We start from the raw sequence: 144,179 nt of genomic DNA on the forward strand, positions 1-144,179 counted from the left end.
ACCGTCCCCAGGATGACACCGGGGTAGGTAGCAAAGTCTTTCCTGATCCCAGCTCTTTGCATCTTGGATCATTTTTAAAAACAATGTAAGCAAGGGTTACTCCAAGCGGAGTCTCCCTTTTTTCCAAAAATTGGGCCACACAGACACCCACCCCTTCAGTGGCAGCACTTGTGCCCCAGTTGTACACTTCACAGCTAGATTTGCATCAAGCACATTCAAAAATACGCCATACTTAACCGTCCCCAGGATGACACCAGGGTAGGTAGCAAAGTCTTTCCTGATCCCAGCTCTGTGCATCTTGGATCATTTTTAAAAACACAGCAAGGATTACTCCAAGAAGAGTCTCCCTTTTTTCCAAAAATTGGGCCACACAGACACCCCATCAGTGGCAGCACTTGTGCCCTAGTTGTACACTTCACAGCTAGATTTGCATCAAGCACATTCAAAATACACAAGCATTTACTCTCCCCAGGATGACACAAAGGTAGTAAATTCCTTGTGGATCCATGACTTGTTCATTTTGATGAACGTTAGTCTGTCCACATTGTCACTGGACAGACGCGTGCGCTTATCTGTCAGCACACACCCAGCAGCACTGAAGACACGTTCAGAGACAACGCTGGCAGCTGGACACGACAAAATCTCCAAGGCGTAAGTGGAGAGCTCTGGTCATTTTTCAAGATTTGAAGCCCAAAATGAGCAAGGCTCCATTTGCAAAGTCATGGCATCGATGTTCATTTGGAGATACTCCTGTATCATCCTCTCCAGCCGTTGACTATGTGTCAGACTTATTGTCTCTGGTGGCCTTGCAAAGGAGGGTCTAAAAAAATTATGAAAAGATTCCATAAAATTGCTGTTACCAGCACCAGATACGGTCCTACTGGTACGGGTAGACTGTTGAAGATGACGAGACCGTCCCATGTTTGTCAAGTTACAACTGGGAGATTCACTCCCTGCACCTGCACGGTTGTTTGGTGGAAAAGCCGAGCTAAGATCGAGTAACAGCTTCTGCTGATACTCCTGCATACGTGCGTCCCTTTCTATGGCTGGAATTATGTCACAAAATTTGGACTTGTACTGGGGATCTAATAGTGTGGCAAGCCAGTAGTCATCATCACTTCTAATTTTGACAATACGAGGGTCATGTTGGAGGTAGTGCAGCAAGAAGGCACTCATGTGTCTTGCGCAGCCATGCGGACCAAGTCCACGCTGTGTTTGTGGCATAGAGGTGCTAACCGTTCTTTCTTCCTCTGACATCTCCCCCCAACCTCTTTCAACTGAAATTTGACCAAGGTCTCCCTCATCCGCTGAGTCTTCCATGTCCATGGACAGTTCGTCCTCCATTTCTTCATGTTCTCCTGCACCTTCCTCAACATTTCGCCTGCTACCATGCGCCCTTGTTGATCCCTCTCCCCCATGGTCCCATGCCTGCCGCGATGGTGATGATGAACATCTGGACCTTGGTGATGTTGTTGTGTCTTGCGCATATGAATCCTCCTGTAGTTCCTCCCCTTCCTGTTGTCCCACCCCCTGACTCCGAATAGTGTTTAGCGTGTGCTCCAGCATGTAAATGACTGGAATTGTCATGCTGATAATGGCATTGTCAGCGCTAAACATATTCGTCGCCATGTCGAAACTGTGCAGAAAGGTGCATAGGTCCTTGATCTGAGACCACTCCATCAGGGTGATCTGCCCCACCTCTGCATCTCGTTGTCCCAGGCTATACGTCATGACGTATTGCACCAGGGCTCGGCGGTGCTGCCACAGTCGCTGTAACATGTGGAGAGTCGAATTCCAGCGTGTCGCCACATCGCATTTCAGGCGATGAACCGGCAGGCCGAAAGACTTCTGGAGCGATGCAAGTCGCTCAGCAGCGGTGGTTGAACGGCGGAAGTGAGCAGACAGTTTTCGTGCCCTGTTCAGAAGGCCATCTAGGCAGGGATAGTGTGTTAAAAATTGCTGGACAACAAGGTTCAACACGTGAGCCACACAAGGCACGTGTGTCACCTTGCCCAGGTGAAGGGCCGCACCCAGGTTTGCAGCATTGTCGCACACGGCCTTACCAGGCTGCAGGTTGAGTGGAGACAACCATTTATTAAACTCAGTCTCCAGAGCTGCCCACAACTCATCCGCTGTGTGACTCCTATTTCCAAGACATGTCAAGCTAAAGACCGCCTGATGCCGTTGCGCTCTGCTGCCAGCATAGTAATGAGGGGTGCGTGATTCCTTCTGCGCAGTGAGAACGCTGGTGGCCTGACCAGGCAGGCTTGGGGCGGAGGTGGAGGACCCAGATGAGGTGGAGGAGGCAGAAGCAGTGGCGGAACTTGGACAGACAGAGGATTGACACACAAGTCATGGGGACGGCAAGACTTGTGCAGCAGACCCTTCACCATCTATCACCATAGTTACCCAGTGCCCAGTCAGCGACATGTAACGTCCCTGTCCCTGTCCCATGCTTACTGGTCCAAGTATCGGTGGTGAAATGCACCCGTTCACACACAGAGTTTCTCAAGGAAGCGGTGATGTTGTGTGCGACATGCTGGTGTAGCGCGGGCACACCTTTCTTAGAGAAGTAGTGGTGACTGGGCATCTGGTACTGGGGCACAGCGACAGACATAAGGTCTCTAAAATCCTGTGTGTCCACCAGGCGGAAAGGCAGCATTTCGGTAGACAAGAGCTTACAGAGGGATAAAGTCAACCTCTTAGCTTTGTCATGGGTCGCAGGAAATGGCCTTTTATTTGTCCACATCTGAGGGACAGAGAGCTGGCTGCTGTGTGTAGACGGTGGTGAGTAGGGTGTCCCTGGAAAAATGCAGGTTTGTGAGGAAAGTGCAGGCGTAGACATGATGTTGCCTTCATCCAACGTTGGTGCTATCGATGTCTGAGAGAGCTGTACACACGCACTTGTTTCCCCTTCCAAACCAACTGACGACCTACCAAGCAAACTGCCTGTTGCGGTTACAGTGGTGGAAGTTGTGCATGGAAAACCAGGTGTGACAGCTGTCCCCACAGTCCTAGAAGATGAAGAGCGCGCGGATGCACTGGAAGGGGCAGGCGGTGGATGGTTCACTCCGCTAGGCCGCATTGCAGCACGGTGAGCTTCCCACTGGGACATATGATATTTATTCATGTGACGATTCATGGAAGAAGTTGTCAAACTGCTGAGGTTTTGCCCTCTACTAACAGAATCACGACAAATTTTACAGATCACATAATTTGGGCGATCTTTTGCTATGTCAAAAAAGGACCAGGCTAGGCAAGGCTTAGAGGGCATGCGACCTGCTGATCCACCCCGACTAGTGCTCAGAGGCACAGTGGTGGCTGAGGATGCAGTTGTAGACGTGCTACCAGTACTCCGACTCTGTCCAGGAAGGCGCAAGGTAACTTCGTCGTCAGTTGCATCCTCCTCCACCGTCTCTGTTGACTTCCTCGAGGGCCCGACTGTGGGTTGACAGTAGGTGGGATCTAGAACTTCCTCATCAATTGTTGTGTTTGCACTCCCCTCACCCTCAGACCGAGCCTCTTCTTGCCCTGACCGAATATTTAAGTTGTCATCCCAATCTGGTATCTGCGTCTCATCGTCATCAGTATGTTCCTCATTGTCTATTACAACAGGTGTTTCAGTTTGTGAATAAGGGTCAACATTATGCTCAGAAACTTGGTCATCACGGCCTGAATCTGAGTCACAAAGGTTCTGGGCATCACTGCAGACCATTTCCTGGTCTGTACTCACTGTAGCTTGGGAGCAGACCTCTGATTCCCAGGCTATAGTGTGACTGAACAGCTCTGCAGACTCAGCCATCTCAGTTCCACCATACTGTGCAGGGCGGATGGAGACTTCAGAGCTGGGAGAAAGCAAGTGTGATTGGGATGACAACTCACTCAGAGGACTGGTGTTTTTTGGATGCGGTAGTTGAGGTGGAGGAGAGGGCACTTGTTGGACCACTTGAGATCCATTCAAGCATTTTCTTTTTTTGGCCATCATCTACCTTTGTTCCAGTTGTTCGTGTCCGTAAAAAAGGGAGCACATCGGATTGTGCACGGTAAGTAGTAGACATCTTACTTTTGCTGGCAGATGGTCTATCTTCAGCAGATGTTAATGGAGCTTTGCCACCTTCCCAGCGGACAAACCCTGTTTTTCCTTTTCCAACACGCCTCTTCCCCTTTCCACCAGCATCTGTCATTTTGCCACTCATTTTGATTGCGACAAGATTGTGCACTTAAAATGTGGTAGTAAAAATTGAGAGGTGGTGTAGATTGCAGCGGTGGTCTATCTTTATTAACAGCAGAATAAACAACAATAACTATCCCTGACAATGCAACTACGGCCCTTACACAGGCAGCAGTTTGCTAGTATAATGGCTTAGTAACAATGAGTTTGAGTGTGCAATGCAGAGGTGCTGCACATAGGTTTGCACCAGTGGGACAATAATGAAGTCCAACAACCACTTTTAGGATGCCACTAAGTTTACTCAGTGTTTGCTAGTATAATGGCTTAGTAACAATGAGTTTGAGTGTGCAAAGGGCAGGAAGGTACAGTGGCAGGGTTGTGGGTCTGGGTAGAGGAAAGGAAGCCTCCCTTTCTATCCCTCCTAATGGGGAAATGCAGCGAGGAAATCCCTGACCTTAGCTACACAGACGCTGTCATCTTGTGTAGCTGTTAAAATCTGTTTTCACTGACCTGACTGTCACCTATGGCTCTGACCCTGCCGGTATTAGCCCTTACAAGGACTAATAGAAACTTCTATCCCTATTCTGTATAGCGCTGTGTATAGAGCGTACACAGCAGTATCGGAGACAGGAGCTACGCCAGCGGTGACTGACACCAAGACGCAGAAGGCAGATAATGGCGTGCTGGAGGAAAATGTCCGTTTTTATAATGCATGGACATGTGACACGGACATCCTATCACACATGCCGTTGCTTCTCTGGCTAAATGTCCACTTAGCTGTGTGTGTGTCTGGGATTGGCTGACATGCTGGCCCACCCCACTACACACGCGCGCTTAGGGAAGACAAGGAAAAAAAAAAAATGGCGATCGCCATTATCCAAACAGCAGTGATCTGAATGCGCTGTTCCCGCACACTATACGCTGAAATTTCATAATAGTGTGAGTCACAGAGCGGAAAGCCAGCTAGTAATTAGCTTGTCTTTTTGCTGCTAGAACCGTTCTCGAACGTATCTAGAACTATCGAGCTTTAGCAAAAAGCTCGAGTTCTAGTTCAATCTAGAACAGCCCCCAAAATTACTTGAACCGCGAACTAGAGAACCTCGAACCGCGCTCAACTCTACTGTGTAGTGCCTATGTAATGCCACCTGTGAGTTCAATGTAGAGGGATATATAACTGTGAGGCAATTGTAAAATCTGACTTATTTAATGCAAATTTAGATACTTGTTGCTATATGATGCATGGCGATGCACTAAAAGATTGTAGCTTTTAAAACTAGATTGCACTATATTTAATAACCCCATAAGGGGATCTAACTGCATAGCTCTATATAAACGGAGATAGATATTAATGATGATGTAAATTGATATATTGCAGATGCAAATAAGATATATAAATATCTGAGGATTCGGTGCACCCCTATGCACTAATATATTAAAAAACAATCCATTAAAAAACAATCCATAATAGTAAGTGGCCAATTAAAACAAAAATGAATTAACAGTGGCAATATATTTGTATAAGCTAACTAGCCAATCCATTGTTATGGACCAGACAAGACAGTAATTGTGGACTGGGACTATAATGTTGGATGATAACCATGCATTTTTTAAAAAAAAAAAAAACTTTATGTAGAATTTTCAATAAAAAAATATTTTTGATATCGACTCAGATGTCTCCTGTTTGTAAATTTAGAATGTGAGTCATAAGATATCATTTCATTAATGATGGGTTTTTGGAACTTTTGTGTAGTAAAACCAATTTTGTGTTTTGTTTTTGACCATTATCTAACTTTCACCTAACAAATAAATAATAACCTTGTTTATGTTGCCATTTTGTAACTTTTTTTTATTTTTCTGTGGAAGGAGCTGTATTGCTGTTGGAAGCAAATACTGTCTGTAATGCACAGCTGGCACCCGCTGAGCATGGTGTACGCTCAGCTCCTGAGCCTGAATTATATACTCGTATCTGACACTAGACTCACCCGTATGTCCTATGTCAGGAATGGTTAAGGGGTTGTTAGGTGTTTTGCGGACGGGGGTCAGGCCGCTGCAGGGGCTGCTCGGATCCAGGTTCGTTACTGCGGCTCGAGTGGTAGCCGGACCCGGGCTCGTACAGCCGTCCGTCCTCATAACCGTAGGAAAGGGGGTATTTACAGGGGATTAGTTTGTCAGTGACGCCACCCGTGGGTTGCGATGAGAGTTGGTAACACCGCCGATGCCTGGTGATGGGACGCCCGGGGCTGATGAAGCGGGGCAGCAGGATGGAATCCCCTCCACGGGTAGGGGAGGTGAAGTCCCGGGGCCCAGATGAACGGGAGTGGTGGCTGCAGAGAGTGTCATGCAGGGTTGGATCGGGGATGGATGGTGTACTCACAGTTCCAAAGAATTGCACACAGAGTCCAGTGGTAAACCAAATTGCCAGTGACCAGTTGCCTCCGGCAGATGTATTCGGGTCCCACACACTGGTGTAGCAAACGGGCCCCTTCCTCCTGCACTTAGTATGTGTTTTCAATGGGACAACTCCGCTTGGAACGGGGAAGTCCACTCCCAGTACTTTGTATGTTGGGAGCTGTGGCCCGCAAAATCTGACCCTTGGGATCTATGTGGGTTCTGGCGGACACCCTATCTTCCACGTTGGGCTTCCATTTCACTCTCTGGGCTTTCTGTGAAACAAGGCCTGAAACCTTGTCCCCGGCTGGTCAATTGACAAGGGGGCTTGAAACCTTCCTCGCCCTAGGGTCCAGGCACCCCAACTGTGCACGGCCTCTAGACCGGATTCCCGCTGTCGGCACCAGCGGGCTACAACCCTACCCTGGTCCACTTAAGGTCTCCCGCGACTGGATCTCAGTCGCCTGTGGTCCTGCTTTTCGTCTGCCACCTAGTCCGGTAGTCCAGGGGCCCCAACCCCTGACTCCGCTGTCACTTCACACTTCTCCACTTCAACTCTCGACTTAGACTGTTGTATTCCCGCCCCGGCACTCCCATCCACCTGGTCCCGCCCACTGGTGTGTCCCTATTGTCATGAGGGGGTGACTAGGCTTTACTGGCTGGTGTTGTGAGTGTGAGTTGTGTGTTGGTATGCCAAGGAGGATGGAGTTTTGTACCTGAGAGATTTGTACAACCTCTGTGACTACCTGGTTTTGCCAGGGCGTCACATTAGGCATAGCCTTTCAGAGCTCTCAGAGGTCTTTAACCCCTTAAGGACCAAGCCACTTTGTACGTTAATGACCAAGCCTCATTTTTTTAAAATCTGATTAGTGTCACTTTTTGATGTAATAAATCTAGAACACTTCAACGGATCCCAGTGATTCTGAGATTGTTGGGGTTTTTTTGTGACATAATTGTACTTCTAATCAGTAGTAAATATTTTGGTAAATATTATTTGCATTTATTTATTTGTATATATAAAAAATTGGCAAAAAATATGAACATTTTACAATTTTTAAACTTTGAAGTTTTATGACCGTAAACCAGTTATGTCACACAAAATATTTAAGAAATAACATTTCCCACATGTCTACTCCATATCAGCACTATTTTTTAAACATATTTTTTTTGTTAGGAAGTTCGAAGTGTTAAAAGTTAATCAGCAATTTCTCATTTTTCCAACAAAATTTATAAAACCATTTTATGTTAGGGACCACATCACATTTGAAGTGACTTTGAGGGGCCTAAATGACAGAAAATACCCAAAAGAGACACCATTCTAAAAACTGCACCCCTCACACTGCTCAAAACCACATCCAAGAAGTTTATTAACCCTTTAGGTGCTTCACAAGAACTAAAGCAATCTGGAATGAACAAATGAAAATTTTACTTTTTCCAAAAAAAGTTACTTTGGCCCCAAATTTTGCATTTTCACAAGAGTAACAGCAAAAATGCAACATGTAAGTTTTTGTGCAATTTCTCCCGAGTATGCTGATACTTCACATGTGGTAGAAAATTACTGTTTGGGTGCATGACAGGGCTCAGAAGGGAAGGAGCGCCATTTGATTTTTTGAATGCAAAATTGGCTGGTCTCGTTATTGGACACAATGTTGTGTTTGGAGAGCCCCTGAGGTGCCTAAACAGTGGAACCCCCCCCACAAGTGACTCCATTTTGGAAACTAGACCCCTTGAGGAATTTAACTAGATTGATGGATTGCTGGAGTTCCAAGTATCAAGAATTATAGATTCTCAGGTCATTCATCATTTTTTACAGCACATGGTTCACTGACAGGGTTATGGTCCTGAGGAGATGACTTGGGTACTAAACTCTGATATCCATGCGTCTGGTTAGGGCATTTCATCTCCATCATCCGGAGACACCTGGTACTGAGGTTCTAGAGGATACCTCATATGTGGTGAAAATCTGTTTGGGTGGATGGCATTTGACTTTTTAAATGCAAAATTGGCTGAAATCATTATTGGATACCATGCTGCGTATGGAGAGCCCCTAAGGTGCCTAAACAGTGGAAATCCCCATAAGTGACCCCATTTAGGAAAGTAGACTCCTCAAGGAATTTATCTAGATTTGTGGTGAGCACCTTGTACCCTTCACAGAATTTTATAACACTGAGCTGTGAAAATAAAAAATAAATCTAATTTTTAAGACAAAAATGTTGTTTTAGCTCTATATTTAGCAACTTTACAAGGATAATGTCACACGGTGTTTGGTTCTAAACTCACCGTGTCATGGCGGCTTTAGACGCTATTCAGACTACAGACACTCTTCACTATGCTTCTGAGTTACACTGGCAAGCTTAGGCGTCGACCAACTGTGTGTGCTCATTAGTGATCGGACTAGAAGGAGTTCATTTCTGCTAGCCTGCAGGTTAACTCTTGGATCACATGTTGAGGGAGACCTACGACAGTTACTCACCGCCTTTTTAAGATGGCGGAATTTGTTTTCCCATGCCAACTATAGCTTTTTGCTAAACCGGTCCATATGCTGTTGTGTTCCAGTAACTGGTGATACACTGCATGTTGCTTGGTGTGTTAAGTTCCTCTTGTCATGTGGTTATTTCCTCCCTGTTCTTTATTTTCCTCATGATTTGTTGTCTGATAACTCTCCCTCGATCACCGTGACAGGTAACAGGAGAAAATGCATACAATTTGTTGTGAAATTTCTCCTGAGGACCCTTGTACCTCATATGTGATGGGAAACTACTGTTTGGGCACTCAGAATGAAGGGAGCGCCGTTCGATTTTTGATATGCAAAATTGGCTTGACTCATGAGCGGACATCATGTTGTGTTTGAAGAGCCCCTGATGTACCTAAACAGTGGAAACTCTACACAAGTGACCCCTTTTTTGAAACAAGACCACTCAAAGAATTTATCTATATTTGTCGTGAGCACCTTGAAGCCCCAGGTGCTTCACAGAATTCTCTAAAGTAAAGCAATGAAGAAAAAAAAACAAAACTATTTTCCCACAAAAATGTTGATTTTACAATTTCGCAAGGGTAACAGGAACAATTGCACCATATAATATGTGGTGACATTTCTCCCGAGTACGCCAATACCCCATATGTATTGGAATATTGTTTGGAAGCACGGCAGAGCTAAGGGAAGGAGCAATATTTCAATTTTGGAACGCAGTTTACTAGACTAGATAAGGGCTTTGCAAATGGAGTCCACAAAGTGCCAGGAAAGTAGAAACCTCCTTCAAATGATGCCAATTTGAAAATTCCACCCCTCTAGGAATTAATTGACCGCTGTAGTGATAATTTTGACTCCATGGGTGTTTTCTAGAAACAAGCAGCAATGATATTGCAGAGTGAAAATGGAAATCTGCTCTTGTAGTACCTGTACATTGTCATGCCCGTATATTGTGGCCAGCTTGAGCTTTGGGAGATCTACACCCTGTAAATTTAGCAGCCTCTCCTCACCACCGAATTTCCAGACATGTGGATGCCAACTGTGGTTTAGGCACACTGTGGCGCTCAGAAGGAAGGGGGGGCATTTGGATTTGGGTGCACTGAGTTTGCTGGATTTCTTTTGGGGGGTGAGGAGCCGTAGTGCTTTTCCAGAGCCCCTGTGCTACCAGTATTGTAAAAATCCCTCACATTTCTGTTAACAAATAATGGACCTGAGTGAGAATTTATTTTTTTTTTGGGTTGAGTATACGTTCTTATAGTGGCATTTTGGATCAGTTCACATTTATTTTGTGCTCTATGCTTAGAACTTACATCTGGGCTTCCATCTAAATCTACAAAATATGTGATTCAGATGAAACCCCCAACATTTCCATTCACTAATAAGTCAACTGAGATATTCTGGACTGTGTGTGGCTTCTGTTCAGCATTTAAGATGTGCACAAAGAGGTGGTCGAACGTACTTTTATGCACGCCTAAAAAGACTGCACCGGCCGGATCATAGGCCTGAGAGAGTCCAAGGTGACTCCATCTGCATCATTATAGGGAATGTTCCATGAGGAGTTCCATGTAAATCACGTATTTCACAGGTTTACACAATCCTCGGTGTAAGCGCACAGTATAAATGTGAACCGCACCTTACTCCGATGTTATGGGGGCAGAATGAACAAATCAACAGCAGGTCAAAAATTAATTTTAATTTTTTACGCTATTCACCATGCGGTATAAGTGATAAGGCGGTGTTATGCTTTGTGCCAATATGATTATAGCGATTTTTTTGTTTGGCTAGTATCACACATACATACCTAATTATTTTTTTTTTTAGCACTTTCATTCTACTTTTTGGGATGCAGAAAACAACCAATAATTAAGAAAAATTTTTGGAGTTTATTTTTTATGCTGTTCAGTGTTGTAAAACTAAGACATTTTATTCTCCGGGTCAGTATGATTACAGTGCTGACACAATTTATGATTTGCGGCTTTTACACAAAACCAATTTTATAGAAAAAGTATTCTTTTTGCATTGCCATATTCTACGAGCTATAGCCTTTTTTTCATTGAAAAAGTTCTGTTTTTGCATTGCCATATTCTGACAGCTATAGCTTTTTTTCATTTTTAACCTGATGTAGCTGTGTGATGGCTTATTTTTTGTATGAAAAGATGTAGTTTCTAGCAATACCATTTTCATTTGTTTTTTTTATCGTGTTTTATTCCACTTTTATTTCAGTGGTATGATGAAAAAGCATAGTTTGCTTTTTTTAACACTGTTCACTGCATGGGTTAAATTGTGGGACCGTTTTATAGATCGGACTGTTCCAGACATGGCAATAGCAAATATGTGTAAAGGCCCAGTCACACTAAACAACTTACCAGCGATCCCAACAACGATCCAACCTGATAGGGATTGCTGGTAAGTTGCTAGGAGGTTGCTGGTGAGATGTCACACTGCGACGCTCCAGCGATCCCACCAGCAACCTGACCTGGCAGGGATCGCTGGAGAGTCGCTACACGAGTTGCTGGTGAGCTCACCAGCAACCAGTGACCAGCCCCCAGCCAGTAGCGCTGCGTAGATGCGATGCTGCGCTTGGTAACTAAGGTAAATATCGGGTAACCAACCCGAAATTTACATTGGTTACCAGTGCACACCGCTTAGCGCTGGCTCCCTGCTCTCCTAGCTACAGTACACATCGGGTTAATTACCCAATGTGTACTGCAGCTACATGTGCAGAGAGCAGGGAGCCGCGCACACTGCTTAGCGCTGGCTCCCTGCTCTCCTAGCTACAGTACACATCGGGTTAATTACCCAATGTGTACTGCAGCTACATGTGCAGAGAGCAGGGAGCCGCGCACACTGCTTAGCGCTGGTTCCCTGCTCTCCTAGCTACAGTACACATGGGGTTAATTACCCAAAGTGTACTGCAGCTACATGTGCAGAGAGCAGGAAGCCGCGCACACTGCTTAGCACTGGCTCCCTGCTCTCCTAGCTACAGTACACATCGGGTTAATTACCCAATGTGTACTGCAGCTACATGTGCAGAGAGCAGGGAGCCGCGCACACTGCTTAGCGCTGGCTCCCTGCTCTCCTAGCTACAGTACACATGGGGTTAATTACCCGATGTGTACTGCAGCTACATGTGCACAGAGCAGGAGCCAGCACTGACAGCGTGAGAGCGGCGGACGCTGGTAACGAAGGTAAATATCGGGTAACCAAGGAAAGGGCTTCTTGGTTACCCGATGTTTACCGTGGTTACCAGAGTCCGCAGAAGCCGGCTCCTGCTGCCTGCACATTCAGTTGTTGCTCTGTCGCTGTCACACACAGCGATGTGCGCTTCACAGCGGGAGAGCAACAACTAAAAAATGGCCCAGGACATTCAGCAACAACCAACGACCTCACAGAAGGGGCCGGGTTGTTGCTGGATGTCACACACAGCGACATCACTAGCAACATCGCTGTTACGTCACAAAAGTTGTTCGTTAGCAGCGATGTTGCTAGCGATGTTGTTTAGTGTGACTCGGCCTTAAGTTTCATTCTTTTGCTCAATGGTCTTATGTATTGTACTAGGCATGTACTGCAATACATGAGACCTATCAGATCACACTGGCAGAACTCGTCAGTGTAATCTGGCCTAACAGGCCACCATACTTTGCACAGCAGGTCTTCATTTGACAATGACCAGGACAACCACGCTGCTTTCTGTTGTGAATGGACTGATGTACCATGATATCATTATCCACTGCGTTGAGACTTCGACATATTGACTAAATAGTAGTGCAGAGAGCCAACTGCCGCCTATTCCACCATTATATTACAGTCCCTGACAGATGTTCTGTCACTTATCCATGTTATGGAAATAAAAACTTATAACCTGACTTTAAATTCATCCATTAGTTTCATAAATTAATCTTTTGAAAGCTGAAACCCACCCAAATTTGGTTTAGGTTATGAAAAAGTTGCTGCAAAGCTGAAATATTGATTATTTAGGGCGCTCACACACATCCGGCTTTTCGCCAGTTTGACGGATGCGGCGCACGCCAGTACAGTATAGTGGCAGCGCTGCAACTTCTGGGTCACATGCTCCGGTCACATGACAGCATGTGACCGGCGCTTGTTGCACTGCCAGTGTACGGTATACACTGTACTGGCGTGCGCCGCATCCGTCAAACCGTCGAAAAGCCGGATGTGAGAGAGCGCCCTTAATGAACATAGAAAGGTCAGATTTTAGCAAGACAAAAGTTTTGTCGCCTTGTCATATAATATACCCAATCCTAGTTTACATCTTCACCTGTGCTCACTAAATGATCACTTAATTAGTGGGTGTGTATAAAAAGAAACCCAGCACCCCAGACCTTCAGTTGGTTGAACTGCAACTTCACCTCTGACAACATGCCAAAAATCCAAAAAGTCTGTGTGGCATTTGCAAAGTCCCATAGCCTGCTAGAGATGGACACTGGAAAAGTGGCAGAAAGTGGATTTCTCTGATGAATCTTCAGTTAAATTACACCACAGCCCCTGCAAATTCTGCAGGAGACATACTGGAGCCCGTATGCATCCAGAAAACAGTTATGTTTGGTGGTGGAAAGATCATGGTCTGGGGTTACATTCAGTATGGGGGTGTGCGCAACATTTGCAAGGTGGAAGGCAATTTCAATAGCCTAAAATATCAAGAAGTATAAGCTACCTCTTACATTCCTAAATCATAAAAAGGGTCAAATTTTGCAGCAGGATGGTGCTCCATCTCATACTTCCATCTCTACAGCAAAGTTCCTCCTGGCAAAGAAGGTCAAGGTGCCCAAGGACTGACCAGCCCAGTCACCAGACATGAACATCATTGAGCATGTTTGGGGTAGCATGAAAGAGGAAGCTTGGAAGACAAAGCCAAAGAATCAAGATGAACGCTTGGAGGCATGTAAGACTGCATTCTTTGCTGTTCCTGATAACTTCAACAATAAATTGTATGAATCATTGTTCAACCGCATGGATGCAGTCCTTCAAGCTCAAGGAAGTCACACAAAATATTAAATATGGCTCTAATAGCACCACAACTTGATTCACAAATGTTATGCAACACATCTTTGTATTAGAAGTTAATTTGTTTGAATTTCACATTACTTTCTGTGGGTGACAAAACTTTTGTCTTACCACAATCTGACCTTTCTGTGTTCATTACATGATCAATATTTCAGCTTTGCAGCAACTTTATTTTCATAACCTAAACCAAATTTGGGAGGGTTTCAGCTTTCAAAAGAGTAATTTATGAAACCAATGGATGAATTTAAATTCAGGTTATAAGCTTTTATTTACATAACGTGGATAAGCGACAGAACTTCTGTAAGGGACTGTAAACTGTATGTGCATTCTAAGGATGCAGATACTATTGAAATCGAGATATATGTGGGTGTAGAGGTAGAGTCTGCCACTATTAGTGGTACTCCACTGCCTGAATGTGTAGCAGTAGTGCACCCTCAGGTTTTGGGGCACCCAAAGCCAGCCATAGTTCAAAGTTGAAAATGAATACTTGGGGTACATTGATATGCAGTAGATATTGGAAGAGAAATGGAATATGTAAAACAATCCTAAAATTCAAATAAACTGCCGGAAATTTGTCGCTTCGGCTAGAAGCATCTCGTCCTCGTATCCTCCAGGCATTATAAAATTGTAACAGGATGAATACAAAGACTGGTATTTAAACGGATACGAAAGCATATTTATAATGCATCTGTAGGAGATGGTCGAATTACCCCCAGCCCTACTGAGTATTGTACTGCGCTGCTGCAGGAGGATATGTTTCCCCAACATAGCAGAGACAACTGGACGTAGCATATGGCGTCACCTAGCTCTGAGACTTAAGACAAATTTATTTTTTCTGGTATTACTGCATAATGTGCATTTTATAGTAACAAAGAAGTATTTTATGATATAAGTTATGTGTTAGCAATGTGTTGATAGTGAATAGAGTAAGATAAGAATTCAAAGTAGGATATAAGATAGTTTGTTAGTACCGCTTTTTCATGAAAAAACGGATTTTTGTGTACTCACCGTAAAATCATTTTCTCTTAGCCATCATTGGGGGACACAGGACCATGGGTGTTATGCTGCTTATCCATAGGAGGACACTAAGTAGATGCAAAAGCATAGCTCCTCCTCTGCAGAGTACACCCCCTGGCCGGGCCAGGCAGTCTCAGTTTTAGTACACAAGCAGTAGGAGAAAAAAGCAGTAAAAAACTTCTCAACAGAGGAACATGAGAAAAGAAGAGTCAAAACCAAATAAGGTACTGAGAGAACCAAGGCCCTGCAGGGCAACAGGGTGGGTGCTGTGTCTCCCAATGATGGCTAAGAAAAAACAATTTTACGGTGAGTACACAAAAATCCGTTTTTCTCTGACGCCTCATTGGGGGACACAGGACCATGTGACGTCCTAAAGCAGTCCATGGGTGGGAAACATAAAAGAAGACAACACAACCCAAGGACTAGGAACCAGTCCCAGACAGCCTGGAGCGCCTACTGAGAGAGGTGCTCTACTGCCGTTTGCAGAATTTTCCTACCCAGATTTGCCTCAGTTGAAACCTGGGTATGGACTCTGTAATGCTTTGAAAAAGTATGTAGGCTAGACCAGGTCGCAGCCTTACACACATGTTCCACTGAAGCCTGATACCGAATGGCCCACGAAGCGCCAACTGCTCGCGTGGAATGAGCCCGCAACCCACTAGGAATGGGCTTGAGTTGCAGGCGGTAGACTTCCTGGATCGCAGAGCGAATCCAGCGAACCAGAGGCGCCATTGAAGCTGCCTGTCCCTTCTTAGGCCCCTCAGGAATGACGAACAAAGAGTCCGTTTTCCTAAAGGGGGCTGTCCTGGATATATAATATCGGAGAGCTCTGACGAGGTCTAACGAATGCAGAGACCTTTCCACCCTATGAACTGGGTGTGGACAAAATGAAGGCAGAACAATGTCCTCGTTCAAATGAAATGGGGTAAGAACCTTTGGAAGGAAATCCGGAAGGGGGCGCAGAACCACCTTGTCCTGGTGAAAGATTAGGAAAGGCTCGTGGCAAGAGAGTGCTGCTAGCTCCAAAACCCGTCTGATGGACGTAATTGCCACCAGGAATGTTACCATCCAGGACAGAAGAGCAAGGGAGGATTCCTTGAGGGGTTCAAAGGGAGACCTCTGGAGACCGTCCAGAACGAGGTTGAGGTCCCATGGGTCTAGCGGCCATTTCTACGGGGGAACTAGATGGGAAATGCCCTGGAGGAAGGTCTTGACTTGCGGTTTTTGAGCCAAGCGGCATTGGTAGAAGATTGAGAGCGCTGAGACCTGCACTTTAAGGGAACAGAGAGCCAACCCCGCTTGCAAGCCAGACTGTCGAAAGTCGAGAATTCTGGGGATGGCCAGAGGCATAGGCTGGACGTTCGTTTCCCTGCACCATGAAAGGAAGATTTTCCACGTACGGTGGTAAATGCGGGATGAAGCAGGCTTTCGGGCGCTGATCATGGTGGAAATAACTGCGGGGGAGAATCCCGCTCTTGTTAATACCCAGCTCTCAATGGCCATGTCGTCAGCTTCAGGGCTCTGGAGTTCTGATGGGAAATGGGGCCTTGGGTCAGCAAGTCTGGGATGTCTGGAAGGCGCCACGGTGCGTCTGTGAGCATTTGTACTAATTCGGCGTACCAGGCGCGCCTGAGCCAGTCCGGTGCTATCAGTATCACCGGGACTCCCTCTGCCTTGATCTTCCTGATCACCTGCGGCAGCAGGGGTAGAGGTGGAAATATGTAAGGCAGGCGGAAGTGGTGCCAAGAGCAGACTAAAGCATCCGCGCCGATGGACTGTGGGTCGCGTGACCTGGCTATGAACGCGGGTACCTTTGCATTCATTCAGGCCATTAGGTCCACGTCTGGTGTGCCCCAGCGACTGCAGATGTGTAAAAACACATCTGGGTGGAGAGACCATTTTCCGGCGGCCAGGCCTTGGCGACTTAGAAAGTCTGCTGCCCAGTTCTCTACCCCCGGTATGTGTACCGATGATATCACTGATCTTGTGGGCCTCGAGATAAGCCGCTTTGCTGCGGGTGCCCCCCTGCCGATTGATATAGGCTACAGTACAGCTGTCGCATTGTCCGATTGGACTCGAATCTGACGACCCGCTAGCAGAGTGCAGAACGCTCTGAGCGCGAGGAAGATCGCGCGGAGTTCCAGGGTGTTTATGGGTAGGGAAGACTCCTGGGGCTTCCAACGTCCTTGAGCAGTGTGGTGCCAGTACACTGCTCCCCAGCCTAGGAGGCTGGCGTCCGTGGTCAGGACCAGCCAGTTCACTGGGAGAAAGGATCTCCCCTTCGATAGGGATGAGGACCGAAGCCACCAGCGGAGTGCGTACCTGACTGAAGGCGTCAGGTGAAGATGTCAGTCCAGGGAGAAGGGGCTCTTGTCCCAGGCCGCTAGAAGGGCTAGCAGCAGTGGGCGGAGGTGCAGTTGAGCAAAGGGTACTGCTTCCATAGCCGCCGCCATCCTGCCGAGCACTTTCATGCTGAATCGAATGGAGCGAGACGGAGGACGTAGAAGGCAGCGTACCGCTCATTGAAGAGCGATCGCCTTGTCCTGAGGGAGAAGGATCAAGCCCCGACGGGTGTCCAGGGACATGCCCAGGAAGGTGATGGATCGTGATGGGACCGGGGATGATTTGTCCAGATTCACTAGCCACCCTAAGCGGGATAGGGTGTCCACAGTGATCTGTACGCTGTTTGAGCAGTCGCGGAAGGAGGGGGCCTTGATGAGGAGGTCGTCCAAGTAAAGGAGAACGACCACTCCCCTGGCGTGAAGGACACTCATGGCGGCCGCCATGACTTTGGTGAAGACCCTTGGTGCGGTGGCAAGGCCGAAGGGTAGAGCTACGAATTGAAAGTGGGAGTCCTGAATTGCAAAGCGGAGGAACTTTTGGTGATCTGGGGCGATGGGTATGTGCAGGTACGCGTCCTTGATGTCTATGGATGCGAGGAATTCCCCTTCGACCATGGATGCACTAATGGACCTTAGGGACTCCATTCTGAATCTCCGTACGTGCACATGTTTGTTTAGGTGTTTGAGGTCCAGGATGGGTCGAACTGACCCATCCTTTTTGAGGACCACAAAGAGGTTGGAATAAAAACCCCCGAACTTCTCGTCGTATGGGACAGGTATTATCACTCCTGCTGTTAGAACCGACTCGGGGGTCGGGTAAAAAATTCTATGTGGTAACCGGAAGACACAAGGTCTCGCACCCATTTGTCGTCTGAGGTGGCAGCCCAGATGTGTTGAAAGAGCCGCAGTCGACCTCCTACAATGAGTGTGTCTTCCGGGGCACCGAAGGAGTCATGAGGGGGGAAAACGTCGTAGCCGAGTCTCCCTAGTCCTGGACTGTTTCGGTCTAGGCTGCCATGACGAAGTAGGTTTCGGGAAGAGCTGAGAAGGTCGGTCCATGCGTAGTCCGCGGCTGGTGGCGTGGACAGCATAGGGTATCGACCAACCAAATGAGTTCCGAAAGGAGCGGAACGAGGACTGTGGACGTCTGGTGAAGGACGTCCTGGACTTCAGTTGGGGGAGGGAGGTACTCTTTCCTCCCGTGGCGTCAGAAATGAGCTTGTCCAGACGTTCGCCAAACAATCGGTCTGGAAAAAAGGGGAGGCCCGTGAGAAACTTCTTGGAGGCAGAGTCCGCTCGCCATTGTCGGAGCCAGAGAGCTCTACGGATGGCTATGGTATTTGAGGCGGCAAACACTGCGCAGGTAGCAGCGTCCATGGAGGCCTGCATGAGGTACTCCGCCGCAGCGGCAATTTGAGCTGTTACCTCTGTGAAGGTATGAGTGAACTGGGATTCCTCAAGCGAAGTATTAAGGGATTCTGCCCAGACCGAGATCGCCTTTGCGACCCACACAGAGGCAAAGGAGGGCGAGAGGGAGGAACCCGCAGCCTCAAAAGCAGAGCGGGCGAGGTGCTCCACCTGTCTGTCTGTCGGGTCCTTGATGGAGGAACCATCGGGTAAAGACAGGAGCGTCTTTGTGGTAAGGCGGGAGACCGGGGGGGGTCGACCGAGGGCGGATCGGCCCAGCCCTTAGGGGTAGGTGAGGCAAAAGGGTACCGGGACGCCATGAATTTTCGGTTACAGAAGCGCCTGTCAGGCTTCTCCCTTTGCTTTGTGAGTATATCCTGAAACTCAGGGTGATCAGCGAAAACCTTTTGGGGTTTCCTTGCCCTCTTAAAGGAGACCGCATGGTCAGTGGTAGTGGATGGGGGATCCTCCACATGCAGAGTTTGGTTGATTGCTGCTATAAGGGATTCTATTGCAGTTTGATCATCTGGGGAGGCTGAAACCAAGGAATCCTTCTGGTACAAACAGCATTCTCCCTCCTCCAGCTCTTCAGAAGCCGTGGAGCGTGTGGGAGAGCCTGCCCTGTGTGCTCCCGAGGGAGAGCCCGCTGGAGACACCCGGCCGTGTGCTCTTTTCCTGATCCCTGCAACCGGTGAAGCATGTGCCCGGATTACCTCAGAAGGATCCTCCATAGGGGTATCCTCAGGCTGCGTTCAGTCCAGGGACCCAGAAGGGTGTGGAGGACAACATTGCATAGCCAGCACCAGGTTCTGTGACAGTTTTTCCATGGATTGGGACAGAAACTGTGCCCATTCCGGTGGGCTGGGAGCCCTAGGCTCTGGGCAGATGGTTGCGGCGGAGGGGGTCTTGGAGGGCTATAGGGGCACAGGACTCACAGAGAGAAGAGGTGTGTTTACGTGGTAGCTCAACGTGGCAGGCAGTGCAGGCTGAATAATAGACTGTGAGCCTTAGGCTATGTGCGCACACTGCGTCTTTTTGACGCTGCGTTTTTGGCCGCTAAAAACGCACAAAAACGCACCTGCGTCGAAAAAACGCATCAAAAAACGCATGCGTTTTTGCCGCGATTTGGTGCGTTTTTGGCTGCGTTTTGCTGCATTTTTGATCTCTGCGTTTTGCTGCGTTTTTCAAATGCATTGCATGGGCGGAAAACGCAGAAAAACGCAGGAAAGAACTGACATGTCCATTTTTTTTTTTTAACTCAAAAACGCAGGTAAAAAAAACAGATGTGTGCGGACAGCAAAAATGAAAACTCATAGACTTTGCTGGGGAAGCAAAGTCCTGCAGTTTTGAGGCCAAAAACGCACCCGAAAAACGCGCAAAAACGCCGCGAAAAACGCACTGTGCGCACATAGCCTTAGCCCTCTTAGTGCCTTTTGAATTCTGCATGCTCCCGATAGGAATATGCTAGGAGGGGGAGCAATGCTAGTAAAAAACGGCGGGAAAGGAGCTTCTGATAGTTTTCCTCCCTCTCCCTCTAGTCAGCACACAGCCTGTCACTGGTGGTTATCAGCCAGCTTTTCTGCTAGATCAAATAAACAGAGCAGATAATAAACAGTGTGAGTCCCTGAGCTCTGTGATTCTCTAGCCACCCCCTCCCCCCTGCCACCAGGAAGAAGGGAATTTTGTTTACTTACCGTAAATTCCTTTTCTTCTAGCTCTAATTGGGAGACCCAGACAATTGGGTGTATAGCTACTGCCTCCGGAGGCCACACAAAGTATTACACTTAAAAGTGTAAGGCCCCTCCCCTACTGCCTATACACCCCCCGTGGGATCACGGGCTCCTCAGTTTTAGTGCAAAAGCAAGAAGGAGGAAAGCCAATAAACTGGTTTAAACAAATTCAATCCGAAGGAATATCGGAGAACTGAAACCATTCAACATGAACAACATGTGTATACAAAAAAACAGGGGCGGGTGCTGGGTCTCCCAATTAGAGCTAGAAGAAAAGGAATTTACGGTAAGTAAACAAAATTCCCTTCTTCTTTGTCGCTCTATTGGGAGACCCAGACAATTGGGATGTCCAACAGCAATCCCTGGGGGGGTAAAATAATACCTCGTGATAGGGCCATAAAAACGGCCCTTCTTTACAGGTGGGCAATTGCCGCCTGAAGGACTTGTCTACCTAGGCTGGCGTCCGCCGAAGCATAGGTATGCACCTGATAATGCTTGGAAAAAGTGTGCAGACTCGACCAAGTAGCCGCCTGGCACACTTGCTGAGCTGTAGCCTGGTGCCGTAATGCCCAGGACGCACCCACGGCTCTGGTAGAATGGGCCTTCAGCCCTGAGGGAACCGGAAGCCCCGCAGAACGGTAGGCTTCAAGAATTGGTTCCTTGATCCACCGAGCCAGGGTGGATTTGGAAGCTTGCGATCCTTTACGCTGGCCAGCGACAAGGACAAAGAGTGCATCCGAACGGCGCAGAGGAGCCGTGCGGGAAATGTAGATTCTGAGTGCTCTCACCAGATCCAACAAATGCAAATCCTTTTCACATTGATGAACTGGACGAGGACACAAAGAAGGTAAGGAGATATCCTGATTGAGATGAAAGGGGGATACCACCTTAGGAAGAAACTCCGGAATCGGGCGCAGAACCACCTTGTCCTGGTGAAACACCAGGAAGGGGGATTTGCATGACAGTGCTGCTAGCTCGGACACTCTCCGAAGAGATGTGACCGCTACTAGAAAGGCCACTTTCTGTGAAAGGCGAGAAAGGGAAACATCCCTCAAAGGCTCGAAAGGCGGCTTCTGGAGAGCAATTAGAACCCTGTTCAGATCCCAGGGCTCTAACGGCCGCTTGTAAGGAGGGACGATATGACAAACCCCTTGCAGGAACGTGTGTACCTGAGGGAGTCGTGCTAGGCGCTTCTGAAAAAATACAGATAGCGCAGAGACTTGTCCCTTAAGGGAGCCGAGCGAGAGACCTTTTTCCAACCCGGATTGCAGGAAGGAAAGAAAAGTAGGCAAAGCAAATGGCCAGGGAGAAACTCCCTGAGCAGAGCACCAAGCTAAGAATATCTTCCACGTCCTGTGGTAGATCTTAGCAGAGGTTAGTTTCCTAGCCTGTCTCATGGTGGCAATGACCTCTTGAGATAATCCTGTAGACGCTAGGATCCAGGACTCAATGGCCACACAGTCAGGCTCAGGGCCGCAGAATTCTGATGGAAAAACGGCCCTTGAGACAGCAAGTCTGGTCGGTCTGGTATTGCCCACGGTTGTCCTACCGTGAGATGCCACAGATCCGGGTACCACGACCTCCTTGGCCAGTCTGGGGCGACGAGGATGGCGCGGCGGCAGTCGGACCTGATCTTGCGTAGCACTCTGGGCAACAGCGCCAGAGATGGGAACACATAAGGCAGCCGGAACTGCGACCAATCTTGGACTAAGGCGTCCGCCGCTAGAGCTCTGAGATCGTGAGACCGTGCCATGAAGGCCGGGACCTTGTTGTTGTGCCGGGATGCCATTAGGTCGACGTCCGGGCTCCCCCAGCGGCGACAGATCTCCTGAAACACGTCCGGGTGAAGAGACCATTCCCCTGCGTCCATACCCTGGCGACTGAGGAAGTCTGCTTCCCAGTTTTCTACGCCCGGGATGTGAACTGCGGATATGGTGGATGCTGTGTCTTCCACCCACGTCAGAATTCGCCGGACTTCCTGGAAGGCTTGCCGACTGCGTGTCCCTCCTTGGTGGTTGATGTATGCCACCGCTGTGGAGTTGTCCGACTGAATTCGGATCTGCTTGCCTTCTAGCCACTGCTGGAAGGCTCGTAGGGCAAGATACACTGCTCTGATTTCCAGAACATTGATCTGAAGGGTGGACTCTTGCTGAGTCCACGTACCTTGAGCCCGGTGGTGGAGAAAAACTGCTCCCCACCCTGATAGACTCGCGTCCGTTGTGACCACCGCCCAGGATGGGGGTAGGAAGGATTTTCCTATGGACAGTGAGGAGGGAAGAAGCCACCACTGAAGAGAGTCCTTGGCTGCCTGAGAAAGGGAGACGTTCCTGTCTAGGGACGTCGACTTCCCGTCCCATTGGCGGAGAATGTCCCATTGTAGTGGACGCAGATGAAACTGCGCAAAAGGGACTGCCTCCATTGCTGCTACCATCTTCCCTAAGAAGTGCATGAGGCGTCTCAAGGGGTGCGACTGGCCCTGAAGGAGAGATTGCACCCCTGTCTGTAGTGAACGCTGTTTGTCCAGCGGAAGCATCACTATCGCTGATAGAGTATGAAACTCCATGCCAAGGTATGTTATCGATTGGGTTGGAGTCAGATTTGACTTTGAAAAGTTGATGATCCACCCGAAACTCTGGAGAGTCTCCAGCGCAACGTTCAGACTGTGTTGGCATGCCTCTTGAGAGGGTGCCTTGACAAGTAGATCGTCCAAGTAAGGGATCACAGAGTGACCCTGAGAGTGCAGGACTGCTACTACTGCTGCCATGACCTTGGTGAAGACCCTTGGGGCTGTCGCCAGACCGAAAGGCAGGGCTACGAACTGAAGGTGTTCGTCTCCTATAACGAAGCGTAGAAAACGCTGGTGCTCTGGAGCAATCGGCACGTGGAGATAAGCATCCTTGATGTCTATTGATGCTAGGAAATCTCCTTGAGACATTGAGGCGATGACGGAGCGGAGGGATTCCATCCGGAACCGCCTGGTTTTCACGTGCTTGTTGAGCAGTTTTAGGTCCAGAACAGGACGGAAAGACCCGTCCTTTTTTGGCACCACAAACACATTGGAGTAAAAACCGTGACCTTGCTCCTGAAGAGGAACAGGGATCACCACTCCTTCTGCCTTTAAAGAGCACACCGCCTGCAGAAGAGCCTCGGCTCGGCCGGGAGGCGGAGAAGTTCTGAAGAATCGAGTTGGAGGACGAGAGCTGAACTCTATCCTGTACCCGTGAGACAGAATGTCTCTCACCCAACGGTCTTTGACATGTGGCAGCCAAATGTCGCCAAAGCGGGAGAGCCTGCCACCGACCGAGGATGCGGAGAGAGGAGGCCGAGAGTCATGAGGAAGCCGCCTTGGTAGCGGTTCCTCCAGCTGCTTTCTTTGGGCGTGACTGAGCCCGCCAAGAATCTGAGCTCCTCTGATCCTTTTGAGTCCTTTTGGACGAGGAGAATTGGGACCTGCCCGAGCCTCGAAAGGACCGAAACCTGGACTGTCCCCTCCTCTGTTGGGGTTTATTTGGTCTGGGCTGAGGTAAGGAAGAATCCTTACCCTTGGACTGTTTAATGATTTCATCCAATCTCTCACCAAACAGTCTGTCACCAGAAAATGGTAAACTGGTTAAGCACTTCTTGGAAGCAGAATCTGCCTTCCATTCCCTTAACCACAATGCTCTGCGTAAAACCACGGAGTTGGCGGACGCCACTGCCGTACGGCTTGTAGAGTCCAGGACAGCATTAATAGCGTAAGACGCAAATGCAGACATTTGAGAGGTTAAGGACGCTACTTGCGGAACAGATGTACGTGTGACAGTGTCAATCTGCGCCAGACCAGCTGAAATAGCTTGGAGTGCCCATACAGCTGCGAATGCTGGAGCAAACGACGCGCCGATAGCTTCATAGATGGATTTCAACCAGAGTTCCATCTGTCTGTCAGTGGCATCTTTAAGTGAAGCCCCATCTTCCACTGCAACTATGGATCTAGCCGCAAGCCTGGAGATTGGGGGATCCACCTTTGGACACTGGGTCCAGCTCTTGACCACGTCCGGGGGAAAGGGATAACGTGTATCCTTAAGACGTTTGGAGAAACGCTTATCTGGATAAGCGTGGTGTTTCTGGACTGACTCTCTAAAGTCAGAGTGGTCCAGAAAAGTACTCAATTTACGCTTGGGATACCTGAAATGGAATTTCTCCTGCTGTGAAGCTGACTCCTCCACTGGAGGAGCTGGAGAAGAAATATCCAACATTTTATTAATGAACGCTATGAGATCATTCACTATTGCGTCCCCATCAGGTGTATCCAGATTGAGAGCGGTCTCAGGATCAGAATCCTGATCAGCTACCTCTGCCTCATCATACAGAGAGTCCTCCTGCTGGGACCCTGACCAGTGTGATGAAGTCGAGGGTCGCTCATAGCGAGCTCGCTTAGGCTGTCTGGGACTGTCGTCCGTGTCAGAGCCATCACACCGGGATGCATGGGACCCCCCCGGAGCACGGATTTGTTCCAAATGGGGGAGGCCAGTGAGCATTGAATCAACAGTGCCCATGGTCTGAGCTACCGGTCTGGACTGCAAAGTCTCAAGGATTTTAGACATAGGCACCGACAGTTTATCAGCAAAAACTGCAAACTCCGTCCCTGTCACCTGGACAGTGTTCACAGGCGGTTCTCCTTGAGCCACTTCTAGCAGAGACCCTGGCTGAGCAAGTGCTACAGGGGCCGAGCATTGCACACAATGGGGGTCAGTGGCACCTGCCGGTAGAACAGCCCCACATGCGGTACAAGTAGCATAGAAAGCCTGTGTCTTGGCCCCCTTGCTTTTTGCGGACGACATGCTGTTGTCTAGCAATCTAGGAGGGTATATAGCCAAGAATAGCGACCGTACAGTGCACTGTATAGCATACAAGCATAAAGTACAAATGAACACTTCGGCACTAATGGGGTCAGCACCCGAGGTGCCTCTTACCGCCCGCTGCCAGCGGGTGTGTGGTCGCCAGAATCCCGTGTCTGGGTCTCCCAGAGCTTGTCTCCCCTCTCCAGTCAGACTGCAAACAGGAATGGCTGCCGGCGTCCTATGAAGAGGGGCGGGCTGTGGGCGTGCCCCAGACAAAGTGCGGGAAACTGGCGTCCCACTGTGCCCAGTGAGGGGGGTGGAGTATGCTAAGCAGACTCCAGCCCTCAGCGCTGACGTTCTGACCAGCGTCCCGCCCTTCCCCTGACTGGCAGGCCTGGGGGCGGGAACGAAACGGAACTAGGCCGCAAAAGCCGGGGACTCGATTTATAAGCGCGGCCGTCATATATGCACGGCCAGCGCGGAAGTCCCCGGCGCACCACAAGTCCCAGCCGCGCCGCAGTGTAAAAAACCGCCAGCAGCGGCTGGCGCGGCAGTCCCTAATACATAAACTCACGCAGCAAAGCTGCGGTGAGTAAAGCACAAGCGTGTCGCGCTGCTGTCCCCGACGCACTAACACACCCAGCAATGCTGCAGTGTGTGTGCGCGATTTGTACGGGGACACAGAGTACCTTAATGTAGCAGGGTCCTGTCCCTGACGATACTCATCTCCACGTCCAGCAGATTCCCAGGGGCTGTGGACGGAGCACGGTCTCCTGTGCTTGGAGACCGATAGGATCCCACTTCACCCAGAGCCCTAAGGGGATGGGGAAGGAAAACAGCATGTGGGCTCCAGCCTCCGTACCCGCAATGGGTACCTCAACCTTAACAAACACCGCCAACAAACGTGGGGTGAGAAGGGAGCATGCTGGGGGCCCTAGTATGGGCCCTCTTTTCTTCCATCCGACAAAGTCAGCAGCTGCTGCTGACTAAACAGTGGAGCTATGCGTGGATGTCTGACCTCCTTCGCACAAAGCATGAAAACTGAGGAGCCCGTGATCCCACGGGGGGTGTATAGGCAGTAGGGGAGGGGCCTTACACTTTTAAGTGTAATACTTTGTGTGGCCTCCGGAGGCAGTAGCTATACACCCAATTGTCTGGGTCTCCCAATAGAGCGACAAAGAAATTATCTGTGCAGGAGTTTGCAAACAGGAGGGACTCCTCCCCCCTCCTCCAGCCAGCAAGCTAGGGAAGTTAACACTGTGTGTTCAGGATTCATAGGGCTCTCTTCCTTGCATTAGCCAGGGACTTTCTCATAAATAATACTGTATATTCAGCCCTGGGAGCCTTTCCTGCACAGCCTTTTCTCCCTTTGTCTGGGAAACCAGTCAGGAGGGATCTCACCTTAAACACTGCTTCAATCCAGGCAGTGACAATAGCAGAGTCAGCTTGCTGTATCCGGTCACAACAGTGCCATATTCAACTCAGAGCCTGCAAAGAGGAGCTGAGGAATTGTGCCTCTGCCCTGGGCTTTGGAAAATCGGTGTCTATGGAACCCGTTGTCCAGCCAAGGATCCAGCGTCGCGGGAGGGGGTACGTGTAGGCAACACTTCACATTCCCGCCTGTTGATGGTAGTGGGAGATCGGTCCCAAAAGGAAACAGTCGCCCTCAAAAAATAACAAAACCTTGAAAGATGTACCTCCTACAGACACTAAGCTAAAACTGAGACTACCTGGCCCGGCTAGGGGGTGTATACTGTAGAGGAGGAGCTATGCTTTTGCATCTACTTAGTGTCCTCCTATGGATAGGCAGCATAACACCCATGGTCCTGTGTCCCCCAATGAGGCGTCAGAGAAACAAGATCGTCCCCGAAAACAAGACCTAGCAGGGTTTCTCAGCATTTTCAGCAAGACTTAAATATAAGCCCTAGTCACGGTTCAATAATGAAGTGTCCATGCAGCTAAAAAAAATACTGCAGGACACTTCATTATAGAAAGACCCCGCAATCATATTCACCAGACGTCAAACGGGAGGACATGCAGTGGAAGGTATTCAAAGGATCTGTGGTGGAATGCACACACATCATATCGCACAGCCACACACATCAAATCAAATGTAGAGAAGCTTTATTATGGCTGGGTATCAAAATTGAGGAGTTCTGCACTGCATTTATTATAAATTATTTCTATATTTTTAGAAAGCCGCAAGAGGTTCCTTTTATTTTGATACACAGCTAAGAAAAGCACATGGCTGGGGGTTGCAGACTGTAGCCATATGCTTTATCTGTGCTGGTATCATAATATGGGGGGACCTTACGCCAAATTTTTTATTTATTTTTACACCAATCTAGACTCAGACAGCGCCTGTGATTGGTTGCAGTCAGACACGCTGTCACAGGGTGGGGGCACCTCTGACTGCAACCAGAGATGCAGGGACTGCCGGTGGGCAGGGCAAGCAGTGTACAGCCCCGTGCGGAGACCGGTAAGTATGAAGTGCTTGCTTTTTTTTTTTTTTTTTGTTAATTACCTGGGTGGCCGGATCTGGATCATTACCTGCAGTCGGTGCTCGGGTTCAACCCGCACAGATCTAGACTTTTATAGTCCTGGTCCACCTATCACTAGGAACCACCAACCAAAAAGTTGTGAAATAACTTAAAAAGGATGTGTTAAGCTATTGAGAACAAGACAAACATCTTTAATATTCCGGCAGCTAAATAGGAAAGGGTTCTTTACAGTTAGAGCAGTCAGACTGTGGAATGCCCTACCACAAGAGGTAGTAATGGCAGATACTATAACAGCTTTTAAAAAAAGGGCTGGATGATTTCCTCAATACACACAACATTGTTGGTTATAAGTGACTTAGGGACATAAGGTACAATTGGTGGAGGAAAGTTGAACTGGATGGAACTAGGTCTTTTTTTTCAACCTAAGTAACTATGGAATAGCAAGATAGGAAACCTTCAGATCTACTGATTAAAAATAGGAGGGGGAATTTTTTTTATAAGGTAATGGAATTCGCTTTCAATACCTCAAAATGAAAAGGCAATTCCTCCTATAGACCAGATGGTTCGTGCAATGTGGAATGATCACCATTTGGTTTATTCCGTACACAAGGATTGATATACTGACCTATAGAAAATGATCTGCCACAAAACCCTCAGAAAACAATGTTTCTTATTATAATCTGTCAAAATTACCTTTTCAGTCTTGGAAAGCCATCGGTATATAAAAGGGCAATCTCCTTGACTCCTTAAAGTTCAAGAGCGCCATTTTGAACCGTTCATGACCAGGTACATTTTTGTAATTAGTATTTGTAATTGAACTTCCATTTCATAAAAAAAAACATTTTTCCTGAAATATGAGCTTATAAAGTATATATGTACATTTTTCCTCCAGCCAAATAGGTGGTAACAGATTTTTCTCATGGGGCGTGTACATTTTCCATCTCTGTGACACTGACCAATCAGAAGCAGGAGACCATACAGAAGTAGAAAATACAGAACACACCCCTAGAGTCAAAACAGGAATTCTCAGTATGAACCTTGGGAGACTTTGTTAGTGACACGTGACCTAGCTGAGTAATCCTCACTCCAGATATGTTCTGAATCCTGATCATACAACATGGAGGAGAGCAGTGGCAGGAGCCGTACTTGGTACACAATGTGATAGGAGCGGAGCTGGCAATCTACATTACTTTAAACATTATGCAGGAGCCTTTCTTACTGTCAATCTCTCTCTCAGCAATGATCTTTGGAGCAATGTGATTAGTAAGGGGGCAGCAGTTGTGTGCAGGACAATAAGCAGAGTGGTGGTATTACCGTATGTACATTTTTGCTGGTCTATAATCTCATTTATGCTTGTGAGCTCCAAAATTGCGCCCCCCCCGATTGTATCCTGCTTCTCTTCATTATAAAAGCCCAATTTCATACTGTTCGAGGAGATGGGGGCGGGGATTTGGTTTTATCCATAAATGCCATCATAGCCTCCATCTACTTGCTAATAATCATGCTGCCACAAATCTTGTTGCTTAGGGAAAGATTGATAGTATGGACCACTTCATGAATTAGGATTGGGCTGCTCTCACACATCCGGTTTTTGAAGTCAGGCACAATCCGGCAAAATGTGGATAAAACGGATCCGTCGCCGTCCGGCATGTTGTATAATAGAAGCCTATGGGCGACGGATCAGTCGTCATCCAGCATATGACGGAATCCAACAACGGATCCGTTTTTTTTAACTGAGCAGGCTCAGTATCGCAACGGATCTGTCAAAATACGGAAGGAACGCATGGAAAAAACTGATCCGACAGATCAGTCTTTCACCGCATCAGTCCACTGCAGTTGCTCATATCCAGGTAATTTGTAAATCTTGTCTTACCTTGCATTACTCTGCCCAAATTTGATCTGGCTCTCGGGTCTATGGATTTCTTCCATAGCTCTTATAGAAGTCTCAGTGCACTCTATGGGGATTAAATGGATGCTCTTTTGACTGGGTTAAATGACTCACATTGTGTGTTTCCTGACCAGTGTTAGCGCGATATATGCTACATCAACTCCTTGCACTATAAACATCAGGTCTTTTTTCCCCTTTTTTCCACCTCTCCAATCCTTATATTATAGACTGAATACTGTATAGTACATCTTGCACTGAGGATATCTAAACTACCTATATTATGTGTCCCTTAGCTGCTCTTTCTTTTTTATGTTTATTATCTCAACAGCAGCAATAAATATATTATATGTAGGAGATACACCTTATATTAAGGGTTGTTTATATCTTCTCTGTGAGTATGCCAGTACTAGTAATTTTCTTTTTGGGCGTATTCTGCAATGTTTGACTTTATATATATATCCTTATGACTATGTATTGTTCAGCATATCAATATTTGCATCTAATTTTTGCTAACTGCAGTGATGTACACCGTTTTTCTGACCCCCTTCACTTTTCTGCACTAATAAATTTGTATTTGGACCTACTTGATCGCCTCCTTGTGTGTTTACTGTAGTACATCAGTATTTTTGCCGGATTGTGCCTGATGGCAAAAACCGAATGTGCGAAAGCAGCCTTAAGGCCCTGTCTCACACAGAAATAAATCTGCGGCAGATCTGTGGTTGCAGTGAAATTGTGGACAATCAGTGGCAGGTTTGTGGCTGTGTACAAATGGAACAATATGTCCATGATTTCACTGCAACCACAGATCTGCCAAAGATTTATCTCTGTGTGTGACGGGGCCTTTAGTCATGTGGATTGTCAGCACTGCTCCACAGCAATGCATCAAGTCCACCTGCTGCTCTCCTCCCATCTCCATGCTGTATGAACGGGAAGTATCGGCAATAAGGATTTCGGTCACACGAGACAAAGCCTTGTGAGATCACATTGTACTGTATGCTCTACCTCTGTGATGCTTCCAGCCTAATGGAAAGGTTTACTGCAAAACAAAAAAATGACAGTTCTTTAGCCCTCATTTTAGGATGTAGATCGTGAAAGACAAAACAAAATACAAAAAAACCAATCAATCAATACAGGTCGCCTTTAATGAACTTTTCATCAGTTATTTGAATAATTTTTTGTGTTATTTTTTTATATGAATACATTTAATTTTTGGATGAAATTGGATGAAAAAGTAAAGACAAGGAAAATGACTTCCTTTACTCATTTTTTTCAGTTGGCGGTGGGCCTGAAAATAGTGGTTCGTATAAAAATTATTTTCTTTCGTTCGGTCTTTTTTTTCTTTCTATTTCACACATCTAATCTCTCATAACATCATAAAACTTTTTTTGCGGGACGTTTCAATACCACAGTTTATTTTTATTGTCCATTTCTCCTGAGCTGGTATATTAGTCCCAGTTACAGTGCAATCTAGCTGCTGAGTGTACTATGAAGCAGATCTGGCTTTGCCAAGACCAAGCAGCTCCTGAACCCAGTAATCACTAGTAGGAAGTGGAAAAGAAGGGAATTTTGTTTACTTACCGTAAATTCCTTTTCTTCTAGCTCCAATTGGGAGACCCAGACAATTGGGTGTATAGCTATGCCTCCGGAGGCCACACAAAGTATTACACTAAAAGTGTAACGCCCCTCCCCTTCAGCCTATACACCCCCCGTGCTGCCACGGGCTCATCAGTTTTGGTGCAAAAGCCCGAAGGAGGAAAAAATTATAAACTGGTTTAAAGTAAATTCAATCCGAAGGAATATCGGAGAACTGAAACCATTCAACATGAACAACATGTGTACACAAAAAAAACAGGGGCGGGTGCTGGGTCTCCCAATTGGAGCTAGAAGAAAAGGAATTTACGGTAAGTAAACAAAATTCCCTTCTTCTTTGTCGCTCCTTATTGGGAGACCCAGACAATTGGGACGTCCAAAAGCAGTCCCTGGGTGGGTAAATAATACCTCATAATAGAGCCGTAACGGCTCCGTCCTACAGGTGGGCAACTGCCGCCTGAAGGACTCGCCTACCTAGGCTGGCATCTGCCGAAGCATAGGTATGCACCTGATAGTGTTTCGTGAAAGTGTGCAGGCTCGACCAGGTAGCTGCCTGACACACCTGCTGAGCCGTAGCCTGGTGTCGCAAGGCCCAGGACGCTCCCACGGCCCTGGTAGAATGGGCCTTCAGTCCTGAGGGAACCGGAAGCCCCGAGGAACGGTAAGCTTCGAGAATTGGTTCCTTGATCCACCGAGCCAGGGTTGACTTGGAAGCTTGTGTCCCTTTACGCTGGCCAGCGACAAGGACAAAGAGTGCATCCGAGCGGCGCAGGGGCGCCGTACGAGAAATGTAGAGTCTGAGTGCTCTCACCAGATCTAACAAGTGCAAATCCTTTTCACATTGGTGAACTGGATGAGGACAAAACGAGGGTAAGGAGATGTCCTGATTGAGATGAAAAGGGGATACCACCTTAGGGAGGAATTCCGGAACCGGACGCAGAACCACCTTGTCCTGGTGAAACACCAGGAAAGGAGCTTTGCATGATAACGCTGCCAACTCAGACACTCTCCGAAGTGAGGTGACTGCTACTAGAAAAACCACTTTCTGCGAAAGGCGTGCGAGCGAAATATCCCTCATTGGCTCGAACGGTGGTTTCTGAAGAACCATCAGCACCCTGTTCAGATCCCAGGGTTCTAACGGACGCTTGTAAGGAGGGACGATGTGACAAACCCCTTGCAGGAACGTGCGTACCTGTGGGAGTCTGGCCAGGCGCTTCTGAAAAAACACAGAGAGCGCAGAGACTTGTCCCTTAAGGGAGCCTAGCGACAAACCCTTTTCCAATCCGGATTGAAGAAAGGACAGAAAAGTGGGCAAGGCAAATGGCCAGGGAGAAAACCCCTGAGCAGAGCACCACGACAGGAATATTTTCCACGTCCTGTGGTAGATCTTGGCGGACGTTGGTTTCCTAGCCTGTCTCATAGTGGCAATGACCTCTTGAGATAATCCTGAAGACGCTAGGATCCAGGACTCAATGGCCACACAGTCAGGTTGAGGGCCGCAGAATTCAGATGGAAAAACGGCCCTTGAGACAGCAAATCTGGTCGGTCTGGCAGTGCCCACGGTTCGCCGACCGTGAGATGCCACAGATCCGGGTACCACGACCTCCTCGGCCAGTCTGTAGCGACGAGGATGACGCGGCGGCAGTCGGCCCTGATCTTGCGTAACACTCTGGGCAACAGTGCCAGAGGAGGAAACACATAAGGAAGCCGAAACTGCGGCCAATCCTGAACTAAGGCGTCTGCCGCCAGAGCTCTGTGATCTTGAGATCGAGCCATGAATGTTGGGACCTTGTTGTTGTGCCGTGACGCCATTAGGTCGACGTCCGGCATCCCCCAGCGGCAACAGATCTCCTGAAACACGTCCGGGTGAAGGGACCATTCCCCTGCGTCCATGCCCTGGCGACTGAGAAAGTCTGCTTCCCAGTTTTCTACGCCCGGGATGTGAACTGCGGATATGGTGGATGCTGTGGCTTCCACCCACAGCAGAATCCGCCGGACTTCCTGGAAGGCTTGCCGACTGCGTGTCCCACCTTGGTGGTTGATGTAAGCCACCGCTGTGGAGTTGTCCGACTGAATTCGGATCTGCTTGCCTTCCAGCCACTGCTGGAACGCTTTTAGGGCAAGATACACTGCCCTGATCTCCAGAACATTGATCTGAAGTGAGGACTCTTGCTGAGTCCACGTACCCCGAGCCCTGTGGTGGAGAAAAACTGCTCCCCACCCTGACAGACTCGCGTCCGTCGTGACCACCGCCCAGGATGGGGGTAGGAAGGATTTCCCCTTCGATAATGAGGTGGGAAGAAGCCACCACCGAAGGGAAGCTTTGGTTGCCTGAGAGAGGGAGACGTTCCTGTCTAGGGACGTCGGCATCCTGTCCCACTTGCGTAGGATGTCCCAATGAAGTGGACGCAGGTGAAACTGCGCGAAAGGGACTGCTTCCATTGCTGCCACCCTCTTCCCCAGGAAGTGCATGAGGCGCCTCAAGGGGTGTGACCGACCTTGAAGGAGAGATTGCACCCCTGTCTGTAGTGAACGCTGTTTGTCCAGCGGAAGCTTCACTATCGCTGGAAGAGTATGAAACTCCATGCCAAGATATGTCAGCGATTGGACCGGTGTCAGATTTGACTTTGGAAAATTGATGATGCACCCGAAACTCTGGAGAATCTCCAGAGTAACGTTGATGCTGTGTTGGCATGCCTCTTGAGAGGGTGCCTTGACCAGCAGATCGTCTAAGTAAGGTATCACTGAGTGACCCTGAGAGTGGAGGACCGCAACTACTGTAGCCATGACCTTGGTGAAAACCCTTGGGGCTGTCGCCAGGCCGAACGGCAGTGCCGCGAACTGAAGGTGTTCGTCTCCTATGGCTAAGCGCAAGAAGCGCTGATGCTCTGGAGCAATTGGTACGTGGAGATAAGCATCCTTGATATTGATCGATGCTAGGAAATCTCCTTGGGACATTGAGGCGATGACGGAGCGGAGGGATTCCATCCGGAACCGCCTGGTCCTTACGTGTTTGTTGAGCAGTTTTAGGTCCAAAACAGGACGGAAGGACCCGTCCTTCTTTGGAACCACAAACAGGTTGGAGTAGAAACCGTGACCCTGTTGCTGAAGAGGAACCGGGACCACCACTCCTTCTGCCTTCAGAATGCCCACCGCCTGCAGAAGAGCCTCGGCTCGCTCGGGAGGCGGAGATGTTCTGAAGAATCGAGTCGGAGGATGAGAGCTGAACTCTATCCTGTAACCGTGAGACAAAATGTCTCTCACCCAACGGTCTTTTACTTGTGGCAGCCAGGTGTCGCAAAAGCGGGAGAGCCTGCCACCGACCGAGGATGCCGACGTTTGAGAGGTTATGGACGCCACCTGCGGCGCAGACGTACGTGTGAGAGTGCGTCAATTTGCGCCTGACCAGCTGAGATAGCTTGGAGTGCCCATACGGCTGAGAATGCTTGAGCAAAAGACGCGCCGATAGCTTCATAGATGGATTTCAACCAGAGCTCCATCTGTCTGTCAGTGGCATCCTTGAGTGAAGCTCCATCTTCCACTGCAACTATGGATCTAGCCGCCAGTCTGGAGATTGGAGGATCCACCTTGGGACACTGAGTCCAGCCCTTGACCACGTCAGGGGGGAAAGGGTAACGTGTATCCTTAAGGCGCTTGGAAAAACGCTTATCTGGACAAGCTCAGTGTTTCTGGACTGCCTCTCTGAAGTCAGAGTGGTCCAGAAACATACTCTCTGTACGCTTGGGAAAACCTGAAACGGAATTTCTCCTGCTGAGAGGCTGACTCCTCCACTGGAGGAGCTGAGGGAGAAATATCCAACATTTCATTGATGGACGCAATAAGATCATTCACTATGGTGTCCCCATCAGGAGTATCAAGGTTGAAAGCGGCTTCAGGATCAGAATCCTGATCAGCTACCTCCGCTTCATCATACAGAGAGTCCTCTCGCTGAGACCCTGAACATTGTGATGATGTCGAGGGGATATCATAGCGAGCTCGCTTAATCGGTCTGGGGCTGCGGTCCGTGTCAGAGACCTCACCCTGGGATCCATGAGACACCCCGGGAGGACATTGCTGTTCCAACTGAGGGGGACCAGGGGGCAATGATTCCACAGTGCCCCTGGCTTGAGATGCCGGCCAGGACTGCAAGGCTTCTAATATCTTAGCCATAGTCTCAGAAAGTCTTTCAGTAAAAACTGCAAACTCCGTCCCTGTCACCTGGACAGTGTTAACAGGTGGTTCTCCCTGGGCCACCCTTAGCAGAGGCTCCGGCTGAGAAAGTGCCACAGGGGCCGAGCATTGCACACAATGAGGGTCAGTGGAACCTGCCGGCAGTATAGCCGTACATGCGGCGCAGGCAGCATAGTAAGTCTGTGCTTTGGCACCCTTGCTATTTGTGGACGACATGTTGTTGTCTCCTCTGAGCAATACAAGAGGGTATATAGACAAAAATCAACAGTGCACCATACAGTGTAAAGTATAGTCTATAATCATATAATCTATAAGTACACTTCTGCACTAGTGGGGCCAGCACCACAGGTGCTGCTTACCGCCTGCGCAAAGCGGTTGTGTGGGCACCAGAAATCCTGCCTGGGTCTCCCTGAGCTTGTCTCTCCTCTCCAGCGTTAGCAGAGCTGAGAGGAATGGCTGCCGGCGTCCTGAGGAGAGGAGGGAGCCGTGGGCGTGACCCAGAAAAGTGCGGGAACTGGTGCCCCACTGTGCAGAGTGAGGGGGGTGGAGTATGCAAAGCATGCTCCAGCCCTCAGTGCTGCCGTCCTGTACAGCGTCCCGCCCTTCCCCTGATTGGCAGGGCTGGGGGCGGGAAGAAAACGAGACTAGGCCGCAAAAGCCGGGGACTCGAGTTATAAGCGCGGCCGCCGTATAAGCGCGGTCGGCGCGGAAGTCCCCGGCGCACTAACAGTCCCAGCCGCGCCGCAGTGATAACCATGGCAGCGGCGGTCAGCGCGGCAGTCCCCCTACACGAACACACTCAGCGACGCTGAAGTGTGTAATGGCACAAACGCAGTCAGCGCTGCTGTCCCCGGTGCACTAGCACACCCAGCAATGCTGGAGTGTTGCTGTGCGCGGTCCCCACGGGGACACAGAGTACCTCAAAGTAGCAGGGCCATGTCCCTGAACGATACTCGGCTCCTATCCAGCATGGTCCTCAGGAGCTGTGGATGGAGCACGGTCTCCTGTGCCTGGAGACTGAAAGGATCCCACTTCACCCAGAGCCCTAATTGAGGGATGGGGAAGGAAAGCAGCATGTGGGCTCCAGCCTCCGTACCCGCAATGGATACCTCAACCTTAACAACACCGCCGACAAGAGTGGGGTGAGAAGGGAGCATGCTGGGGGCCCTGTTATGGGCCCTCTTTTCTTCCATCCGACATAGTCAGCAGCTTCTGCTGACTAAGCTGTGGAGCTATGCGTGGATGTCTGCCTCCTTCGCACAAAGCATAAAAACTGATGAGCCCGTGGCAGCACGGGGGGTGTATAGGCTGAAGGGGAGGGGCGTTACACTTTTAGTGTAATACTTTGTGTGGCCTCCGGAGGCATAGCTATACACCCAATTGTCTGGGTCTCCCAATAAGGAGCGACAAAGAAATGGTTCTTTTTGCTTCCTGAACTGAATACACATTGCTAATTAAAGGTGGTGTCACACACACAGCGACAACGACGTCGCTGCTACGTCACCATTTTCTGTGACGTTGCAGCGACGTCGCTGTCGCTGTGTGTGACATCCAGCAACGAGCTGGCCCCTGCTGTGAGGTCGCCGCTCATTGCTGAATGTCCAGCTTCATTTTTTGGTCGTCGCTCTCCCGCTGTGACGCACAGATCGCTGTGTGTGACAGCGAGAGAGCGACGAAATGAAGCGAGCAGGGAGCAGGAGCCGGCATCTGGCAGCTGCGGTAAGCTGTAACCAAGGTAAACATCGGGTAACCAAGGTGGTTACCCGATATTTACCTTCGTTACCAGCCTCCGCCGCTCTCACGCTGCCAGTTCCGGCTCCTGCTCTCTGCACATGTAGTTGCAGTACACATCGTGTAATTAACCCGATGTGTACTGTAGCTAGGAGTGCAGGGAGCCAGCGCTCAGTGTGCGCGGCTCCCTGCTCTCTGCACATGTTGCAGAACAGCGACGCGTGTCGTTATGATCGCTGCTTCGGCTGCTGTGTTTGACAGCTAAGCAGCGATCATAACAGCGACTTACAAGGTCGCTGCTACGTCACAGAAAATGGTGACGTAACAGCGATGTCGCTGTCGTTTAGTGTGACCCCAGCTTAAGTGTTGTGTATACAGCAATCAGGAAGGCAGAGACAGTAAGGGTAAGTTCACACAGTGCGTTTTTCGCGGAGTTTTTGCTCAGAAAACTGCATGACTTTGCTGGGGAAACAAAGTCTGAGTTTTCATTTTTGCTGTCTGCACAGCGTTTTTTTTTAGCTGCGTTTTTGTGGTGTTCCACCCATTGAGTTCAATGAGATGTCCAAAAAAGCAATGAAAAACGCAAATTGCAAATATAGCTGCGTTTTAGTGCGTTTCTATGACTAAAAACGCAGCTATAAACGCAAGGGGTGGGTAGTAAAGTGACATGTACAGGAAGAGGATTCTGTCAGCAAACACAGAAGCGTGAATCCTCCCGGTACCGCCACGCTGCTTCCACCTGCCATCCTGCATCATGTGCGCTCCCGTGCAGCGCCATGTCCGGGCGGGAGATGGAAGCAGCTGCAAAATCAAAAGTGAACAGTAGAAAAAAAAAAAAAAAAAAAAAAGTCATACTCACCTGTCTGCCGACTCCTGGTGCCATGTCTGCTCCCAGCTCCTCTTCCCGATACCGCCGCTCCTGAACCGGCTGTGTGCAGACTTACTTCCGATAGCTGAAGGACCTGGCACTGATCACCTGATGCGGCACCTGACGCATCAGCTGATTGTAAGTCTTGCGGTGACGCCGGCTTTTTACCGCCCAGCCAGCTTAAACTATCAGCTGATGCAGTCAGGAGACCGCTTCACTTATTACCGGCAGCTCCTGCAGCGATCAAATGGGAATCAGCACAGACGTGGGTTTTTTTTCACCGATGCATCAGCTGATTATACAATATTATACAAATGGCTTTTATACAATCAGCTGATATGTGATGTGATTCACATCCTTGAACCTGACACATCATCTGATCACTTTGCCTTCCAGCAAACCGATCAGATGATATTGGATCCTGATTGGACTGCGCGGGACCCTTGACCCAAGATTACTGCGGAGGGGGGGGGCGGTTTTTATTTCAATAAAGAAGCAGTCACCAATTGTGTTGTGTTTTATTTCTAATAAAAATATTTTTCTGTGTGTTTTTTTATCTTTAATAGAAATTCATGGTGGCCTTGTCTAATATTGGCGTGACACCATGAATTTCGGGCTTAGGGCCAGCTGATAATATACAGCTAGCCCTAACCCCATCATTACCCAGCGAGCCACCCGGCATCAGGGCAGCTGGAAGAGTTGGATACAGTGCCAGAAGATGGCGCTTCTATGAAAGCACCATTTTCTGGGGTGGCTGCGGACTGCAATTCGCAGCGGGGGTGCTCAGAAAGCTTGGGCACTCTGCCCTGCGGATTCCAATCCCCAGTTGCCTACTTGTAACTGGCTGGACTCAAAAATTGGGCGAAGCCCATGTAATTTTTTTTTTTAAATCATTTCATGCAATTAATGAAATAATTAAAAAAAAAGAAAAAAAAAAAGGCTTCCCTATATTTTTGGTTCCCAGCCGGGTACAAATAGGCAGCTTGGGGTTGGGGGCCGCCCCTAGCTGCCTGCTGTACCTGGCTAGCATAGAAAAATATGGTGAAGCCCACGTAATTTTTTGGGGGGGCAAAAAACTCCTGCATACAGTCCTGGATGGAGGATGCTGAGCCTTATAGTTCTGCAGCTGCTCTCTGCTCTCCTGCATACACTATTGGATGGAGTATGCTGAGCCTTGTAGTTCTGCTCCCCCTGCCTCTCCCTCCAGCATACAGTCCTGGATGGAGCATGCTGAGCCTTGTAGTTCTGCAGCAGTCTGCTCTCCTGCATACACTAGCGGAGAATGAATAACATATTGAAGAAGGAAATGACAGATTTTTTTTTTTCCCCCAACAATCTTTAATGACATTGTTCATGATAAAAAAACGCATAAAAACGCAGTGAGCAAAACCGCAGCAAAAAACGCACCAAAACGCATGCGTTTTTGCAGCGGGTGCGTTTTTGCAGCAAAAACGCAGCGTCAAAAAAACGCAGTGTATAAAAGACTTCTTTTCATGAAGGCAGAGGCAGTGAATTAGGCTGTGTGACAATCCGCTCTTTACATCTGCAACTGCTGAGGATATCCCGCGTTCTCTGCAGTCTGTCCAGATATTACAAAACTCTTAGCAGTTCACAAGTAGGTAAAGAATAGTTGCAGAAGAGCAAGCAGATCTTTAATATCTTCAAATGTATGAGGAGTTGGTAGAGTTTAGAAAATCCAATTACATTTATCTAGAGAATTAATAAGTTACATCATCTGGCCAGAGTGGAAAGTGGTGAAAATCTGATGTACAGTCCTGTAGGTGCTATCCGAGTTGTCTGTAATGTTGAGGTGCTTCCAGCGAGCACTCCATAACCCTTCCCTCTGCTCTTGAGTGACTGCTGTAGCATGCTCTTGGTTGGACTTCACAGAAGTGGGGGTTATGGGTTGCCAACTATAAACCCAAGACCACTTTGGCATTCGGGAAAGCCCAGACAACACCTGCTGGAGCGACATGCAGCATTTTTATATGTTCCTTCTCCATTCATGCTGCTGCTAAAAAACTACAAAAAAGGTCCATTCTAACACCTATACAGATCCAATGCAATAGTTTATATTTTGTATGCTCAGTTATTGAGAAATACATTTTTGGACACAAGTTTCTTAACAATAAATTTATTTAATAACGCAAGATTGCCAAGACTAAATATATATATATATGTGCGAGTGTATACATATATATTTTCACATTATATCACATGTATAAAACAAATTTTATAACAAGCTTGGGACACTGCATAAAAGAAAAAGAAAAAAAAAAAAACGTTCAAGAAAAATCTTCTTTGAATATGCGTTTTGAAATTTTTAGAACGGTGCTCCTTTTTATTTTGAGCTCTTTTGGTAAAAGAGAAAAAGTATAGGCAAGCCCTGGTCTGTTACTGAAAGGATGCACAATCTGAAATGCAATTATTAAGTAACGCAGCCATGCGAGTAACACAGGAGGAGCATTGTAAGAATGGTGATTTCCCCTCTTCACAATTCCACCAAGCTTCTTCTGATTGCTTCTTCAATGCTGGCTTCTGTGGAAAAACATTACAAATCCAACTGTAAAATAACTTTGGTGCTGTGCTTTCAGCTGTCAAGCTACCATAGGGGTGAATGGAAAAAAAACCATCACCAAAACAATAAAGCTCCCTCAAGAGTATGACGTGTCTCTATTATAAGGAGTAGTAAAATGGCACCTAGAAAAGTTGATGAATAACTACTGTCTCCAAGGGGTACATTCACTAATACTGTAACCTTGCAGGGGTGCATGCCAGTATCTGCAGATGCCAACAGCGGGAAAGCTATGTCTTACTCCTGAGCAACTGGTTGGGGAACACTGCTGGAGGGCAAGGCAGGAATGAACACTGCTGGAGGGCAAGGCAGGAATGAACACTGCTGGAGGGCAAGGCAGGAATGAACACTGCTGGAGGGCAAGGCAGGAATGAACACTGCTGGAGGGCAAGGCAGGAATGAGCCTAACAAGCAAGCGATGCATGAGTGACAGCTGTTAGAGATGGAAGCCGATGGAAAATGATGATGACAAACCTTCATCCAGCTCCTCTGCTTTGCTGATCTCCATATCATCAGGACCTGGAATAAGAAGAAAACAGTTTATGTAATACACAGTTACAAATATATATTTAAAAAAAGTGATACATTATTTTCAGGGTTTTTTTTATACAACTTACTGTATTCACTTATATAGCACCATTAATTAAACAACACTTCACAGATTCCAGCATTGCTGTCCCCATTGGGGCTCACAATCTAAATCCCTGGGTTTAGTCCAGGTTCACCTGCACACTCAAACCTGGGGCTGCAGCTGTTAACCTGGACTGTACATGTGTTTATAGGAGTTATGACTTGCACAACTTCTATAGGTGAGTTTGATTTTATTTATTACTCCTTTCCTTCTGGGGTAAGCCCCTATTTGCGCTTTTTTTCCACAGCTTTTTATATTTACAATCTAAATTCCCTATCAGTATGTCTGAATGTGGGAGGAAACCAGAGAACCTAAAGGAAATCCACACAAACACGGGAGAACATACAGACGCCTTACAGATATTCTCGGTGGGATTTGAACCCAGGACCCCAGTGCAGCAAGACTGCAGTGCTAACCACTGAGCCACTGTGCTGCCCATCATGGTAAAATATAAATATTCACTATATAATGCTGAACCTATCATTCCATCCAAAGCCTAATTGGCAAAAGGACATGCCCTCAGCTACTTATTGGTCTCAGCAAGGCAAGAGGACATGCCCCCAGCTACTTATTGGTCTCAGCAAGGCAAGAGGACATGCCCCCAGCTACTTATTGGTCTCAGCAAGGCACGAGGACATGCCCCCAGCTACTTATTGATCTCAGCAAGGCACGAGGACATGCCCCCAGCTACTTATTGGTCTCAGCAAGGCAAGAGGACATGCCCCCAGCTACTTATTGGTCTCAGCAAGGCAAGGGGACATGCCCCCAGCTACTTATTGGTCTCAGCAAGGCAAGAGGACATGCCCCCAGCTACTTATTGGTCTCAGCAAGGCAAGAAGACATGCCCCCAGCTACTTATTGGTCTCAGCAAGGCAAGAGGACATGCCCCCAGCTACTTATTGGTCTCAGCAAGGCAAGAGAACATGCCCCCAGCTACTGACTCTTCAGCAGTGCACGAGAGATACGTCACAGGCCACACGCCTCTTTACTACTGCAGAACTAAAACCGAGAGAAAGACAAAAAGGGCCCATTATTTTTTTTTCATATATAGTACTGTATACTGAGGGGACTGATATACAGTATATCTATCAGTTCCCTCAGTATACAGCACTATAAGTCAAGCCTGAGAGTGTGAAATGCTGTGTTCATGTCAACATAGTACTGTGCAAGTGCTGGCCACTACGTCCACCCGCCCAAAATAGCATCATGGTGAGGGGAGAGATGAGGAACCACCTGCTCACATCACACGTTTCATGGTGAGGGAGGTCAGCAGCAACATCACATGAACTGAAGATTGCTTCGCCTGTACACAGCCTTCTAACCGGTGTGCTGTGGTGCAGGGCACAGGGCTGTGCGGGCCGGCTGGGGTTGTGAAATGCAGGGGTTTGGATGCTGCACAATGCTGTGTGTTTAAATAGGCTGGTACTGGTGTCTCTGAGCAGGACGCCCGTGCAACAGGAGGTGGAGCATCTACTGAAACAGGTACAGCAGTGCGGGGGCCGGCTGAGGTTACTGACATAACTCAACTGAACACAAGGGTGTGCACTGCTGCTCTGTTATCTGCCGACACACACACACACACAGCCAATTCACTGACGTCTTCTGTGCTGACCACAGCACTCTGCTGCTCTCTGCCAAAATATTTTTTTTTCCCCCATTCATTCACTATATTGACTAATTCTGAAAGTGTCCTCCTGTCCCAAGCAGGGATCGAACCATTTGGCCGGCGTGTGTGCAGTGCAATGTTCACATTGTACTTGAATTCTTCAATAAAATGACGCCGGAGTCAGCGAGTGCGTATACCACCAACTCTGGCGCCATTTTATTGACAACACTGTCTGCGAATATAACCAGATATTTGCAGACACAGCGTCTTCTATGGCGCCAAAGTTGGCAGTATATGCATAAGCGAAATCTGGCACCATTTTATTGAAGAATTTAACCGCGTGAACATAGCACTGCGCACACACAGGGGAGGAAAGCAGCCAGGGAAGGAATAGATAAATAAAAAAAGACCCTACCCACAAAGTTCCACCCTGATGCTAAATCATCGACACCCAAGAATAGAACAGGTTCCATAGCTAGTCCCAGCACCTATCACATACTGGAGTAACAAGTCAGATTCTGGCAGCTAGGAGGATGGAGTGGCAGAATTGCAGAATACGAGAGAGGCACAACATTCATGACCCATCATGGACATGAATATACATTTCCACTGTGAATAACAAGTCTATTTGTAGTGAATACATTTTTTTTTTGGGGGGGTGGTGGGGGGGAATGGGAGAAGTGATGTAACCCTTGGCATTTCTGCCTCCATCTGCACTACAAACTTGGCATATAGTACGTGCTGGGTGCCATACTTTGTGTGTTTTAGACACTTTTGCACCTCACCTGATCTCAGTTTGAAAAGAATTTAGTAGGGTCATGACTAAGTGGAGTCAAACTCACCCTGCTTTATTATGCACCATTATTTTTTAGCACAATTTAGGTGTAAAATGCCAACCAAGAGGTAGAGTAGAAAGAGAAATGTGCCCAATATGTCTATCAGAAAGTTCAAGTCTGTCTCACTTATATTTTGTGCATATAGTGATGAGCTACTATCCTAGAAGACTACTCATTGTATAAATAAAATGTATAACAGACAAATTGTCTCTCCAGTAAAGGAGACAAACTCTAGCACAGCGCCACCTATTGGAAGTAGCGATCCTAAAAGTCACAAGTGGATTTTTAACAATCCTTTGTAATATGACTCAGGATATATAAGCCACATCAGAATCCCAATTTGCAGACACGGTGTTTCGGGGTGCTTGCCCCTCGTCAGTGCAAAGTATGGGGGTGTCTGACCTGGCTCATGAGAAAGCTATGTGGGGACCACGGGGGAACACTATTCTCCTTAAGGAGACTTTGCAAGCCAGTCTGACAGACAAGAAATTTACCAGGTAACTATCATATTATCTGGACTAATAGCCCAAAATGTTACCTATTAGCTGGAGAGTGACACTGAATTGTTAGGCATATTCCTATCAGTATGGGTTACACACTATGGAGATACGTCGGATTACCATTAGGGATGAGCGGACTCGCAAATAACCGGGACAAACGGGTCCCTGTTATATGGTTTTTAAAATTCGGTTCCAGGCCAGAATCCGGTCCCCATATAAGTCTACAGGTACCAGAATCCGGCAATTAAAAATGTTGGTAGAAGGGATAGGGGGATATACTTACCAAGGGCCTGGTATAGCTATATGCCGATTCCAGGCCGTGCATTAACGTTAATGCATTATCCACTGCTTTCCCGCCCACCGGCGTCTGTGATTGGTTGCATTCTGAAGTGCCCCCACACTGAGAGGCAGCTGACTGCTTCTAATCACAGGCTCTGTCTGCAGGTCTATCTTAGAATAAAAATAAACAACATGTTTGGCATAGGGTCACCCCATATTATGATACTCTGGTAAGTTTGAAACCACACGGAACCGGATTTTTACAGTCTGGGTCTGTCCATCACTACTCACCATCCATAGTAGGAAAGTGCTGCAGGTTCACCAAGGGCAATTATTGCAACTCTCTTTACATTTGTCACGCCCCTGGACTATCGGGTCGTCAAGGGGTACTGTGCAATCTGCCCTTCTGTGCAATATCCACCTCCTCCTTGGTTACGGGTCCCCAACTACATGGTGTTGCCAACATCAGTCAATTAAAGTCCTAGGTACACTCTGCACGACACCCACCAGACACCAGTGGACGGCCTGAGTGGAATAGGGTCGCCCACTTGGGGGGTTGGTTAAGGGGAGGTCAGGAGTGTCAGTCGGTTGAAGTTTGGAGTTTGGAAGTGAAGGAGGGAGGAGGTCATGAGCCGGGCTCCTTGGAAGCAACTAGGTGGCAGACGGTGGTCTGGGCCTAGTAGGAGCTGGAGCCCCGGTCGCAGGGGATCGTGACAAGGGGCACGGAACTGTTGAGGAAAGCCGGCGGGGCCTTGTACCATCACCGGGCTGGGACCAGGGCACGACGGGGTACAAGGACCCTAGGTCAGGGAGTAGCTTCAGGCAACCTAACAATTTACCCAACGAGAATGGAGCCTTCAAGATCCGCTCTCCACCCGCTCCAAAATCTGGGTACTAGCGCAACGAGGGGGATAGGACTTTCCACTAAAACGGTCCAGAAAATCCCAAGCGTGAACCCTGAGAGCAAGCTCCCACAGTTAGCCACACTGGGGAGCGGGACCCGACTAGTTTTACGCTACCGGGACCACAAAGAGAGAGAACTTAGTGCCAGGAGTAAGGTCACAGATCACCAAGCAACACCATTGGGTGTTGGACCCAAACTAGCTCCCCACAGTGGCAGCGGTGTCCAGAACTTTGGTTTCTCCAGTTGTCGGTGTCAGGTTTTTGGACTGAGGGAGTACGCAACTGACCCCCCCCATAACTCCCCACGGCACTCCCCGAACACCATCACCGAGTCCCGTGGTATCCCCTTACCCGTGAAGGGTTCTAACATCCGGCTGCCCCACTCCATCGGGTACTCCCAACTGCAGCGGTGGTACTCTGCATTACCACACACCATGGGTGGCGTCACAAACTCTAAACACTGTCCCTTGTAAATAATCCTCCCTTTATTTGAGTGGCCACACAACCCCCGGGTCCGGGCGCCCCTCGAGCCACCGAGGATCCAAGCAGCCCGGCTGCTGACACGGGGGCGGCACACATTTCTTACAGAATAAGTGGAAACATCAAACTTACAGTCACTGGATAAAGCCCTGGTTTATCACTATAATGAAATCCCCCCATGCTGTTTTGACAGTCAAGGTTTCAGAATGTGTCCCCTCAGTGCTAGTACAGTCTTCATAAAGGTTCCCTTCCCTATAAAGGGAACTTGACAGATCGTTTCCAGTAATCTCCAGGCAGACAGAGTTGATTTCCAAAAAGAACTTTTACCTAATCCATAAATTACATTTTCATTCCCCCATCCCTCAATGACATCTAGGCTACCACTATTCCTGACTCTTGATGCGTACTGTCAGAAAATGGGATCATTTAAATCAAGTTTTTCTTTAGATTACCTTCCTAGCGTCAAATACAAAAATAATCTGATCACCTAACAAATGCATTATATTGGGATTTCTACGGCTCATTTGTCACCTTTGCTGTACAGATTGGGGGAGAAAACATAAGTCGTGGTTATGACTGCTCATATAGTGAGCAGCATGTCAATTCTTTTGTCCGTTTTGGCAGCGTTCTACACCCATTGAAATCAATGAGTTATAGAAAAAAACTGGCAAAATGTTAAGCAGTGCGTTTGCACTGCATTTTTGTTGCGATCCACATGTTTTTTTGACATAAAGGCAGGTATTTCGGTCTCTCTCCCTCTGTTGGTCGGTCTCTCTCTTTATGTCTCCATTTCTCTCTCTCTCCATGTCTGTCTCTCCCTCCCACTCCCTCTCTCATACTCATCGATCCACAATCACCGGCGCGGCACGGCGTTCACAGTGTGGCGGCTTCTCCTCTTTTGAAAATGCCGGCCGCTCATTAATCCATCTCGTATTCCCTGCTTCCCCCGCCCACCAACACCTATGATTGGTTGCAGTGAGACAGCTGTCACTCAGCATGGGGGCGTGTCTGACTGCAACCAATCACAGCCGCCGGTGGGCGTCTCTATCGAGCAGCAAAAAAAAAAAACAAAAAAAAAAAAAACGTGCGGTCCTCTCATTCACCACTTTATTAACCCTTCAAAAACACCTCCAGGTCCGACGCAATCCACGCAAGGTCCCATGACACTTTCAGCTCTGCTACATCGGAAGCTGACAGGAGCGGCAGTAGAACACCGCCTCTCCTGTGAGCTCCATGCAGCAACTGTAGTGAATCGCGCGATCAGCTGTGCTGTCAACTGAGGTGGAGGACTGCAGCTGCGGCCGCGAGTAACCTGAGTGAAAGCACAGCTGATCGCGCGGCTCACTGCAGTCACTCAGGGGATTTGCGATCACAGGCGAGTCCTTAACGTGTGACAGCAAATCAAGCCGCGGCACACGCACAGAGCCGCGTGATCACAATGAAGTCGGGTGAAGTTCATCCGAGTTCATTCTGATTGCACGGCTCTGTCTCGCAGCCAGCCATGCTCTTTTTGACAGTGCGGTCCCATTCGGCTCTACTGCCAGTCTATGGGGATGCTGCAGAGCCGAGTGGGACCGCACTGTCAAAAGAAGGGAATTTTGTTACTTACCGTAAATTCCTTTTCTTCTAGCTCCTATTGGGAGACCCAGACGATTGGGTGTATAGCTACTGCCTCCGGAGGCCACACAAAGCATTACACTAAAAAGTGTAAGGCCCCTCCCCTTCTGGCTATACACCCCCCGTGGGATCACGGGCTGCTCAGTTTTAGTGCTAAAGCAAGAAGGAGGAAAGCCAATAACTGGTTCAAACAAATTCACTCCGAAGTAACATCGGAGAACTGAAAACCGTTCAACATGAACAACATGTGTACCCGAAAACAACCAAAAATCCCGAAGGACAACAGGGCGGGTGCTGGGTCTCCCAATAGGAGCTAGAAGAAAAGGAATTTACGGTAAGTAACAAAATTCCCTTCTTCTTCGGCGCTCCATTGGGAGACCCAGACGATTGGGACGTCCAAAAGCAGTCCCTGGGTGGGTAAAGAAATACCTCATGTTAGAGCTGCAAGGACAGCCCTCCCCTACGGGGAGGCAACTGCCGCCTGCAGGACTCTTCTACCTAGGCTGGCATCCGCCGAAGCATAGGTATGCACCTGATAATGTTTGGTGAAAGTGTGCAGACTCGACCAGGTAGCTGCCTGGCACACCTGTTGAGCCGTAGCCTGGTGTCGTAATGCCCAGGACGCACCCACGGCTCTGGTTGAGTGGGCCTTCAGCCCTGATGGAACCGGAAGCCCAGCAGAACGGTAGGCTTCAAGAATTGGTTCTTTGATCCATCGAGCCAGGGTGGCTTTGGAAGCCTGCGACCCTTTGCGCTTACCAGCGACAAGGACAAAGAGTGCATCCGAGCGGCGCAGGGGCGCCGTGCGGGAAATGTAGATTCTGAGTGCTCTCACCAGATCTAGCAAATGCAAATCCTTTTCATACCGATGAACTGGATGAGGATAAAAGGAAGGTAAGGAAATATCCTGATTAAGATGAAAAGAGGATACCACCTTAGGGAGAAACTCCTGAATGGGGCGCAGCACTACCTTGTCCTGGTGGAACACCAGGAAGGGAGCCTTGGATGACAGCGCTGCTAGCTCAGACACTCTCCGAAGAGACGTGACCGCTACCAGAAAAGCCACTTTCTGTGAGAGCCGTGAAAGTGAAACATCCTTCAGAGGCTCGAAAGGCGTCTTCTGGAGAGCAACTAGTACCCTGTTTAGATCCCATGGATCTAACGGCCGTCTGTACGGAGGGACGATATGACAAACCCCCTGCAGGAACGTGCGCACCTGAGAAAGTCGTGCTAGGCGCTTCTGAAAAAACACGGATAGTGCCGAGACTTGCCCTTTAAGGGAGCCGAGCGACAAGCCCTTTTCCAACCCAGATTGCAGGAAGGAAAGAAAAGTAGGTAACGCGAATGGCCAGGGGGATACTCCTTGTGCAGAGCACCAGGATAAGAAAATCCTCCACGTTCTGTGGTAGATCTTAGCAGAAGTGGGCTTCCTAGCCTGTCTCATGGTGGCAACGACCCCTTGGGATAATCCTGAAGACGCTAGGATCCAGGACTCAATGGCCACACAGTCAGGTTCAGGGCCGCAGAATTCCGATGGAAAAACGGCCCTTGGGACAATAAGTCTGGTCGGTCTGGTAGTGTCCACGGTTGGCCGACCGTGAGATGCCACAGATCCGGGTACCACGACCTCCTCGGCCAGTCTGGAGCGACGAGTATGACGCGGCTGCAATCGGATCTGATCTTGCGTAGCACTCTGGGCAAGAGTGCCAGAGGTGGAAACACATAAGGGAGCCGGAACTGCGACCAATCTTGCACTAAGGCGTCTGCCGCCAGAGCTCTTTGATCGCGAGACCGCGCCATGAAGGCCGGGACCTTGTTGTTGTGCCGGGACGCCATTAGGTCGACGTCCGGCACCCCCCAGCGGCGACAGATTTCCTGAAACACGTCCGGGTGAAGGTACCATTCCCCTGCGTCCATACCCTGGCGACTAAGGAAGTCTGCTTCCCAGTTTTCTACGCCCGGGATGTGAACTGCGGATATGGTGGAGGCCGTGTCTTCCACCCACATCAGAATCCGCCGGACTTCCTGGAAGGCTTGCCGACTGCGTGTCCCTCCTTGGTGGTTGATGTATGCCACCGCTGTGGAGTTGTCCGACTGAATTCGGATCTGCTTCCCTTCCAGCCACTGCCGGAAGGCTAGTAGGGCCAGATACACTGCCCTGATTTCCAGAACATTGATCTGAAGGGTGGACTCCTGCTGAGTCCACGTACCCTGAGCCCTGTGGTGGAGAAAAACTGCTCCCCACCCTGACAGACTCGCGTCTGTCGTGACCACCGCCCAGGATGGGGGTAGGAAGGATCTTCCCTGTGATAATGAGGTGGGAAGAAGTCACCATTGCAGAGAGTCCTTGGCCGTCTGGGAAAGGGAGACTTTCCTGTCCAGGGAAGTTGACTTCCCGTCCCATTGGCGGAGAATGTCCCATTGAAGTGGGCGCAGATGAAACTGCGCAAAAGGGACTGCCTCCATTGCTGCCACCATCTTCCCTAGGAAGTGCATGAGGCGCCTTAAGGGGTGCGACTGACCATGAAGGAGAGACTGCACCCCTGTCTGTAGTGACCGCTGCTTGTCCAGCGGAAGCTTCACTATCGCTGAGAGAGTATGAAACTCCATGCCAAGATACGTTAGTGATTGAGTCGGTGACAGATTTGACTTTGAAAAGTTGATGATCCACCCGAAAGTCTGGAGAGTCTCCAGCGCAACATTCAGGCTGAGTTGGCATGCCTCTTGAGAGGGTGCTTTGACAAGTAGATCGTCCAAGTAAGGGATCACCGAGTGTCCCTGAGAGTGCAAGACTGCTACCACTGCCGCCATGACCTTGGTGAAAACCCGTGGGGCTGTCGCCAGACCAAATGGCAGAGCTACGAACTGAAGATGGTCGTCTCCTATCACGAAACGTAGAAAACGTTGGTGTTCTGTAGCAATCGGCACGTGGAGATAAGCATCTTTGATGTCTATTGATGCAAGGAAATCTCCTTGAGACATTGAGGCAATGACGGAGCGGAGGGATTCCATCCGGAACCGCCTGGCGTTCACATGCTTGTTGAGCAGTTTTAGGTCCAGAACAGGACGGAACGAGCCGTCCTTTTTTGGAACCACAAAGAGATTGGAGTAAAAACCTTGCCCTTGTTCCTGAAGAGGAACAGGGATCACCACTCCTTCTGCTCTTAGAGAGCCCACCGCCTGCAGAAGGGCATCTGCTCGGTCGGGATGTGGGGAAGTTCTGAAGAACCGAGGCGGAGGACGAGAACTGAACTCTATCCTGTACCCGTGAGACAAAATGTCTGTTACCCACCGGTCCTTGACCTGTGGCAGCCAAATGTCGCCAAAGCGGGAGAGCCTGCCACCGACCGAGGATGCGGAGGGAGGAGGCCGAAAGTCATGAGGCAGCCGCCTTGGAAGCGGTTCCTCCGGTTGCTTTCTTGGGGCGTGAGTGAGCCCGCCAGGAATCTGAGCTCCTTTGCTCCTTCTGAGTCCCTTTGGACAAGGAGAATTGGGCCTTGCCCGAGCCTCGAAAGGACCGAAACCTCGAAAGGACCGAAACCTCGACTGCCACCTCCTCTGTTGAGGTTTGCTTGATCTGGGCTGGGGTAAGGAGGAGTCTTTACCCTTGGACTGTTTAATGATTTCCGCCAATTGCTCACCAAACAGTCTGTCTACAGATAATGGCAAGCTGGTTAAACATTTTTTGGAAGCAGAATCCGCTTTCCATTCCTTTAACCACAAGGCTCTGCGCAAAACCACAGAGTTGGCGGACGCCATTGAGGTACGGCTCGTAGAGTCCAGGACAGCGTTGATAGCGTAAGTCGCAAACGCAGACATTTGCGAGGTCAAGGACGCCACGTGCGGCACTGATGGACGTATGACAGAGTCCACCTGCGCCAGACCAGCTGAAATAGCTTGGAGTGCCCACACGGCTGCGAATGCTGGAGCAAACGACGCGCCGATAGCTTCATAGACAGATTTCAACCAAAGGTCCATCTGTCTGTCGTTGGCATCTTTAAGTGAAGCCCCATCCTCCACTGCAACTATGGATCTAGCCGCAAGCCTGGAGATTGAGGGATCCACCTTTGGACACTGGGTCCAGCGTTTGACCACGTCAGGGGGAAAGGGATAACGTGTATCCTTAAGACGTTTGGAGAAACGCTTGTCTGGATAAGCATGGTGTTTCTGGACTGATTCTCTGAAGTCAGCGTGGTCCAGAAAAGTACTCAGTTTACGCTTGGGATACCTGAAATGGAACTTCTCCTGCTGTGCAGCTGCCTCTTCTGCTGAAGGGGCTGGGGGAGAAATATCCAACAGTCTATTGATGGCCGCTATAAGGTCATTTACCATGGCGTCACCATCAGGAGTATCCAGATTGAGAGCGGTCTCAGGATTAGACTCCTGACCACCCTCCTCTGTCTCATCATACAGAGACTCGTCTCGCTGAGACCCTGACCAGCGTGATGACGTGGATGGTCTCTCCCAGCGAGCTCGCTTAGGCTGCCTGGGACTGTCATCCGAGTCAGAGCCTTCAGCCTGAGATGCCTGGGACCCCCTAGAAGTACGGATTAGCTCCAACTGAGGGGGACCGGGGAACATTGACACAGCAGTGTCCATGGTCTGAGTAACTGGCCTGGCCTGCAAGGTCTCTAGGATTTTTGTCATAGTCACAGACATCTTGTCAGCAAAAACTGCAAACTCTGTCCCCGTCACCGGAACAGGGTTCACCGGTGACTCTGCCTGGGCCACTACCACCATAGACTCCGGCTGACGAAGTGGCACAGGGACCGAACATTGCACACAATGGGGGTCATTGGAATCGGTAGATCAGCCCCACAAGCGGCACAAGCAGCGTATACAGCCTTTGTCTTGGCACCCTTGCGTTTTGCGGATGACATGTTGTTGTCTCCTCAGAGCAATATAGGGTATACAGCCAAGAAGCGACCTTACAGTGCAAAATATATATATATATATATGGTACAGAGAAAAAAGTACACCAATATAACACTGTGGCACTAGTGGGGCCAGCACTAATGTGCTGCTTACCGCCCGCTTAACGCGGGTGTGTGGTCGCCCGAATCCCTTGTCTGGGTCTCCCAGAGCCTGTGTCCGTTCCCCAGCCAGACTGCATGCAGGAATGGCTGCCGGCGTCCTGTGGAGAGGGGCGGGCCCTGGGTGTGTTCAGACGAAAAGCGGGAAACTTGCGTCCCACTGTGCCCAGTGAGAGGGCTGGAGTATGTAAATAAGACTCCAGCCCTCGGCGCTGACTATAGAACAGCGTCTCTCCCTTTCCCTGATTGACAGGGTGGGGGCGGGAACGAAGCGGAGCTAGGCCGCAAAAGCCGGGGACTAGATTTATAAGCACCGCCGTCCGGTCGGCGCGAAGTCCCCGGCGCACCACAAGTCTCAGCCGCGCCGCCGCTCCAGGGGCGGCCGGCGCGGCGGTCCCCAACACATAAAGTCCCTCAGAGAAGCTGCAGTGACTGTAACCCCCGCGCGCAGTGCTACTGTCCCCGGCGCACTAGCACACCCAGCAAGTCTGGAGTGTGCGCGGCCTGTCCATACGGGGACACAGAGTACCTGAATGTTGCAGGGCCTTGTCCCTGAACGGTACCCCGCTCCGTATCCAGCAGGTTCCATGGGTCTGTGGATGGAGCCCGGCCTCAGGGCTTGGGGGCCGGTAAGATCCCACTTCCTCAGAGCCCCTCAGGGGGATGGGGAAGGAAAGCAGCATGTGGGCTCCAGCCTCCGTACCCGCAATGGGTACCTCAACCTTAACAAACACCGCCAATAGGAATGGGGTGAGAAGGGAGCATGCTGGGGGCCCTATATGGGCCCTCTTTTCTTCCATCCGATATAGTCAGCAGCTACTGCTGACTAAACAGTGGAGCTATGCGTGGATGTCTGACCTCCTTCGCACAAAGCTTGAAAACTGAGCAGCCCGTGATCCCACGGGGGGTGTATAGCCAGAAGGGGAGGGGCCTTACACTTTTTAGTGTAATGCTTTGTGTGGCCTCCGGAGGCAGTAGCTATACACCCAATCGTCTGGGTCTCCCAATGGAGCGCCGAAGAAATGTGCGTTCTGGATGCTTTTCCCACTCTGTCTATGGCAGAGCAAGCATCCAGAATGCATGAATTCTCCAGGAATGTGCGCACGTTGCGTTCTGCCAAATCAGTCTCAGAACGCAGCTTTTTCGGCTGCGTTCTGAGACGCATATGCAGTGACTTACACGCTGCAGAATACAACGCAACGTCCACACATAGCCTTACTGTATTGCCCTGTAAGCAACATAGCTGGTCAGGAGAACTATACTACATTGCTAATTGGAGGTATTTGCTAGTGTCAGCCTCCTAGTGACAGCAGCATACACCCCCTGTCCTGTGTCCCCCAATGAAAAGAAAGAGAAATTACTGACCACTCACTAACCATGCAGTATGGACCACCCTCAACGCTAATGAAATACAGACCACCCACTTAACGCTAACATAGTACTGGCCACTCTGTCAACACTAATCATACTTACAATGAAACAAACAATAGGAAAAGAAAAGATGAGCAGTAATGATGCTGTAAAAATAGATGTCTTTTTTCTTGGATAATGGATGCCTTCTGCACGTGGTAAAGATTTCATACCTTGTGTTGTTTCCGCAATGCTGTTCAGCATGGCACACATCATATCTCCTCCTAAATGGTGAGGGTTAAGGACATGAGCAGGCCGCTGGGTTTTATTGAACTGGTTTTCTAACTCCAGAAATCCTTTATCACCTGATAGAATAGTGAAAGGGATTTGCTTGGATAGTTTTTCATCCAGTCGACCTGCCTAGAATCAAACATAAATACAAGTATTTCCACAATTCTCTCACAGTGTCATGTGTGATGCCTATTACATATCCTCTAGAATAAAAATGGTATATTTATAAAACCCGTACGGTAGAAATGAAATATTTTATTTAGAAGTATTTTTCATTCTCATATTCATATATACAATCATGAGAATAAGTACATCCTTGTTGAATCCTATGGTTTCACGTATCAGGACACAATAAGAAGCCTTTAGCTTATGAGCTTGTAGCTCTTTGGGATTTTGCAATTTCTCTGAGCATTCCTAGGTCTGACGTTTGGATGACTGCTGGGACATTGAAAACAAAAAAATTGCAATTAACCAGCTTACCAGGAATCAGTTTGTGAATAATCTTTCTCACTTTAGAATTGTAGACTCCAAATCGTTCGGAAATGGCCTTTTAACCCTTTCTGGTTAAAAGGGTTTCCTTCGCTAAATTCATTGCCTATAACCTTCCTTCTTGAAATTGTGTAAGCAAACGCATGAATGCTCTAGACTAGCAAACAGCCAAATCGTCTGCTTTAAGGAATTGGACACACTTAGGGTCCCGTTACACATAGCGACGCACCAGCGATCTGATCTGGCAGGGATCGCTGGGACGTCGCTACATGGTCGCTGGTGAGCTGTCAATCAGGCAGATCGCCACAGCGATCAGAGATGAGCCACCAGCGACCCATGTAACGACGGCTCCCTGCTGGCTACCGAAGGAATCTCCAGTAATGCCGCTTTGCACTCCGGAGCACTCAGTTGCAGCCTAGTCTGATCTCAGAGTTTGCAGGACTGCACCGCAAGCGCCGAGTGATTGATTCCCCGGCGATTGCGGTTCAGTTCATAACAGCTGCGGACAGGCTAGACTGCAATCCGGAGTTCAGGTGAAAGCACCGGAGATCAGCCCGGCATGTATTTAGCTGTCATGAACTGAACCGCAATCGCCAGGGAATCAATCACTCGGCGCTCGCGGTGCAGTCTAGGCTGCACTCTGGAGCTCAGGTGAGAGCTCCGGAGTGCAATGCAGGTAACTGAATCCAGGCCTGGCATTACTGGAGATTCCTCCAGTAGCCGGTCCAACGCTGGGCGCTCATCGGTCTTCCGCCGTCAAGCACGCCGATGCATGCTGCACAGCGGGAGACCAACGAGCAAAAAATGGTTCTGATCGTTTTGTCACAATCAGCGACCTCACAGCAGGGGCCCACTCCCTGCTGCTTTTCACACACAGCGAAATCGCTAGCTAGGTCGCCGATACGTCACAAAACCTGTGACGATTCAGCGATCTCTCTAGCGATCTCGCTGTGTGAGACGGGGGCTTAAGTGATGAAGAATTAAACAAAGGCAGATGATTGACAGCACCTGGCTCCAGATTACACTCTTCATTTCTATTCAAGCATCACAGGTGTACTTAATTTTTTTTCAAACACCGCCTCTGCATTTTACCCTAGATTTTATTAAAACAATCATGTGTTGTTATATTTATCTAATTTAGGACCTTTAAAATCCAGGTGCTTATAAAGTCCTGACAAGTAAAACAATAGGATTCAAATAGGGTGTGCTTAATTCCCCCCCCCCCCACCCCCCAACACACAAACAAAAATGTGGAACTTACATGCATGCAAATAGCGAAGTCAGCTGCGTTTTTCATTCTGCTGCAGTGAGGATGAAGAAAAAAGCAGCCAGTGTTTGACAGATGCTTATAAATAGCACAGGTCACAGGGGGCTTCCAAGTACTTGTTCCACCTTCAAAACAAATGGAAGAAGTTAATATAGTTACATGGATCCATTTTAACCCCTTAACGACCGCGGGCAGTAATCTTACGTCCTAGCGGTCATAGTGCTACTGCCCACGGTGTGCTGCAAGCAGCTTACAGTGATCGGCGTACATATCAGCTGATTTTTACAGCTGACGTGTGCCTGCTAGGCACAAGCGGAATAGTTAACTGCCAGTGCCTTTTAACCCCTTAAATGGCACTGTCAATATGTGAAAGCGCCATTATAATGGGGACAACGGCAAACATTTACTCACGGACGATACCGAAAGTCACGTGATGTGATCACGTGTCTTCCGGTGGTTGCCATGGTAGCATAGAGTCATGTGATGACTTATGTAGCTCACATGACTCACTTCCTGCCTCACACAGCCGAGAGCTGGATGAGACACGAAATGAGCATATCTAGTGTTCACAGGTGTGTAGCTGTGATCAGCAGATATGGCAGAGCAATTAGACAGCTGATCCATATAGTCCCCTAGGGACCTAGTAAAATAAAAAATAAAAAAAAGTTGAACGTTTTAAAAAATTTTTTAAAAAAAAATAAAACCTAAAAGTTCAAATCACCCCCTTTCGCTCCATTGAAAATTATAGTGTTAAAAAAAAATATAAAAATACACACATTTGGTATCGCCGCATTCAGAAATACCCGATCTATCTAAATATAAAATAAATTAATCTGATCGGTAAACGGCATAGCGGCAAAAAAATTCCAAACGCCAACGTTTTTTGGTTGCCACACATTTTGCACTAAATGCAATAAAAGGTGATCAAAATGTAACATCTGCGCAAAAGTGGTACCACTAAAAACGTCAGCCTGAGATGCAAAAAAGAAGCTGTCACTGAGCCAGAGATCCCGAAAATTGAGAATGCTACGGGTCACGGAATATGGCGTAAAACGTACGCCACTTTTTTCGGACAAACTTTTGACTGATTTTTTTTAACCCCTTAGACAAGAGTAAACCTATTCATGTTTGGTGTTTACGAACTCGCACCAACCTCAGGCATCACATCCACACATCAGTTTTACCATATAGTGAACACAGTGAATAAAATTTCTAAAAACATAATAGTGCTATTGCACTTTTTTTTGCAATTTTTACACATTTGGAATTTTTTTGTTGTTTTCCAGAACACTATATGGTAAAACTCATGGTTTAATTTAAAAGTACAGCTTGTTCCGCAAACAATGAGCCCTCACATGACCATATTGACTGAAAAATAAAAAGAAACAGGTACGCCTCTCGGAAGAATGTCGAAAAAAAACCCGGAAAGCGCAAAATCGTCCGGTCGTGAAGGGGTTAAAACTAGATCATGACCAAGTACATCTTCATTTTTTTTCCCATATTTAAGGTTTTTAGAACAATTTTTTTTCCCTCTTCTGGTCCTTCAAATGGGTCAAAATTTTTATTTCATTTTTATCTTCACATTTTTTTTGGATAAAGAAAGAGAGAATTTTGTTTACTTACCGTAAATTCTTTTTCTTATAGTTCCGTATTGGGAGGCCCAGACATTGTGTGTCCTCCGGAGGCAGAAGCTATACACCCAAAGTACTACACTAAAAAGTGTAGCTCCTCCCTCTGAGCCTATACACCCCCTGGAGAACCAGATCTAGCCAGTTTAGTGCAAAAGCTGAAGGAGAATAGCCACCCACAAGTAAAAAAAAGAGCAAGAACCGGAACAACCGGAGACTCTGTCCACAACAACAGCCGGTGATAACACGCGGAACAAGAAACTGCCAACAGGCAACAGGGAGGGTGCTGGGTCTCCCAATACGGAATTATAAGAAAAAGAATTTACGGTAAGTAAACAAAATTCTCTTTTTCTTTATCGTTCCTATGGGAGACCCAGACATTGGGACGTCTCAAAGCAGTCCATGGGTGGGAATAAACAGAAAAACTGAGAAGTAGGCAGAGCCTAACTTCACAAATGGGCGACAGCCGCCTGAAGGATGCGTCTGCCCAAGCTCGCATCTGCCGAAGCATGAGCATGCACTTGGTAGTGCTTTGAAACGGTATGCAGGCTAGTCCAAGTGGCAGCCTGGCAGACTTGCTGAGCCGTAGCCTGGTGCCTGAAAGCCCAAGAGGCACCGACAGCTCTGGTCGAATGTGCCTTGATCCCCGGCGGGGGAGGCACCTGAGAACACTGGTAGGCATCCGAAATGGTCGACCTAATCCAACGGACTAAGGTCGGCTTAGAAGCCGAGAGGCCCTTACGCCGACCTGTGGTTAGCACAAAAAGAGAGGTGCACCGCCTAAGAGCAGCGGTGCGAGACACATAGATCCGGAGCGCCCGCACCAGATCCAGAGTATGCAACGCTTTTTCAAAGCGATGAACAGGAGCCGGACAAACGGAAGGCAGGGTAATGTCCTGGTTAAGGTGGAAAGGAGAAACTACCTTAGGGAGAAAGTCCGGAGTCGGACGGAGAACCACCTTGTCTTGATGAAAAACCAAAAAAAGGTGACTCCGAAGAGAGCGCAGCCAAATCAGAGACTCTCCTGAGGGAAGTTATGGCCACTAGAAAGGCCACTTTCTGTGAAAGACGAAACAAAGAAACCTCCCTAAGAGGTTCAAAGGGGGGTTTCTGCAAGGCCGTGAGGACCAAATTGAGGTCCCAGGGATCCAAGGGCCGCCGGTAAGGCGGAATGATGTGAGACGCGCCCTGCATGAAGGTGCGGACCTGAGCCAGCCGGGCGATACGCCGCTGGAACAGCACTGACAGAGCCGAGACTTGTCCCTTGAGAGAATTGAGGGACAGTCCTAGCTGCAGACCGGACTGTAGAAAGGACAGAAGGGTCGCCAAGGAAAAAGGCCAAGGAGCATGGCCGGAAGAGCGACACCAGGACAGGAAAATTTTCCAAGTCCGGTGATAGATTTTGGCCGAGGAAGACTTCCGGGCCCGAGTCATAGTGGAGATGACTTCAGGAGGAATACCAGAAGCCGTCAAGATCCAGGACTCAAGAGCCACGCCGTCAATCTGAGAGCCGCAGAATTCTGGCGGAAAAACGGACCTTGTGAGAGAAGGTCTGGACGGTCCGGAAGATGCCACGGCACCTCTATGGACAGATGGAGCAGGTCTGGGTACCAAGCTCGCCTGGGCCAGTCCGGAGCAATGAGGATGACCAGACGGCCCTCCATTCTGATCTTGCGCAGGACTCTGGGCAAGAGAGCTAGAGGGGGAAACACGTAGGACAGACGAAACTGGGACCAGTCTTGAACCAGAGCGTCCGCTGCGAAGGCCTGAGGATCGTGGGAGCGAGCCACGTAAATCGGAACCTTGTTGTTGCGACGAGATGCCATTAGGTCCACGTCCGGAGTGCCCCACTTGCGGCAGATTGACCGAAACACTGCCGGATGCAGGGACCACTCGCCACTGTCCACGGTTTGACGGCTGAGATAATCTGCCTCCCAGTTTTCCACGCCTGGAATGTGGACTGCGGATATGGTGGACTTGGAGTCCTCCGTCCATTGAAGGATACGTTGTACCTCCAACATTGCCAGGCGGCTGCGTGTCCCGCCTTGGTGATTGATGTAGGCAACCGCTGTCGCGTTGTCTAACTGGACTCGGATGTGCTTGCCCGCCAATAGGTGGTGAAAAGCTAGGAGAGCCAGGAGCACGGCTCTGGTTTCCAGCACATTGATCGAGAGGGCTGACTCGGACGGAGTCCAAGTGCCCTGTGCTCGGTGGTGGAGACATACCGCTCCCCAGCCGGATAGACTGGCATCCGTGGTGAGAATCACCCAGGACGGAGCCAGGAAGGAGCGTCCCTGAGACAGAGAGAGGGGCTGAAGCCACCACTGAAGAGAGCTCCTGGTCTGTGGCGACAGAGCCACTAACCTGTGCAAGGAAGAAGGCCGCTTGTCCTAACAGCGGAGAATGTCCAGCTGCAGAGGACGCAGATGGAACTGGGCAAAAGGGAACAGCCTCCATTGACGCCACCATCTGACCCAGCACCTGCATCAGGTGCCTGATGGAATAACGGCGGGGCCTCAGCAGAGAGCGCACCGCCAGTTGGAGGGACTGCTGTTTGATCAAGGGCAACTTCACAAGTGCCGGCAGAGTCTCGAACTGCATCCCTAGGTACGTGAGCCTCTGGGTCGGAGTCAGAGTGGATTTGGGCAGATTGACCAGCCACCCGAATTGGGCTAGAGTGGCGAGAGTGAGCGAGACACTCCGCTGACAGTCTGCGCTGGATGAAGCCTTGACTAGAAGGTCGCCCAGGTAAGGAATCACTGCCAACCCCTGGAGGTGCAGAACCGCAATCACTGCTGCCATGACCTTGGTGAATACCCGAGGGGCCGTGGCTAACCCGAAGGGGAGAGCCACGAATTGGAAATGTTCCTCTCCGATTGCAAAACGTAGCCAACGCTGGTGAGAAACTGCAATTGGCACATGCAGATAGGCATCTCTGATGTCGATGGATGCCAGGAAATCCCCTTGGGTCATTGAGGCAATGACTGACCGCAGAGATTCCATGCGAAAATGCTGCACCTGAACATGCTTGTTGAGAAGCTTGAGATCCAGGATGGGCCGGAAGGAACCGTCCTTTTTGGGGACTAGGAAGAGATTTGAGTAGAAACCTCTGAACCGTTCCCGGGCGGGAACCGGTACAATTACTCCGTTGGCCTGCAAGGATGCCACGGCCTGAGAGAAGGCGGCGGCCTTGGAACAGGGGGGAGTTGACAGAAAAAATCTGTTTGGCGGGCTGGAAGAGAATTCTATCCTGTAGCCGTGGGAGATGACATCCTGCACCCACTGATCGGAGACGTGTTGAAACCACGCGTCGCCAAAGTGGGAGAGCCTGCCACCGACTAAGGACGTTGCTGGCGCGGACAGATAGTCAAGAGGAGGCTGCCTTAGTGGCAGCAGCTCCTGCGGTCTTCTGTGGACGCGCCTTTGTGCGCCAGTTGGATTTTTGGTCCTTAGCTGAGTTAGTGGACGAGGCCGAGGGCTTAGAGGACGACCAGTTGGAGGAACGAAAGGAACGAAACCTCGACTGGTTCCTACCCTGGACAGGTTTCCTGGTTTTGGTTTGTGGCATGGAAGTACTCTTCCTGCCAGTAGCTTTCTTAATAATTTCATCCAGTTGTTCACCGAATAGCCTGGACCCAGCAAAAGGGAGCCCAGCAAGGTACTTCTTTGAAGAAGCATCTGCCTTCCACTCTCGAAGCCACAAGATCCTGCGGATAGCGAGGGAATTAGCTGAAGCCACCGCAGTGCGGTGAGAAGCTTCCAGCATGGCAGACATGGCATAGGATGAAAAAGCGGAAGCTTGGGAAGTTAAGGCAACCATTTCGGGCATAGACTCCCTGGCGAGGGAATGCATCTCCTCTAGAGAAGCAGAGATGGCTTTGAGAGCCCACACTGCTGCAAAAGATGGGGAGAACGAGGCCCCTGCCGCCTCATATACAGATTTGGCCAGAAGGTCAACCTAGCGGTCAGTGGAATCCTTAAGAGAGGTGCCATCAGCCACTGATACAACGGTCCGGGCTGAGAGTCTAGACACCGGGGGGGTCTACCTTTGGTGAATGAGCCCACTCCTTGACCACCTCAGGTGGAAAGGGAAAACGGTCATCAGAACCACGCTTTGGGAAGCGTTTGTCAGGACAGGCCCTAGGCTTGGTCACAGCGGCCTGAAAACTGGAGTGGTTAAAGAACACACTCTTTGTCCTCTTAGGCGAGGTAAACTGGTGCTTTTCTGCCAGAGAGGGCTGCTCCTCTGATACTGGCGGATTGAGGTCCAGTACAGAATTAATGGACGCAATCAAATCACTAACATCTGAGTCACTTTCGGACAGATCAATGGGGCACATGGAGGTAGCCTCCGAACCCCCTGTAATGGCATCCTCCCCGTCCTGCGAGTCAGCTTCTGAAACAGAGCCGCGGGACGAGGAAGGGGAGGGAGCCCTACGTCTCCTCTTAGGAGGACGGGGTCTGGGACCAGATGAAGAATCCTCTGTGAGCTCCGCTGAGAGAGCCCTAGCAGCAGAGGCACCCTGTGAAGGGTGCTGATGCATGTTCAGCAAAGTCCTGGACAGCTGTCCCATGGAGTCGGCAAAAGACTGGGAGATTGACCTAGATAAGGATTCTACCCAAGCCGGGGGTTCAGCCACAGGAGCCGGAGCAGCCGGAGAGACCCCTGGGGGTGCGATTCCAGGCTGAGGCATCGTCAGGTTAGAGCAGGCATCACAATGTGGATATGTGCTCAGTTCAGGCAGCACGAGCTTACATGCAGTGCATACTGAATATAGCTTTGGAGCCTTGCTCCTCGTGTGAGACATGCTGCTGGAGTGGGAACTCTGCCAGAGAATGACCCCCAGAGAGTATATACAGAAGGTCCACAACCAGAGGTTGTGGCTTACCAGACCGCTGGAGCGGTGTTGTGTGCCCTCCAGATCCCAAAGTCCGGACCCCCAAGCACCTCAGCAGGGATGCTGCAGCCAGTGCTGATCGCAGAGAAAACGCTGATAAAATGGCACCGGAGCGAGGAGAGGGGGTGGGACCTACTCTGAGAGCGGGATCTGGAGGGCCAAAGAGACTTACAGGGGAGGAGACATGTACCCAGTGAGGAGTGTCCCTCCCCTGTGCAGAACGGCCGCTGGGCGGAGCCGCACTGTCCCTCTGCATGAATGACATGCGAGGGCAATGAAACCGAAAGTAGGCCTCCGGCGAAGCCGGTGCCTAAATTTGAGCGATGCGGCAGGCGCGCAGGCACCATCGGCGCGGTTCTCAGGCGACAGCCAGAGAACCAGTCGGAAATGTCAGAAAACTCACTCAGCACACTCTCCCACCATAATAAAGTACAGGGACCCCCAGAATATAAATGTCTCAGGTACTTAGCTTGCTGAGACGCAGGGTTCCAAGTCCCTGGGGATGAGTGCTCCATCCAGCAGGATTCTGAAGGGCTGCGGATGGAGACCGGTCTCCTGCCAAGCATGGAGAACCGTGCTGGCTCCCACTTCAAGCCAGAGCCCGAGGGATGGTGAAGGAGCGCGGCATGTAAGGCTCCAGCCTTGGAATCAACCTTAACAGCACCGCCGACACAGTGGGGTGAGAAGGGACATGCTGGGGGTCCAGGCTTGGACCCGCATTTCTTCAAACTCTTTCCAAAAATCAAAAATCAGATGAGAGTGCATGTGTGGATGTATGCCTCCTGAACACAAAGCAATGAACTGGCTAGATCTGGTTCTCCAGGGGGTGTATAGGCTCAGAGGGAGGAGCTACACTTTTTAGTGTAGTACTTTGTGTGTCCTCCGGAGGCAGAAGCTATACACCCAATGTCTGGGTCTCCCATAGGAACGATAAAGAAATAGATTTTTAAAGTGTGCTCTCTTTGCTATTACAATTATTAGCTAGAGGAGAGGTCTTGTTTTTCGGCAGAGAAACCACAAACAGCTATTCAGACTGGTGATGGCTTTTTATTTTTAAATTCCGTTTTTTTATTTTGTCTTTGTTTTATATAGGTCATAAGATACACTGTATTTTAATTGCCAATATCCTCTGTAACTGGGGCTGGAAGATTAACCACAGTTACAGTGTAAATTCCTCATGCCGGCAGTGTAGTAGTTCTATGCAAAGGTATTTTATGAATATATTTTATTATTTCTGTAAGAAGGTGCTTAAAAATACAAAATATCTACAGTCTAATCATGTATTTCTCAAAAAAGATCCAAAACACAATTCTGGTACTTTTTGGGTGCTTTGATTCCGCTTATTGAAGTTTCTTAGTGGCAATTTGAATTTTTGGTAAAAAGAACTGCATAACAAGCTCATGGAATCCAGGTTATGTATGCCTGGTGTAAGAAGGTGACTGGCTACATTATAAATGTACCACAAAAGTGGTGTGAACCTGGAGTTTCGTTTTGGCAATTGTAGTGCCACATGTTTTTACAAAGTGTTCATAGTGCCTAGGTTGACGGATGGCTGGAGAGATGGGTGGGAATGGCCATCCACATACCCCACCTATGCGTGTCTGACTTGTTTAATTAGGTTGTATGGCACATGGCATAGAGAGAGGCACTGTGTGTTGAAGCCTTGCATGAGAAGCAGCCTCTGAGAAGTAAAGAGGTTGCTAATCTCAGAGGTTGGAGCCTCTGGAAGGAATCCAGCTGCAGGAAGTGTGAGTTGGCTTCAACTAGCTGGTGGTGAGTGAGCGGAGGCTGTGGGAGCTCCACTCGGATACTGAAGGTACCGCGACTCAAACGGACTAGAATTTTGAATATCTGAAGAGGAAAGAGGCTGCTGCACCCAGAAAAAAGGCATAAAAACGTCTCTGTGTGTATGAATAGTTATCAGTGGCATACGTCTGTGGAGAAGCGTATCCAGACCTATGCGGGGCGTACTGAGACTGTTCCGGACTAGAAATCCATGTGTGATGTGCAGTTTATGCTGACTTGAATAAACCGAAAGGACTTTTAAATGAACTGTGTTGCTGTGCTACCTCGCATCGCGGCAAAAGTGAGTACCCCCATTGAACAGTGTATGAAACCTGACTCTGGAATAAAAATGCACCTTTGCTAGATTGTTAAAGGGAACCTGTCATCAGAAATTTAGCTATAAAGCTAAAAGTTCCCCCCTCTGCAGCTCCTGGGCTGCATTCTAGGAAGCTTCCTATAGATTTTGTGTCACCTTTTATCCCAAAATAAACACTTTATAAACTGGTACCTTTTCGTATGTAAATTTCTTAATTTTCCATGTGGGCGGGCTGTCTGATGTACGTTGCTGTTCCTCCATCATATTTATGCCGTCCCCGAACGCTGAATTTGAAAGTTCAGGACACCGCCCCTGGGTGCCCGTGGTCCAGCGCATGCGCTGTTCCACTGTAGCGGTGCCGTGCACTGTGTGCACGTGCGACCGCTGTGACGCTTTGCGCGGGCACGAGGTTATGGGCGGCGCTGTTAGTGTCATCAGTAAGTGCCGCCCATAACCTCGTGACCGCACTTTCCCCTATTCCTCCAGCGTTATGCGCAAGCGCTGGAGGAATGATGCCCGGACGTCCCCTCCTTCCCATCATGCTCAGCACGAGGTCACGAGGTTATGGGCGGCACTTACTGATGACACTAACAGCGCCGCCCATAACCTCGTGACCGCGCAAAGCATCACAGCGGTCGCACGTGCACACAGTGCACGGCACCGCTACAGTGGAACAGCGCATGCGCTGGACCACGGGCACCCAGGGGCGGTGTCCTGAACTTTCAAATTCAGCGTTCGGGGGCGGCATAAATATGATGGAGGAACAGCAACGTACATCAGGCAGCCCGCCCACATGGAAAATTAAGAAATTTACATACGAAAAGGTACCAGTTTATAAAGTGTTTATTTTGGGATAAAAGGTGACACAAAATCTATAGGAAGCTTCCTAGAATGCAGCCCAGGAGCTGCAGAGGGGGGAACTTTTAGCTTTATAGCTAAATTTCTGATGACAGGTTCCCTTTAATTTAAGGCCGACAAACACCAATTCTTTCAACTGACAATTCTCTCTCCCATATAATCTACATGCGCACGGAGTCTGGTTGAGTGTGCATGTGCTCTCAGTAGGAAGAGAGGTGTAAAAAATGGCCAGACTCCTCTTCTTAAGCACAAAGCGATAACCTAGTTAAAGTCCAAAATGTCTAATCCTCATAGCTTTGCCATTGAAGGATTCAGAGGCCCCCATTTCCAATAACTAATACTGGTATTGGCAGGTTTAGCTGCCTAAATCTAAACTGAATACCCAGCTTAAAGAAGAGCTCTCAACAATTTTTTTCCACTAAACCCTCCTAATAATGTGTGAGATGTCGTGTATATGCGTTAAAATACTTACAAATGTCAGTCTTCGTCAGTTTTCAGCATTGTTCTGGTCCTTTTTAGGGTCACTTGACATGAACACAGACTAGCCGGCTCATCCAGGGGTTTGTGTGTGGAGCAGAAGTCACCTAATTCAAGTCTATGGAGACTCGTTTTGGTTCTCAGACTTGCATTGAAGAATAAACACCACGGTACACAATATAAGCCCGTACAGATAGAGAGCGATCACAAGGGGACCGGAACAGTGCTAGAAACTAGGGAAGATTGCCATTAGTAAGAATTTTATTACACTATCACTATATGAAATACATAATTAGGTTTAGTGGAAAAAATATTGCTGAGACTTGAAGTTACTAGCTTACAAATGTGCAAAAGGTTTATTAAAGGCAGGGTATATGCTTTCTAACGATTTAAGTATACAGAATCTCTTTATATAACAGTATGGATGGAAAGATTTACCTTGAAATCCCCAGACAAACGTTCCTTGGTTTAATTGTTGTGGCAGATGAGTAAAAAATTGTGCCCAGTTGTCCAAGTCAACAAACACTATGTGCGTCATTGTTTGCAGAAATTCCAAATCTGGTAATTGATCTTCCTCAATATCTAGTTAAGGATAGAGCATCTGTATATAAAAAACTACGCCTTTAACATGTCAAAGCTTATTTTCACATACTGTACTTAAGCGTTTGAATTGTGTTCCAAAAAATGCTGCTTTAAAAAGGACCCTTTAGCAGCTTGAGCGTTAAACCGGTCACATCATGCAATAAAGGCTGCAGTGTCTAGGGTTTTTTTTTTTATAATTTCTTATCTTTTGTTTTGGAGATATTAACAATATAATACATGTAATGATGCACAGCTCCGCTTTTCCTACCAATTTGATATATTTCACTATAGTGTGTGTGTAGGAAGGGAGAGAAGGGAGGAGAGCAGAATTGTGTGTCATTACATACACATATTTGCATCTATTGCAAGCATTGGAACGGTTAGTACAGATCTTCAGTGCAAAACTCTAGCCTAGCTCTCTGCATAGACTACAGAGTGGGAGGAGGGGTAAAGCCAACAGTGCTGTGAGATGAAAGCTGCACATACACCACTGTCATGCCCCGTCCTGTGCCTTCTCCAAGCGCTGCGGTTGCGGTCCCCACTGGCCATGGAGACCGGGGGCATTCCTGCAGCGTCGCCGGGGGTGGAACAGCTCCTGACCATCCTGTACTTACCGTTTCCAGCGAGCTTCCATAGGGTGCTCCCTGCTCTCCGGTACTTGTAGTAACATAGCAGAGTTTTGCATACACTAGGGATCATGTGATCTCTGACTCGTCCCCTCCCTGTGACATCGCAGGTCCTGTTAGTGCAGAGCTGTCCTGAGTGCATTTCCCTCCTAGCCTATTGCTGAGCAGCTCTGTGTATATAAAGCATCCTCCCCTTATGGGAGGTGCTTGGGCAACTTTTCCTATCCTTAGGTATGTTGTCAGTATAGGGGTCGTGCTGCAAACCTCTTCCTAATGTGTCTTTTCCTATCCTTAGAATTACCCACGTTTGCTGTGTCTACAGAGTTGCTGCTTCTTTGATGATTAAAGGATATGTAAGCTGTTCCTAATCCTTGGTGCCAAACTTTACATCTGGTTTCATGTCCACAGAGTCAGGTCGCATCTGCAGTACCGGATCCGGAGAAGCCACTTCCACTAGATCTGCACGTATGCTGTGTCTTGCCACGTTGTGCCGTGCCACTGTATGGGCGCACTACCCATAGAATTTGCATTATCCCTGTGACGCAGTCGTAACCATCGTCTTGGAGATCGTGCATTTGGGCCCCTGGGGTTGTGCCGGACAGCCCCTGTAAAGGGGTTCACTCACGGTTGCTCCTCCAGGGGAGTCCTCTCCCGGTAATTCCCGCATTTCTCACCTGTTTTATGATTGTCAATAAACCGTGTCTATTACTCACCACCTACGCTCTTTCATGTCCTGCGTGGGGTCAGCTACCGCAGCTCAGCTGTTGTCTAGTGGGTCCACATGTCCACGCTCGCCGCTCTGCGGTGAGCGTAACAACGACTTTAAATCTATGCAAGCAATCTCGGCATTATTCCGCGATACCCGGCATAGATGCAGAGGTATAGTTGTGATTACACAAAGCTCTCATCTCTTTACCCAGCTTGTAATCACAGTAGATGCCAATTGCAAGATGTATGAGCTAGAGACGATAAAGCCAGTTCTAAGCTTCTTTAGGTCATATTCCTTTCCTACATGATGCCTCCTGTTTATAATTGGTCAATGTCACAGAGGGGAAAAAGTGACTGCCCCTATCAAGTACTTCTGCTTTTGCCCGTTTGGTTGACGAGGAAATTAGCATATAAACTTTATAAGCCAATATTTCTTCAACACAGGTAAGAGAATTAAATAAACCAACATTTTACTCAGCTCTGCAGCTACTATGCCATGATTTGGCCACTTTATACAGATAAAATTGTAAAAGATCCTCTTTAAAAAGAGTAACCATCATTTTAAGTTCTTTTTCATAAATGAATTGTACACATGAAAATATCAAACTGTGTAATATATCTTATCAGGGAAATCTGCTTCTTTCTCCTCCTGGGTTTATCTTTTACCCTCAAAATTCTCAATTCCTGGGTAAATTCTGTTAGAAACCGACATACTCAGGGGAGCAGAAAGAATATAACACAAGCAAAAACTGGGCACTCAATCTAGTGACATGTCTGCTTTAAAAGCACCAACTGCGCTCTACCTCAGTAATATGAAACTGTCTTCACTGCAGACAGATTTTACCTGGGAAATAAGGTACATTGAAGAGAAGAAAGAAGCAGATTCCTCAGATAGGCTGTATTACAAAGTTGCTTATGTTCATTATTATTATTATGTTCATCATGTGTATTATTGATTTAGGAAATAAAAATTAAAGTGACGATTATTCTTTAAATTTTAAAGGGAATCTGTCACAAGTATTTTGCCCTATAAGCTGCGGCCACCACCACTGGGCTCTTATATACAGCATTCTAACATGCTGTATATAAGAGCCCAGGCCGCCGGGTATAACATTAAAAACACTTTAGAATACTCCCCTAGAAGGTCGCTCCGGTGCACAACGGTCGGAGGGGTGGCGCCGTTCTCCGGCAGCAGCGCTTCCCCTTTCGGCCATCTTGCTCTTCCGGCATTGAGGTTCTGAGCAGGCGCACTTTGATCTGCCCGGAGCCGAGCAGATCAAAGTATTGTAGTGCGCTTGCGCAGGACCTCAATGCCGGCGTGCGTATGACGTAGACGCGTCATGCACCGCGGCTTCAGAATAAGGAAGAGCAAGATGGCCAAAAGGGGAGTTAAATACCCCAGCCGATCAGCTGTTACCAATGTCGCCGGCTGTAGCAGCTACACAGTTCTAGAACTGCACAGCTCTGTCCACGAAATAGTGGTCGTGTCCAGGTACCGCACATTGGCCGCTATTGATTTGAATACGGGAAGACTATGCAGTGCCCACCTGTGGCCACTACACAGTTAACAGAGCTGCGCAGCTCTAAAAGTAGTTCTGGCCAGGGACATCGGAAACAGGCGATCGCACCCCCACTGATCAGACAACGATGACCTCTCCTAAGTGATAGGTCATCAAAGGTCAAGTCTTGGAGAACGGTTTTAAACCTTACACAATATTTTGCAACTTATATAACTGGAATGCATATTGTTAGTTATAAAAATACATTACCCAGTTCCATAGGTTGTATGTCGTCATTATTTTCATTCTTACAACTAGTGGAAGTTGAAATAGCTTCTGGTGCCACAGAGGGCGTTCTTGCAAAAGTTTTATCAAGTGCTTAAATAAAAACAAAATTTTAAAATTAAAAAAGGAGTAAAATTATGTAAACACTGACCTCCTCGCTCATTTCTGCACCCATGCTCATATAGAGTGGCGATATAGCATCTCTGACTTGAGAATGCCCAGTAGACTTAAAAGCCCAGAGGCAGCAGCTTTTCCTACCCCATCATAATAAGATGGAAAATTATTTTTTTTTTTTTTTTAAAAAAAACACAAGTTGTATTTCCCTTTTAAAGCCCCATCAACATTCACTTAATTCCTATTTGTGAGAAGGAGGGGAATCTTGGAAACAGAAGTCTTTTACCTTAGGCCAGTTTCACACTTCCGTTGAACGGCATCCGTTACATTGCGTTGTGTAACAGATGCAACGGATCCATTGCATATAATGGCACAATGGATCGTACAAAACAAAGCTTTTTTTTTTCCTTCTTTACAGCTTTACAGGCAGCAGACTATTGTGAACGATCAGCTGATTACCCGGCTGCCGGGCGCTCAGCTGAACGTTCGGCCACCGAGTGACAAAATAAAGTTTGTGATTAAAAAAAAAAAAAAAAAAAAAGATGAGCATGCGCAGTGAAAAATAAAGGATTCCGCCGCTCAGAAAACGTTACATGCTGTGTTCCTTCCGCCCGGCGGAAGCAACGCAGCGTCGGCCAGCAGAAGCAACGCAGGTACTTTTGGCACAATCCGTCATCCATACAAGTCTATGGGAAACAGCGGAATCCATTAATGGATTCGCTGTTTTCCAAAAGGGCGGATTGCGCCAGAAGGTAATTAACGCAAGTGTGAAAGTACCCTTACTCAGAACAAGCCGTGGCAGCATGAAAAACAACCGTGCTGCACAATGCTGGACAAGATAAAGAAAAATAGCTACTCTGTCCTATGGAAAAGTAAGTGCTAACAAAGTGGCAGGCAGAAATACTCCAACTATGCAAAAGATAAAGATATATATATATATATAATATATATATATATATATATATGTATATATATATATATATATATATATATATATATATGTATATATATATATATATATATATATATATATATATATATATATATATATATATATATATATATATATATATATATATATATATATATATATATATATATATATATATATATATTATACATATATACACACACACACATACACACACACACACACACACACTCTGGAGCGCAGGTGAACGCTGCGGGCTGCAGCCTTTGATCTCCTGCTCCCGCTCATATAATATGCACAGCCGCTGTCCATCTCCGGTGGTGCTGAAATCGCACGCAGTGATGGGCTGGGGGAGCGGTGCATATTATATGAGCCTGCGCCCCCCTGTGATGGCACATGCCCCCCTGTGTTAGATTTGGCCCCTAGGCTGCTGCTCATTCTAAAATAAAAAAGCTTTCCTTACCCCCTCCAGCGTTTCTCCCCGTGTCCCTGCTTCCACTGTGATCAGGCAGGCAGAGATCTCAGTCTGCTGTGCCGATCACAAGACCGGCAGCAAGAACCAGGAAGTAAGGAACAGAAGCACGGAGGGAGACAGGAGGGAGATAAACGCTGGAGGAGGTAAGGAAAGAGGGTTTTATTTTACTATGGGCAGCAGCCTGGGGGCGATATCTAACACAGGGGGACTTGTGCGATCTATATAGGGGCCATGGGCAGCACTATGGGGGCGATATCTAACACAGGGGGACTTGTGCGATCTATATAGGGGCCATGGGCAGCACCATGGGGGCGTTATCTAACACAGGGGAACGTGTGCAATCCATAGGGGAACATAGGCAGCACAGGGGAATGTATGCAATCCATAGGGGGCCATGGGCAGCACAGGGGAATGTATGCAATCCATAGGGGGCCATGGGCAGCACAGGGGAATGTATGCAATCCATAGGGGGCCATAGGCAGCACAGGGGAACGTGTGCAATCCATAGGGGACCATAGGCAGCACAGGGGAATGTATGCAATCCATAGGGGGCCATAGGCAGCACAGGGGAATGTATGCCATCCATAGGGGGCCATAGGCAGCACAGGGGAACGTGTGCCATCACAAGGGGGCTATATTCAATATAAGGGGCCCATATCCAGATTAAGGGGGCTAATTTTAGGATGGGGGGCTATGAGGGACATATACCCTATATGATTTGTTAGAGGGACACTGGCATTATAAGATGGACCCCATTTAACATTAAAAAAAAAAAATTCTCTTTTCCTTCACCAAATTCGGGGGTGCGTCTTATAAAAAATATACCGTATTTTTCGCTTTATATCTCTAAATTTGGGATGCGTCTTAGAAAACGAAAAATATGGTAATTATTGCAAGTCTCTCTTTTTCTCATATATATATATATATATATATATATATATATATATATATATATATATATATATATATATATATATATATATATACCCCCCCCGTATATTCGGCTTATAAGACGCACCCCCTACTTAGGGGAACAAAAGTGCGTCTTATAAAGCAAAGAATACGGTATATAAAATATACTCCGCTGTTGTCTTACCGGACAGAGGAGGCAGTGGTGGTGTAGTGGCGTCACAGAAGGCAAAGGCTGTGCTAGCAGCGGTGGCGGGTCCGTGGTGGCAGCAGGTCAGTGGTCTCAGTGGCGGGTGAGTGGTGGAGCAGGCCGATGCAGTCAGTGTCCCAGTCTGTCCGCAGTCCCGGTTCAAATGATGGCACCCGGAGCAGCGCGTGCGCAGATTGAGCTCTCATCCAAGAGCTGCATCTGTGCATGCGCTTACTCTCGGCGCCATCATTTGAAACCAGGAACGCGGACAGACTGGGACACTCGCCGCACAGCCACCACAGTCTGCACAGCCGCCCGCCCGCACAAAGTGGCAGCCAGCAGGCCGCCCATCTGCTCACAGCGAGGCAGCCAGGACAGAAAAGCAGCCGGCAAAAAGCCACCCGCATGCACCCACCCCACCACCCGGACACAGAGCTGCACAGACAGGCCCCCCACCCTCCCCGGTAAGCTATATTCGGATTTTAAGACAAAAAAATCCCCAAAATACGGTATGTTTTAACAATATGTATATATCTCAACATACAAAAAAAAGGAACTGTAAAATACCTTTTTCTGAAGAAACCGTATCCATAAGGTCTGTTCCATTTGCAGTTTTCACAAGGGGTAACCCGGGCATACTTTCAGACACCTTCAGTGATCTACCAAGCGCTTCATAATGTAACTTTTTATTATGCACAATCTCCATCGTTGATGGCTTCTTAGACTCAGAAGCACTCGCTGTGAACTTAAACACCTTGGATTCCTGAGCCCTACCACTAATGCTAATGTGGGGTTTCACAAGGAAACAGTGCTTTTTGTGAAAATGGTTTTGAGCACCATCAACATCAGAAAAGAATCTTGAGCAAATGCTGCACTTTACAACAAATTTGGTGCCGCTGGCTTGTTTCCCTTCCTCACAAAAATGGCTACTTATGCCCTCAAATGTCTGGTCAGTTGCACAGCAGAAATTGCAGCGGTACCAGAGTTGTCCTTTCTCGAACAGTCTAGCTAAGCATTGCTGGAAGCCCTTCTTCTTACTTGCTTTATCTATATAGTTTTGAAGACAGCCACATGTCAGGAGGTCCTCTGCCCCTGTCGGGCTGGCAGGTGGTACTTCAACACTTTTTAAAGGAGATTGGGTGGGATTTGGAACAAACCCATAATCTAAGCCATGGAACGTCTCATAGTGAGCAAAAAAATCAATTTCTTCATCAAAAAAAAGATCTTCACAGAGACCACAGAAATACTTCATCTTTACGTCTCCATCATGTTGGATTTGACAGTGCCGGAGTAAAGTTTCCAGCTTGTGAAACTTCTTCTTACAGGTGTCACAGATGTACTTGTGGAATTGATGTATGGCGATAGATTTGCAATGTTGTTGAACTGTCTCCTCAGAATCAAACATTTCTTCACATATATGGCACTGCCACGTGCCTTTAGCAGACTCCTGTGGCACTGCCGGGATTTCTTCTACCAAGCTCATAGAAGTCGTCTGCGGCTCAGTATATGTAGATGGCTGCTCCACGACATCATCTTCATAATAAAACGAATGACCTCCATGACAGTCTGAGACGTGCATCATGACATCTTCAATTCTTACCAGTTCGGTGCGACATATTTGACACCAGAAGCGGAAATTACTCAGATGTGCCCCACCATGGAATCTGCTCATATGGAGGTGAATAATGCCCAAGTCTTCAGCCGTCTTGCCACACACCATACATCTGTGAAAAATTCTGTTTGCCGTCATAATATGCTTTTTAGCAGCTTGCTCAGTCGGGAACTGTCTAAGGCACTCACAGAACCAAGCCTTTACCAGTACATCCTGCTCACGCTTCACACGGCTGTCACCAGTAGTGGCCATTTTGCTTTCTTTTTTGCACGTTTGCAAACTGTAAGTATCCGTCTCTTGTAAAGTCCTTTTCAGCGAGCAGGGTTTAAGTCTAGCGTTTGCTGCGGACTGACAGATCTCGGCGGGGGTCTTAGTTCCTTCATTGAGGTAACAGAAGGCCAGTATAGATTCCTCTATGGAAGTAATACTTTTTATATTATGAGCATTTCTTGCAATGTGCTTTGCAATGTGAGCGTCAGTATTTAAGGCTTGCTTACAATATAGACAGTAGGCCTTCAGCAGGAATATTGCAGCCACATCTGCTATGCTTCTATCAGAAAGGGAGACCGGACCAGACTTTCTGCATCGGGTTCTAAAAAATAAAACATAATGACAGATTGCCAATAAACTTTTACAGGAGGTAGGAAAATATTTAAAGCACATTAAAGGGGATGCCCTGGCTTGTGGTAAGTTTGCCTACTTGTAAATCCTTATAGCGCACACTGTGTGCAGTCAGGATTCTCCGGTGCGGGGAGCAGGTGGTCGCGTGACCACAAGTATGTGATTGGCATACGTGGCCATATGCTCACCAGACGTGAGGCTTCCCTATATACACGTGAAATGAGAGCGACCGGATAGGTCTAGTCTGAATGTGGCCAGAAGTAAGCAAATAACATACGTGTGGTCACATGACCGGCCACTCCCGGCGAATCCTGACAGCATGTTATGTGCGAGCTATGACGGTTCCCAATTCTGCAGCCACGTACATAGAAAAGCAGCAGACGTTATCCCCAAGCGCGTACAAACCCTTTAAAGGTGATGTCCACCTTCAAGAAAGTGGTCCCCAAAAGTGTGCAAAGTACATAAAATAAAATCAGATACGCACTCTCTCTGGGTTTAAAGACAACTTACCACCATTTTCCTAATTTCTGTATATTCCTGTATTGTGACTAGAGTAGTGGCATGGCGCGCATCACTTCATCATCAATAGAGGACTATTGGACTTGCGGTAAAGTAGTGAAACTACACTACACCCCCAAATGCCCCCAGCTTTCTGCCTATGCAAAGTGTATATAGAAAGCTGTCAATCAGTGGTGTGGGCCTGGTTATACAGAGCTCATCATTCAGAGCACTGGCAGATCTAAAGCATATAAATCCGTTTTTAATGAAAACTGAAGCAAGCAGTAAAGGAAGAGATACATTGCTTGAATCAGGGTCTCTATCCCTACATGTGGCTCTTGGATGGGGTAGCCAAAATCTGGTGTTAGATTCCATTTAAGGTACATTTGCTGTGAACAAGTTTTCCAAAAAGCATTCTTTTTCTGCTAAACAGTGTAAAAAGGCTGTTTATCATCTGACAAACTAACACGTTGGCCAGGTAAAATTATCTTTTCATTTCCTTAAAAGATCATCATTCTCAGCAACACATGGTAGTGTGCTGCCGAGAACAATGGTAGCCCACGTTCACTGTAAGATCTATTACTGATCATTTTGTCTGCATATCAGGCCAAGACCACATGGGGGATTAATGCGAGCCTCACATGACACTTTGCTCCTGCTGTGCTACCAGCGTGAGCCGAGTGTCATGAAGTGTCCCTGCGACTGAGGTCTAATCACGCAATCAGACCTCATCTGCGGGGGGGCGGGCCGGCTCTGAGGAGGGAAGGGAGGGATTTATCTCCCTCTCTCCTCTGTTACGGGCTATTCCCATTCTCGCCCTGCACTCGCGGGTACACCGACGTAATGCGAGTGCAGTGCAATTTTTCACTCGCCCCATAGACTTGAATGGGTGCAAGAGAAACAAGACTAGCATTACAGTCGCAGCATGCTGTGATTGTTTTCTCGGTCTGATTAGGGCTGAGAAAATAATCGCTCATTGGTGCTGACACACAGGCTAATATTGGTCAGAGTGGAATGCAATGTTTTATTGCACTCCACTCAGTCCGATTTCCATGCCGTGTGTCTTAGGCCTTAAATGCAGCCAGCCTGTGTAAACAGGCTACGGAATGACCAAGTAGCTGATCGGTGGGCATTCAGGGTCACAAATCGGGTGGTGTAAACCCACTTTTAGCCAGATCCAAAGCTAGGTTGATAATTTGGGACAATATAGCTTTTTTTATTCCCCATTGAGGCGCACAACATCAAAGAATGAATTTTTTCTCACGCTCAGAGCATAAGACACAAAATGATGTGTCATCAAAATGCTCTTTCACACAATGAACTAAATGAGCGTATGCAAGAATGCTTGTTCCCAATCACTGGTCCGTGTGAGGATGGCAGCGATCAGACGTCATATGGGCTCATTTGGCTGATCTTATCATTTGAGCAGTCTATGAAAGGAGCGCTGTTACTTTGTTTGCTGGCGACAAAATGCAAACTGTGGGACTGAATGAGTTGGAGTGAGATTGCTCTTGGCTCACCCCAATAATAAAAGTTTCATCTCATAGCTATAAGTATTGTCATACACAGCAGGGGAGGGAAACAGTGGAATCAAGAACACTTCAGCTGCCCCTACTTTTGCCTCCAGGACAGCACACAGAATCCATTAGCTTTTGCATTACAAAACATACCACTAAGGTTCGATGGGAAGGAGACACGCACCTGAAATGTGCAGAGAGTTCTGTGTAAGAGCGCAGCTCCTGGCGACAAGCTGTGCACGCAATCTGAAAGTGAACGTCTTTACACAGGGCAATCAGGACATTTTTCGCATAATTCGGCATAGGTATAGGACATGGGGTTCCCTTCTCATCTGAAACAAAAACAAAGGAAACAATTGAAATGTAAGAAAATATCTGTGCTACAGACCCCAGTACAAATAGTCATCGGAGATCAGACAATAGACCAAGGGCTAAAGACTGGTAATAGAGTGTGTGTGTGTGTGTGTGTGTGTGTGTGTGTGTGTGTGTGTGTGTTTTAAACTAAAATAGTGGCATTGTTCAAGTCAGAAGAAAAATAAATAAAAGGGACAGCCATTATGTTGCATTTTTTTAATCCACTTATCCATCCATCTAGCTTTTTTCAACTCCAGCCCATGAAAAGAACAGCAGAGGGAAACTGGCTATGGATTCCATAGTTTTGTGTGGGACTGCTCTCATTCATCAGTTATTGTGCTGAACCCAAGAACGTTGTGCAGATCCTTTTTGCACCTTCACCATATTTTTCCAGTATGAAGAAACCTAGATGTAGGGAACATAACTCACAATAGGGTGAAACCCTATGGAGGGTGAGTGGGTAAGTGCGAGTTAACTCACCTGATGGGGTTGTGCAGGTACAAGTATGTAGGCATGAAGAAAAAACAGCTGATGCTGGAACATGTCTGGTGAATGAATCCTTCAGGAAAAATTGGATCCAGATGGATGAAAACACGGTAGTTGGGCTGCACTGCTGCAGTAAATGGATTCTTCTACAATGATAGTAATGAGGTTGTTTTTATTATTTATAACGCGTTCATTGCCATACTGATGCCTTTATCAAGTGAAAAAAAAAACAAAAATGATATTTGGTTTCTTCACTTGATAAAGGCACCAGTATGGCACTGAACGCGTTGTAAATAATAAAAACCTTATTACTATCATTGTTGAAGAATCCATTTACCGAAGCAGCGCAGCCCACCTAGCGTGCTTTCACCCAACTGGATCCAATGTTTTTTTAGGGCTCATTCAGTCGACTGTTCCGTCTGTCCTGGTCAGTTTGTTTTTTGCGGACCTTCCGTGTGCATCCAATCCTACAAAACTAAAAACACATCGGATGCCGTATGTCCATTCCGTTATTATGGAACATGTCCTATTCTGTTCAGTAATAACGGCAGTGACCTTGGATGACCTATTGATGTTAGCTCAAGTCACGGCCCTGATCTCCCAGCCAATGGGGAAAATTCTGTTCTTAATTGACTGGGACAGTCAGTATGGATCGTTGTGAGACCCCCTTATTGGATTACGCCAGACCCGGATGTTTTTTTCTTTCCAATAAATTGGTGAAAGAGGGAATGTGTTGGGGAGTGTTTTTTCAAATAAAAATTTGTTTGTCATCAATTTTTTATTACTGACTGGGTTGTGATGTCGGGTATTTGATAAGACTGCGTGATATCACTAACCTCAGGGCTTGATGCCAGGTGACATTACACAGCTGGTATCAACCCCATATATTACCCCGTTTGCCACCGCACCTGGACATCGGGATGAGCTGGGGCAAAGCACCAGAATTTGTGCATCTAATGGATGCGCCACTTCTGGAGCGGCTGTAGCCTGCTATTTTTAGGCTGGGGAGGGTCCAGGAACCGCAGACCTCCCTAGTCTGAGAATACCAGATCACAGCTGTCCACTTTACCTTGGCTGGTGATACAATTTGGGGGGGACCCCATGTTTTTTGTTTTAAATTATTTATTTAATTTAAAATAACAGCGTGCAGAGCCCTCTGTTTTGGATTTCCAGCCGAGGTGAAGCTGCCAGCTAAGGTCTGCAGCCATTTGCTTTACTCAGCTTGCTACAAAAATAGGGGGGACACCACATCATTTTTTTAAATTTATTTTTTGGCTAAGTACAAGGCTAAGCATCCTTTAGTTCTACATGAAAGGCACTAAAGGGTTCAAGATTACAAAATGCTGAGGAGTGGGACATTATATATGGCTTTCTCATCTATTTATCTATCCCTCTATTCATTCATCCCTCTCTCTATACCTCTATCTAACCCTCTCTCTAGCCACCTATCTATACATCTATTTATCTAGCTGCTTCCATTTTTTTGTGGTCCGCAAAAAAAAAAAAAAAAACCCGGAAGGCACATGGATGACACACGGCCCGTATACGGAACGGAAAGTTTGTCACACTGATTGCATCCGTGAAAAAAACAGGACCAATTTTTGCAGACCGCAATAACGGAACGGTCATGTGAATGTAGCCTTACAGTAGTAATTGCTTAAAGTAGGATTTTTGTGTACTCACCGTAAAATCTCTTTCTCTGAGTCTTCATTGGGGGACACAGGACCATGGGTTATGCTGCTGTCACTAGGAGGCTGACACTAAGTAAACATAAAAAAGTTAGCTCCTCCCTAGCAGCATACACCCCGAGCCGGAGGCGGGCTCAGATCAGTTGGTGCACAAGCAGTAGGAGGAGTACCAGAATCACCATACATAAACACAAGTTGTAACTAAAACAATGCAGCCGTGCAAACAAGAGGTCTATGAACATAAGACCACTGAAAAAATAGCAGGCAAATGCAATTGAATCAACCAAAAAAAAAACCAAGCAGGGTGGGTGCTGTGTCCCCCAATGAAGACTCAGAGAAAGAGATTTTACGGTGAGTACACAAAAATCCTACTTTCTCTATCGTTTCATTGGGGGACACAGGACCATGGGACGTCCAAAAGCAGTCCCTGGGTGGGAATACCGAAAAACCCGCAGAGGCAGACAACAACAACCTCCCTCGGCGGGCTTGCACTATAATTGAATGCTGCCACCCTATTACAGGTGCGCAACTGCTGCCTGCAAGACCTTTCTCCCAAAAATAGCATCTGCCGATGCTTGGGTGTGAACGTGGTAGAACCTAGTAAAGGTGTGCAGGCTAGACCAGGTGGCGGCCTTGCAGACCTGGTCGGCCGACGCCTGATGCCTAATCGCCCAAGAGGCGCCCACTGCGCGGGTAGAGTGCGCCTTTACCCCCCGCGGCGGAGACTTGTCCCGAATCCGGTAGGCCTCTGATATGGCGGAACGGATCCATCTGGCAATTGTGGCCTTGGATGCCGATTCACCCTTCTTGGGACCAGAAGGGAGAACAAACAGACCATCTGACTTACGGAACGGCGCGGTCCTGGAGACATAAATTCTAAGTGCACGCACTAGGTCCAGGGTGTGCAAGGACCTCTCCAAGCTGTGAGAGGGGCCAGGACAGAAGGATGGAAGGATGATTTCCTCGTTAAGATGGAACGGGGAGACCACCTTTGGGAGAAAAGCGGGATCTGGCCGGAGAACCGCTTTGTCCTGGTGAAAAATCAAAAAGGGGGAACGACAAGAGAGAGCTGCCAGCTCTGACGTCTTGCGAATAGAAGTGATGGCAACAAGAAACACCACCTTCCAAGACAGGTGAGACAGGGAAGATTCTCGCAAGGGCTCGAATGGGGAGCCCTGAAGTGACCCTAGGACTAGATTAAGGTCCCACGGTTCTAGAGGCCGACGGTACGGCGGTGCCAGGTGGGCTACTCCCTGGATGAAGGTCTTAACCTGTGAACGAGCGGCCAGTGGCTTCTGAAACAGGATTGATAACGCCGATATCTGGCCCTTTAGTGTTGCGAGCGAGAGACCCGCATCTAGGCCTGACTGCAAGAATGCCAACAGGGAAGGAAGGGAGAATGCGAGAGGAGAAGAAATATTCTGCTCTTCACACCACCTGAAGAAAACTTTCCACGTGCGGTGGTAAATCTTTGATGAAGATGGCTTCCTGGCCCTAATCATTGTCTGAATCACTCTTGAGGAAAAACCAGCCTTAGCTAGAACCCAGGATTCAATGGCCAGGCCGTCAAATTTAGGACCTGTGAGTTCTGATGGAAGAGAGGCCCCTGCTGCAGGAGATCTGGACGGTCTGGAAGGCGCCACGGAGCGTCTGCGAGGAGCTGAGTTAGTTCCGCGAACCATGCTCGCCTGGGCCAGTCCGGAGCCACTAGGATGACCGGTATCCCTTCCGCCTTGATCTTCTTGAGGACCCTCGGAATTAGAGGGAGCGGAGGGAAGATGTACGGGAGACTGAACTGGCTCCATGACAGGGTGAGGGCGTCGACTCCTAAAGCCAAGCGGTCGCGGCACCGCGCTACAAAGTGCGGAACTTGACGGTTGAACCGGGAGGCCATTAGGTCCACGTCCGGAACTCCCCATCTGTCGCAGATCTGGTTGAAGACTTCCCGGTTGAGGGACCATTCTCCGGAGGCGAGGCCTTCCCTGCTGAGGAAGTCCGCCGCCCAATTGTCCACGCCTGGGATGTGTACCGCTGAGATCAGGGAGTGATGACACTCGGCCCAGTGCAATATCTTCTTGACTTCTCGCATCGCCCCGACACTTCTTGTGCCGCCTTGGTGGTTGATGTACGCCACCGCCGTCGCATTGTCCGACTGGATCCTGACCGGGCAACCCTGTACTAGGTGCCGAAACTGCTGCAAGGCTAGCCGGATGGCTCTTATCTCCAAAATGTTGATCTGGAGACAACTCTCTCTCGGTGACCATCGGCCCTGCGCTGTGTGATGTCGAAACACTGCTCCCCAGCCCTGGAGACTGGCGTCGGTGGTCACTATCTTCCAGTGGAGCGGGAGGAAAGACCTCCCTGATGCGAGGTTGCGCTGATTGAGCCACCAACGGAGGGAGTTGCGGGTCTCCGGCGAAAGATGAAACCTGCGGTCCAGAGAAAAGGGAGATCTGTCCCACTTCTTCAGCAAGGCCAGCTGGAGTGGCCGGAGATGGAACTGTGCAAAGGGTACCGCTTCCATCGCCGCCACCATACGACCGAGGACTCGCATGCCGAACCTGATGGACACTTGGCGCTGACGCCGAAGAGCGCGGAGTCCTCGTTGTAGGGAGGAGATCTTCTCCTGTGTGAGGAAAACTCGCCCTTGGATGGTATCGAATACCATGCCTAAAAAGGTGATCCGACGGGCCGGGATCAGAGAGGACTTCTTCCGATTTATCAGCCACCCTAACCGTGAAAGGGTGCCGATCGTGACCTGAACCCCGAGACGACAGTCCTCGAAAGAAGAGCCCTTTATCAACATATCGTCCAAGTACGGGATGACCATGACACCCCTGGCATGCAGGACGGACATGGCAGCAGCCATGATCTTCGTAAAGACCCTGGGTGCGGATGCGAGGCCGAAGGGAAGAGCTGTGAACTGGAAGTGATCTTCCGCTATCGCAAAACGGAGGAACTGTTGGTGAGAGGTGGCTATCGGGACGTGAAGATAGGCGTCTTGAATATCCAGCGATGCCAGGAATTCGCCTACCTCCATGGACGCGATGACGGACCGGAGTGACTCCATTCGAAACGGCCGAGGTCTCACCGACCTGTTCAGAAGCTTTAGGTCGAGGACGGGACGGACAGAGCCGTCCTTTTTGGGGACCACGAAAAGGTTGGAATAGAACCCCTTGAAACGCTCTGCGGGAGGGACTGGTACCACGACTCCGGTTCGGAGGAGGGAGTCTATGGAGTGAAAGAACGCGCGAGCCCGCGCGGTAGACTCGGGAGGGCGAGATAGGAAAAAACGTCTCGGTGGCTTTGCCTCGAATTCTATTTTGTAGCCTGATGTGATGATCTCTCTGACCCAGGCATCGGCGGTCAGGGGGATCCACACATGCTGAAAACGAGACAGGCGCCCTCCCACAAGTCTGGCGCTGTTGCGCGCCGACCGCGAGTCACTTGGAGGAACGACGGCGGTAACCAGAAGAGGATCTCGTGGACTGGCGGGGGCGTGAACGCCAGGCGGGATTGGTCTTGAATGACGGGGTCTTCCTGTCTCTCGGAGGAGAGCGGCTTTTCCGCGGCTGGGGATTGGAGCTGAAGCTGCGAAAGGACCGGAAACGAGCGGTGGAGCGCCGATTCTGGAAGCGCTTGGGGCGCAATTGGGGGAGAGATGTACTCTTTCCTCCCGTTGCATCGGAGATCAGCTGGTCCAGCCTATCTCCGAAGAGACGCTCCCCTAGGAAGGGCAGGGAAGTTAGTGACTTCTTAGAGGCCGCATCCGCGTTCCAGGAGCGGAGCCAAAGGGCTCGACGGATGGCCACATTGTTGCTGGCGGCCTGGGTCGCGCAACTTGCAGACGCCAGGGCTGCATTGAGCAAGTACTCACCCGCGAGGGAAATCTGCGAGGCGATGGGAACCAGGTCCGGATTGGTAGGAATGGCGCGGAGACCGCCGCGTAGCGTGTCCGCCCAGGACATCAGGGCCTTCGCCACCCAAACCGAGGCGAAGGCCGGAGAGAGGGATGAGCCCGCTGCCTCGAAGGCGGAACGGGCCAACCTGTCAATAGTACGGTCCGTAGGATCTTTGAGAGACGTACCGTTAGTGAGTGGAAGGACTGTGTGAGAAGACAGGCGGGAGACTGGGGGGTCAACCACAGGGGAACCTGCCCAATCCTTTCGAAGACCCTCAGGAAAGGGATAATGCAAATCGATGGACTTACCGCTGGTAAATACCCTGTCCGGCTGTTGCCTGTGGCTGCGCAGTAACTCAGCGAATTCTGGATGTCCGCTGAATGTGTTCTGGGCCCGCTTCACCCGCTTAAAGGAGACCTGGGTGCTCTGGGAGGAGACTGGGTCCACCTGTACCTTCAAGGTCTGGTTTACTGCTTCTATCAGGCTATTTACCATGTGCCGAATATCGGCCGCCTGCTCTGAGTCCTGTAGGGGTACCGCATCGGAATCATCCTCGGAGCAGTCAGAAGCCTCCCTGGAGGACTGACGGTCTGGACCTGGGGATGAAGGTGAAACCTGGGAAGAGTCTGAGGACGAGACCCGGCGGGTCCGTTTCTGAGCAGCAGAGGAGGACCCTGCAACGGGGCTCACCTGCTCCGGGGGCAATTGCGCCGGGTCTGCGGGAATCTGGGCGAGCGTCGGCAGCAGGCGTAGAGCTTGCGCGATGGTCCGAGAAGCCTCAGAGAGGGAATCTACGGACTGGGACAGGGACGCTAGCCAGTCGGGGGGGGGGCGGGACGCAGGGCCCTGCAGCATATGGCGCTGTGGCGTCTGCGGTATCAGAAGCGTCGGCCGCGGAGTCCTGCGGAGGCTGCGCGTCTGTAGAACAGACGGAGCATAGTGGGGCGTCCTGACCCTGGGAAAATTTGGAGCTGCAGGAGGAGCATGCAAAAAATAGTGCAAAGGGGGCCTGCTTGGATTGGGTGGGCTTAGCCTTAGGCATGGTGCACACAGGTACTCTCCCTGGTGGCTGCTAGGAAGGAGACAGGAGAGGGTTAACTCGTCCCTAAACTCAGAGAATGCTACCTAGTGAGGGCTACTCCTTAGGAGCAGAGCTTACCCAGGTCCTGCGTGCTGCCCACCAGTCCAGAAGTGGAGTCCAGGAATGAGCTGGCCAGAAAACTCAGAACGCCGGCGTGCTGCAGCCTCAGGGGACCAGAGGCAGGCTAAAATGGAGAGGGGACGCTGGAGGAGGCTGGGGGAGGAGCAGGATTCCGGCGCGAAAAGTCTGGAGGATTCACAGCCCCCACCATCTGCCAGGAGGCAGAGCAGTGGGAGGTACAGAGGGAGATGACCGGCGGCCAATAGCGATGCAGCAGGGGCGTGGCTAGGACGCAGGAGCGACTAGGCCGAAGCCGGGGACTAAATTTATGGAGGGGGCCGGGGGAAAGAGCAGGGAAGTCGGATCCTACCTGCAATCGGCGGCGCCGGCTCAGCGATGGATGCGGTGCAGGCAGAGCTCCCTGGCCCTGCCTGTGAACAGCGCTGCTCGTCCAGGAAGGCTCCGGGGGAGAGCGTGCTGAAGGCAGGGTAGTAGGCATCATGATGGGGGTAGACAGCCCCCTATCAGGAGAAGGCAGCGTGACAGGGCCCCATCTATCACAAACGCTGCTGAGGTTCCATCCCTGCTGTATTCCCCTGTACGCCCTTTGGGGTGATACCTCAGGGCGAATCAGGGGTGCCCACAAAACAACCTGCCCACACGCGCACCCCCGGGAGTGGTACCACGGGGACGGGCGGGGGAGAGGGCCCCGAAGTCTCAAGCCCCTGCGACCCTGGGGAGCGGTACCCACGGGGCTGCGGAGAATGAGTGAAGCGAATACCTGCAGAGAAGAAGACGACAGGTATGAGAGCGATGAGCGGCGCCGAAATAAAATAAAAAAGCGCAAAAACATACATGGCTGAGGGGGGCCGAGACGGCCCACATCAGCCTCCTACGACACTAAGCTAAAAACTGATCTGAGCCCGCCTCCGGCTCGGGGTGTATGCTGCTAGGGAGGAGCTAACTTTTTTATGTTTACTTAGTGTCAGCCTCCTAGTGACAGCAGCATAACCCATGGTCCTGTGTCCCCCAATGAAACGATAGAGAAAAGTTGGTTGATAACATGGGCAGTTTTGATATCAGACAAGACACACGAAAACAGATCTTGGTGCAAAGGATAATTGTAAACCCCCACACTAACGTATAACTTGGAGGAGTGCTGTCTGACGTTTTATTGGATCACACTTGGTCCAATATTATACTATGGAGCAGTGCTACCACCGCTTTTTTTTCTCATGCCAATTCTACTTGAGAAAAGAAAAAAAAAAAGTCACAGCATGCAGCGATTGCGTAAAGTATATCAGACGGCACACACCCATTCAAGTCTATGGTTATGTCCAAAACATCAGTCTGCACTGGGATATCATCTGAGTGCACTCTGATTTACGCCGACAAGGGGGAAGATAGAGAAATTAAGTTCACCATCTTCTCTGATTCTCGCAAGCAAAAAAATCAGAGCACATTAGAATGACACTCAGCTGAAACTTGGATCAGAGCTTCAGCCACAGAGGAGGTTGGCCGAATCAACAATCTGCTTGGTTTAAGGCCCAGTTACATGCTACGATTTATCTGATGATATGTCGTCAGGGTCACGGTTTTCGTGACGCACTTCCGTCGTCGTTAGCGACATCGTTACATGTGACACCTACGAGCGACTCCGAACGATCATAGACAGGTCGTTTATTTTCAAAATATTGTTCGTCGTTTGAAACGCAGCAGACCTATTGCTACGTTTGAAACCGTGCCAACGACGAACAATATCGTTAGTGCGTCCGTCATCAGCGGCGCGGGCGTGTCGTTACGAGCAATGCTCCACGCATCCTCCGTTCTGATTGGCGTCACGCCAGGGTGTATGCTATGGACAATTATACGCCTCTGTCGTTGCTGGAATCGTTGGGAGAAATGCTGTGTGACGGTGTCCACACGACCGCCTTGGTCAAACAATATATATCGCTGAACGATGTAGCGTCGTTTGTGAGCTGGGTACATGTGACCGCTACAAAACGACCTATGAGCGATCTCAGCAAATCGTAGCAACGATCTGGGCGTGTCACATCGCTAACGAGATCGCTAGCGATATCGCTGCGCGTAAAGCGGCCTTTACAAACCAGAGATGGCAAACAAATGATTTGGATCTACTAGGGAAACATCCCCAATCATCTATACTCTCTATATGCTCACATCTGATCTTCTGAAGGAATTTCACAGCACTAGATAGCAATCTAGCAGTGCAGACTAATTGGTACTTGTTTGATTCTACTTCTCCAGTATGTTACCTTCTGTGCCTTTCATAGCTTAAACATTAGGAGTGTTTCTTAGGTTTTGTATAATTGGTGGATTACTTGGTAGTTAAGCCTTATTCATTCGCCTATAAGATATATGGATGTTATGCATATCAATAAAGTTATGTTTTATGGGATTTTTGCTTCTCCTGGGATTAGTCTTGAATTTAGAATCCCTTTGTGTATCACCCCCTGTTCATTATTTACATAGGACGATTGGGCCATTGGTGGTTGCAGTGGATGCACTAGCTGCACTTGCGACTGTACCGGATATTACTACTACTGGGCAGAGTGAGATAGCAGATAGGCATCAGTCTTTTCGGTGCATGTTCCCCATGTTAGCTGCATTTGTTGAAACCAACCATACACACTATAGCCCGGATTCATCAAGACAGGAGATGCTCATGGCAGTATTGAGGAGGGGGCATGTAGGAGTGAGACGCTCCTGATTCATGAAGAGGTGCACGCCCCCTACTAAGTCAGAAGCGCTTGCCAAATGGCGGATATCTCTGGCCACCTCGCCACAAATGTTAAGCAACAAAATGCAATTTTCAAAGCAATTTATGCCAGAATTCTGGTGAAATTGCATTGGACCTTTAATCTACACAAGAGTGAGCTTATGGGCAACAGGATCGCTAGTAAGATGAATTGCAGATGCTTGATACCCAGCAACAGGCTATTAGAGGACGTGACCAGTAGCAACCAAGACCCAAGGCAATACTGGGCTGGTATATTTTTATAATCCGAAATAAAGCCTAGCCCATTTTCAAAAATTGATTTTAGTTGCAAATAGTCACCTGGGGTGCAAAAAGCACTGAGTCACCACTCAGATTGTGGGAATGCCCCTTTAATATCAACCGATTCACCTGGAACTTTACTATTGAAGCTGCAGTAAAACTACAACTCCCAGCATGCTGTGGCAGCTGCAGGCTACAGGGGCATGCTAAAAGTTGAAATCTCATAACTGGTAACTAACCCATTGTATTGTGGGTGCGTGCACGTATGAATATATATCTCTAGCTATCTATATCTGAACAAGGTGAGTGATTGATCTGCAAACCTGACAAATAACCTTTCATGAGATAGATTAGAAGGTGTCACTTCCACTACAGTGCTTTTGTCCTGAATATTTGGGATCCAATTTACATCTGGGAATTACCATTCCTCTTGATAAAGGGGAACATCACAACTCAGCACTAAGGGGTGCTTCACACACAGCGAGCTCGCTGCCGAGATCGCTGCTGAGTCACGCTTTTTGTGACGCAGCAGTGACCTCATTAGCGATCTCGCTGTGTGTGACACTGAGCAGCGATCTGGCCCCTGCTGCGAGATCGCTGCTTGTTACACACAGCCCTGGTTCGTTTTCTTCAAAGCCGCTCTCCTGCTGTGACACACAGATCGCTGTGTGTGACAGCGAGAGAGCGACAAATGAAGCGAGCAGGGAGCAGGAGCCGGCGTCTGACAGCTGAGGTAAGCTGTATCCAAGATAAACATCGGGTAACCAAGGTGGTTACCCGATATTTACCTTAGTTACCAGCATCTGCAGCTCTCACGCTGCCTGTGCTGCCGGCTCCGGCTCTCTGCACATGTAGCTGCTGTACACATCGGGTTAATTAACCCGATGTGTACAGCAGCTAGGAGAGCAAGGAGCCAGCGCTAAGCAGTGTGCGCGGCTCCCTGCTCTCTGCACATGTAGCTGCATTACACATCGGGTTAATTAACCCGATGTGTACTGTAGCTATGGTAGGAGAGCAAGGAGCCAGCGCTCAGTGTGCGCGGCTCCCTGCTCCCTGCACACACAGCTGTGCGCTGGTAACTAATGTAAACATCGGGTAACCATACCCGATGTTTACCTTAGTTACCAGTCTCCGCAGCTTCCAGACGGCAGCTCCGTGCAAGCGCAGCGTCGCTTGCACGTCGCTGCTGGCTGGGGGCTGTTCACTGGTCGCTGGTGAGATCTGCCTGTTTGACAGCTCACCAGCGACCATGTAGCGATGCAGCAGCGATCCTGACCAGGTCAGATCGCTGGTCGGATCGCTGCTGCATCGCTAAGTGTGAAGGTACCCTAACTGGATAATGTCAGTGTTGAATGATACCTTAAACTGGTAGCATGTGTGTCCAAGAGGAACGAGAGAGGAACATCCCAAATGCACTGTTAATAAAAAGAAATCTAAAAAAATGGGGAATACATGTATTTCTAGCACGGATGTGTCTGGAGAGCCGACAGATCCACTAATGATCAGCGCTTTGGGAACCTCACCAGTATGGATGTATATCTGCAAGCATTTTAGCTGTCTGTAGACGTCCCACTCGATTCTACCAATGGCCCACTTTTCAGCTGTGCCAACAGTCATAGCCCCTGCCTTGTACACATTCCTTTCACATACCATCAGCTTTGCAATGAACATTTAATCACATTACATTACAATATGATGAGTGTCTATGGCAGTCCTACAGCACACCTTTTAGAACAATCGTTCGCTTGAAGTGATTGCTTGCAGACATGTGTTTCAGGCATTCATCCCTCTGGTAAAACAGTAGAAAACAGCATGGACAGGCAAAACTTTGGATAAGCAGCGAGTGTATGCGTTTCTCATGGCCATCGCCCAACTTTGCCTGGAAGAATGTGAAAGCACAACTTCAAAGACTAAACCTACTCACAATATAAAAGTAAAATAGACCTTTATGAAAACGAAGAATCTATAAAAATTAAATACGTTTTGGAATGGTTGTTGAATTATGAAATGCATAGCCACAATGAAAATTACATCAGCCAGGATAAAATGCTCTACATTTATGGAAATATCAGTAAAGACTAGAGGGCGGTATACTATTATCTTTCAATATGCTAACCAAGCACTACTAGTCATTATTTAAAGGGGTTTTCCAGGCTCATAAACTGTTTGCAGTTTTCTATGTGACCACAGACAGCTGAACTGTGACAATGTCACTGTCAGGATTCCTCTACTTCTTCAACATGGTCATAACGACGCTATTCCTTTTTATCTCCAGCAAGTGCAATCGCTCAGGTGACCACAGGTATGTAATTTGCATAGCGGCGATCACATGACAACTAGATTTTCAGCAGCTATTTCTCAATGTAGTTATTGAAAAAAAGTGGCTGAGAATTTAGTTTTAATCTCCCACTGGGTATGGAGGAGAATCCCAATGGTGTGCGCATTTTCACACTATCACAATTGGGCAGTCTGCAGTCACAAGGTTACTGCAGAAATTTCTGTTAAACCTGGAAAAACTCTTTGGTGATCTATCCTCATAGACCATTATGGGGACATTCTGTAACTTTGCCATGTACGGTAACTAATACATAGATTTTCAGACTATATCTTGGTAAGTGTCAGAGAAGAATAGTGATCATACTTTAGTTAGGGACCTATAACAAAAATGTATTTCATAGGTCATTAAAGTATTAATGGACCTTTCCCATCAATCACATTTATGGCATTTTAGTAAGATAAGGAATATGCATTTATGATCAGAGGGTGTTTGATCTCGAGAACGTCTTCAAAGTGCTTAAATGAAAAAACGGTTAATAACGATGTCTACCAAATTAGCCATCAACATGACACTATGCATTTACTTAAGTCATCTGATTGCAACTCGCAAACTGACAACTGGGCTCAGCTAAACTCCTTAAAAGGGAACCTGTCAGGTCCAATATGCACCCAGAATCACGATCAGTTCTGGGTGCAAATTGCTAATCCCTGCATCTAGTAAAAAAATATTTCTAAAGATCCTTTATGATATGGTTCTGAGAGCAGGAACTAGTCGCAAGGGCATTAGTGCCTGTGCTCCATCCGTCCTCTTAGCATGGCAGCACACCCCTGTCGGCATGCTAACATGCTATTCAATGCTTATGGCCCAGCGTCATCAGCGGTGACGTGCGTACCTGTGTCCATTGCACCACCTCAGATGCTGAGCTTAGGGTCAGTGCACATGGATAAGAAGTCTTGGCACTTCTGGTCACGCGCAGAAGACCTCTCTGAAGCCGGGACACGACACGTACACCTGTTTTCATAGTGCACATGCCCGGAAGTGCGGGGCATTCTGAACCATGCGCAGTGACCCCAAGCTCGGCGTCTGAGGCAGTGCAACGGACACATGAACTTGTGTCACTGTCGGTGAGGACACTGGACCACGGGCATTAAATAGCATTGTTAGCACACCCCTGTGGGCGTGCTAAGAGGACAGAATGAGATCAGGAACTAATGCCCTTGAGACTAGACCCTGCACTCATTAGCATATCATAAAGGATCTTTAGAAATACTTTTTCTAAACATCTCTTTATGTATGCTAATAGATATAGGGACAGTTAGGCAGGGATTAGCAATATGCACCCAGAACTGCTCGTGGTTCTGGGTGCATATTGCACCGGACAGGTTCAAGACCCAACGTTAAATGCTGACCATGTCATTTAAGAACATTGAGGGCAACCTACAGGCACCCAATGTGCATAATGGCATAAGGTGGCTGATCGGTGACGAGCACATGAAGGCGATCACATCCACATATTTGTTTTGTTTTTTTTTTTATGGTCATAGGAACCCGGTCTTAGGGGTACTTTGCACGCTGCGACATCGCAAGCCGATGCTGCTATGTCGAGCGCGATAGTCCCCGCCCCTGTCGCAGCAGCGATATATTGGGATTACTGCCATAGCGAACATTATCGCTGCGGCAGCTTCACATGCACTTACCTGCCCTGCGACGTCGCTCTGGTCGGCAACCCGCCTCTTTCCTTAGGGGGCGGGCCGTGCGGCATCACAGCGACGTCACATGGCAGGTGGACAATAGAAGCGGAGGGGTGGAGATGAGCGGGACAAACATCCCGCCCACCTGCTTCCTTCCTCATTGCAGCCGGGACGGAGGTAAGGTGATGTTCCTCGCTCCTGCGAGCTTCATACACAACGATGTGTGCTGCCGCAGGAACGAGGAACAACATCGTACCGTCGCTGCTGCAAAATTATGGAAATGTCGGACCCTACACCGATGAAACGATAACGCTTTTGCGCTCGTTAATCGTATATGAAAAAGGATTCACATACTGCGATGTCAACAGCGGCGCCGGATGTGCGTCACTTTCGATTTGACCCCACAGACAACGCACCTGCGATGTTGCAACGTGAAAAGTACCCCTTAGGCTGAGCACAGACAAAAGGGTTTATAATACTTTGAGCATTTTCTTGCAGTTTTTCTTATCCAAAATAAAGAAAATTTTATTCCAGCTAACAAAATTCTGAGGATTTTCTTTGGTGTGAAAGAACTGACCTTTTCTGCGAGATGATCATTATACTGTCCTATGCTTCCAAATCGCTTTAGACACAGAATACAAGCGTACGAGTTGTCACACACACCATGAAGAGCAATGGAGGGGTCACATGGGGAATGGTCGAACCTTGGAAAAAAGAACATGGTAATGGTTACTGAACCATTTACGGCAAATTACGCCCTGTTCATTTACTGTTCAGCTATGTTCAAAACATGGTTCAGGTTCATTTAGAAAGTCTACAAGGGTAGGGACATCACTTGGTTGATGGCAACAGCTTCTATGTTCTACATTAATGGGGCCCTGCTCTCGCTAGAGCACTGTGAGCCGCGCAGGCCATACAGCAGGCACAGTTCACATATGTAGAGGATTGACAACACAGTTGGATCAGTTACTTATTAACAATGTCGTGTCTTTTCAGACTATACAAGTGCCAAAGTGCAATTTGGATTTAAGACAAAACCATAACATGCTTAACTAGCTGTGCCCAAATCCACCACTGAACCTCTGCCACTAATCATGGTGTCTGATGAGGTCTGCATCACTATCACCACGCTCACAGCACTGCAGACAATCACTGAGATCAGGCGGGTGTTCTGTCTACATGGGCAGAGCTGCTGAGCTTGGTGATCGGCTGTTGTGCCGTTAAAGTGATGACCGCAGTATTGAATGCAGTGCTTGGACCTGGGATAGTGAGTAAAGCATGGTTTGGTTTTTTATAACAAACTACAGAAACTTTTCAAAAGGTGACAACCCCTTCACCATTCACAACACCATGACAGTTTTAACACAATAGTTAAAAAAATACTTAAGAGGCCAGAAGCGTCATTAAGTAACAAAAAACTGTTGTTTCCAGACTATTTCAAGTCACAATAATTTTTTACAAATATAAAGACGTTTCATCCTGTTGGCCAGAATTGTGCCAAAGATGTGTAAAAAACTGTTTTCTTCAACTCTCTTCTATAGAAAATAAAAAAAAACAACACAAAAACAATTGAAATCAAGAAAACAGGTAAGCTCTGAGCGACTATGACAAGGGCTACATTGGTATGGATAGAAGACAGGGTGAGAACATTTCCAAAATGAGAGGTCTAGTATGCTGCTCTTGTATGCAGGGGTTAATTCCTACCAAAGCTAATTCAAGAGAAAGAATTAGTGCATCAACAACATAGTCAGGGTCTTTTACATGCACAGGCACAAACTTGCTTGGTGCAAAGTGCTAGATTCATAAAAGTTCAGAACTCTTCACCAAAATGAACAAGCAAAACAGTTTTTCTTAAGCAGCAAAGTCTATCATAAAAAAAAAAAACGAAAAAAAAAAAAAATCCAAACAGTCCATATAGCAATACGGGCTCACCTGCATTAAATGAGTGCAGAGGTTTGCCCTTGTTGACACCCTCAGCACAGACAGGTCCTTTACTCTCTCCTACAGAGACCACTTCTGAGACAACTCAGCCTGACAAAAACTTAGCTGGAGGTATCGGAGTGGTAAGTTCCATCGTTCCTAAAACTTGGACCCAAAAGCCAGGCCCATTAAAAACCCTCAGCACTATAGGTGCTGGAGCCTCCTTTCCGGGTTTCATATCACCAAGGCGCGACACATTGGTGACAAAAACACTGATCCAGGGAGCAAAAACTAGTCTCTGTGTCCAATTCCAAAGCTAAATGCTATAAAAGATAAACTGTAGAAAGCGACACTCACTTCATAAAGGTACGATTTTATTGAAGCATCTTCATAAAAAAACAGTCATGAACTAAACAGCATGGCAGGGAAGGAAGGAGGTGCAGCTGCTGCTATAAAGTTAACGAGAACCTGTTACCAGGTTTTTGTAACCTGAGAGGAGCATGTTACAGCAGAAACCCTGATTCTCGTGATTTATCACTTACTGAGTTGCTCGATATTTTGATAAAATCACTGATTTAGGCTGCTTTTACATCAGCTTTTTTTGCAGTTAGGCAAAAAAAACGCAAACTGCATATGACCGGATCCTTTACAAATGCATTGTCCCTTTCAATGCATTTGCAATTGAATCATGGCAATATGCGGTGACTTGCAGTTGCGTGCGCCACACACTGGATCCGTTGTTTTGCGGTATTTTACAGAGTTTCAAAAACGCTACTTGTTGCGTTTTTTACCTCGGTCAAAATACTGCATCTTACTGGATCCAATGCATTGCGGCGGTACCTGCAGTGTATTTCAATGGGCGACGGATCCTGCTGTACCAGAAGTCACCGGATCCCGATAGACAGGGTCCTGTTTTCTGTACTGAGCATGGCCAGAAAGCAGCCTGGCATGGTCAGTACAAAAATCTCTCTCTCTAGTCGGTTTCAGACGTACGTGTTTTATTAGGTACATGCCACACGCATGGTTATGGTCATACGTGTGACACGTACCAGAGAAAACACTTGTCTGTGAACTAAAAATGTTCTACATTCACCTGTATCCAGCGATGCTGTCTTCATCAGCTCTGCTGCCTCCTGCTCCTGACTGCCGCTCATTATACTCACTGAATATTCACTGCACTGAGGAGCTGGAAGCAGGAGCATGGCAGGGACAGCACCGCGGGGACAAATGAGTATACAGCAAGCAGTGTGTGCGCGGTAACGTCCAGAGTTCATTGGGAACTATGATGAGTCCCCCGATGCTCCGGCTTCCAGGTCCTCACTGCATGCACGCACGCACGCACAGTATACACTGAACACAGACTGACAGACAGACACACACACACACACACACACAGCTGGATACTCACCTGTCCCCAGTGATGTGACTGTTTCCAGCTATTCAGTGCAGTGAATATTGAGTGAGTATAATGAGCGGTGGTCAGGAGTGGGAGGCGGCAGACGGAAGTCTGAAACCAGCCTCTCTCTCTCTCCAGAAGACTAGGATCGTGGAGGGGCGAGAAGGAGTAATAAAGATGGAGACCCCCCTAAGTGTGTCTGTGTTTTTATTTCTAATAAAGTATTTTTTGTGCGGTGTCTTTTTTTTAACCCTTTATTGGAGATTCTTAATGGCCGGGTCAAACTTGGCTTGACATTAAGAATTTCGGGCTTTATACCAGCTGGTAAAACAAGGCTGGTATTAACCCCTTATTACCCTGCGTGTCAACCGACACCAGGGCTGCTGGAACAGTTGGATACAGCTCCAGAAGATGGCGCATCTATGAAAGCGCCATTTTCTGGGGCGGCTGCGGACTGCAATTCGCAGCGGGGGGGCCCATAAAGCTTGTGCACCCTGCGCTACGGATTCCAATCTCCAGCTGCCTAGTTGTACCTGGCTGGACACAAAAATTGGGCGAAGTCCACGTAGTTTTTTTTCTAATTATTTCATGAAATAATTACAAAGGGCCTCCCCATATTTTTGATTCCCAGCCGGGTACAAATAGGCAACTGGGGGGGGGGAGGGGGGTTAGAGGCAGCACAACCTGCCTGCTGTACCTGGCTAGAATACAAAAATAGGGTGAAGTCCACGTCATTTTTTTTTCTTTTAGTTTTTGGGCAAAAACTTAAAAAACACTGGATTTTCCATTGCCAGTGAAGGTAACACCAAGCAGTAGGGGTTAGCAGCCAGTACCAGCTTGGGTTATCTTTAGCAATTGAAAATGCAGTGGGAGCCCACGCATTTTTTTTTTTTTTACCCCTAACCCTAGGGTTAGGGTTGTGTGTCTGGGGTTTTTGTTGTTTAATGAATTAAAAAAAAAAAAAAATCGACATGGGTTTCACCCATCGAGCACCCGAGCATTTTACTACTCACTCATCCCTACTCCTGACCAGCCAGCAGAACAACTAATCCGATCAGCTTACTCAAGTGTTCTGTCACCTGCATCCATCACAGCATGTGCGGGCTGTGAGGTCAGTTGAGTTCGACCGGCACTAGAGTCCGCTGATCTGAACTCAGTTAAACTCCCCCCCGCACACTCTGCAATGGATGCAGCGGGACATAGAACAAGTAACCGGCCGACACTGGAGTCAGCTGATCCGATTACTTGTTCTACAGTCATATGAAAAAGTTTGGCCACCCTATTAATGTTAACCTTTTTTCTTTATAACAATTTGGGTTTTTGCAACAGCTATTTCAGTTTCATATATCTAATAACTGATGCACTGAGTAATATTTCTGGATTGAAATGAGGTTTATTGTACTAACAGAAAATGTGGAATCCGCATTTAAACAAAATTTGACCAGTGCAAAAGTATGGGCACCTCAACATAAAAAAGTGACATTAATATTTTGTAGATCCTCCTTTTGCAAAAATAACAGCCTCTAGTCGCTTCCTGTAGCTTTTAATGAGTTCCTGGATCCTGGATGAAGGTATATTTGACCATTCCTGTTTACAAAACAATTCCAGTTCAGTTAAGTTTGATGGTCGCCGAGCATGGACAGCACGCTTCAAATCATCCCACAGATTTTCAATGATATTCAGGTCTGGGGACTGGGATGGCCATTCCAGAACATGGTAATTGTTCCTCTGCATGAATGCCTGAGTAGATTTGGAGCGGTGTTTTGGATCATTATCTTGCTGAAATATCCATCCCCTGCGTAACTTCAACTTCGTCACTGACGCTTGCACCTTATTGTCAAGAATCTGCTGATACTGAGTTGAATCCATGCGACCCTCAACTTTAACAAGATTCCTGGTGCCGGTATTGGCCACACAGCCCCAAAGCATGATGGAACCTATACCAAATTTTACTGTGGGTAGCAAGTGCTTTTCTTGGAATGCTGTGTTTTTTGCCTCCATGCATAACGCCTTTTTGTATAACCAAACAACCCAATCAGGACCTTCTTCCAAAATGTAACTGGATTGTCAAAATGTGCTTTTGCATACCTCAGGCGACTGTGGCGTGCTTGCAGAAACAGCTTCTTTCATATCACTCTCCCATACAGCTTCTCCTTGTGCAACGTGCGCTGTATTGTTGACCGATGCACATTGACACCATCTGCAGCAAGATGATGCTGCAGGTCTTTGGAGGTGGTCTGTGGATTGTCCTTGACTGTTCTCACCATTCTTATTCTCTGCCTTTCTGATATTTTTCTTGGCCTGCCACTTCTGGGCTTAACAAGAACTGTACCTGTGTTCTTCCATTTCCTTACTATGTTCCTCACAGTGGAAACTGACAGTTTAAATCTCTCAGACAACTTTTTTGTATCCTTCCTCTGCTGTTAACCTGCATCCAACGTAGCATGTGCGGCTGTCAGATCAGGAGTTTAGCTGACTCCAGTGCCGCCGATAAATTCTGTGTCCCGCTGCAGACAGATCTGGTAAAATAATTGCAGTTGCATGCGTTGCACTTACAATCCGCAGTATCCATTCAGATGCGTTTTGCATTTTTTTGCCGTCAGGCAAAAATAAGAATTATTCTTACCGTTAATTCGGTTTCTAGGAACCTTCCATGACAGCATAAGAGGAAGTTGTCTTTCCACGCCCTAATTGGGACAGGAAGCACAAGAGAGGTTAAAAAGGATCCTCCCACCTCCCATAGCCAGTGTCTTACAAAGAACCCATAGCATATGAGAAGTATAAACAGATTCAGGCATATCGAGGATTAGGGAGGGAATTACGTGCTGTCGTGGAAGGTTCCTAGAAACCGAATTAACAGCAAGAATAATTCTTATTTCTCTAGTCCCTTACATGACAGCATAGGAGGAATACCAACAAATTGATACCTTGGGGGTGTGTGTGTGTGACCACAGCCTGCAGGACTTTACTGCCAAAAGCCAAATCCATGTTGGACTACAGGTCCAGACGATAATGCTTCGTGAAAGTATGGAGCGAAGACCACATAACTGCTCTGCAGATCTGCTCGGGAGAAGCCCCTGCCCGTTCAGCCCAGGAGACAGAGGTAGCTCTGGTGGAGTGTGCTGTAAACCCGGTAGGTGGTGACAGATGCTGGTTGAGGTAGGCTTCTCTAATGGCTCGCACAATCCAGTTGGCGATAGTGCTCTTAGCCACCTTCTTGCCCTTATTCCGGTCAAAGGGCTGGATAAACAAAAGTTGTGATTGAGACGCCAAGGCGCCGTAAGGTCCAGGTATTGCAAAACCGTCCTGCGAACGTCGAAAGAATGGAAAACTTCCTCCCCTGGAGTCTTAGGATGCTGACAGAAAGAACGACAATTGATTGAGAGCGATGAAAATCCGAAACCACCTTGGGAAGGAAGGAAGGGTCCAGCTGAAAGACAATGCTGTCATCTCTGACAGTCAGGTATGGCTCCCGGATGGACAATGCCTGAAGTTCCATCACTCTCCGAGCAGAGGTAATTGCCACGATAAAGGCAGTCTTGTGAGAGAGAGAACGGATGCCACAGGAGGACAGAGGAGCCGAGGAGATCCCGAAGGGAAGTACGTTTAATTGAAAATGAAGAACGTTCCCCTCGTGCAGAATCGCAAAGTTAAGGTACTGCCTGTGACAAGGATGGATGGGCACATGGAAGCAGGCGTCTTTCAGGTCTATTGAGGCCATCTGGTGGTGCAGACCTATCAATGGAATAGCAGATGTCACGGACTCCATCTTGAAACGCCGGTATCTGACCCGTTGGTTGAGAAGTTTCAGATTGATGATAATCCGGACGTGTCCAGATGTTTTTTTTGACAAGGAAGAGGTGGGAGTAGTGGCCTACCCCTTCTTCCTGACTTGGGACTAGGGAAACAACCCCGGAATGTATTAACTTTTGTATCTTCGAGCACTGGAGATCCTGAGAACCCTGTGATGGCAGGGCTGTGACTCTGAGGCCCGGTTGACAGGGGGGGGCATGAATTCTATTAATAGACCCTCTGATATGATCTTCAGAACCCATTGGCAGGTGGTGATGGTCCGCCATTGGGGAAGGAAGGCTGAGAGTCGTCCCACCCGCCGAGCAGAGTCACTGTCTGTCATACTGAGGATGTTGTTGATGGGAAGGGATGAAAATATTTCTCCCTCTTCCCTTAGGGTAGCTCCACTGACCTGACTTCCCTTTCCCCTTGGGCTGGGAGGTCTGAGGCACAGAGGAACGAAAGGACCTTTTCCTGGAGGTTTTTGGATCCGGAAGGGCCATACGATCAGTCGCCTTGTCCAGAATGTCATCCAGAGCAGGCCCAAACACTAAGTCCCCCTTAAATGGAAGGGAGCAAAGTCTCATTTTAGAAGTTGAGTCCCCACTCCAAGCTTGAAGCCACAGAGCTCATCTGGCAGAGTTAGACAAGACTGAGGTCCTGGCTGCCAGGCGGACCGACTCTACCGAAGTATCAGCCAAAAAACTGGTAGCCTTCCTAAACAAGAGAAGGGATTCTAGCAACTCATCCCTAGGGGTAGCCTGGGAAATATGAGCCTCCAACTGGTCGAGCCACCTAAGGAGGGACCGGGAGACAAGTGGAGGCAATGTTGGCCTGAATGGTAGAAGACAATGCCTCCCAGGATCTTTTCATGAGGTTCTCGACCTTCCGATCCATATGATCCCTAAGCTGGGAAGTATCCTCAAAGGGGAGCGCCGTTTTCCAGAACGTCCCTCAGGACAGTACCAAAGGAGTTAATCCCCTTGACCTATACAGGGACAGGATCACAAAGAGGTTTAAAAGGCCCCTCCCACCTCCACCCTCCAGTGTTTTTCCTGTCCCTTCAGGAGACAGACGCATGAGAGGTGCTCCTAGAGTGGAGCTATTTTATCTTTTGGAATTTCATCATACGGACTCAAGAAGTACGGGCTCGGGGGGATCGGGGGTCTCGGCCTTCCCTTCTCTCTGTCAAGAGGTCTGGGGCCAACATCTCTCAAAGTGAGGTCCCTCAGCCATCAGCGCACCATCTGCAACGATGTGGTCTTCCTGCCCATGAGGCTACTTCTCTTCATGGCGGGCTCTTGGCATTACCCAGTTTCCTTTATCCCTCTAAGGTTTGGAGGTGGAAAGAAGGGTGAAGCCACAGCACAGTGGAGGCTGCACAGTTAAGTGCACTGGGAATTTGCGGGGCCTCTGGGCTGACTCAAGCTGCATGCCTTATGCAACCCAGGGCCTCATGCACAAGAATTTAGCCTTGGAACTTTCTAAGTAGATTATGCTGCATGGTGAGGTTGCTGCCTCATGTTTTGCTGGGATAAGCAGACCTCATGTTTAAGTTCAGAATTTACCTGTTGAAGGAACCTTATGTGGATCCTCCTGTTGTGGTTTAATAACACATTTGATTCCACTATTATCTCACCAGACCGGATTCTGTCTGATTTACTCCTTCTATAGGAGGGAAAATTGTGGATATAACACATTATCTCGCATTTGGAACTTGCCCTCCAGCTGAACCTCAAGGTGAGTTAATTGGTTCAGGTGTGACTAATTTGGCATTTAGGATACCACTCATGAAGTAGGTGTATCCTGAAGTTCACAGGTGAATTACACTCTTAGGGGTAACTCTGATGGGGCCTCACAACTCTGGCCTCGCGCCTCAGGGTTCTGGCCTCGTGATGCCTCTGGCTCACGCCTCATTGCTCCGGCCTCCTGGCTCCAGCCTCGCGCCTCCTGGCTCGTACCCCACAACTTGGGGCTCCGGCATCGCGCCTCACGGCTTTGGCCTCGGCCCACACGCCACACAGCTCTGACCACACGCTGGCTTGGCACCTTGGGACTGTCAAGGCCTCACTGCTTGACGTCTCTGGTCTTACTGTTTCTCAGCCTTGCCCTTCATGGCTTGGCTTCACTGGCTCTGGGCTTGGGCCTTGTGCCTCCGGGCTTGTGCCTTGTGCCTCCGGGCTTGTGCCTTGTGCCTCCGGGCTTGTGCCTTGTGCCTCCGGGCTTGTGCCTTGTGCCTCCGGGCTTGCGCATTGCGATTCATGCTTCTGGCCTTGCGCGTCTGGCATTGTGCTTCGTGCTTCTGGCCTTGCGCCTTGTGCCTCTGGCCTTGCGCCTCTGGCATTGCGCCTTGTGCCTCTGGCCTTGCGCGTCTGCGCCTTTGGCCTCTGCGCCTTTGGCCTCGCGCCTCTGCGCCTTTGGCCTCGCAGTGGCCTCGTCCCTTGCGCCTCAGGCTGCATACTTCACATCTTGGGTCTCTAGCATCGGCTTTGGTTAGAGGGGCCTCACGCTTCTGGACCTGCACTTGGCTTAGCGTGATAGGCAGCCATGTTTGAGTCGGCCTAGTAATTCTCCTTATTACGGCTTCAGAACAGGAATCTAAGTTCAGCTACGGTCCTTCCTTTCTAATCAGTAGTATTCAGCTGTGCTTAGTTGCTTAGCTTTGGTCTTTCATTTATAACTTCTGATTAAAGAGAAAGTTTATCGAGTTCATCCTATAATGGAAAGAACTGAATGTAGCCGATCATGGTAATAGCCCCGTTTTACTGTGACGGGTCCCTTGATGGCAATCGGACTAGTTTTCTGGACCATTGTTCAACATACAGAATCTCGTAAATAACCTGTGAGGTTTTCCAACATCTTGTGGCAGGGAGCTCCATAGTCTCCCTCATAGGCTCACTGCTCTCACGAGATAAAATCCAGGGTCTCACCGCTGTCAAATGAAATATCACTCTGTGATTATTAGAGGCCCTCATTCCTCTAGAAGATGTTCCCTGGTCACTATGGAAGACTGTGTGGTATGTTTATGCTAGTGTCCGATATAGTGGTAATTACATGCTAATGGAGTATAGTCCATTTCTAGTTGGGTAGTCTGCCCCAGGTGGTAGTGGTTTCTTTACACCAGCTCAGGGCAACACTAGGCTCCTGTATTAGCAGCCACGGATATGACAAACCAGTTCTTTAAATTCCAATATATATACTGTATACAGTGTATCTATGAGGTTTGGCCACCTACATTTTCTGGGACACTTTCATCACATCCAGATTCCATACCCCGCTGTACTTGGCATCTGCATCTTGGGAACAATGCTTCCTTCAAGTGGTCGGATGATGTACTTGGCTTGCTAATATCGGAAGACGTGCCTTCCAGACTCCAACTCTTCATGTCTTTAGTTTTCATGACGGTCCTTCTCATTACTCGAGATCCAGTAGTTTATGCATTGACATCTTGGGCTTCTGGAGCCAGAATGTGACCTCTGGTGGTATGGTGGGGTGGTCAGTGACCAGGGGTAGTCGTTTGAGCCTAGGAGAGCTGATGACAGTACTGACCTGGTTTATTAAGCACGGACAAGTTTATTCTTGATCTAAGACGGTGGTCATTCTATCGGGCTGTTTATTCATTCCTTGATAGGCTGTTAAGGACTTTGACATCTATTCTACAGTTGCGGTGTTAAGAATGTTCATCTAACCCATTTTTCGGGTATTTCTCACTATATCTGGTTTCTGTAGTATAAGCTGTCTTCCTCAGTTATTCTGAATATTCAGCAGCATAGTATATATCACACTCACTATGGTGATTTACCTTGTAGTTTTTCAGTACACGACGGTACTTATCAAAGAATTAGTCCTTCTAATGTTCTTCAGACATTGGTGGGTTCTGGGTGTTATGGATCCTACACCAGCCATGTTTGGTAACCCTTAAGATGCGCTGCATAGGATTTCATATGCTTACAGATTCTTACCACTATTCATATTTTTGGTTTTACAGATTGATATGTCTAACCTATTTCTTGCCCGGGACTTGTGTCCTTAAGGCTTCTGTACCCGCCCTGAGATATTACTTTGGTACTGCTCCTGTGGTGCTGTCCTGAGGGACGTTCTGGAAAATATGAATTACACCTACCGGTATTTGGTAATTCGGTTTCCAGTAGTCCCTCAGGACAGCACCCTTATTTCCCTCCCCTTAGGGTTTATCTTGCAGATGAGTTACTATTTGTTGGTATAAACCGTTTGTATCCATCCTTCTGTAAGTACTTGAAAAGACACTGGAGGGTGGAGGTGGGAGGGGCCTTTTAAACCTCTCTGTGATCCTGTCCCTGTATAGTTCAAGGGGATTAACTCCTGTGGTGCTGTCCTGAGGGACTACTGGAAACCGAATTAACAAATAACGGTAGGTGTAATTCATATTTTCTTAGTGACCCTGGCCATCTGTACATCCACCTTGGGGACCTCCCAATGCAACTCAGAAGTCTCTAGGGAAAATCTGTGTCTGGGGTCACTCCTGAATCGTTTCTCAGGAAATTCCCATTCCTGAGAGATAAGATCCAGAATATTAGCATGGACAGGAAACCCTGTTTAGTTTCAGGCCAGCGAACATTTCATCCTGAACGGAAGGAAGGACCTGCTCGTCCTCTAACCCCATAGTGCTCCTAACTGCTCCAATAAGATCTCCCAAATCATCTGAGTGAAAAAAGGAAAGACCGGTCAGGCCTCCCGGAGGAAGAACCTTCATCGAGACCATCTGAGGTGGAATCAGGGGCATCCATGATCAGACGGGGCTTGACTGGAATTTCCTCTTTTTAATGGGAGAAAGACCAGCAGCAGGGAGGGAGGCTAGTGAGGCCTGAATCTCCTTTTTCATCATGGACCGCAGCTCGTCCACCAGGGACAGTTGTTCAGCCCTAACAATCTGGTCTGTACACTGCTGGCAAAGTTTCTTATCCCAGACCGTAGGGAGCTTTCTTATACAGACTGGGCATTTTTTAATCTGTTCAGATCATTCAGGTTTATCAGATTTTTCAGATTTGTCATATTTCCTAGCCGGTTTGTCTTCCTGGAAAACACAGACCGTAGGGAGCCATCAATATCAGCCTGTAAACCAGACATAAGGGACCCCCCCCCCCCCCCGTTTCCTACTTACTGTGGCAGGGGGAACACTAGGCTCTGCAGATGCAGGGGAAGACGTTACAGCGCGCACAGAAGCCTTACCGTGGTTCTGATGCCTTCAGCGCAGCCTTTATGTGGAAAGGCCTGCCCCACCCAGTGGCAGGGAACGTTTCCCACCTCCCGCATCTGTCCCATGACAGGCCGTTGACCCGACGGCGTGTCTGACACGCTGCCTCCGCGACCGGAAACGCCCACACAGGAAGGGCGCGAGAACCAGAAGTCCCCCCCCGCAGCAGCACTTCCGGGTTGCATCGGCAGCGTGCATACGGGAGGCAGCCGGCGGCTCAGGGAGGCAGCCGGCGGCTCAGGGAGGATGCCGGCCGGGGAGCTATACAGCCTGCATCTGGAGCGGTGGGGTCCCTCACAAGGTGAGGGAAGCAGTATGGGAGGAGCGGTGAAGGCCCGACCGACACTGCCCGGCTAAGGTAAGAGGGTAAAAAAAAAAAATGTACGCTGTAGTTCGCCGGCCACCACAGCATAGGAGAAAAAGCAAAACCTCTTCATGCCCCATGGGGACAGGACAGACACTGGCTATGGGAGGGTCCTTTTAACCTCTCTTGTGCTTCCTGTCCCAATTAGGGCGTGGAGAGACAACCTCCTCCTAGGCTGTCGTGGAAGGGACTAGAGAAAAGAACGCCGATGTGAAAGCAGCCTTACCTGCAGCAGAACTACCAGTTCGCTGAATGCTGAGCTCTGTATAACCACCAAATCATCTATAAAATAGCCTCACAGTATACTGTGCTAACTAGATAAAGAGCACCGACATGATCCGAAAGAGTAGTTTCTCTAAGGGGTTATTTCTGCAGCATAAGTTTGAATTTTACAGTTTGGAGCTTGTTCACGTGTCTGTAAAAGTCTCAAAAATGTCTGCAACATATCTGCCACATCTATACACTCCCTAAAAGCAGCAATCAGAATGAATCCATAGTTTTTCACACAGCAAACAAGGTATATGTTAGCTACAAACTAACCAGCTCTGTAAAAATGAGGAAATAACAAATGGTAATACTAGCTTCAGATGACGGGAACGCGCTCATCTTACCTTTTCAGGTGTCCTAATAGGAGTTGTCCATCATCAAAACTCCGGTTGCAGTTCATAACAGGACATGTGATTGGCTGTCTCCTAACGGGATTGGTTTCATGGATTCTAGAGAACGATCGGCGGCTGGCAGAAACACTGCCGGGTTTAAGGCCTGGAGTGTAAAAATATAAATATTTACCATGTCAAAAGAATCACGTTAAAAGAGTACTTGTCAATAGTGGGAAGTGGAGAAGGGTGGAACCGCAGATGTTCGGGATCAGCAGTCCGGCCAGACTTTAAAAAAAAAAAAAAAAGTCTGATTTGGGACTGGACTTTACCCTGAACTTGAGCCTGGACGCCAAACCCCACATAAGTCTAGGTGTTAAATTGTGTTAGTAAGGGGCAGGGGGGCTGCAAAAGGAAGCAAAATGGGGATTAAAGGAAGGACAATATAATTATACTTAGAGTTTCCGTGCAGTTGTCACACAGCTTCCAGGTCCACTCATTAAAGGATATGAATAGACACTGCTTCCCCCGCCCACCCTCTGTGATTCGTTGCAGTCAGCCTGCCAACGTCAGTGATTGGTTGCCCTCACACAAGCTGTCTGGGTCCCGAAGTGGAGTGTAAAAATAAATAAATTGTAAAAAAATGGGAGTAGTGTCCCCTGTATTTTGATACCCAGTGCAAATAAAGTAGACAGCTGGAGCCCATGGTTATTGGGTCCTCCCCAGCCTAAAAATAGCAGCCCGCAGCTGCCCCAGATTTTGCCGCATCCATTAGCTGCGCCAATCCTGGAGCTTTATCCGGCTCATCCAGATTGCCCCGGAGCAGTGGCAATGAGGGTAATGTAAGGGGCATGCCACACAGCTAGGTCAATCAATGTGTGGATGAAGGACCACCACATCAAAACCCTGTCATGGCCAGCCCAATCTCCAGACCTGAACCCCATTGAAAACCTCTGGAATGTAATCAAGCGGAAGATGTATAGTCACAAGCCACCATACAAAGAACTCCTTTTTGCACTAGGAGTGGTATAAGCTCACCCAAAAGCAGTATGAATGACTGGTGGAAACCATCCCAAGACACATGAAAGCTGTGATTAAAAATTATGTTTATTCCACAAAATATTGATTTCTGAACTCTTCCTGAGTGAAAACATTAGTATTTTTGTTTTTAAATTATTATGAACTGGTTTTCTTTGCATTATTTGAGGTCTGAAAGCAATGCATTTTTTGTTATTTTGACCATTTCTCATTTTCAGAAAATAAATACAAAATTTATTGCTTGGCATTTCATAGACATTGTCAGTAGAATAAAAGAACAATTTACATTTTATTCAAAAACATAAAGAGAAAAATCAGAAAAACTGAAAATTTTGCAGTGGCCTCTTAATTTTTTGCCAGCGCTGTATATATTTTTACACTCCACTTCGGGACAGCTGGTGTGATGGCACTGAATCACAGACGCGGGCAGTCTGACTGCAACCAATCATAGACACTGTCACATAGGGTGGGCGGGGAAAGCAGTGAATATTCATAACCTTTAAAGGGCATGTGCACACTATCAGGACCCGCTGTGTCCTGACCTGCAGGGGCGCAAGTCTCCTCTACAGGAGACAGCAGCTGCTCGTACCCATGATCCAGGCTCTGGCAGTTGGCGTCTTTCTCTTGGTTTCTCCCTGTGGAGAATGCTTGTAGCTCCGCAGCAATGAATTGACATGCTTGTGGCTCTGCAGTAAAGAATTGACATGCTTGTGGCTTGGAGAGCCACATCACAGGTCAGTTTACGCTGCGGGCAGTACACGCATAGCGAGCATGGGATTTCTGGAAATCCCATCCACTGTGCTTGTACTGTACATCGTAGCGTTTTGGATGCAGCTGAAACATGCTGCATCCACAACGCTGTGAACACTGATCATGGGCACGCACCCTAAAAGGGAATCCTGTCACCACTTTGACCTTTTTAAACTTTTAATACGGGCATATAGTTTATAGAATGCTGAAAATAAAACCTCTATGTCTCATATCAGATGCCTTGTTGTTGAAATATCTTTTATCACATTATGTAAATGAGCTCTTCCAGGTTATGGGTTAGATGCTGCCTAGAAGATAACTCCTACGCTTCAGAGAAGATTATAAATAAAAAGGGGTGTTAAAGCGAATGTCAGGTTATAACCTAGAAGCAGGAGCCTGTGTGAGCCATTAACCCCTTCCTACCCATCCCTTTTTTGTAATAGTGTGTAATATGAAAGTAACAAAATACGTTTTATTACTTACATATTCCCTATGTAAATAGCATAGGTCTCTAGCCCCATGGGCGTTGCATCGCCCTGTGGGCATGATACCATGCGTTTACATGAGCGACGTCACCATCAGCTCCTTCAGAATCCCACGTGCTTACCATTCTTGCCGCCACCTCATCCTGGTGTTTTCTGGTCGGCTTCTGATGCGCACTGCGCATGTTCAGAAGACTCCTGCGATTCCTGTCATACGCAGTGCGCATCAGAAGCCGACCAGAAAACACCAGGATGAGGTGGCGGCGAGAATGCTAAGCACGTGGGATTCTGAAGGAGAAGACGTGAGGCCGCTCATGTAAATCCATGGTAGCACGCCCACAGGGTGATGCAACGCCCATGGGGCTAGAGACCTATGCTATTTACTTAGGGATTACCGTGTTTTTCGGACTATAAGATGCACTTTTTCCCCCCCAAATGTTGGGCGAAAGTGGGGGGTGCGTCTTATGGTCTGAATATAGGGCTGTGGGGAATGAGGGTGCTGCAGTGGAGCGGGTCAACGGGGGCACGAGCAGGCTGTAGCAGCCTGCCGTGACCACGTGGACCCGCTCATTTAATATGCACACCCATCTTCCCCCCCATCATCTCTCAGCGCTGAAGCCGGCACTGACAGGTGGGCGTGGTGATGGGCGAGGGATAAACAGCTGGCCCGCATGATCACCCCTGGCAACTGCAGCCTGGAGTAATCATGTGCGGCTGTATTCACTGCCCCCCGCGCATCATCATCAGTGCGGGGGCAGTGAATCAGTACACATTACTCACCGTTCCCCTGCAGCATCATGATCTCCTCCTAGTCTTGCGTGGAGACTAGCAGTGCGCACAGCGATTATGTCATTGCTGTGCGTACGTGTCCACACGCAGCTGCCGGCACAGAGACCGGAGGACATCGCGATGCTGCAGGGGAACGGGGACGGCTCCACTCAGCGGCGCTGCCGCTGACATAGACGGTAAGAGGAGCGGTGCTGCAGGGAGTGAGGTAAGATAAGGCGAGTATGAATGTTTACCTTTTTTTTATGTACCACAGGATGCAGCCATACACCAGGATGATGGGGGTATATTATGAGCAGGCTGCGGAGTATCTGAGCAGGCTGCGGAGTATCTGAGCAGGCTGCGGAGTATGTGAGCAGGCTGCGGAGTATGTGAGCAGGCTGCGGAGTATCTGAGCAGGCTGCGGAGTATCTGAGCAGGCTGCGGAGTATCTGAGCAGGCCGGGGAGTATATGAGCAGGACATTACCCCATAACAGTGTCAGCAGCAGATCGTCGCCCCATAAGTGTGTCATGACCACATTTTTTGCTTAAAATTTTATTTTCCTCCTCTAAAACCAGGGTGCGTCTTATAGTCCGAAAAATACGGTAAGTAATAAATCCTATTTTATTACTTTCATATTACACACTATTACAAGGGATGGGTAGGAAGGGGTTAATAGCTCACACAGGCTCCTGCTTAGGGTACTTTCACACTTGCGTTGTTTTCCTTCCGTCACAATCCACCCTTTTGGAAAACAGCGGAATCCGTTAACGGATTCCGCTGTTTCCCATAGACTTGTATGGATGACGGACTGTGCCAAAAGGACCTGCGTTGCTTCCGCTGGGCGACACTCCGTTGCTTCCGCCCAGCGGGAGGAACGCAGCATGTAACGTTTTTTTGAGCAGCGGAATCCTTAGGATTTCACAGTGCATGCTCTCTCTGGCTCCCTGCACCCGTAACCAAGCAAAGTGGTTTACCTGATATTTACCCTGGCCACATGTGCAGGGAGCCCGACACTTCCCCGCTCGGCTCCGCCCCCTCCCTCACTCCACTCCGTGTATATTATATATATATATATATATATATATATATATATATATATATATATATATATATATATATATATATATATATATATATATATATATATATATATATATATATACACATACATACATATACATATACATATACATACACACACACACACACACACACACACCTGTCCTCAGCACCATGGCCCCGCTCGGCTCCACCCACTCCGCACACTCGGCGGCCGAGCGATGAGCTGATCACACCCGGCGCCGGGAGCGATCAGCTGATCACCCAGCGACCGGCTGCTGTGAGCGATCAGCTGATCGTTCACAATAGTCTGCCGCCGGTCAACAGTAGAAAAAAAAACCAAAAAAAACGGATTCCGTTGTTTTGCAGCATCCGTTGTGCCACTATATGCAACACATCCGTTGTATTCGTCACACAACGCAATGCAACGCATACCGTTTAACGCAAGTGTGAAACTAGCCTTATATGTTATAAGCTTTTATTGACCTGACCTTTTTTTGCAGGTCCCTGAGCTGTTTTATTGCAACCATGTTGCAACCCTGTCTGCCTGTGAGCTGGAGGCTGAAGCTGAGAGGAACCTGCAGAAATGGCAGATATAATCACACACAGCTCTGCAGTGACAGCAGAGAGCGACCATCACATTGGTAACACCCTTTTATTTACAATAGCCTTTGGAGGTATAGCATTTTTCAGCATCTATTGTTGTGCTTTCACATATCAGTTTTTTGCTATCATGCACAATCCGGCAAAAACCTGAAAAAAACAGATCCGGCGTCTTGATAGCAGGTACATGCTTCCTGAAGCCCGGACTCCAAGTATCAGACATTGGCTGTATATCAGCCATGTATGCTTCTCACAGACTGCTGACTGGAGTGGCAGATTTCTCCCCATCACCCAAGTAGCAGCCGCTGGGGTCCAACCTTTTTAACTAGTCTCCTATGTGGATCAGTCTCTGTGGCTTTTATAGTACGCTTTTCTATAAAATGCTGAAGCATTTTAGAGTCGAGCATATGTGGCTGAAATCATCCAGAACCTATACATGGAGCCCGTGGATAAGGTGGCACGTTGCAGCAGTCAGGATCCCTTTAACATAAAATAGTCGTCAGGAAGTCGCCTCCCAACTTCGAATGAAATTCTCTGCAGCAACGCTCCCTAGCGGTATCCATATGACCCAATTCATCAATCCTTTCAGTTTTTAGACTTCAAGAATAGTCTCTCATGTGTTATCCACTTGGCATTTATTTTCTTATTTGAAAACTATAAGAGGTAAACTGACTGAACCGAATATTGCCATTGATACAAGTTACATACTTAGCAACAGATCAGTTAGAACGAATGGAAAATGGAAGTCATCTGTTTCTCATCTGCTTTTAATACACTGAGATGTCTGAGTCTAATCCATAAAAATGAGTGACAACGGACCATGTGCTGTGTTTGACAGCTCTTCTAAAAACTGGATGTGTGAAGGGTTCCATTAATAATCAGTCAGCTGATGTTTGTTTTTTAGAACGGATGTGTAAATAGAGCCTAAGGCTAATTTCACACTTGTGTTGTGCAGCATCCTTCGCATTGCGTTGTGTGACGGATGCAACGGATGCGTTGCATAACTGATGAAGATGCTGCAAAACAGAATCTGCTTTTTTTTTTTTTTTTAAGTTTAACCGGCGGCAGACTATTGTGAACGATCAGCTGATCGCCCGGCTGCCGGCCGATCAGCTGAGCGCTCTCAAAAGCCGGGCGATCAGCTGAGCGCTCTCAAAAGCCGGGCGATCAGCTGAGCGCTCTCAAAAGCCGGGCGATCAGCTGAGCGCTCTCAAAAGCCGGGCGATCAGCTGAGCGCTCTCAAAAGCCGGCCGATCAGCTGAGCGCTCTCAAAAGCCGGCCGATCAGCTGAGCGCTCTCAAAAGCCGGCCGCCGGGCAATCAGCTGAGCGCTCTCAAAAGCCGGGCGATCAGCTGAGCGTTTGGCCACCGAGAGACAAATCAAAGTTTCTGTGATTTTAAAAAAAAAAAAAAAAAAAGCACGTGTAGTAAAAAAAAAAATAAAAATAATAAAGGATTCTGCCACTCAAAAAACACTGCATGCTGCGTTCCCTCTGCCCGACGGTCACTGACAAAACAACCAAGGTGCCGCCGGGCGGATGCAACGCAAGCCCATCCATTGCAATCTGCCCTTAATAGAAGCCTATGAGGAATAAACGGATTCCTGCAACCCTAATTCCTCAAGGCGGCGGATTGCAATGGATGCCGCACAACGCAAGTGTGAAACTAGCCTAAGCCATAGACATCCTCTGCATTCTATTGATGAAGAACATGGTACATCAGTTGGCTTGTTCACCTTACCTGGCATTTTCAGCCACTCGTGGACACATATTCTAGCAGCATGTTTGCCAGAAATATCATCGCTAAATTCCAACTCTTGTAAACCATGAGCATGCTGAAAGTTTAGCTTTTCCTGCGGGGGCAAAAAAACCCCCCAAAACATAGTAAGCAAATGCGAACCACAATTCCAAAGAGGAGAATAGTATGTTAGTAACCTTGCTCTTTAGGCTGTGTGTGCGTTTTGCACTGCAGCGTAAAGCCATGCGTCCTGCGTCCCCAGCACAATCTATAAAGATTGTGCATAATCCATCTGCACGTTGCGTTTGAGAACGTAGCAATTTGCATGCAGAAATTTTGATCCAAATCGCTGCGTTCTAAAAAGAAACATGTCACTTCTTTTGTGCTTTCTGGATGCTTTTCCCACTGTCTATGGAAGAGCAATCATCCAGAACGCATGAATTCTGCATTCACAATGCATCCATAACGCAGCTTTTTGGCTGCGTTTTGAAACGCACAGTGACAAAACACTGCGGAATATTTGTCACGGCGGAACGCAGACGTGTGCACATAGACTTACTCAATGCCTTTCTCATGCCACCATGTCTCCAGCCGTCCACTACTTCCCACTGATGTCCAGGCTCTCATCACAAATATCGCTCTTTTATACATTTTTACACTTACCAAATAAACATGCAAGGTTATCAAAAAGTACGACCTACAGAAAAGTTAGCTGTACATGAAAAAGACTGAACTCACCTGGAACGCCTTGTTTTTTTCAGCAGTTTTATTTTTTTGCACTTCAACATGGCGTGCAAGACGATCAAGAGTTGATGCCACCCGATCCTTCTGATAATCAACATGGTCCTTTACAGTTCCCTAAGGGTCAGAAGAATGCAAATGTCAAAAGTTTGACTAGAAACAAGTTATCATACACAACACATGACCATTTATAATAGTCTGCTACAGTATGGTGAAGACATAGCCTGACTGCCCGCTGGGAGCCATGGAAGCCAAGCGTGGCTGTCTGCAATGCAAGTGCTGCCAACATTACTACAGATACACTGAGCCTTGTGCCCCACAGAGGAAAGTGATCTGCACTACACCAGTATCATAAAGGACCCGCAGAGCTTATACTTACATAGTCCTGAGTCTCATCATCACTACTAAGCAAGTCAACGCATTCCACAACAGGTCTTAACTGGCCTTCCTGTACAAGAAAACATGGAACATTAATCCTTCATGACACCAATGGCATTAAAATCTATTTCATTGTGTATTCCTTAAGACCAAGAGTCTAGATCAGTGCACAGAAATAGAAGGAAATATAATAATAAGAAGAAGCTACCACTAGTCTGCGGTGGCCCTATACAGAGTGTGCAGCCTGGTGATTTTACTCAATATAGAGCAGCTCAGTGGTTAGCGCCGTTCCTACGGCTCACTGGGGTCCTGGGTTTGTAGGTTTATGCCCAGGAGTGGTCGTCACAGTATGTAAACAGGTAATGCCCCTATAGTACAATATGGTGCGAGATCCAGCAAAGCAACAGATATCTGACATTAGTGAGCCTCTGTGACCAGCTTGCTCCATACATTTCTATGGGAGTTATGGTATCCGCCATGCTGGTTGAATAGAGAACTGCAGCGGTCCTGTCTGCACCCCAGTGCCAATACTTACACTCACAAACTCAATCTCCTCCTCACTGCCCTGGTTTTCTTCTGGCACGTCTTTCTTGGGTCTCTCCGCAGATTCCATGCTGGCGGATGTTCCTTCTAAATAAGTACAAAGAAAACCTGTATCTTGCACACATTCAGTATTTGTAAGGCCAAATCCAGCAGTGGGTGATAAATACAGGAGTGGTGCCGTGTTTCTATTCTACTTTTCCTCTGATTACCCCACTGCTGGTTTTGGCTTACAGAAAACAAGGTAAAAAAAACTCAACGAGCCTTAAAAGGGGTGGTTCACCCATATTTATTATTTGCTAGATCGATATTACGTTGAGAAACAATGTTTCTCTCAAATACCTTGTGTTGGGAATAGTACCTATGAGTGGCGATATTGCAGACCGCTGTTCCCCATCGCCTGACCCCCGGGCTCCGTGACCTCGGGGATCCGGTGATGTCACGTCAACTTCCTGCTGACCTGACATCACCGTGGCCGGCCGGTGTTTCAAAGCTCAGCACAGCCCATCAGCTCCCTCACAGCAGAGCGCTGCAAGCAGGAGACACGCTGGGCTGTGACAAGCAGTGAACCACCACCCACAGCCCAGTGACTCAGGAAGACTGGGGCCGGCCGCAGGGATGTCAGGTCAGCAGGAAGTGGACGTGACATCACTGAATCCCTGAAGTCATGGAGCCCGGGGGTCAAGCAATGGGGAAGAGTGGACTGCTCCGCTCACGGGCACTATTGCCAACACAAGGTATTTGAGAGAAACATTGTTTCTCAATAGAATATCAATCTAAGAAATAATAAATATGGGTGAACCACCCCTTTAATGTTTCCACTCACTGACAGTTTTTCTCTCTCTCGTCCCCAGGAATGGGTTCATATAGGTTTCTCATGAAGAAAAACAAAAAAAATGGTATGACGGATCAGTTTGTTGTTTTTTTTTTTTTTTTACAGGATCCATTGAATTCGTTCTACCCTAATCTGAGATGGATCCGTCGCATCAGTCACAAAACGGATTGTGACGGATGACAAAAAACTGATGTGTGAAAGAGGCTTAACAGGCCATAGTTAAGCTGGCTTTACACACTGCAACATCGCAAACGACATCGCTGTAACGTCACCGGATTTGTGACGTAACAGTGACCTCCCCAGCGACATTGCAGTGTGTGAAACACATCAGCGACCTGGCCCCCGCTGTGATGTTGCTGATCACTACACATCTCTCAGGACCATTCTTTGGTCCTTTGTTTCACGCTGTGCAGCATGTATCGCTAGAAAGTCTCAGTGTGTAAAGGGGACTTTACAACGACTTTGTTAGCGACTTCCCTTTCAAAAAGCTGCTTTACAACGTCCCCAATGACTAGCGAGGTCGTTCTGCAGGTCCAGATCGCTGTTGCGTCGTTTTCCAGGTTTGCCTGTTTGACAGCTCACCAGCGACTCACCAGAGACTTTGTAGCGATCCCGGCCAGGTTGGGATCGCTGGTGGGATCGCTGAAAGTCTCAGTGTGTAAAGGGGCCTTTACACGTCACATATTATCATCACATCACAAATTAGATCAGTGGTGGTCTGTGTGCGCCCCTCCCCCACACATTGGAGCACAAGTACTCCGCTGAGTGCTGTTGGAGGAAGCAGTGTACGGACACATAGGACGTCCATGTATACAGCTCAGACAGCAGTGTACGGACACATAGGACGTCCATGTATACAGCTCAGACAGCGGAGCCAGCAGTGTACGGACACATAGGACTGCATGTATACAGCTCAGACAGCGGAGCGAGCAGTGTACGGACACATAGGACTCCATGTATACAGCTCAGACAGCAGAGCCAGCAGTGTACGGACACATAGGACTCCATGTATACAGCTCAGACAGCGGAGCGAGCAGTGTACAGACACATAGGACTCCATGTATACAGCTCAGACAGCGGAGCGAGCAGTGTACGGACACATAGGACTGCATGTATACAGCTCAGACAGCGGAGCGAGCGGTGTACGGACACATAGGACTCCATGTATACAGCTCAGACAGCAGAGCGAGCGGTGTACGGACACATAGGACTGCATGTATACAGCTCAGACAGCAGAGCCAGCAGTGTACGGACACATAGGACTGCATGTATACAGCTCAGACAGCAGAGCCAGCAGTGTACGGACACATAGGACTGCATGTATACAGCTCAGACAGCGGAGCCAGCAGTGTACAGACACATAGGACTGCATGTATACAGCTCAGACAGCGGAGCCAGCAGTGTACAGACACATAGGACTGCATGTATACAGCTCAGACAGCAGAGCGAGCGGTGTACGGACACATAGGACTGCATGTATACAGCTCAGACAGCGGAGCCAGCAGTGTACAGACACATAGGACTCCATGTATACAGCTCAGACAGCGGAGCGAGCAGTGTACAGACACATAGGACTGCATGTATACAGCTCAGACAGCAGAGCGAGCGGTGTACGGACACATAGGACTGCATGTATACAGCTCAGACAGTGGAGCCAGCAGTGTACAGACACATAGGACTCCATGTATACAGCTCAGACAGCGGATCCAGCAGTGTACGGACACATAGGACTGCATGTATACAGCTCAGACAGCGGAGCCAGCAGTGTACGGACACATAGGACTCCATGTATACAGCTCAGACAGCGGAGCCAGCAGTGTACGGACACATAGGACTGCATGTATACAGCTCAGACAGCGGAGCCAGCAGTGTACAGACACATAGGACTCCATGTATACAGCTCAGACAGCGGAGCCAGCAGTGTACAGACACATAGGACTCCATGTATACAGCTCAGACAGCGGAGCCAGCAGTGTACGGACACATAGGACTCCATGTATACAGCTCAGACATCGGAGCCAGCAGTGTACGGACACATAGGACTCCATGTATACAGCTCAGACAGCAGAGCCAGCAGTGTACGGACACATAGGACTCCATGTATACAGCTCAGACAGCGGAGCCAGCAGTGTACGGACACATAGGACTGCATGTATACAGCTCAGACAGCGGAGCCAGCAGTGTACAGACACATAGGACTGCATGTATACAGCTCAGACAGTGGAGCCAGCAGTGTACAGACACATAGGACTCCATGTATACAGCTCAGACAGTGGAGCCAGCAGTGTACGGACACATAGGACTGCATGTATACAGCTCAGACAGCGGAGCCAGCAGTGTACGGACACATAGGACTGCATGTATACAGCTCAGACAGCAGAGCCAGCAGTGTACGGACACATAGGACTGCATGTATACAGCTCAGACAGCGGAGCCAGCAGTGTACGGACACATAGGACTCCATGTATACAGCTCAGACAGCGGAGCCAGCAGTGTACAGACACATAGGACTGCATGTATACAGCTCAGACAGCAGAGCCAGCAGTGTACAGACACATAGGACTGCATGTATACAGCTCAGACAGCGGAGCCAGCAGTGTACAGACACATAGGACTGCATGTATACAGCTCAGACAGCGGAGCCAGCAGTGTACAGACACATAGGACTGCATGTATACAGCTCAGACAGCGGAGCCAGCAGTGTACGGACACATAGGACTCCATGTATACAGCTCAGACAGCGGAGCCAGCAGTGTACGGACACATAGGACTGCATGTATACAGCTCAGACAGCGGAGCCAGCAGTGTACAGACACATAGGACTGCATGTATACAGCTCAGACAGCGGAGCCAGCAGTGTACAGACACATAGGACTCCATGTATACAGCTCAGACAGCGGAGCCAGCAGTGTACAGACACATAGGACTGCATGTATACAGCTCAGACAGCGGAGCCAGCAGTGTACAGACACATAGGACTGCATGTATACAGCTCAGACAGCGGAGCGAGCATCATGGTCATCACCCAGTGTCCAGGATATCCGTACATATACCCAGCCCTGACCACACTGTGGCGCACTGGATACACTGGTGGGTGCTACACATGAGGGGCCGGAGTAACGGGAGACAGCAGCCAGATATACACAGTTTAGTCAGCGCATGTCAGTTTCTCTGATAATCCGGCACTGTGGATCACCCGGATTACTTAGAATACCCAGCAGTCACTGGTGAATTACTCCATATCTCACCAGATGACACGAGGGATGGGATGTAGAAATCGCAGCACAGCAGTTATGGGTTGTGGACAAATCTGCCCCCGCCCGGTAACTCCCACACCCGTTACCGGCAACCGTTTCCTCTCACGGGTGTTTGTTGTCACAGCTTCCCGCGTTACACGCACACTGACGCGCACAACGTCATACTAAAGCGTCATGCAAGGAATGTTGGGAAATGTAGTCCCATGGCATCGGCAGTGTCACGTGATCGCAGGGGGCGCGGATTCCTGCTGATAGTGGTGACTAGATACTCAGATGCGGTAGATCGTGTTGGGAGCAGGAGCCTGTGATAATGATGCCTAGACAGTATTAACCCCTTACCCACCCCGTGAGTTAATTTTCCCCTCCTCTTCTTCCAGAAGCCATAGCTCCTCTTTGCCATCCATAGCCGTACGGGGACTTGGACAAGTTCTTATGAATGACATCGGTCTTTTAACCACACATAAGACTGGATAAATCCAAGTGCATTAAACTGTTGGGAGAAAATAATTCTGACCCACAACACCCATCCGTGTAATTAGTACGTGCATACCTCCCAACTTTTGAAGAAGGAAAAGAGGGACAAAGTCTGCGGTGCGCGCAGCGCGCCGCGGCAAATTTTTAGGCCACGCCCCCTAACCACTCCCATTTCACAGCCACGCCCATATCCACTCCCCATCCACACCCATTCAGCAAACTGAAACTGCAGAAGCTGTCCGTGATCGCTCTGAGCCACCACAGATCAGCAATGTGCAGAACAGGCAGGGAGTTAACAACTACTTGCCTGTGAATTTTTAGCCCGTTAAGAAAAAAAAATACAAAAGTCGTGGAGGGATAACCCAATTAACCAACAACACTTTATTATTTTTACTATTATTGGGGAGATAATACCTGTCACTTTAAGGCTATGTTCACATTGTGTTTTCGCCAAATGTCAGTCGCTCCATCAGGGTCTTTTGTCTGAAGCTCTAAAAACAATAGGATTTTAACACAACCCATGAAGCAGCTATTGACTTTAATAAGGCAGACAGTCACTTTGTGCTTTGTCCAGCCTCATTTTTGTTATTGTCAATCTTTCTCAGGCATGCACAAAAGCATGGTCGATTGTACTTTTGCACTCGCCTCAGAAATGTTGATACTGCCAAAAATGAGGCCAGACAGAGTAGAAATTGTCTCTTTCTGCCTTATTAAAGGCGACAGCCCTAAACATTTTCAGAGTTTCAAACAGAAGCAACATCAGAGCCACTGACATGTGGCAAATATGAAATGTGAACATAGCCTTATACATATTTTTTTTTTTACATTACAAAGGCTTTAAATGCAAGAACTGAAATAAATAACTGCAAATTCTAAACTGTACTCACATGTACAATGTGCAAAACATGAACAAAATTAAAGTGTTCAAAACCTTCATTTTCTAATCCAGGATAACAATATCATCATCATCAGCAGCAGCCTGTGCACTACTAGGCACCAATGATAGTTTTTTAGTTGCAGAAGATTTTTGTTCCTTCTGTGGTACTGTTGTGTACTTTTTCTTTGCTGCTGCAGTACTCTTACTTGACAAGGTATCAGAGACTTCAAACAGTGATGCTTGGTTCTTGGTGGAAAAATTAGTGTCTTCAATTTGCTGTCTACCTGGAGCTTCCCTTCTAGTAGCTTCAGACACAGATTCGGTAACACTGTGACTTTCTTCTGTACAAGGCCCAGCTGTACTACTACTAGCGCGTTCTTCTATACTAGATTGTCTTCTGCTGGATAAAGCCACAGCTGTTGCAGATTTTGCTTTTTTGAGCAGTTGTGGAGAAGGTTGCCATTTGTGACATGGTGTGCTGGAAAAAATATTAATTTTGCTGGCCAGTATTGCACAGAGGGTGTTTCTGACTGTAGTTACGGGCTCATACACATTTGAGCCCGGCTGTTGTGTCATTGGATTTTTTCCCAAGGTGCTCCGCTGATCTGTGAGGACTTTGCGCACAATACTAAACAATCTCTCACATGAAGCATTGCTGTGGGGAATAAGAAGTAGAAAGTTTACCAGCTTGCATAAGACACTGTATTGAAATTGTCCAGTTATTGGATCCTTGATTTGTGATAATTGATGCCAAAACTCATCAATTCTGTTGCTTCCTTTCATTACAACATCACTGCTTTGATAGTCCCTGAACTCACTTAGCAGTTTGTCCATTTCTTGGGCACCAATTACATTTGGGAACCTGTTGACTACAGTCTGGATGTCTTCAATACTTGTTGACAACCGCACATCTGGATTGATAAAAGAAAGACTTTTAAGAACTGGGTCCTGAAGAGGCATAGCCTTTTTCATATAGTCCAGCGCTTTACAATAAAAGTCAACAGTCTCCTTGATGAATTGCAGGAACTTTGGGGTATCTATCAGGTTCTCTTTCCTGGAATAATTTTGTGTTTCAAATCCAATGAGAATATCCCCTTTGGAGAGCTGAACATAAGAGTCAGAATACACAATATCCAAAATGTCTTCAGCACTGGCAATGACATTTGGCTGGACAAATCTGACAAGAAGATCTCGGTACAAATGTAACATTGCTGGGTACAAGTGATGTACCATTGGAGCTTCTGTCTGTAGAAGCACATTAAAGGAATTGAATACAGGAAGAACTGAGTGCAAAAATAAAAGGTACACTTTTGTCATATCATTTTGCATGCTGGCAAGAATGCGCTTTTCCCTAGCACCAAGTGAACCAATGTCTTCCTCAAATGTACTAAAAAAATATGACTTGAGAGCATCCCAATTAAGTAAGGTCCTTTCAACAGACTTCTCAAGTGACAGCCAACGAGTCTTCACGTGTTTTAGTAGTTTTCTAACTCCAGTGTTACAAAATACCATGTATTCCTGTAAGGTATTTACCCTTTTTGAACTTTTTTGAAAATGAAAGTAAATGTCAACAATAAGGTCTTCTACACTTATGGACAAAGGTTTTGCTGCATGTTCAGCCATTAGATGGACCAAGTGGCAGGGACAGCCAACAGCATAAATTTTTTGTTCCGCACTCTGGGCGCTTCTAATTCTTGACAACACACTATTGTGTTTTCCCTGCATGTTAGCTGCATTATCAGCTGAATATGTTGCACACATATTCCAGTTTACATGATGTTTTTTTAACATGATATCCACAGCATTAAAAAGGTCTTGGGCTTTACCAGATGGGCATGACACCATGTCTAAAAATTCCGTCACAATTAGCCCAGTTTCTGGATGTCCATAAGTGATAAGAACAGGAAAGTACTTTTCAAATTCATCAGAACTTGCATCCAGTGAGATGCCAAAATATTTTTTCTGGCCTTGGATAACAGCTCTAACATTATGGAGTGCCTCTGGAGCTATAGCACCCTGAATAATATGGGTTGTCTTAGTTGCTGCGCATGCATATCTATCAGCAATCTGTGAGTCTGGAAACATCCTCTTCACTAATGGCCGTGCATGATCACTTGTGGCTAATGAGATATTATGCTCAACCAAAAAACCAGTAAATAAAACTTCTGCTTTGATGACATTTTCTGCAAATTTGGAATTAGAAGCAGGGAAGAAGGTAGATACTGGTTTTGACTGTGCAACAGCCTTGGCTAATCCAATATGCTTCTCAGTGTTAATATGCCTGGTTACATCATTATAGCCACCATGGCTCACTAAAAAGTCTGATGAACAAACTTCACAAAAAGCATATAAAACACCTCGCCGTGATCTCTTTATAAATGGGAAATTTTTCAGCCAGGCATCCTTAAATTGGCAGAGCCTCTTTGCCTTTTTCTTAGGTGATTCACAGTATTTCTCAGACATGATGATTTCTGGAACTCCTTTGATAAATTAAAACCTTTTTGTTATGGAAAGAGAAGCATAGAGATTGCATTACACTTAAGGCAGATGTAACTTATTAAAAGTAAGGAACCACTGTAACAAGAATACTATAACCCCAACACATGTACGGGAAGTCTGGATTTACACGTGCAGTTTTTGCTGAAATTTTGGTTTGTTTGGTTTTTTTTGTAACTACCACTGGAGTCAAAAATAAACAAGAAATAATTAGTCAAATGGCTAGTTTCACAAAATAGTATTATGTGCACATATAATAAAGGCAAGTCTCCTAGACTAACCATGAATTTATGGGCCAAAGCCAGGACATTCCTATAATAGCCTCACATAAGTAAGCACCCTTAATATGTTCATGTGAGAATAGACTAAAAGTGTAACAAAAAGATCAAATCAAAATCAAACCTACTAAGTGCAATTTATTATAATGGTGACCTGTTTATATGCAAAGAAGACTTAAAGGGAACCTGTCACCAGATTTGGGGCCTATAAGCTGTGGCCACCACCACTGAGCTCTTATATACAGCATTCTAGAATACTGTATATAAGAGCCCAGGCCACTCTGTATAACTCTGTATAACGTAAAAAACATCTTTGTTATACTCACCTGCAAGGTGGTCCAGTCCAATGGGTGTAGCTGCTCTCCGGTCCAGCGCCTCTTCTCTACGGCAATCGCCATCTTCCTACTCAGCCTAGTGTGGATCATGTGTCCTACATCATCCACAAAGGCGGGTTTTGTGGTCCTGTGTAACCGCAAATTGATCTGCCATGCAAAGCCGGCCAGTGGGGATGACGTAGGACGCGTCATGCACACAGGCCTCAGAAGAATGAGGACTGTAATCGTCGCAGAGAGTGGGCACCAGATCGGAAAGCAGCGACACCTATCGGACCATACTGCCTCCTAAGTGAGTATTATAAAGGTGTTTTTTAGGTTATACAGCGCAGCCTGGGCTCTTAAACACAGTATTCTGGAATGCTGTATATAAGAGCTCACTGGTGGTGACCGCAGCTTATAGGGGCTAAATCTGGTGACAGGTTCCCTTTAAAGCCCCTTCAGGCACCTGGGCCTGGAAAAAACCCCACATATTTCACGGATTCCGGATTACGTCAAAGTTATTGCTGCTTTATACTTCTTAGTCTTCATCATGATAACCCAGCATATGGCTAGAAATGTCTTCTCAGCCGATCAATGGCTACAGAGGTGAACCGACTTAGCAAGTTACTGAATGAGAGGACATTGCCAGTAATTTTCTGTGCATAAGCATGAAACTCAATGTTTAGAGCAACAGAGGTTTCCCTTAAATTCTGACCCCTTAAAGAAAATCCCCTGAATGATGTTCTGTTTAGCTAAAATAAACAAACCAAAAAACTAAAAAACTGCATGCCAAATCCAGTCTTGGCCTATGTGCGCACGTTGCGTACGGTCACTGCAGAAATTTCTGCAGCGATTTGAACAGCACACGTGCGCTTCAAATCGCTGTAGAAACAGGCCGTAACGTAATGAAAAAAAAAAAAGCCGATTCCATGCGCTCTGCCTGCAGCACCTCCCAAAGACAGAGCAGGAGCTGCCGGCAAAGCGCACGAAAAGAAGTGACATGTCACTTCTTAGAACGCGCGCTTCGGGCAGCAGCCGAATCGCTGCGCTCTAATACACCACGTGCGCACGTCTCCTGCACAATCTCCATAGATTATGCTGGGGACGCAGGACGCATGCAATTACGCTGCGCTACAGATCGCAGCGTAACTGCATGTAAATACGCATATTGGGGTTATATATGTAATCAAAATTATAAACAACAATTCCCTTTCCAGCAATATTTCCTGTTTTTGACGGCCAAAATACAAACAGGCAAAAAAATTGATGAAAAGAAAATGCTGTTTACATGTTGGAACGTTGAACAAAACAAAAACAGACAACATAGAAACTTTTTAAAACCAACTTTATTTAACAGAGTGAACCAAACTACCATAACAAACTTTGTTGCCACTCACCAATCAATATCCTTAACAAATTCACCAACAATGGCAAACAATGCAATTAACCCCTATAAAAAAAAGTTTACAATTATTTAATTCAGATAGTCATCTTCACTTGTATGAGTCACTAGAAAAGCGCCCCAATGAGTGTAGGAGCAAAGAAAAGAACCAATGAGGGCACATGAAGAGCAGTATCAAAACAGAAAGTCTATATTACAACACAAATGGAATGGTATAGTATATTAGGGAAGAAATGCAAGTAGACTCTATGGACTGATGATCATAAAACACCAAAAAGTAAATTCTGTATAAAATCAAAAGGTACCGTATTTTTCGGATTATAAGAACTTTTCCGCCCAAAAAATTGGGAGTTAAATGAGGGGTGCATCTTAAAATCCGAATATAGCTTACCGGGGGAAGGGGGGACTCTGTGCGGCGAGCAGGTGCGTTCGGGTGCCTGTGCCTGCTTGCGGGCGGCCGGCTCCCTTTCTGTCCTGGAGGCTGCCTCTCTGTGTGGGTGGGGGGGCAGCCTACTGGCTGCCACTCTGTGCAGGGCCAGGTGCCTGTCGGTGCGTGCGGCCGGCAGAGTACCCGTCGGTGTGGGCGGGCGGCTACCTCTCTGTCCTGGCGACCGGCTGCCTCTCTGTGCGGGTGGGCGGGCAGTGAGTGTCCCCAGTCCCGGCTAAAATGATGGCGCCGGGAGTCAGCGCGTGTGCAGATGGAGCCCTTGGAAGAGAGCTCCATCTGCGCATCTGCCGCTCCAGGTGCCATCATTTAAACCGGGACCGCGGACAGTCTGAGACACTCACCGCACTGGCCTGCTCCACTACTGAAACCACGGACTGCCGCCGCTGCTGCTGCGGCCACTGACACCACTGACCGCCGCTGCTGCCACCGTTGATCACTGCTGCTGCCACCGCTGACCGCCGCCGCCACAGCCTCTGCCTCCTGTGACCCGCTTCACCACCACTGCTGACCCCCTCCAGTAAGACAACAATGGAGTATAAGGCGGAACCCATTTTTATTTTTTATCTCTAAATTTGGAGTGCGTCTTATAATCCAGTGCGTCTTATAAAATGAAAAATATGGTATATAGTTACAGTAGATGCCTAATGTACTTTTATGGAAAATACTGCAGTTCTATACAAAAGATACAATATGCGAATGAGCAATAGGATTGTAAAAAAAAAAAAAATCCTACAAAATGATTTTTAGCGGGGATTTTGAGTGTTTTCTGGAAACAGATGTGTCAGGAGAATTCCGTATTATTACCTGGTCCTGTATTAACATAACTGTTGTCTTGTCTCAGTATAATCTTAACATCAAGGATGGCCTAGTAAAAAGAAAAACAATAAATACACAATTACTATGTAAATCCAAGCTAATATGATAAAGCTATTAAGACATGGCAAGTAGGCATGCGTATGGGCTATTACTGCCAAGGATTAGTTGGCAAAATACAATGTGTCAGTGTGTTCTGTCCAGTGACATTTTGTCCATCCGTGTGGCCATCCACTTGTATGTATGTGTCATCCTTGTGAGACGTACTGGAATGAATGACACTGAATAGAATGGTTTTTAGGTGTTAAAGATGTGCACATTTACCAAATAAATAAATGAAAAAACTATGTGGGGTTCCCCCCATGTTTAATAACCAGCACAGGTTAAAGCAGACCACTGGGGGCTGATATTATTAGGGTGGGAAGGCCCTGGTTATTAGACTTTTCCCAGCTGAAAAGTAGCAGCCACCCCATAGGTGGTGCATCCATTAGATGCCCCAATACTGGTGTTTCATCCCAGCTCTTTCCGATTGGCCTGGTGCAGTGGCAATCAGATTAATGGTTTTTGGGGTTGATGTCAGCTGTGAATTGTTTCAAAACACAGCTGGCATTAATCCTTGGTGTTCGTAATGGAGAGACGTCTATCAGACATCCTCTTTACTAACCCAGTAAGTAAAAAGAAAAAAAATATTTTATTTGCAGAAAAAAAAACCACTCCATGACTTTTTTCCTCTGACTTTTTACTACCACCAGGGCTTGATGCCAGATGGCACTACCTAGCTGAAATCAACCCATAAACTGTTACCCCGACTGCCACCGCACCATGACAATCAGGAAGAACCTGGCAAAGAGCCAGGAATGGAGCATCTAATGGATGTGCCAATTGTGGGGCAACTGCAGGCTGACATTTTTAGTCTGGGAAGGGCCAAATAACTACGAACCTTCTCAGCCTGAAAATACCAGCCCTCAGCTGTCGGCTTTATCATGGCTGGTTATCCAAATTGGGGTGGACCGTATGTCGTTTTTTAAATTATTTATTTAAATAATTGAAAGAAAAAAAAGCTGCATGGGGTCCCTCTTATTTTGATACACAGCCAAGATAAGCTCAAGCCTGGGCGCAGCAGCCTGTAACCATATGCTTTATCTGTGCTCGGTATCATAATATAGGGGACCCTTCGGCAATTGTTTTATTTATTTATTTTTATACCACGATACATGCACACTGTGGGAGCACGTCTGACTGCAGCCAATCACAGACACTGGTGCGTGGAGAAAGCAGTGCATATGCAATTAGCCTAATGCGCGGCCTGGAAGCAGCGTACAGCCGTGGTTGAGCCTCAGTAAGTATAGCGCACCTGCTCCTATCACCCTATACCTTCTACCAACATTTTTAACCACAGGATTCTAGTCCCCATAGACTTTATATGTGGACCAGAATCCGTCCCGAAACTGGATTTTAAAAACCAGATAACAGGGACATGCTCGTTCTGTTTATCTGTGAGTCCACTCATCACTAATCATATAGAAAATAGCATGTAAGAGTAAAGGGTCTAGTGTTCACTTCCAGGGTATACCTGAATACACTGGATTACCTGTGGTTGCTGTAGTTAAATATTGGTCATGCAGAGGGTAGCTCCAGAAATGCCCCAACGTGTGCTTCACGTGCCGCTGTGCTCAATTTTTCTCCTTGACACTATAAAAATAATTGTAAGGAAGAGAAAAATTGTTTTTGCATTGCTGTATTCTTAGAGCTAGAACTTTGTATTATTTTTTGGCTAATGAAGATATATGGCGGCTTATGTTTTACGGGACAAAATGACGTTCTCATAAGCATAATTTTTATTAATACAGTATATGACTTTTTTATTAAATTTAATCAAATATTTTGTCAGCTATATGATGAAAACAAGGGGTTAACTAGCATGGACACGCAGGCAGCCGGCGGGCCTCCAGCACGTAGACGCAGGCAGCCACAGTGAGGCGGCCGGTCGCCTGCACAGACAGGCGTTGGGGGGCGCCCGCACAGACAGGCGGCGGGGGGCGCCCGCACAGACAGGCGGCGGGGGGCGCCCGCACAGACAGGCGGCGGGAGGCCCCCGCACAGACAGGCGGCGGGGGGGCCCCCGCACAGACAGGCGGCGGGGGGGCGCCCGCACAGACAGGCGGCGGGGGGCGCCCGCACAGACAGGCGGCGGGGGGCGCCCGCACAGACAGGCGGCGGGGGGGCGCCCGCATAGACAGGCGGCGGGGGGGCGCCCGCACAGACAGGCGGCGGGGGGCGCCCGCACAGACAGGCGGCGGGGGGCGCCCGCACAGACAGGCGGCGGGCCGCCCGCACAGACAGGCGGCCGGCCGACCGCACAGACAGGCGGCGGGCCGCACGCACAGAGAAGCGGCCGGCTGCACGCACAGACAGGCGGTCGTCCGCCGGAACAGAGAGGCGGCCGGCCGCACGCACAGAGAAGCGGCCGCCCGCCCAATGAGGCGGCGGGCCGCCCTCACAGACAGGCGGCCGGCCGCCCGCACAGACAGGCCGCCGGCCGACCGCACAGACAGGCCGCCGGCCGCCCGCACAGAAAGGCCGCCGGCCGACCGCACAGAGAAGCGGCCGGCTGCACGCACAGACAGGCGGCCGTCCGCCGGAACAGAGAGGCGGCCGGCCGCACGCACAGAGATGCGGCCGCCCGCCCGCACAATGAGGCGGCGGGCCGCCCTCACAGACAGGCCGCCGGCCGCCCGCACAGACAGGCCGCCGGCCGACCGCACAGACAGGCCGCCGGCCGACCGCACAGACAGGCCGCCGGCCGACCGCACAGAGAAGCGGCCGGCTGCACGCACAGACAGGCGGCCGTCCGCCGGAACAGAGAGGCGGCCGGCCGCACGCACAGAGATGCGGCCGCCCGCCCGCACAATGAGGCGGCGGGCCGCCCTCACAGACAGGCGGCCGGCCGCCCGCACAGACAGGCCGCCGGCCGCCCGCACAGACAGGCCGCCGGCCGCCCTCACAGACAGGCGGCCGGCCGCCCGCACAGACAGGCCGCCGGCCGACCGCACAGACAGGCCGCCGGCCGACCGCACAGACAGGCCGCCGGCCGACCGCACAGACAGGCCGCCGGCCGACCGCACAGACAGGCCGCCGGCCGACCGCACAGAGAAGCGGCCGGCTGCACGCACAGACAGGCGGCCGTCCGCCGGAACAGAGAGGCGGCCGGCCGCACGCACAGAGATGCGGCCGCCCGCCCGCACAATGAGGCGGCGGGCCGCCCTCACAGACAGGCCGCCGGCCGCCCGCACAGACAGGCCGCCGGCCGACCGCACAGACAGGCCGCCGGCCGACCGCACAGACAGGCCGCCGGCCGACCGCACAGAGAAGCGGCCGGCTGCACGCACAGACAGGCGGCCGTCCGCCGGAACAGAGAGGCGGCCGGCCGCACGCACAGAGATGCGGCCGCCCGCCCGCACAATGAGGCGGCGGGCCGCCCTCACAGACAGGCGGCCGGCCGCCCGCACAGACAGGCCGCCGGCCGCCCGCACAGACAGGCCGCCGGCCGACCGCACAGACAGGCCGCCGGCCGCCCGCACAGACAGGCCGCCGGCCGACCGCACAGACAGGCCGCCGGCCGACCGCACAGACAGGCTCCGGCCGGGGGTGAGGGGGGGGGGGAGGGAGGGAAATCAGCGCTGGGGAGATTTTACTGTACCAGCAGCAGCACAGGCAGCGCTCCTCTCTGTTATGCCACGTCTACTGGGATGGTAGGAGGGAAAAGCAGGGAGGCAGAGAGAGTGGGTTGGCGGAGCCCGGGAGCCGGCCGTCCCGCCCGTGGCAACGGGACAAACAACGTAAAGCGTGAAAGTCCCGCTGTATCCGGGACGGTTGGGAGGTATGTGTGAGCTTCAAGGGAAATAAAAAGGGATTGTAGGTCAACGTCTCTGGGTGCAATAGTGTGCAGCACTACTTGAAATGCTCTGCCTATTGGTAGGGGAGAGAGGGTGCGATGCTCTGCCTGGGGGAATGGGGAGGGGGAGAGAGAGGGTGCGATGCTCTGCCTGGGGGAAGGGGGGAGAGAGAGAGGGTGCGATGCTCTGCCTGTGGGAAGGGGGGAGAGAGAGAGGGTGCGATGCTCTGCCTGGGGGAATGGGGAGGGGGGAGAGAGAGGGTGCGATGCTCTGCATGGGGGAATGGGGGAGGGGGAGAGAGAGGGTGCGATGCTCTGCCTGGGGGAATGGGGAGGGGGAGAGAGAGGGGTGCGATGCTCTGCCTGGGGGAATGGGGAGGGGGAGAGAGAGGGTGCGATGCTCTGCCTGGGGGAATGGGGAGGGGCCGGGGGAGAGAGAGGGTGCGATGCTCTGCCTGGGGGAATGGGGAGGGGGAGAGAGAGGGTGCGATGCTCTGCCTGGGGGAATGGGGAGGGGCCGGGGGAGAGAGAGGGTGCGATGCTCTGCCTGGGGGAATGGGGAGGGGGAGAGAGAGGGTGCGATGCTCTGCCTGGGGGAAGGGGGGAGAGAGAGAGGGTGCGATGCTCTGCCTGGGGGAAGGGGGGGAGAGAGAGAGGGTGTGATGCTCTGCCTGGGGGAATGGGGAGGGGGAGAGAGAGGGTGCGATGCTCTGCATGGGGGAATGGGGAGGGGGAGAGAGAGGGTGCGATGCTCTGCCTGGGGGAATGGGGAGGGGGAGAGAGAGGGTGCGATGCTCTGCCTGGGGGAATGGGGAGGGGGAGATAGAGGGTGCGATGCTCTGCCTGGGGGAATGGGGAGGGGGAGAGAGAGGGTGCGATGCTCTGCCTGGGGGAATGGGGAGGGGCCGGGGGAGAGAGAGGGTGCGATGCTCTGCCTGGGGGAATGGGGAGGGGGAGAGAGAGGGTGCGATGCTCTGCCTGGGGGAATGGGGAGGGGCCGGGGGAGAGAGAGGGTGCGATGCTCTGCCTGGGGGAATGGGGAGGGGGAGAGAGAGGGTGCGATGCTCTGCATGGGGGAATGGGGAGGGGGTGAGAGAGGGTGCGATGCTCTGCATGGGGGAATGGGGAGGGGGAGAGAGAGGGTGCGATGCTCTGCATGGGGGAATGGGGAGGGGGAGAGAGAGGGTGCGATGCTCTGCCTGGGGGAATGGGGAGGGGCCGGGGGAGAGAGAGGGTGCGATGCTCTGCCTGGGGGGATGGGGAGGGGGAGAGAGAGGGTGCGATGCTCTGCCTGGGGGAATGGGGAGGGGCCGGGGGAGAGAGAGGGTGTGATGCTCTGCCTGGGGGAATGGGGAGGGGGAGAGAGAGGGTGCGATGCTCTGCCTGGGGGAAGGGGGGAGAGAGAGAGGGTGCGATGCTCTGCCTGGGGGAAGGGGGGAGAGAGAGAGGGTGCGATGCTCTGCCTGGGGGAATGGGGAGGGGGAGAGAGAGGGTGCGATGCTCTGCCTGGGGGAATGGGGAGGGGGAGAGAGAGGGTGCGATGCTCTGCCTGGGGGAATGGGGAGGGGCCGGGGGAGAGAGAGGGTGCGATGCTCTGCCTGGGGGAATGGGGAGGGGGAGAGAGAGGGTGCGATGCTCTGCCTGGGGGAATGGGGAGGGGCCGGGGGAGAGAGAGGGTGCGATGCTCTGCCTGGGGGAATGGGGAGGGGGAGAGAGAGGGTGCGATGCTCTGCCTGGGGGAAGGGGGGAGAGAGAGAGGGTGCGATGCTCTGCCTGGGGGAAGGGGGGAGAGAGAGAGGGTGTGATGCTCTGCCTGGGGGAATGGGGAGGGGGAGAGAGAGGGTGCGATGCTCTGCATGGGGGAATGGGGAGGGGGAGAGAGAGGGTGCGATGCTCTGCCTGGGGGAAGGGGGGAGAGAGAGAGGGTGCGATGCTCTGCCTGGGGGAATGGGGAGGGGGAGAGAGAGGGTGCGATGCTCTGCCTGGGGGAATGGGGAGGGGCCGGGGAGAGAGAGGGTGCGATGCTCTGCCTGGGGGAATGGGGAGGGGGAGAGAGAGGGTGCGATGCTCTGCCTGGGGGAAGGGGGGAGAGAGAGAGGGTGCGATGCTCTGCCTGGGGAAGGGGGGAGAGAGAGAGGGTGTGATGCTCTGCCTGGGGGAATGGGGAGGGGGAGAGAGAGGGTGCGATGCTCTGCATGGGGGAATGGGGAGGGGGAGAGAGAGGGTGCGATGCTCTGCCTGGGGGAAGGGGGGAGAGAGAGAGGGTGCGATGCTCTGCCTGGGGGAATGGGGAGGGGGAGAGAGAGGGTGCGATGCTCTGCCTGGGGGAATGGGGAGGGGGAGAGAGAGGGTGCGATGCTCTGCCTGGGGGAATGGGGAGGGGCCGGGGGAGAGAGAGGGTGCGATGCTCTGCCTGGGGGAATGGGGAGGGGGAGAGAGAGGGTGCGATGCTCTGCCTGGGGGAATGGGGAGGGGGAGAGAGAGGGTGCGATGCTCTGCCTGGGGGAATGGGGAGGGGGAGAGAGAGGGTGCGATGCTCTGCCTGGGGGAATGGGGAGGGGGAGATAGAGGGTGCGATACTCTGCCTGGGGGAATGGGGAGGGGGAGAGAGAGGGTGCGATGCTCTGCCTGGGGGAATGGGGAGGGGCCGGGGGAGAGAGAGGGTGCGATGCTCTGCCTGGGGGAATGGGGAGGGGGAGAGAGAGGGTGCGATGCTCTGCCTGGGGGAATGGGGAGGGGCCGGGGGAGAGAGAGGGTGCGATGCTCTGCCTGGGGGAATGGGGAGGGGGAGAGAGAGGGTGCGATGCTCTGCATGGGGGAATGGGGAGGGGGAGAGAGAGGGTGCGATGCTCTGCATGGGGGAATGGGGAGGGGGAGAGAGAGGGTGCGATGCTCTGCATGGGGGAATGGGGAGGGGGAGAGAGAGGGTGCGATGCTCTGCATGGGGGAATGGGGAGGGGGAGAGAGAGGGTGCGATGCTCTGCCTGGGGGAATGGGGAGGGGCCGGGGGAGAGAGAGGGTGCGATGCTCTGCCTGTGGGAATGGGGAGGGGGAGAGAGAGGGTGAGATGCTCTGCCTGGGGGAACAGGCGGCCGGCCGCCGGAACAGAGAGGCGGCCGGCCGCACGCACAGAGAAGCGGCCGGCCGCCCGCACAGAGAAGCGGCCGGCCGCCCGCACAGAGAAGCGGCCGGCCGCCCGCACAGAGAAGCGGCCGGCAGCCCGCACAATGAGGCGGCGGGCCGCCCTCACAGACAGGCGGCCGGCCGACCGCACAGACAGGCTCCGGCCGGGGGTGAGGGGGGGGGGGGGAGGGTTGGGAAATCAGCGCCGGGGAGATGTTACTGTACCAGCAGCAGCGCTCCTCTCTGACTGTGTTATGCCACGTCTTACTGGGAGGTAGGAGGGAAAAGCAGGGAGGCGGAGAGAGAGTGGGTGGGCGGAGCCCGGGAGCCGGCCGTCCCGCCCGTGGCAACGGGACAAACAACGTAAAGCGTGAATGTCCCGCTGTATCCGGGACGGTTGGGAGGTATGGTACGTGTGCGATACGTATTTGCACGTACCGGAGACACGTACACACGGAGACCCATGTTATTCAATGGTAGATGGCACACACACGTAAAATCACACGGAACGTGTGTCCGTGTGATAAGTATGTGTGTGCGCTTTTCTACACGGACGACATGTCCGTTTTTGGCCGGCAGCACGCAGTCACGGACCCGCTTTAGTCTTTAGACCGCACACGGAGTATGTCCGTGTTCAGCACGTATCGTCCGTGTCCGTTTTTCGTTACAAAATTTGAAACACTTGTTAGTCTCTGAGTGATGACTGCTTCCTTCCTGTGCAGGTGACTGCAGCATCGCGCTGCGGAGGACGGACCCGGCGTCGCCCCAGGCCAGGCTGCAGGAGCAGCAGCACGTGAGTATAGAAGGTGGGGGCCCCGGGAGGGAGGCGCGGGGGCCCATGGGGGGGTGTACGGGGACGCAGGGGGGCAAGCAGGGGAGCGGATGGGGGGGGTGGTTGGGCATGTGGAGACTGTGGGCAATCAGATCAGTAACATTAACCCTTATTCCATCGAAATGTCTGCACAGTCCAGGGGTGGGATTCAGCCGGTTCTGTCCGGTTCTGGAGAACCGGTTGTTAAAATAGCAGCCGGTTCCCAGTACCGGCAAGAAACAGCTCCAGCGATCCGGTTCCCTGTATTCATTTGTGTTAGTGTCTCTTTAAGACACTGACACAAATGAATCCCTGTACCTATGACTAAAAACGCGGCTCTAAACGCAAGGGGTGGGTACTACAGTGACGTGTACAGGAAGAGGATTCCTTCTGTTGGTCAACACAGAAGTGTTAATCCTCCTGGTACCGGCACCGCCGCTTCCGTATCCCGTCCGGCGCCATGTATGGGCAGGAGATGGAAGCAGCTGCGAAGTCAAAAGTGAACAGTAGAGAAAAAAATGTCATACTCACCTGTCTGTAGCCTCCCAGCTCCTCTCTCGGTACCACCGCCCCTGCTCCGGGTGTGTGCAGACGGCCGGGACACCTCCGATAGCTGCAGGACCTGGCGCTGATTACCTGATGCGGTCACCTGACGGAATCAGCTGACAGTGACGGCGGTGACGCCGGCTTTTTACTACCCGGCTGGCTAAACTATCAGCTGATGCCGTCAGGAGACTTCATCAGCTGATTACCGCCGGGTCCTGCAGCGATCGGTCTGACAGGATTCTGCACTGAAATGTGTATTTTTTTTTTGCACTGATGCATCAGCTGATTGTATAAACGGCTTTTATAGAATCAGCTGCTGTGTCATGGAATTCACATCCTTGATCCTGACACATCATCTGATCGCTTTGCCTTCCAGCAAACCGCGATCAGATGATATTGGATCCGGATTGGACGGCGCGGGACCCTTGACTCAGGATTACTGCGGAGGGGGGTTCTGTATTTAAATAAAGATGGAGTCACTAATTGTGTTATGTTTTATTTCTAATAAAAATATTTTTCTGTGTTGTTTTTTTTTTATCTTTACTAGAAATTCATGGTGGCCATGTCTAATATTGGCGTGACATCATGAATTTCGGGCTTAGGGCCACTTGATAATATACGACTAGCCCTAACCCCATTATTACCCAGCGAGCCACCCGACATTAGGGCAGCTGGAAGAGTTGGATACAGTGCCAGAAGGTGGCGCTTCTATGAAAGTGCCATTTTCTGGGGTGGCTGTGGACTGCAATTCGCAGAGGGGGTGTCCAGAAAGCTTGGGCACCCTGCACTGCGGATTCCAATCCCCAGCTGCCTAGTTGTACCTGGCTGGACTCAAAAATTGGGCAAAGCCCACGTCATTTTTTTTTTTAAAATTATTTCATGAAATTCATGAAATTAAAAAAAAAAAAAGGCTTCTCTATATTTTTGGTTCCCAGCCGGGTACAAATAGGCAGCTGGGGGTTGGGGGCAGCCCGTAGCTGCCTGCTGTACCTGGCTAGCATACAAAAATATGGCGAAGCCCACGTCATTTTTTTTGGAGGGCAAAAAACTCCTGCATACAGTCCTGGATGAAGCATGCTGAGCCTTGTGGTTCTGCAGCTGCTGTCTGCTCTTTTGTATACACTAGTGGAGAATGAAGAACATATTGAAGAAGGAAATTACATCAGACCTTTTTTTTCAACAATCTTTAAATGGCATTGTTCACTGATAAAAAACGCATAAAAAAGCAGTGAGCAAAAACGCAGCCAAAAACACGGTAAAAACGCATCGCGTTTATACCGCGGGTGCGTTTTTGTGCCGCCCTCTTCCTTCTTTGGACCACACTATATACCGTACTTATATCAAAGCTGCAACTGCCATTTGTTTCTTTCCGGTCATTAGAGTAATTAGCCACATAAGTACTGGAGACATGTAATATTAAAAACCTTGATTATAGGATAATTCATGCAATACTATAAAGTTATTAGGGGATGGTAGGACATAAAAAAGGTGACAAATATAGTTTAAATAGTGAAATTGCAAAAATCCCTTCATATGTTGCTTATGGTCAGGGCATGGTCTGCACCTCCTATAGTTATGTCAGGCTGCCAGACAAATTTCTACTTTTCCTGGAGGAGTTATCCTATGTACCTAAAGTGAAATCTACCTGGTTATTCACTAATACAATCCCCTCTTCTACCATTATAATACTGCATAGATCTGTCATTTAAAAATATTAGAAAGATGACTACATAGTGAACGCATAAAACTGCGGCTTTATAGGGAATCTGATCCACCTCCCCTAAACTGTGTATATGGTCATGTTGTTCTCTGACAGATTATGTCATCCACTCCACACCTTTATTTATGCAGTCTGTTGATTCCTGATTGGAAAAAAAAAAATCACTGTTGCAAATGGAAATGAGGCTTACGTGCTCTGGGAGCGTCAAAGCACTTTCCAAGCCTCCGCCTCCCTGGCTCTATGTTCCTCCCACCGTCCTCTGCCTGGCTGAAAGCTCGCTAGTTTTGTATACTAGCCAATTAGCTGCCAATCAACCAGAGGAAACAGTATCTGGGCAGAAAACTAGCCAGTTAGGCAGCGGCTTGCTTGGTAAGTGCTTTATAGCTCCCAAAGCACTTAAATGGGTTGTTCACCCCTTCTCATTACTGGTCACATCGATATTATGTTGAGAAACAATGTTTCTGTTAAATAACTTGTGTTGCCAATGTGACGCCCCGGGACTATCAGGTCGTCACACTGGTATATCCTATACTATGACCTTTTTTTCCATTGGTGTCGAGTTTGTATACTTTGGTGACATGGTTGCGTGACTATGTTTGAAAAATAACAAAACAGAAAGCTATTCTGAGGTCCAGTAACTGTGTAGCACTTGTGTGACGACCTTTACACCAGGTCTTTTTCCTGCATTGTCCTCACTGGTGGCTTTGCCATCGTTTTCTGCTGGGGATCCGCCAGCATCTTTACTCATTTTACTCTTATAAGGGCAGAGTCACACTTGCGTATGGCATGTGATGCGAGAGCATTTGATGCGATCTGCTAATGATCCTCAGCTCAGGATCTGCTGCGAGTGTAAGTCGAGTGTCATGTGACTGTGATCTGTTCCTGAGATCTGGTCACAGCTGCGGAGGAGAGGTCGGGCGCTGTGGAGGACAGTGAGGGGTTAATCTCCCCATCTTCTCCATTGTCAGCCTGTGCGTATATTGCACTGCACTTGGATAACATCCGAGTGCAGTCCAATGTTTTTTCACTTGTATGGGTGCGAGGGACACGGCTCTCGCAGACAATGGCAACATGCTGCCATTTTTTCCTCAGTCAGTTTTGGGCTGAGGGAAAACTCACAGGTCAGAGCTGCAGCATTGTCTTACATGGGGCCGAGTGCAATGCCAGATTTTCTCCCTGCACTTGGGCGAGTCATACGCATGTGTGACTCTGTCCTAATGGAGCGTAGCTTCAGCAAAAATTGAGTGTATCACTTCTAACTTCTTTTACTGCTCATTTCAAGAGTAAGTTCACATTTCCGCTATTTCCCGGGCGTCACAATCCGCCACTTTGAGAAACAACTGGAACCGCCAAAAATGCTTTGGCGGCTTCCGTTGCTTCCCATAGACTTGTATGAGCGGCGAATTGTGACGGATGGCCTTGCGCTGTATCCGCAGCGCGGCAGATCGACTGACCGCCGGTGGGGAGGAACGCAGCATGCAACGTTTTTTGGTGCATCACAAGCAACGCACCGTGTCTCTCCCTCTGTCTCTCTGTTTCTGTCTCTCTCCCCTCTTCCTAAAAGGTTAAAATAAACCTTTCAGAAATAAATGGTACCTGTTCAACGCTACATGTGTTTGTACACAATTAACCTTCCCAAAGTCACAAGCCGTCAAGAGACGGATTGTGACATTGGGAAAATAGCGGAATTGTGAACTTAGCCTAAGGGGTACTTTGCACACTACGACATCGCGGGTGCGATGTCGGTGGGGTCAAATTGAAAGTGACGCACATCCGGCATCGCAGGCGACATCGTAGTGTGTATATCCTAGATGATACGATTAACAAGCGCAAAAGCGTCGTAATCGTATGATCGGTGCAGCGTCGGCGTAATCTATAATTACGCTGACGCGATGGTCCGATGTTGTTCCTCGCTCCAGCAGCAGCACACATCGCTGTGTGTGAAGACGCAGGAGTGAGGAACATCTCCTACCGGCGTCACCACGGCTCCCGTAGGATATGCAGAAGGGAGAAGGTGGGCGGGATGTTTACATCCCGCTCATCTCCGCCCCTCCGCTCCTATTGGCCGCCTGCCGTGTGACGTCGCAGTGACGCCGTACGACCCGCCCCCTTAATAAGGAGGCGGGTCGCCGGCCAGAGCGACGTTCCAGGACAGGTGAGTCCATATGAAGCTGCCGTAGCGATAACATTCGCTACGGCAGCTATCACAATGATATCGCAGCTGCGACGGGGGTGGGGACTATCGCGTGCGACATCGCAGCATCGGCTTGCGATGTCGCAACGTGCAAAGCCCGCCTAAGGCTTTGTTCACATGCAGCATTTTTTGCAGTGTTTTTTTAATACAAATTTCATGATGCTTTTAACAGTACAAGCAAAAGCTATGAGATTTCAGAAATCTCATGCACGTTTGGTTATTTTTTTATTTCCTCACTGAATTTGTGAATTGCAGCATTTTTTTTTTAAATCTGCAGCACAAATCCTACAGCATTTCTGCACTCATAGAAACAACAAAAAAAGTAAAAAAAAAAACTGCAATAGCTTTTTTTTTTCCACAGTTTTTGAAGTGTTTTGGTGAATAAAACTACCTTTATCACACATGTACTGTAGGAAAAGCACACACGTAATCCACACCCAAAAAATGCCACGAAAATACTGAAAAATGGACATTCTTACTGCCAAGAAAGCAGGTATTGGCCACAGAGAAAAAGAACACGCTGAGTATGAATATAGCCTAAGCTTGGTTTTGGTGCCAAATCTGTGTACTAGGCTTGGTTCATTTACTGCTTCTTTGGCCACATTCAGGTGTTGCATATTTGGCGAGTTTTTACCTCGGTATTTGTAGCCAAAACCAGGAGTGAGTGATAAATACAGAAGTGGTGCCCGTGTTTCTATTGTACTTTTACTCCGATTGTTCTACTCCTGGTTTTGACTTATTTTATTGGTTATTTATTGGTTAATAAAGTTGATTCATTTTGAAAGAGTTTATGGACGTATGTTATTCCTATATACAGTACGGTAACTAGATGGTGCTGGTGGGCCCCAAGATTGATTTTTCCAGGTGGGCCCCAGGTATTCCAGTCCGCCGCTGATTGTAGGCCATTAATTCTGGTGCCAAACATACATTTCCTGTCTCATTTGCACGCCAGACAGCAGCTGGGCACCTGTCCTCTCACTGCAGGGGAACTTTGAGCACAGAGAACACCACAGGTACTGAGCATGGCGCCCAGAACCGATACAGAGAGGCTGATTGGAGAAGTGGAGAGGCATCCAGAGCTGTGGGACACACGTGTTGATTGCTACCATGACAGGTTAATGGTGGAACGAGCATGGATGTCTGTGGCAGAGCTAGTCTACCCTAGGAATAGATGGTCTCAATGTACTCCTGGAAGGAAAATAGATATGGTGAGTACAGATATTTGCATTGCCTCTGTCTTTACCTACATGTGCACATTCTGTAGGCAGATTAGAAACATATTTGTCTAGTTTGTTTGGCATGTGTTAATGGGCCTGACTCATTTTGAGATACACTGGAGACTCACAAACAGGAGAGTGTATTTATTTGGCCTTTTGAAGTATTCATTGCAGTTTACTAGTAATGTCAGCACGTGTATATGTGGCCTGCAAAGCATTTTATGCATGTACAAAAGGCATTTCAGAGTGGGGAAGCAACAATTAAACATGTTTGGGGTTTGTTTTGGTTACCATTTCTGTGCTTTTTCTATTGCAAATGTGCTGTGATTTGTTACAATCAAAAATTTCAAGGTGACAGATGGGGTATATAATAGAAGTAAAGTACGGCCACTCCATAAGGGCATCAATAGAAAACAAAAGAAAAGGAGTATTAAATGGCCAATCATATAGTCAGAAAAAATCATCAAGACCATTGTCATTATAATATGAAAACTAAGAAAGTTTATTGAATACAATTTCAGACAATGGTAAAATCACATAAATAGAAAAAAGCATGATAGGTAGGAGATCAGTCCCAGATAAATAATCCCAAAACACAAGGACATCAGCCCAATAAAGTAAGGGCAAATACACAGAGTGGGCAAGCAGCACCCAAAGGATGTAGTCGAGGAAGTTCCTCTGACTACAAATACAAAAGGATGTCCCTAGAACAAGGCTGCTTACCCATTACAAAGTGCAAAGCTTCTCCCACGTACTTCTGGACATCTGCCCTGGCACTATTGAAGCACTTTGCACTTTGTAATGGGTAAGCAGCCTTGTTCTAGGGACATCCTTTTGTATTTGTAGTCAGAGGAACTTCCTCGACTACATCCTTTGAGTGCTGCTTGCCCACTCTGTGTATTTGCCCTTACTTTATTGGGCTGATGTCCTTGTGTTTTGGGATTATTTATCTGGGACTGATCTCCTACCTATCATGCTTTTTTCTATTTATGTGATTTTACCATTGTCTGAAATTGTATTCAATAAACTTTCTTAGTTTTCATATTATAATGACAATGGTCTTGATGATTTTTTCTGACTATATGATTGGCCATTTAATACTCCTTTTCTTTTGTTTTCTAGTGCTGTGATTTGTCTATACATTGTGAGTTGTATTTCTATGTTTGGTTTATTATGCATGTTCATTGGTGTCACGATGTCTGGAATGGTAACAGTAATGTGTAGTGTATAATGGAAAATATATGTGGAACATATGGCACTTCATGGGTTAGTAGTCATTTTGTTTCTCATGGCTTTCTGTAGGTTTTTGGGTTTTTTTAACAATTAAAAGATGAATGATTATTCAGTGCTTTAAGATTTTTACTGGTGAACTTGTTTTTCTTTGTCATGCTTATTGTGTTATTATGTCACTATATGAGTGTTATGGGTTGTTGTTTTCATACACATGGATGTACAGTTAGGTCCAGAAATATTTGGACAGTGACACAAGTTTTGTTATGTTAGCTGTTTACAAAAACATGATCAGAAATACAATTATATATATAGTATGGGCTGAAAGTGCACACTCCCAGCTGCAATATGAGAGTTTTCACATCCAAATCGGAGAAAGGGTTTAGGAATCATAGCTCTGTAATGCATAGCCTCCTCTTTTTCAAGGGACCAAAAATAATTGGACAAGGGACTCTAAGGGCTGCAATTAACTCTGAAGGCGTCTCCCTCGTTAACCTGTAATCAATGAAGTAGTTAAAAGGTCTGGGGTTGATTACAGGTGTGTGGTTTTGCATTTGGAAGCTGTTGCTGTGACCAAACAACATGCGGTCTAAGGAACTCTCAATTGAGGTGAAGCAGAACATCCTGAGGCTGAAAAAAAAGAAAAAATCCATCAGAGAGATAGCAGACATGCTTGGAGTAGCAAAATCAACAGTCGGGTACATTCTGAGAAAAAAGGAATTGACTGGTGAGCTTGGGAACTCAAAAAGGCCTGGGCGTCCACGGATGACAACAGTGGTGGATGATTGCCGCATACTTTCTTTGGTGAAGAAGAACCCGTTCACAACATCAACTGAAGTCCAGAACACTCTCAGTGAAGTAGGTGTATCTGTCTCTAAGTCAACAGTAAAGAGAAGACTCCATGAAAGTAAATACAAAGGGTTCACATCTAGATGCAAACCATTCATCAATTCCAAAAATAGACAGGCCAGAGTTAAATTTGCTGAAAAACACCTCATGAAGCCAGCTCAGTTCTGGAAAAGTATTCTATGGACAGATGAGACAAAGATCAACCTGTACCAGAATGACGGGAAGAAAAAAGTTTGGAGAAGAAAGGGAACGGCACATGATCCAAGGCACACCACATCCTCTGTAAAACATGGTGGAGGCAACATGATGGCATGGGCATGCATGGCTTTCAATGGCACTGGGTCACTTGTGTTTATTGATGACATAACAACAGACAAGAGTAGCCGGATGAATTCTAAAGTGTACCGGGATATACTTTCAGCCCAGATTCAGCCAAATGCCGTAAAGTTGATCGGACGGCGCTTCATAGTACAGATGGACAATAACCCCAAGCATACAGCCAAAGCTACCCAGGAGTTCATGAGTGCAAAAAAGTGGAACATTCTGCAATGGCCAAGTCAATCACCAGATCTTAACCCAATTGAGCATGCATTTCACTTGCTCAAATCCAGACTTAAGACGGAAAGACCCACAAACAAGCAAGACCTGAAGGCTGCGGCTGTAAAGGCCTGGCAAAGCATTAAGAAGGAGGAAACCCAGCGTTTGGTGATGTCCATGGGTTCCAGACTTAAGGCAGTGATTGCCTCCAAAGGATTCGCAACAAAATATTGAAAAAAAAAATATTTTGTTTGGGTTTGGTTCATTTGTCCAATTACTTTTGACCTCCTAAAATGTGGAGTGTTTGTAAAGAAATGTGTACAATTCCTACAATTTCTATCAGATATTTTTGTTCAAACCTTCAAATTAAACGTTACAATCTGCACTTGAATTCTGTTGTAGAGGTTTAATTTCAAATCCAATGTGGTGGCATGCAGAGCCCAACTCGCGAAAATTGTGTCACTGTCCAAATATTTCTGGACCTAACTGTATGTTCCTATTTTTTACAATTGCTGCAATACCAGACTAATGTATAATTTTTTTGAATCTACAATTGTTAGAATTAGTGATCTTATTCTTATTTTACATTTTTTTTTTTTTTTTTAACAGTGGATCTTGTCAAACGGCGATGGCGCTCAGCCCGTGACCAGTTCAGAAGAGAGTATAACCCAGTGGCCACCACAGCTGCCGCTGCAAAAAAGAAAAAATATGTCCATTATGAAAAACTGAGCTTCCTTCTGCCCATTATGGAAGTACCAAAGTAAGTTTCTACCATTACACCACATGGTGGTTTTATTTAAAAGGCACACACTAATTTTTTTTTTGTCATCAAAGTACAGAGGATAACCTGGAAGATAGTGAGCAAGCCCAGTCAGCAGTATTAACAGCGACCTCTGCTTCTGAGATGGAGCCTACCTCATATCAACCTCCACCAATCCCCAACACCAGCCAGCCAGACGCAGAAGAAATGTCCTCTGATTTGGGTTTGGGAACAAGTCAATCCACTAATGTAATTCCAGGCCAGTCTACAGGGCAACAAAGTGGCCCTTCACCAGTTCTTGCGGAGAGTAGTCCACAGCAACATGCAGGCACACAGCCAAGAATAACAACTAATACCATGCGCACAGTAGCACAATCTATCCGTGGTCGCAGACATAGGCGTTATGAAGATTTACGTTCCCTGCCAGATATCATTGATACCAGAATTATACACATGATGAATTCACTGATACCAGAGAGTCATGGAGAAAGATTTTGTCGCTCCCTTTCTCCCTCTCTTGCATTAGTTGCACCTGATAGGCAGGACAGATTGAGGGCGTCCTTAATAACACTAATATCTGCTACCCAACGTGAGCCAGAACCCATTTATTGTTTTGAAGTGATAGAACAATGGAGAGCCAATCCACGTGGCCCAAACACAAACATAACTCAACAAACTGTGGAAACCCAAACAGAAGAACATTTCTCTAATTTTCAACTTAATCCTGTAATGCAACAAACACATATACAGTGTCCATCTTCTTCTATGGTAACTGATGTACAAATTAGGCCAACAGTTGTCAGACACCAAACAGGTACATTAATGACACAAAGGCCATCTCAACAGCCAACATTTGTCCCACAAATACCCCAGCAAACACCAATGCAAACCTCTTTTAACTATCCTAGTATTGGTAGTAATGTTCATAGACAACCTCAAATGATTCAACAACCACCAGCATACCATGTTCCTAATAATCCACAACAACAGTACTTTCAACAACAGACTTACCCAACTAACTTCACATACACACATACTCAGCCTCTTCCAACACATCAATATGTACCACCTACACTTGGTCTTCCATCTGCTCAAACAACTGCCTCATTATTTGTTCCAAGTACAACAACTGTTACTAGTGGAAACACTGATCAGTCACTCACTACAACATCTACTGTTGTGCAGCAAACATATTCTGTAGATGTCAATGCAATGGAGCCTACACAGGAAAACATCACTAGCCTAGAGGATTTAGTTGAATCATAATGTGATATTGTATGTATTACTTTACATTTTGGTATGTTTTCTATGGTATTGCTGGTGGGGAAACATATCAAAATGTAACACATTACTTACTCTATATGCATGTGCTCATATTTTTGTTTTCCTTTACAAAAATTCAATAGAAATTACTCTATCACTTCAAAAACAATACCTGCCTGTTAGAAGATGCCTTGCTCTGGACATGTTGTTTGGACCATCCATTAGAATAAACTGGGTTTAGGGATAAGATGCACGCACATAAACTACTACACTAACATCCAGACACCTCTATTATTAAAAATCCAGCCACTATGCAGTATCTGCATATGGTCTGGTCCCATACTTGTATTCCAATAGTGTCAAACAAATTATGTTTGCGTGACATTATTGCATAATAAAGTATGGTGTTTTGTATGGGCTAATGTCCCTGACAAAATTGTATTTAAAAAAAAAGAAAAAATACAGGGTGTCTTGCAAAAGATAACATACATACATAGGTAAAATAATAATTCTGGACTTACTTTTTCAAATCAAATTTGCCATAATTTTATTAGTCATGTACATTCAGTAGTACTGTTTTTAGAATAACAAAAATTCCTGATGTTATAACAATATTGTTATATCACAATAGCTTATGGGGACCACAAACACAACCAACCAACAAAAAAACCTCAAATTATACCTATGTATGGTCATTTTCTCTTTTGTAATACATATGTGTTTGTGCTTATGTAACCAAGTGATAAGAAACTATAACAATGCCAAAATTATACATGACTATGGCGATTTAAACTAAAATAATCTTTAAACTGATTCCTCACTTGTAGACCAGAAGTGGACACAGTGGTTCTGACACTATCATTCTCTACAAATGGTGCATTTAAAGCAGGCAACTCCTCAATGTCTTCGTCATTGCTTTCATGTAATCTACAGTAATTATGTAACACTTCTGTCGATTTAATGACAGCCTTGACGGTGGTTGGTTGGAGTTGGATGGTGGTTTGATAAATGCGCCATCTTGAGGCCAAAATGCCAAAGGCACGTTCAACAGTGGAACGTGCTCTGGCCAATTTGCTATTAAATAGGGCTTTTGATCTGTCCAGCCCCCTTCTGGGATATGGACGCATCAAATGCCTAGACAATGCAAACCCCTGATCTGCAACCATTACAAAAGGGACAATTGGGCCATTAGTACCAGGCAATGGTCTTGGTGCAGGCAAACTTAAACTATCAGACATTAATTGTTATGCTAAACGGGAACTTCTGAAAATGCGTGCATCTGAGGCACTGCCATAGGCCCCAATATCAGCAAATAAAAAGCAGTAGTTTGTATCTACCATGGCTAAAATAACTACAGAAAAAAACTTATGATAATTAAAATATCTTGATGCAGAGTTCGGTGGTTTCTTCACTCTAATGTGTTTTCCGTGAATGGCACCAATACAATTAGGGAAAGCTGTTTTCTCCAAAAATTCATCTGAAATGTGCATCCATTCCTGTGTTGAAGGCAGCTGCATGACATGATGCCTAAGGGTCTCCCAAAGCACAGTGCAGGTATGCAGGATAATCTTGCCAATTGTGGACCTTCCCAATAAGAATTCGAAATGTAGACTGCTGATGGATTGCCCAGTTGCTAGGTAACTGAAATAGAATAAAAACATGACATTACTTTGACTATTCATGTAATTTGTATTTCACACCAAATATTTGTATCATCCAATGACTGGCGAGATACTGTGTATGTTTTTTTATAATTTCTTTGGTTGGGAAAAGCATATGTGATCTTTACTTTCCATATTGGAAAAATATTTAATTTTGTATTTAATAAACAAGCTTGTTTGAGTTAAGCCTCTTGTTTCTTCAATTTTGGTAGAGATAGAATGGTAGATGTGACTTCTCAGATCTTAATTTTAAATTGCACTGTGGTTAAGTGATCAATATAAGTTTTCTACAAAGACCATAATTTTAAATTACTTAATTTCTACAAAATGATGCCTTAGTGACTTTACATGTATTTCAATATAACCGATAAAGCATGAGTATACATGACAACACCTACCGTAAAGTCACCAACAGTCATTCCTCAGGGGAGATGCTGAGGCGCATACAGGTGTCCTGATGCTTCAAACGATGGTACACAAAGCCAAGGATGTTGTCAAATGAATTCATGGTGAGATGGCAGTAGGCTTGGAATTTTGGTGGAAATTTCCGCATTTCGCCATAGAGAATATTAAAATGCCCATGTGTTTTTCTGAGCTTCACAAGGGGGTGAATCCACATTCTTCTCTCCAGTGGTGGCTCTTCTTCAATCATATGTCGCCTAACCCCAAATCTAGATATCAACCAGAGCAAATACAT

At 48.3% G+C, this 144,179-nt stretch overlaps 1 protein-coding gene across 1 annotated transcript; it reads right to left on the minus strand.

Annotated features, from left to right (window-relative positions):
* Positions 1 to 40,288: 40,288 nt before the first annotated feature.
* ZNF451 (zinc finger protein 451) lies at positions 40,289 to 116,719 on the minus strand. Its single transcript, XM_075340269.1, has 16 exons — positions 116,566 to 116,719; positions 112,478 to 112,572; positions 111,944 to 112,012; positions 111,562 to 111,681; positions 110,827 to 110,938; positions 104,401 to 104,551; positions 91,662 to 91,788; positions 88,841 to 88,994; positions 76,710 to 76,857; positions 72,845 to 74,481; positions 69,644 to 69,751; positions 66,397 to 66,540; positions 55,991 to 56,121; positions 54,183 to 54,369; positions 41,189 to 41,233; positions 40,289 to 40,677 (listed from the first exon to the last, which is right to left on the minus strand). Exons 2-16 carry the CDS (start codon positions 112,553 to 112,555, stop codon positions 40,631 to 40,633), a joined length of 3,258 nt encoding a protein of 1,085 aa, XP_075196384.1. The 5' UTR covers positions 112,556 to 112,572; positions 116,566 to 116,719; the 3' UTR covers positions 40,289 to 40,630.
* Positions 116,720 to 144,179: the final 27,460 nt, after the last annotated feature.

Source organism: Anomaloglossus baeobatrachus, chromosome 3 (genome assembly GCF_048569485.1).
Source record: "Anomaloglossus baeobatrachus isolate aAnoBae1 chromosome 3, aAnoBae1.hap1, whole genome shotgun sequence".
NCBI lineage: Eukaryota > Metazoa > Chordata > Amphibia > Anura > Aromobatidae > Anomaloglossus > Anomaloglossus baeobatrachus.

Bases quoted from the DNA above. Each gene is read 5' to 3' on its own strand.
- ZNF451 (XM_075340269.1), bottom strand. From the start codon at position 112,555: ATGGAATCTGCGGAGAGACCCAAGAAAGACGTGCCAGAAGAAAACCAG. The intron at 91,789-104,400 runs GTAAGATGAGCG...CTTTTTTCCAAG, and splicing joins CTATTAGGACACCTGAAAAG to GTTCGACCATTCCCCATGTG. The intron at 40,678-41,188 runs GTTTGTCATCAT...GTTTTTCCACAG, and splicing joins AGCAGAGGAGCTGGATGAAG to AAGCCAGCATTGAAGAAGCA.